General features: G+C 44.4%; 1 protein-coding gene across 1 annotated transcript; it reads left to right on the plus strand.

Annotated features, from left to right (window-relative positions):
• Nucleotides 1-4,591: 4,591 nt before the first annotated feature.
• SLC35B1 (solute carrier family 35 member B1) lies at nt 4,592-63,954 on the plus strand. The gene is made up of 10 exons (XM_073607802.1): nt 4,592-4,712; nt 24,624-24,851; nt 28,957-29,060; nt 33,425-33,558; nt 39,528-39,558; nt 43,289-43,443; nt 48,319-48,445; nt 55,909-56,015; nt 60,451-60,604; nt 63,721-63,954. Exons 1-10 carry the CDS (start codon nt 4,645-4,647, stop codon nt 63,771-63,773), a joined length of 1,161 nt encoding a protein of 386 aa, XP_073463903.1. The 5' UTR covers nt 4,592-4,644; the 3' UTR covers nt 63,774-63,954.
• Nucleotides 63,955-144,179: the final 80,225 nt, after the last annotated feature.

The raw sequence follows: 144,179 nt of genomic DNA on the forward strand, positions 1-144,179 counted from the left end.
TTTATCCGGGAGACGAGTCAGATGAGGGGGTCGCCGGAATAGATAAATGGGCAGGGTGGAGGAGCTTCAAGAGTTCCTGGAGTTACCTAGTGGAGATCACAAATTAATCTCACGAGTTTGGGTCTAGGGAAAGCAAGGAAGGATATACATAGTCCGGCTAGCTCAACTGTAACTACCTGCAGGAAGAGGGAAGGGGTGGGGGGGACTGGGAGGGGGGAGGGCAATACGTTTAGTAGGAGACTATTGTATCTTTTTCATGACAATTGTTGTAAACATACTTTTAAACAGTGGTTGTCTTTGGTTATTGTATTTAAAAAAAAATTACAAATAAAGAATTAAAAAAAAAAAAAAGACTTGTTTTGCTGACATCCCTTCTGGCTCCAGATCCTGCTTGCTGTTCCACTACATTGATCCCTGACTTCTGGCTTTGCTGACTATCCGTTCCGGTTACTGAACTTTGGCTATGTTTTGACTACGTTTGTGCTTTTACTTTTATTATTAAACAAGTGTGATTTAACTGTACTTCTGTCTTGGCCTGATTTCATGATTTCTGACACAAACCCACCAAGCACAGGGAGAACATGCAAACTCTATGCAAGTAGTGTCCTCAACGGAGACCCTTAGTGCTGCAAAGCATAAGTGTTAACCACCACGCATGCTCATCAATTTAATTGGGTGATACAACCAATCAAAATCTTATCAGGTATAGCCAGTATTAGACACAGTCCCAGTGCCTATGTTTAGCCAAAGATTGCCATACATGCCTCATATTGTGGTGCCTTGGGTGTCCTTGTCAACACCACCCGACTCAATAAAAGTTGATTGTTCAATCGACTTTTGTCGAAGAAACCAAGTGGAAAATTGCCATTGTGATATTTTGGGGTTCTGGATCACCAGCCAGCTGTCTTTATTTTGCAAAAAAACCAAATGAAAACAACTTATTTTCAGCATAAAACAAACAATAAAGTCCATCACTCTGGTACACAAAAACAAAACTCTGGCTCACAGCCAGTATAAACTTGTCCCACAACAGGGTTTAAAGTCCCCGTCTGCTCCAGGGGTCCAGAAAAGTCACAAGAGCCCAGGCAGCATATCAGTAGCCAGGTAGTCCACAGGCCTCCTACAACTATGTCCTGTTACACTTGACACCTCGTGGATACCTGCTAAATACTTCCTGCCTTGTTCAGCCCTCTCTGGCAGGCCGGTTAACGGTTTCTGGACCAAAGTACCCATATTCAGGGTTGGAGGCTCTTTCCCACCCAAAATCTCTCCAAACTCTGGGAACCCATATGAGGACGCAAGTCAGTTTTGCCTCTTTATTGGATCATCCCGCTTGTTCCAGGGGTCCAGAAACTTCACAAGAGCTACAATAGCATCTCAGCAGCCAAGCAGCCCACAGGCCTCTCACAAATGTGTCCTGTTCCACTAAACACTTCATGTACACCTGCTGACTGCGTCCTGCACTTTTCAGCCCTCTCTGGCAGGCTGTACCCATAGTCAGGATTGGAGGTTCTTTCCCACCAAAAATCTCTTTGATCCTCTGAACTCCTAGACCCATATGAAGTCTTAATAATCCAGGGAAAACTGCAAGTCAGTTTTACCCTTTTACTTGATCACCCCGTCTGCTCCCGGGGTGCAAAAAAGTCACAAGCGCCCAGGCAGCATATCAGCAGCCAGACAGCCCACAGGCCTCTCACAACTGTGTCCTGTTTCACTCAACACCTCATGGGCATTTGCTGACTGCTTACTGCCCTTTTCAGCTTTTTCTGGCAGGTGGGTTAACCGTTTCGGGCCAAAGTACCCATAGTCAGGATTGGAGGCTCTTTCTCACCCAGAATGTATTCAATCATCTGAACTCTGGGACCTAAACTTGATTACTTAAGAATCATGGGAAAACCGTTGGTCAGTTTTCTCCCTTTACGGGATCACCCCGCCTTTTCCAGGGGTCCACAAAGTCAGAAGAGCCCAGGCAACATCTCAGCAGCCAGACAGCCCACAGGCCTCTCACAACTGTGTCCTGTTCCACTCAACACCTCATGAACACCTGCTGACTGCGTCCTGCCCTTTTCAGCCCTCTCTGGAAGGTGGGTTAACCACTTCAGGACCAAAGTACCCATAGTCAGGACTGCAAGCTCTTTCGCACCCAAAATCTCTCAGGGCATCCGAATTCTGGGACCCATATGGGGACTTAGTAATCCTGGAGAAACCGTAAGTCAGTTTTCCCCCATCACTGGATCACCTCAGAACCCCTCACATTGCACGGGTGAGTGTCCCTGAGTGGTCCACACTGCTTCTTGTCACCCCCCTTAAAGGGACCACAACCTAAACTGAGGAGACACATACTTCCTATCCAGGACCCCTCCACAGCATGCTGTATATCAGCCAAGCAGCCCCATCCAAACAGATGCAGGCACTGTTCAGGTATTCTGGCAGCCGCTGGCTCCGGATGTCAGAATTCAACAACTGATAGGGAAGATTAGTCCAGCCTGTGTAGAGTGGATGAAGGAATCTGTTTGATTTTTTTTTTCATTCATTCACCATTCTACAGCCAGAGCTGGCCACCCCAAAGCACTGCCATATATAGTTTTTCATTCACCATAATGTATTTAACCTACCTGATTTATTTTAAGCCTATCAACACACTCACCACCAGTATAGTCTTACTGCTCTCTGATTATTATCTCCGCCTCTTATTCTGTCTTATTCTTATTCTTATCTCTGTCTTATTCCAAGCCCTCGGTAAACAAGAATCTTCTCTGCCAAAAAGTTCTGCTAAATGATTTCTTTGTGTGTTTTTGGCTGTTATATTTAAACTGGTTATTAGCACTCACCCAACACAGGTCACTGTTTTTATATACTATATATATACAGTATAGATAGAGAGATAGAGATATATTAGATAAGTAGCGCTGGTAGATTTTTAATCTACCGCTGATAAGTAAATTTAGTGGGTTGTCTGTTCATACATAGTCAGATTTGCCTCTGTTCTAGCTTGGCTGAGTTGCATGTAATTTCACACTGTGCCTGTGGGTGTCGTTGTTACTATGGGCCAGTGTTGGAAAGGCAACACGTTGAAGTGTATGAGTGCTCCTCTGTCCCAGAGATAACTCGGTGGAGGTGGTCCTCCGAGTTGCATTCTGGGGGAGGGTATTTATGGGACAGACGCCATGTTTCAGGGTTTTTTTCCGTCCACCTGCTGGCCCTCCTGGCCGACAGGTATGCACTAAGAGTACTACCTTGTGGTCCTCCGATCGGGAGGCCCACGTCGCTGCAGTGTGTGGGTGGGCCCAGAAGCCTGTCTGGGGCCTGCCACAGCGGCAGAGGAATGGTCCTGGGCTGTCTGTCCTATGTGAAGAAGCTGGACAACTGAGAAGATCCCAGGGGAGGACCCGTCATGGAAGGATCATGCAGAGTGCTGGTCTGGAGAGAGACCTGGTGACTCAGTTGGAGGACGTATCCTAAAGTAATCCTATCGCATAGTACTGCCTGGTCGGCTTAAAGGTTCTAGTGCTATGTTTGCTGTTCATCGTAAACCAATACATCCTGTGGCAGAGGATCGTACGGGTTTTGTTCCAATCAAGTCTGTGGCAGAGACTTTTGTTCGTGCTGCGTACTGGCTGCTAGGTTAGTGAGAGAAACCTATTCAGGCGGGCAAATATTCAATTCTACAGAGAGAGCATATTCAGCTACAAGCTTTCAATCCCTAATGCTACACAAAGAATACTAAGAAAAGGTATTTGAGCTTCCCTGCAACTTTCCCTCTACCTCTTTCCTGCTACTTCCTTCAATTTACGTTTATTAAAGCATTGGAAAAGATACTCAAGTGTCCGGTGCCTACATTGTTTGTGGTAAACACAACAGGACCCTAGACCCGGTTCCGGTGAAATAGAGGTAAAAAAGGTGACGGTAACAGCCCGCTTATAGATAGATAGATAGATAGATAGATAGATAGATAGATAGATAGATAGATAGATAGATAGATAGATAGATAGAGATAGATCTCCCAACTGTCCCTGATTTGGAGCAATGTCCCCCTGTCCCTTATTCCTCCCCATTTGTCCCTCATTTTGGTCGGATCTATATAAAATGTATAAAAAATGCACTTTTTATCTATCAAAAAAATGTTTCCCAGGCCTAAACCTTTCATCTGAATTCTAAATTGCTGCATTTGTAAATTCCAAAAGCCAATATAAATGAATAGTAGTGGTAAAAAAGCACTTGTGGGTTTAACCAATCTTGTTTTTTTTTGTACAATTCTCCTTTAAAGGGGCGTGGCAGTGGGTGTGTCCTATGCCTGCATAATTTTGCTGATAGGTGTCACTCATTCCCATCTCAAAAAGTTTGTTGGTATGTATGTATGTAGTATGTATATATATATATATATATATATATATATATATATATATGTCTGTGTGTATATACATATATATATATATATATATATATATATATATATATATATATATATATATATATATATATATATATATTGTATTGTATTTTTTTAAATTTTCTGGCATCAGCGCAGTTAATCTTTTTAGTGCGCAAACCCTATAATTATGTCTTGCAAGTGATGGGTTTTTTTTTTTTCAGAAAGAGGTTCCAGACTTCCTGTTTCGGAGCCGTGGATAAACTCTCCAAGGAATGAATGTGAAAGATGAAGTGTCAGTGGTATCGGATCCATCTGCTTGTGAGGATGTCTCACCTGACAGGTAGGTGATCCACTACATCATCAACTATTCCCCAGAGGGTTGGAAATCTGCATGCGCGTACTGTAATTATCTGACTGTGGCCGCTTCGTGTTCAGCTTGGTCTAGGAAACTTGCAAAACTTTGCCAAGGAGGACGCTAAATACGTAGTTTGATCTTATAACATGGAGAACATGAAGATCGCTGACGTGGAACCTGGCACCGAACGGAAAGATCAAACAATAAAGTAGCCTTTCAGAGACTGCTAAATGTTGGCTTGCTGCATTCCAAAGCTACAGCCATTGCCTCCATTAACCTGTTGCTGCCTGTGCAACACACATTGGCGGTGGCAAAAGCGGGGCTTTTACCGCCTACATGCCGCACATGCGTCCCTGGGCGGCTGATGTTTCTGTGCTAAAAGCGCTCACTGTGCACTCCCAACCTCTCGATTTGGACTAACTATCAGTAGTTGGCGGGACTGGCACCACATCATGTGACCAGGGGCGGACTGAACATTCGGGCACTCGGGCACTGTCCGAGGGCCCCATCAGGGTTGCCAGCCTTAATAAAACCAGGGACAGTATGTAAAAATCTGTGTTTTTTTAAAAATCCCAAGATTATAGCTGCCCCGCCTCTCCAGTACCTTTTCAGTGTGTGTATGTGTATTCTGTGTGTGTATACTGTGTGTATATATTGTGTGTCTGTGTGTGTATACTGTATGTGTGTGTGTATACTGTGTGGCCCCATAATCTATTGCCTGGGGGCCCCATAATCTCCTATTGCCTGGGGGCCACATAATCTCCTATTGCCCGGGGGCCCCATAATCTTCTCCTATTGCCCAGGGGCACCATAATCTCCTATTGCCCGGGGGCCCCATGAGTTGTCAGTCCGCCCCTGCATGTGACCACTATGACAACCAACCACAGTGGTCACATGATTCCTGATCCTTCCCATCCCTGAGCGTTGAAAACCTCTTAAACAGACGCTAGGCAGGCAGGAAATGTTATAGCTGAACTCCAGGTAGATATAAAAGGATACAAATGAATGCAGCTCTATTCATTAAATGTATTTTGTTTAAATGTAAGCAATGTAAGTACTTGAATTCGACTTGGTATCAGCCTCTGTACAGCAGAGCTCAGACTGGAGGAGGGGGGTGTAGCACAAGGAATCATACAGGTGGCATTGCAAAATGCCATATTGATAGGAGAAGAGAGCAGAGTGATGGAGGGATGAACTCATCAGCTTGAGTCTTCTCTTTTCACTATCCAGTCACAGGTTGGAGGTGGAGAGGAGACCTGTATGTGAAAGTGGAACTGCAGCAAAGAAAATTCCTGTCTTCTCTCCTGCCTAACAGGGCTTTGCGCGCCTACTCCCCTGGGATTTGACACAGCTGGAGTCTGTCAACAGATCCTGGCCAATGATTCATGGGGGGGAGGGGAACCTGCTGATCGGCTGCATCAAATCAAAGCCTAGATCCCCAAGGTGACAATCAACACAGGGCTCTGAAAAGAGAGAACAATCTCTTTTTGTTTCTTTTCCCTGCAAAGGGAAGAAAAAACAAATTTATCAGTAGTAAAAGATCAGCATACATTACACACAGTTAGGCACACAATTATCCCCTTGTTTGCCCATAGATCTTAACCCCTTCTCAGCCAGTTTCATTAGTACAGTGACAGTATATAGTATCCTCCCAACTTTTGAACTTCAGAATGAGGAACACTTGATGGAGGAAGACAAAGCCTTGATCCGCCGGCCGGCCTGGGGTTTACCGGGATCAAATCCTGGGACAGTTGGGAGGTATTGAGCATTATCACTGATCACCGTATTAGTGTCACTGGTGATGTCAATGGCAGTTAGTCAGTTAATAAAAATTCCAGTATATATCCCATAGTTTGTAGAATGTAGAGACGCTATAACTTTCACAAAAAACAATCAATATACACTCTATTCTGGAAATGTTATATATATGCAACTCCTATCCTCATATTGATTAGTGGTTCCAAATGAATAATAACTACTGCAGTAGGGAACAGACACAAAAGATACGCTCAGCATCTTTCCAAATAACTGTTCTGTTTTATTTGACGCAGTTGAAGGTTTTTATGCACATGATTACGTAGGTATTACATTAATATTACAATTGTACTTTTATGGTAACAAGGGGCGTAACATAGGCGGGCCAATTCTAATCAGGACTCGAAAGAATGCAAACATGTACGGGCCAATTCTGGCACTCCTCTCTTACATGTAAAAATCATAATTTTTTTACAAGAAAATTACTCAGAACCCCCAAACATTATATATGTTTTTTTTTGCAGAGACCCTAGGGAATAAAATGGTGGTCATTGCAACTTTTTACTGTATGTCACACGGTATTTGTGCAGCAATTTCTCAAACGTGTTTTTTTTGGAAAGAAAACGGTTTCTTGAATTACAAAAAAAAAAAAAAAACACTAAAGTTAGCCCGATTTTTTGTAATGTAATTTAATGTGAAAGCTGATGTTACGCCAAGTAAATACTTAACATGTCACGCTTTAAAATTGCGCACACTTGTGCAATGGCGCCAAACCTTGGTACTTAAATATCTCCATAGACAACGCTATAAAAATTTTTACAGGTTACCTGTTTAGAGTTACAAAGGAGGTCTTGGGCTAGAATTATTGCTTTTGCTCTAACGTTCATGGCGATACCTCACATGTGTGGTTTGAACGCCGTTTACATATGCGGGTGTGATGTACGTATGCATTCGCTGTGAAGCACGGGGGGGGGTTGGCGCTTTAATTTTTATTTTTTTTTTTTATTGTTGATTTTACTTTTATTTATTTTTTTGACACTTTGCCTTTAATTTTTTGTTTTTGTTTTGATCACTTTTCTTTTTGAAGGAATGTAAACATCCCTTGTAATAGGAAGATGGCATGACAGGCCCCCTTTACAGCGAGGTCTGGGGTCTATAAGTCCCCAGATCTCGCCTCTAGGCTGGAAAGCCTAAAAAAATCCCCCCCCCAAAAAAAGAAGAAGCGATCTCGGCAGCCCGCAGTCATCATTCAGATTTAACCACTTAAACTCCAGGATGTCATATGACGTCCACCTAAGGTGAAGTTGTTAATTTATATGGGAATTTTTTTTTTTTTTTTTTTTTTATCAAAGACATGTAGCAGAATACATTTTGGCCAAAATTTATGAAGACTTTTGATTTTAATTTCTTTATTGGATATGTTTTATAGTAAATAGTAAAAAATATTGTCTCTTTTCAAATTTCTCCAGTCTTTTTTCATCTATATAATAAAAAACCTGGTGGTGATCAAGTACTACTAAAAGAAATCTAAATTTCATTGGGGTACAGTACAGCATTGCATGACCAGTTATTACAAGCAGTGGGAGAATGAGATGTCATCCCCCCCCCTTCCCACCACCTTCCGTGGCTCATCCGGGCTCTCCAATCCCACCAGGGGCTGGCCAGAGACCCGAACAATGCCGGAAATGGCTTTGATCGGGTCTCGGATCGAGTAGCCTGCAAGCGATGTCATGACATCACTTCCGGTTTACGGAAGCCTTAAAGGCGCCAAATTTAAAACAATGACAGTATTCAAAACGTGGCTATTTGAATGCTTTTAAGTGCAAAAGAGGGATTTGGGGTCGTATAGACCCCAGATCCCACCATAAAGAGTACCTGTCAGATGCCTAATACTGTTTACATTCCTTCTGACAGCAATAAAAAAAAATGTAAGGGACAGTGCAAAAATAAATAAAATAAAATAAATTAAGAAAGAAAAAAAAAAAATTTAAAGCGCCCCCTCCCCCCCCGTGCTCACACGCAGAAGCAAACTCATACGCAAGTCACACCCGTAAATGTAAACAGTGTTCAAACCACACATATGAGGTATTGCCACGATCGTTAGAGTGAGAGCAATAATTCTAGCCCAAAACCTTCTCTGTAACCCTAAACTAGTAACCTGTAGAAACTTCTAAAACATCGCCTATGGAAATTTTAAAGTACCGGTAGTTTGTCGCCATTCCAAGAGTGGGCGCATCTTTAAAGCATGACATGTTAGGTAACTATTTACACAGCGTAACATCATCTTTCACATTATACAAAAAAATTGGGCTAGTTTTATTGTTTGTTTTTTTTAAGCCATGAAAGTGTATTTCTTCCAAAAAAATTGCATTTGAAAGACTGCTGCGCAAATACAGTGTGACATAAAATATTGCAACAATCTCCATTTTATTCTCTGGGGTCTCTGCTAAAAATATTATACATTTATATATATTATGTTTTGGGGGGTTCTAAGTAATTTTCTAGCAAAAAATTACAGATTTTAACTTGTAAGCAACAAGTGTCAGAAAAAGGCTTAGGCATGAAGAGTTTAAAAAACACCTGGCTATGCATGTTTTTACGGTTGTGTTAATGCAGCCTAAACCTCAATTAGGATCTTTGTTGGAGTTCCCCCTTTAACCACTTCCTGCCTGCCGGCCGTCAAACGGGGGCTGGGCAGTGCAGCTCTCGTTCTGGGTGGACGTCATATGACAGCCCTCCAGAACGACCGCTCTTGCGCGCCCCCGGGGGCACGCAGGGCGGCGATCACAGCTGCGCCATGTTGCTAGGATACGGCGCGACCCCAATCTGTGTAAAGAGCCACGGCCATGGCTCTTTAACCATGTGATCGTCTGTGTCCAATCAGCCGGTCACATGTAAACACGGAGATGCCGGTAATCGGTGCTCCTCGCCACACTGACAGAGCGAGAGGAGAGCTGATCAGCGGCATCTCCTCACAGAGGACATCTAGGGATGTAATCAGGGCACTGATCATCAGTGCCCTGATTTCAATTAAGTGCCAGCAATGCCATTGCCAGCAATCAGTGCCCACAATTGGCACCAATCTGTGCCCACACGTGCCAGCAATCAGTGGCCATCAGTGATGCCAGTGAGTGCTGCCCATCAATGCCCATCACTGGTGCCCATGTCACCCATCAATGCCCAGTGCCCATCAGTGCCGCCTATCTGTGCCCACCAGTGCTGCCTATCTGTGCCCACCAGTGCCGCCTATGTGCGCCCAATGCCCACCAGTGCTACCCATCAGTGCCGCCTATCAGTGCTCATCGGTGCCACCTATCAGTGCGGCATATTCGTGCCTCCTCATAGGGCTGAGAGATTTTCTAAAAAAAAAACTCGATTCAGGATTCGAATCGAGTTTTTTTTTTTGGACACCGCGCCGGTCCTGAGGAGCTGCGGGCAGGAGTTTTTAGGCGAGGCCACGGCTTCTGCCTAGTCCGCAGCAACCGCGCCGGTCCTGAAGAGCAACGGGCAGGAGGTTTTAGGTGAGGCCGCGGCCTCGCCTAAAAACTCCTGCCCGCAGCTCCTCAGGACTGGCGCAGTGAAAAAAAAAAAAAAAAAAATCTAAAAAAATCGATTTGCTTAAATTTTGAATCGATCTGACCTCTCAACTCGATTCAAGATTTGAATCGATTTTTTTCCCCGGCCCTACCTCCTCATCAGTGCCACCTCATCAGCGCCCATCAGTGAAGGATAAAAATCACTTATTTACACAATTTACTGACAGAAACTAAGAAAAACTTTTTTTTTTGGAAAAAATAAAAAACCCAGGAGTGATTAAATACCACCAAAAGAACGCTCTATTTGCGTGAAGAAAATAATACAAATTTCACGTGGTTACAGTGTAGCATGACCGCGCAATTGTCAAAGTGTGACAGCGCTGAAATCTGAAAAATGGCCTGGGCAGGAAGGGGGTATAAGTGCCCGGTATTGCGGTGGTTAAAGAAGCAGCAGCTAGTGTTTTGCTGTGCGTTATTTGCTCTTTGTATTCCGTGCCATCCCTCCGCCCTTTCGCTGTTTGAATTCCATGAAGAGATCCCCCTATTTAATAATAGCTTTAATTATATTTGTTCATCTTCCCATCAGTGTATTCCTTGCCTCTCCGCACCTCATTGGCTGTCTCCGGAGATGTATGACTTCTCCCCCACAATGCACACCGGCTCACATCAATCCACATGTCTGTGAAATTACACCTGCGTGGTCGTACACCCGCTCGCATTTGCATAATATTTTCAATTAACGGCACGCACAGATGTGCACTCCAAGAAATGACCTGCTTTAGCTGCACATATTAGGCAATTTAAATGCATCTGATCTCACACAGAAAACACATGAACATTACGAAGCTCCAGATCTATTGCCTCCATTTAAAGTGTACCTGTCAGGTATACTAAGCAGGGGAATCACTACTGGATTTAAAGCCTAAGTTTAGGTGAAAAAAAAAAAAATCAGCACAAGGGACATTAGATTTCAGTTTCCCTTGTGCTGGTGTCGGATGTCACATTGGAAATCAGTCCTCTGTCCCCTTCCCATACCCTTCAGCCATAATCTTTGGTGCTGCAGGGGTTAATACAGACGCTGGACCTGCATAGCTCCCAACTGTCCCTGATTTCGAGGGACTGTCCCTGATTTCGAGCAATGTCCCTCTGTCCCTCATTTTGGTCTTCTCTATATAGATGTATATAAAATGCACTTTTTATCTATCAAAAAGTGTTTTCCAGAGCTAAACCTTTCATCTGATTTCTAAATTGCTGCATTTGTAAATTCCAAAAGCCAATATAAAGGAAGAGTAGTGGTAAAAAAAAAAAAGCACTTGTGGGTTTAACCAATCTTGTTTTTTTGTACAATACCCCTTTAAGGGGGCGTGGCAAGGGGTGTGTCCTATGCCTGCATACTTTTGCTGATAGGCATCCCTCATTCCCATCTCAAAAAGTTGGGAGGTATGGACCTGTCATAGGTGCTCCTCTAGAGTGATGACTGTACCCACCCTTTCTGCCTCCATCCTACATTTAGAGAAGCTGTACGATCCCTTTCAGCAATGAAAACCGATCTATGAATGGAGGAGGTGGACCTTTCGTTCAACCGTCCTCCGTTCATAGAAGCTGTACTATCGCTTTCAGCAATGAAAAGCCCTTTATGAATGGAGGAGGTGGACCTTTTATTCATCCACCCATCTTCCATTTACAGAAGCTGCACCATCGCTTCCAGCAATGAAAAGCGATCTATGAATGGAGGAGGTGGACCTTTTGTTCAACCGTCCGTCCTCCGTTCATAGAAGCTGTACTATCACTTTCAGCAATGAAAAGCACTTTATGAATGAAGGAGGACCTTTTATTCATCCACCCATCTTCCATTCATAGAAGCTGTACTATCGATTCCAGCAATAAAAAGCGATCTATGAATGGAGGGGGTAGACTTTTCATTCATCCATCCATCCTTCATTCATAGAAGCTATGCTATCGCTTCCAGCAATGAAAAGTGATCTATGAACGGAAGAGGTGGAACTCTCATTCATCTGCTTGTCCTCCATTCATAGAAGCCGTACTATAACTTTTATTAACCACTTGCCGACCGCCACACGCCGATATACGTCGGCACAATGGCAGCGATGGGCAAATGGGCGTACCTATACATCCCCTTTAATTTGCGGAGCTAGTGGGTGTGCGCGTACAGCGTGGCCGTGCCCGCGGGTCCCGTGAACTCGATGTCCGTTGGGGGCCCGCGATTGTATCACGGAGCGTCAGAATGGGGAGATGTAAACAAGGCATTTCCCTGTTCTGCCTAGTGACATGATAGGGATCTACTGCTCTCTGTCATGTTGTAGTGAGCCCATCCCCCCCACAGTTAGAATCACTCCCTAGGACACACTTAACCCCTTGATCACCCTCTAGTGTTTAACCCCTTCCCTGCCAGTGTCATTTATACAGTAATCGGTGCATTTTTATAGTACTGACTGATGTATAAATGACAATGGTCCCAAAATAGTGTCAAAAAAGTGTCCGATGTGTCCGCCATAATATCGCAGTCACGATAAGAATTGCTGATCGCCGCCATTACTAATAAAAAAAAAAAGAAGAAGAAAAATGCCATAAAACTATCCCCTATTTTGTAGACGCTATAACTTTTGCGCAAACCAATCAATGTACGCTTAATGCGATTTTTTTTTTTACTAAAAATATGTATTGGCCTAAACTGAGGAATTTTTTTTTTTATATATATATATTTTTTTTTTTTGGGGATATTTATTATAGCAAAAAATAAAAAATATTGCTTTTTTTTCAAAATCGTCGCTCTTTTTTTGTTTATAGCGCAAAATATAAAAACCACAGAGGTGATCAAATACCACCAAAAGAAAGCTCTATTTGTGGGAAAAAAAGGACATGAATTTTGTTTGGGTGTAACGTCGCACGACCACGCAATTGTCAGTTAAAGCGACGCAGTGCCGAATCGCCAAAAAGTGCTCTGGTCAGGAAGGGGGTAAAATTTTTCTGGGCTGAAGCGGTTAAAAGCGCCCGCCCCAGTGTGAAAGTGCCCTAACAGGCACGTTGTCACCATCAGGAAAGCCATCCTGAAGAAATCCATGCAACCACTAATGGAGCGCATGTATGTAGGAAGTGGTAGCAAAAAGAATACAGGAGATCAACAGTTATCGGATGTAACAAAGAATAAAAAAAAAATTGGAAACAACTATTTTATTTAAAGAAAAGTCTTAGCAAACAAAATGTCACTAAGTTTGGGTCTACAGGAACTTTTAGGCAATTTTATGTCTTTTATGGACAGATATATATATGATCACCCCTAATCTGCTTGATCACCAACACACACATAATCTGACTGTACAATCTCCTTTAGATCCACCAAAAATCGTTCAATGAGGTCTACCCATTTGGATAGAAATTGAAGGAATCGTTTAGGTAGGTGCTCCTATTACAAGGTTCTGATAAATCTAAGGCTACAGTGCCTGGCAAAAGTATTCACCCCCCTTCCCCCCCTTGGCTTTTTACCTATTTTGTTACATTACAGCCTTTAGTTCAATGTTTTTTTAATCTGAATTATATGTGATGGATCAGAACACAATAGTCTAAGTTGGTGAAGTAAATTTAGAAAAATATATACATAAAACTATTTTTCAGAAATAAAAAAAATGATAATTGGCATGTGCGTATGTATTCACCCCCTTTGTTATGAAGCACATAAAAAGCTCTGGCACAACCAATTACCCTCAGAAGTCACATAATTAGTGAAATGATGTCCACCTGTGTGCAATCTAAGTGTCACATGATCTGTCATTACATATACACACCCTTTTGAAAGGCCCCAGAGGCTGCAACACCTAAGCAAGAGGCACCACTAACCAAACACTGCCATGAAGACCAAGGAACTCTCCAAACAAGTAAGGGACAATGTTGTTGAGAAGTACAAGTCAGGGTTAGGTTATAAAAAAATATCCAAATCTTTGATGATCCCTAGGAGCACCATCAAATCTATCATAACCAAATGGAAAGAACATGGCACAACAGCAAACCTGCCAACAGACGGCCGTACACCAAAACTCACAGAGCGGGCAAGGAGGACATTAATCAAAGAGGTAGCACAGAGATCTAAGGTAACCCTGGAGGAGCTGCAGAGTTCCACAGCAGAGACTGGAGTATCTGTACATAGGACGACAATAAGCCGTACGCTCCATACAGTTGGGCTTTATGGCAGAGTGGCCAGAAGAAAGCCATCACTTTCAGCATAAAACAAAATGGCGCGTTTTGAGTTTGCGAAAAAGGCATGTGGGAGACTCCCAAAATGTATGGAGGAAGGTGCTCTGGTCTGATGAGACTGAAATTGAACTTTTTGGCCATCATGGGCAGGGGTGGCTTCAGACAAATTTTTTTTTTGGGGGGTGCTGAAAGTATAAGTGGTGGTGCTAATGCGGCACACGTCGCGCTCTTGTGGGCCTGGGCAAAAGTGGGTGTGGCCAAAAAGTGGGTGTTTTTTCATTGTCTCGCCCATTGTATAGATAAAATAGAACCTTCTGGCACACATAATTGATTGTGGGAATAAAACAAGCCCAAATGGAACCAGCGATGATAAACCCCAGCATGTATAAGGGCCAGCAATGACAACCCCTAGTACATGTTAGGGCCGCCAGAACACCCAGCACAGCACAACAGTGAGCAGCATACAGTGGAGGTCAGTGAGCAGTACACAGCATACAGTGCAGAGCAGGAGTGAGCCCTTAGAGTGCCCAGATTAGGAGTGAGCCCTTAGAGTGCAAAGAAAAAGAGAGCGACCCCATAGAGAGAGCACCCCCTTTAGAGGGCCCAGAGCACAACGGTGACCCCATAAACAGCGCGCACAGCACAATGGAGACCCCATACACAGTGCCCACAGCACAAGGGCGACCCCATACACAGTGTCCACAGCACAACGGAGACCCCATACACAGTGCCCACAGCAAGAGGGCGACCCCATACACAGTGTCCGCAGCACGAGGGCGACCCCATACACTGTGCCCATAGCATGAGGGCGACCCCATACACAGTGTCCACAGCATAAGGGCAACCCCATACACTGTGCCCACAGCATGAGGGCGACCCCATACACAGTGTCCACAGCACGAGGGCGACCCCATACACAGTGTCCACAGCACAATGGAGACCCCATACACAGTGCCCACAGCAAGAGGGCGACCCCATACACAGTATCCACAGCACGAGGGTGACCCCATACACAGTGTCCACAGCACGAGGGTGACCCCATACACTGTGCCCACAACATGAGGGCGACCCCATACACTGTGCCCACAACATGAGGGCGACCCCATACACTGTGCCCACAACATGAGGGCGACCCCATACACTGTGCCCACAGCATGAGGGCAACCCCATACACTGTGCCCACAGCACAACGGAGACCCCATACACAGTGCCCACAGCAAGAGAGCGACCCCATACACAGTGTCCACAGCATGAGGGCGACCCCATACACTGTGCCCACAGCACAAGGGCAATCCCATACACTGTGCCCACAGCACAACGGAGACCCCATACACAGTGCCCACAGCAAGAGGGCGACCCCATACACAGTGTCCGCAGCACAAGGGCGACCCCATACACTGTGCCCACAGCAAGAGGGCGACCCCATACACAGTGTCCACAGCAAGAGGGCGACCCCATACACAGTGTCCACAGCAAGAGGGCGACCCCATACACAGTGTCCACAGCACAACGGAGACCCCATACACAGTGTCCACAGCACGAGGGCGACCCCATACACAGTGTCCACAGCACGAGGGCGACCCCATACACAGTGTCCACAGCACGAGGGCGACCCCATACACAGTGTCCACAGCACGAGGGCGACCCCATACACAGTGTCCACAGCACGAGGGCGACCCCATACACAGTGTCCACAGCACGAGGGCGACCCCATACACAGTGTCCACAGCACGAGGGCGACCCCATACACAGTGTCCACAGCACGAGGGCGACCCCATACACAGTGTCCACAGCACGAGGGCGACCCCATACACAGTGTCCACAGCACGAGGGCGACCCCATACACAGTGTCCACAGCACAACGGAGACCCCATACACAGTGTCCACAGCATGAGGGCGACCCCATACACTGTGCCCACAGAACGAGGGCGATCCCATACACTGTGCCCACAGAACGAGGGCGATCCCATACACTGTGCCCACAGCACAACGGAGACCCCATACACTGTGCCCACAGCACAAGGGTGACCCCATAGTCCAATGGTGCACTGTTATGGGGACACCTGATCATCATTTGGGCACTGTAAGTAATAGGTACTCCTGATCTGCGTGGCATTCTAATGATTGAAGTACATGTCTCCAAGCCCAATGAGAAGGCTGATATCAGAGGATTCCCCTCAATCAGTGTAATGCAGCATGCTGCTATAGATCGGAGGACTGGAAAGCCCCCCTCCCTTCCAGGCTTAGCAGCTACAATAAAAACAGAACTGATCAGCCTCCCTCCTCCTAAGCCTTCCTCCTCGGAGCATACCATGTGACACACACACCCCTCTTATCCTCTGACACTGGCAGGCTCAGTAAGCCCTGCAGACTGCAATGCACTGAGTGCAGCAGCTCCGTTCTGCTCCCTCACTCCTCCCCCCACCATATAAGTAAACACAGCTTCTCTCCTCCGAATACCGGCTTCCTCCGGGTTTCCTGGGGCACTGCAAAGGGCTGGGCTCTCTCTGCTGCTTCCATCCAAATTCTTCTTTTTTCGGCAAATGCAGGAGATCAGCACTGGATCAATCTGCCACTGATGCAGGCTCCTCACCACCCAGCCCCTGCCGGGTGTAACTGATCATTAGCGGCTTATTCGGCTGTATCCCTCCACCTTATAAAAGAGTCCCTAGCCTCTTGCAGACAGGATTCACAGCAGGTACCAAATAATTTGTTTAAAATCCTGTGACTGTACTGTAATACCTCTGTGGAAATTTTCAGGGTGCTTGAAGATTTTTTTGGGGGAGCTTCAGCACTCCCAAGCACCCACCTGGCGCCGCCCCTGATCATAGAAAACGCTATTGCCGCGTACACACGATCAGATTTCTCATCGGAAGAAGATATGACGACTTTTCCAACAGGATTCCGCTCAAGCTTGCCTTGCATACACACAGTCACGCAAAAGTTTAAATTACAACCATCAAGAATGCGGTGACGTACAACACTACGACGAGCCGAGAAAATGAAGTTCGATGCTTCCGACCATGCGTCAAATTGTTTCCGAGCATGCATAGGAATTTTGCGCGTAGGAATTGCCACAGACGATCACATTTTCGGATAGAAACTTTTCCCGACCGAAAAATTGAGAGCATGCTCTCAATCTTTTGCTGGCTAGAATTTGGCCAGCAAAAAAAAACATGGAGCATACACACGGTCGCATTTTGACAAACTCTCATCTGTCTTTTGCGGGCCAAAATTCCGATCGTGTGTACACGGCATTAGTCTGGCGCAGACCCAACACATCACATCACCCAAAGAACACCATCCCCACTGTGAAACATGGTGGTGGCAGCATCATGCTGTGGGGATGTTTTTCAGCAGTCAGGACTGGGAAACTGGTCAGAGTTGAGGGAAAGATGGATGGTGCTAAATACAGGGATATTCTTGAGCAAAACCTGTACCACTCTGTGTGTGATTTGAGGCTAGGACAGAGGTTCACCTTCCAGCAGGACAATGGCCCCAAACACACTGCTAAAGCAACACTTGAGTGGTTTAAGGGGAAACATGTAAATGTGTTGCAATGACTTAGTCAAAGCCCAGACCGCAATCCAATAGAAAATCTGTGGTCAGACTTAAAGATTGCTGTTCACAAGCGCAAACCATCCAACTTGAAGGAGCTGGAGTGGTTTTGCAAGGAGGAATGGGCAAAAATCCCAGTAGTAAGATGTGGCAAACTCATAGAGACTTATCCAAAGCGACTTGGAGCTGTGATAGCCACAAAAGGTGGCTCTACAAAGTATTGACTTTAGGGGGGTGAATAGTTATGCACATTGACTTTTTCTGTTATTTTGGTCTATTTGTTGTTTGCTTCACAATAAAAAAACATCTACAAAGTTGTGGGCATGTTCTGTAAATGAAATGATGCAAATCCTCAAACAATCCATGTTAATTCCAGGTTGTGAGGCAACAAAACACGAAAAATGCCAAGGGGGGTGAATACTTTTGCAAGGCGCTGTAGGTTCCCACATGTCTGGTGCAAATTTCCCTTCCGTTTTCACTGCAAATTTCCTAAACAGCAGTTGGGCGGATCAGCTGCGATTTAGATGCTAATTTTTGGAGTCGGCCGCCATCGGCTTCTTTAACGACTTGCCCTTCGGAGGTTTCACCTCCCTACATGACCAGGCAATTTTTTTGCGATACGGCTCTGCGTTACTTTAACTAACGATTGTGCAGTAGTGTGACGCTTTTTTTTTTTTTTTTCTCTGATCGAATTGGTGTTCAAAACTGATGACATGTGTGATTCAGATGCGTTCCCATAGAAGGCAATAGCCTGGAATTTTGCATCCGAACCGCACCGCAGTGCAAAGAAAACGCATAGGACTCTTTCTCAATTTGCTGGGAATTCACACTGACGCTGCACCGCACATATGTGAACCGGCTCCATAGAAAAGGCTGCTGGTTCACATGTCATTAGAACGAAGCCTAAAGGGGATTGTACAGAGATTGTATTGTGTATGGTGACACTGACTGAACCAGAGGACGAATCAATCTCCTCGTTGATCACTATAGTCTCTCCTTATGGCAGGCTGGCACCTCCCACTCCTCTGCCTTTGCTCCGCAGGCACGATCGCTCACATTCCCTCTATGTACGCACGTTTGTTCAATCATCCCTAATGGGAACGATCATTCTGTGGCCGGGCTGTGAACACATCTGCCTGCTGTCTGGTGTTTGTAGACTAAACAATCGCTTTATTAAAGCAGAACCAAACCCATCAATTTAACGAGTTCCCCAAAACAGTTATATTTAATGCTTGCCATCATTGTTACTGTTACAGTTGCTTGTGCTCTTCTTTGAACTGCCAAGCCATTTAAATGACTGGTGTCATAGCTGATCACATGTGCAGCACCATGGGGACTGCAGATCAGAGGCTAAGATGGCAGCTTCCTTGGCTGTAAAACTGCCGAAAGCGAAACATGCTGTGCTTCACAGCCGCAGTATGTGTATAGCTGTGAGGGGCTGCATGTCAGTGTTCAAGGGGCCGTAAAACCGCAAGTCAACCACATAGTCTTACTGTCCCCCTACCACATGCGTGAATGAAGCCTAACTGAATGGGTCTCACAGCGTCATGATGCTGTATGCCCAAGCCACTAGCATCCTTCAACCAATTAGGCACAGCCACCACACAGTCTTAGAAACCAGCAATGCTGTGTGGCATAGCTGCCAGCATCTTAGCAACCAATGATGTGCAGCCACCAGAGTCCTAGCAACCAATTAGGCACAGCCACCAGAGTCATAACAGCCAATATGCACAGCCACCACAGTCTTAGAAACCAGCGATGCTGCGTGGCATAGCTACTAGCATTTTAGCAACCAATGATACACAGCCACCAGAGTCCTAGCAACCAATTAGGCACAGCCACCACACAGTCTTAGAAATCAGCAATGCTGTGTGGCATAGCTACCAGCATCTTAGCAACCAATAATGCACAGCCACCAGAGTCCTAGCAACCAATTAGGCACAGCCCCCAGAGCCTTAGAAACCAGTGGTACTGTGTGGCATAGTTACCAGCATCCTAGCAACCAATAATGCACAGCCATCAGAGTCCTAGCAACCAATTATGCAAAGCTACCTGAGTCTTTGCAACCTGTGATGCTGTGTGGCACAGCTGCCAGCATCCTAGCAATCAATAATGCACAGCCACCAGAGTCCTAGCAACCAATTAGGCACAGCCCCCAGAGCCTTAGAAACCAGTGGTACTGTGTGGCATAGTTACCAGCATCCTAGCAACCAATAATGCACAGCCATCAGAGTCCTAGCAACCAATTATGCAAAGCTACCTGAGTCTTTGCAACCTGTGATGCTGTGTGGCACAGCTGCCAGCATCCTAGCAATCAATAATGCACAGCCACCAGAGTCCTAGCAACCACTTAGGCACAGCCACCACAGTCTTAGAAACCAAAAATGCTGTGTGGCATAGCTGCCAGCATCTTAGCAACCAATGATACACAGCCACCAGAGTCCTAGCAACCAATTAGGCACAGCCACCAGAGCCTTAGAAACCAGTGGCACAGTTGCCAGCATCCTAGCAACCAATAATGCACAGCCACCTGAGTCTTTGCAACCTGTGATGCTGTGTGGCACAGCTGCCAGCATCCTAGCAATCAATAATGCACAGCCACCAGAGTCCTAGCAACCAATTATGCACAGCCACCAGAGTCCTAGCAACCAATTATGCACAGCTACCAGAGTCTTAGCAACTAGTGATGCTGTGTGGCACAGCTGCTGGCATCCTAGCAACCAAAGATGTACAGCTGTTTGCTAGAATGCTGGCAGTTGGGCTATAGAGTCATTGGTTGTTGTGCCAGCATCCCAGCAACCAAAGGGGCAAAAAAGCAGAACTTAACTCCTAAGGAGAAAACATTCCCACAAGGCATTTTTTGTGTTCATTGTTTTATTTGTTTGGCCCTGCCCCCTGCTGCTATTCTGGCCTAGGCTAAAAGGACATGTCCCTGGCCATGCAGCTTTGTGGGATACATACATCACATCTCCCAGGAGGCTGCAGAATCAGGCACATGGTGTGGCTGGAGGGTGAGTCTAACACACCATCAGTAGCTAGCTGCCTGCACTCGAAGAGGTAGCCTGCTGAAGGGGACCAAGGTGTTGTCGTGGGACCCGGTGTATGTCCCCTGGACAGGGGATCACAGGGGGCAATGGTGGATTTGCTGTGAAGGTGAGAAAGGCGATCTGCAGTGGAAATGCTTTTCAGAGGGCATTTGACAAGCGGTGAGTCAGCCTTGTTTTAACACCTAAATTCCTGCAGCATCATGCCGCAACCTTGTGCACTGCGGTACAGCCCCATTCAGTTTAATGGGGCAGGTGGTACTGCCCCCCCCCCCCCCCCGCCTCCGAACAAACAAAAACACTTTTTGTTTTAAATCGCCTAGAATGTATTTAGCTGATTTATGAAGGCTAAGGAAGCATGGTGTTGCTGCACCATGTGGGAGATTTAGGCTCCATTCACACCTGGGCGTTCTGGAATAGCGGCAAAATGCGGGACACATTTGTAATGCCATTAGTTCTTAATGGCACCCCATTCGCAGCGAGATTTTGCAGCAGGTTATCGCACAATAAATCGTGCTGCAACCGCGGCAAAATCGCAACGCACAAAGCTCGTTGCTCAAAAAGGAGCAGGAGCTTCTTTTGGGTGACAGCGTTTTTCAGCGATTCTGGATTCCGGAACACCCAGCTGTGAATTGAACCCTAAAAAAAAAATAAGTGTTTAGGGACTTCTGCCCCTGCATTTCTGCAGATAGGGCGGCCCACTGAACTAAGCAGGCTGCCAACACGTAGAACGCAGGTAGTAATAGTATGAACCCAGCCTAAGATCTCATTCACACCATGAAGTGCGTCTGAGTGCGCACGCTTTTTATTTTTGCATGTTTTGGTGCGTCGCATTCTAGGTGAGCTCATTCGTTTCAATGGGCTGCCCTGTGAACGTGCAAAAGAGGTGCAGGTACAATTTGTTTAAATCGCAATGCACCGAATCACACGGTACCGTGCGTTTTGGCAGGTGCGAATGCTTGCACGTTCGCTAGATGCCTGGGGTGTCATTGAGAATTAATGGCACCTGTTTGCGTCTGCAAAAGGCAGTGCGTGTTGGTGTGGTGCAGGAAAACATGCGATTTTGCACCTGGTGTGAACAAGCCCTAAGCCTGGGTTCACACTGAAGGCGGGTTTGAAATTGTGAACACGCACAATTTCAATACTGCACTTCAGTAAGACTTTGGGAGCGACTTCAGAGACATTTGTGCGGGTTCCTGCACAGACGTCTATTGAGATCGCCCCTAAAGTCGCCAAAAGTAGTGCAGGAATTACTTCTGGGAATTGGTGCGGCGCCGCAAAATCAGCGTCGCATCGATTCAAAAAGTGCTGTTGCCGGCAATGGGCAGTGGTTTGTCAAATCGCATGTCAAATGTAAATGTGGGCTAAGTGCCAGGTCACATATAAGCGATGCGGGAACCAGTGCAATTCCAGTGCGAGTTCCCGCATCGCATGTCACCTGCCAGCAGTTCACACTGACAACTTAAAACTGTTGCGGCTGTCGATGCAAAATTAATGACACCCCCAGATCAGTTCACAGATCGCAGTGCGAACTGCCAAATGGCACAGGAATCGGATCGCATGGGTGTGAACACCCATGCGATCCGATTCCAGTGCGGACCAAAAAAAGGGTTCTGTACCATTTTGATGTGAATGCGATGCGAATTCAGTTGTACAATCTGTACGGTTGAATTTGCGTCGCATAGACATCGCATGTGAGCTGCATAGTAATGCGCTGCGAATCACCTGCGATGTCTAACACCTGTGAACACCGCCTAAAACTTGAGTTGTGTTCACCTTCACAGGTACCATCTCTTGTTATTATTGAAGGATTATATATGCTGGATCACGTTTGTCATTGGACTACAGAGCACACAGGGGTTGATTTGGGCTCCGTTCACACTATGGCGTTCCGGATCGTGGGGCGGAATGGGTGCGATTCCAAATCGCGGGATGCCCTTGCGATCCCCGTTATTTCCAATGGCTCTCAGATTGCAGTGCGATTTTGCCCCGATTGCCACCCAAAGAATCGACGTAAAAAATTGCACAAACAAAATTGCGGGGATCACAAGGGTGTCCTGCGATTTGCGGTCGATTCGGAAACATGGGTAGAATCGCAGAGGTTCAGCCTGCTATCTGGAACGTGCGAATGGAGCCTTACCAGAACTGGAGAGTGCAAAATCTAGCGCAGCTGTGCAAGGTAGCCAATCAGCTTCTAACGTCAGCTTGTTCATTAAAAAAAAACCTGGAAGGTGATTGTTTTCTATGCAGAGCTGCACCAGATTTTGCACTCTCTCTTCCTGTCTCCGGAAAAATGAATGCCGGAGGGGGGGCCCAGCACTGCACATCACTCTCCATCCTCTACTGATCACATCACTGGACCCCTCTGTTCTATAAACAATGACGAGTTATACAAGCAGCTGGCTGGTTACACGTGTAACCAACAGCCAATCAGAATCCTCCACATGAGGCTACGTCACCCCTGGAGCAGACAGCTGTCAAAAAGGCCCCAGACACCCGAACCATATAGCTGCCCTCACCGCTGCCTGAATGAACAATAAACAAAGAAAAGTAACAAGTGTGCAGCATCATCCCATTGGTGGGGATCTGATGTCTATCTGAATGAATGATGAGCTCACATAATGTGCAGCCTCTCCACCAGATGTAGATTGGATGTGAACTTTTCTTACACTGAATTAGTGTTGACCATAACTTTAGGATTGCTGGGTGTGCAGAACTACAAATCCCAGCATGCCAAATATACAATTGTGGATCACCATACACATCCAAGCTGACCATACAATCAACTTTAGATTTGCCAAAACTATATAATAGGAGGACACACCTTATTTATCCAATCAATCTCTATCCAGTCCGGCAAGCCCTTCTAATTCACTTGTTGGTAGATCTAAGGGAGGTTGTACAATCAGATTGTAAGGTGTATGGTAAACAGACACAGAGCTGCTTCACTGAACAGGGGACATCTAAAACTTTGTATCCCCTGCAGCGCCTGCCATTGCATCCCCCTCCTCCTGAAAATGCCAATGGCCTGGCTGCCTCTGGCAGGATTTTGCAGTCAGTTTAAAGCCAGGATCCCATATTCGTTCCTGATCAGTGACTTGCAAGGAATGTAGGCAAAAGATCCGCATGACAGCCAGGCACGCAGCATTTTTCAGAAAGGAAAAAAACAGCAGCCCATCCGGTAAAGACAGAACTTCAGACTTGTTCCTGATCGGGGAAGGCAATGACGCTGGAGGATCACCAAGACAGCCAGACAACTGGCATTTTCCAGTGGAAGAAACCAGCTGCCTATTTATTACTTGTTCCTGATCAGCGAGAGGATCGCCAAGATAGTCAGACAACAGGCATTTTCCAGAAGAAACCAGCTGCCTATTAGTTCCTGATCAGCGACTTACAAGGCATTGAAGCTGGAGGATCATCAAGACAGCCAGGCATTTTCCAGAAGAAGAAACTAGCTGTAGCCGTCTATCCATTATGTGTTCCTGATTGGTGACTTAGAAGGCAATGAAGCCAGAGAATCAGTAAGACAGCCAGGCAACTGGCATTTTCCAGCACCATTCATTAGTCTCAGGGCAGATTTTTTTTTTTTAATGGTGTCCCCCAATCTGTGTTGGGTGTAGTAATATGGCGCCCCTTATTCATTTCTGAGAGTCTCAGTATGGCAGCTGATCTGATCAGAGCTAATCATTGACCAGTTGAGGTTTCGTGTACTCGGGGTGCTGCAGGTAGAACTTATCAAGTATAACTTTTTTTTTTTCTTCCTGGTGTTAGCCAAGTTCTTCCTGTTTCTGCAGATCCGGCAATGCAGCGGACAGCCCCGGCCGGGGTCCTTCGTTGGTGGCGTGTCGCTGGGATTGTATGAGGTCCCCGGTGGAGAGAGATGTGCGGCTGGAGGTGCCGGTGACAGCTGGAGGAGACATGGAGACAGGAGGAGTGCTGGGGCCCGGGGGGCTGAGGCTACTCGCCTGCTTCCTGGGGGTGTTTGTCTGCTACTTCTACTATGGAATCCTGCAGGAGACTATGTGAGTGGAGGGGTCCCCCCCTGTGTGTGCTGGGTGTTGGATTACTCCTGTGTAGTGTGCCAGGTATTGGGTTACCCCATGTGAGAGGGGCACACTGGGCTATATATACACACACTGGGCCTGCCAGGGATCACACTGCTAGGACTGCCACTCATCATATGAGAGAGGGGGGGAGGGCCACTTCTCCAGGCTACATCCACACTGCAACCTTATTTATTATATAGTGAGGACACAACACTTCACATATGGGATCTATTTATTATTTGATGTTTTATAGATGTTATTTTTATTACTATTCATTTTTTTTTAATTATTTTATTTAATTTTATTATGGTTGCTATTATTATTATTATTTTAGTTATTATTATAGGTATTATCAATAATTATAATATTGATCATACCAATAATAACTAAAAAATAATAACAACAATAATAAATTAAAATGAATAGTAATAAAAAAACAACAATACAATAATACCAATCGTTATATATTATTTTATATATTTGTTGTTTTAATTATTTTAATTCATATTTTATTATAGTTGCTATTGTTTTATTTACTGGTATTATTAATAATAATACCAATAATAACTAAAATTTAATAGCAACGACAATAAAAAAAATATATAAAATTAAAATATTTAAAAATGAATAGTAATAACAATAACAACATAAATATCAAATAATATATTATGTTATTTTTATTTGATATTTATGTTGTTATTGTTATTTTTATTACTATTCATTTTTAAATATTATTTTATATATATATATATATATATATATATATATATATATATATATATATTTTATTGTTGTTGCTATTATTTTTTAGTTATTGATTTATTGATAATAATACCAATAATAACTAAAATAATAATAGCAACAATAACAAAATATTAGAGATGTCCCGATACCACTTTTTTAAGACCGAGTACAAGTACTGATACTTTTTTTCAAGTGCTCGCCGATACCGATTACTGATACTTTTATTTTTAATGTCACGTGGCAGTGGTTTTCTTTCATTTTTTTTACAATTTTTGTTTTTTTACAATGCTTTCTTTTTTTCCTTTTTTTTATTAGGGGGGAGGGGTGGACGCTGTCTGTGTGTTTTTTTTTTTTATTTAAATTTTTATTATTTTTTACAATTTTTTTTTTAATTATTTATTGCAATACTTTGTGTTTTTTTTTTTTTTTAATCAGCCCTGTTGGGGGGCTTTGGTGAGATATCAGAGGTCTTAACAGACCCCTGATATCTCCCCCTTGAGAGAGAAAGAGACAGAGGATAGACATTCCCCAGTTCCTTTCTCTGCAGCCTCAGCTGCACTGAAAATGAATGAAGAGAAGACAGCGGCTCCTCTCCATTTATAAAGTGACACATCGTAATCATAGGACATTACAATGTTTCAGTTATGTGAATGGGCAGAGTCAGCTGACTCTATCCATTCACAAAGGAGGACATGGAGAGAGAGAGACAGCACAGCGGAGGGGGGGCAGCAGAACGGAGAGGGACAGCGGAGGGGGGGCAGCAGAGCGGAGGGGGACAGCGGAGGGGGGGCAGCAGAGCGGAGGGGGCATGGAGGATGCGGTGACAGTCAGTGGTGATCGCGTGTGGGGGAGTTACAAGCACCGATCACCGCTGTATAAATTTCACTAAAGCAGCTGAAAGCCGCGGGGGGAGAAGCTTGTAACTCCCCCCACGCGCCGATCACTGCTGACTGTCAAGGTATCGGGGGAAGCATCGGGAGCATTTGCCCGAGTACAAGTACTTGACAAATGCTTGGTATTGGTACCGATACTAGTATCGGTATCGGGACAACCCTACAAAATATGAAATAAAATAATTAAAAATAATAAATAAAATAACATAAATATATAAAATAATATATTATGATTGATATTATTGTGTTGTTGTTTTTATTACTATTCGTTCTTATTTTTATTTTATTTCTCATATTTTATTATTGGTGTTGCTATTATTATTTTACTATTGGTATTATTATGATTATTATTGATAATAATACCAATAATAACTCCAAGATTAATCACAGCAACAACAATAATAAAATATGAAATAAAATAATTAAAAATATTAATATAAACAACAATAAAATAACATAAATATCAAATATTATTATATTTTATTGTTGTTTTTATTACTGTTCATTTTTAATTATTTTATCTCATATTTTATTGTTGTTGCAATTATTATTTTAGTTATTGGTATGATCAATAACAATATAATAAATAATAGCTAAAATAATAATAATTGCAACAAAAATAAAATATGAGATAAAATAATTAAAAATGAATAGAAATAAAAACAACAATAAAATATCTAATATATTATTTGATATTTATGTTATTTTATTGTTTTTATTAATATTCATTTTTAATTTCATATTTTATTATTGTTAATATTATTATTCATGTAGTTATTATTATTATTGGTATTATTATCAATAATAATGATAATAATACCAAAATAAACTAAAATAATAATAGCAACACCAATAATAAAATATGAAATAAAATAAAAATGAATAGTAATAACAATAACATAAATATCAATAATAATGTATTTTTTTAATATTATTTTTTTTTTATATTTTACACAGCACTGTACATTCACATCAGCCCCTGCCCTCAAGGAGCTTGCAATCTAATGTCCTTATCATAGACATACCAGAGTCAATGGCTTAACAGCCGATTAACCTACCAGCATGTCTTGGGAGGAAACCCATGAAACATGCAAACTCCATGCAGATAGTTTCCTGGCTGGGAACTGAACTGAGGACCCCAGTGCTGGCAGTCGTGCTCACCACTAAGACACCGGGGATCTTTGCGAGGCTAGATCAGTACTTCTACTAAAAAAATAAAATGTATGTATGTATGTGTATATATAATTACGCACAGATCAGCCATAACATATGACCACTGAAGGCGAATAGTGAATAATACTCATTATCTCATTAAAAATGGTACCTGAAAGTGGGTGAGATATTTTAGGCAGCAAGTGAACATGTCCCTGAAGTAGATGTGTTAAAAGCAGAAAAAAATGGGCAAGTGTACAGATTGGAGCAATCTGACAAGAGCCAAATTGTAATGGTTAGATGATTGGGTCAGAGGAACTCCAAAACTGCAGCTGTTGTGGGATGTGACCGGTCTTCAAGGGTCAGGATCGATCAAAAGTGGTTACTATCAGAAAAACTATTAGATGGCCATCTTGGCGAACACGATATACAGGGATATGGGGATTTTTCTAGACATAATCACACCCACACAGGTTGGACTGGTGTCTTTATTGACTATATAACTAAAAGAAGGAAAACAAGTGACAGGGCGGTCAAGGCTCATGGATGCACGTAGAGGGAGCGAAGGCTGGGCTGTGTAGTCCAGTCCAATAGAAGAGCATCTGTAGCTCAACCTGCTGAAAAAGTTCATGGTGGATCCGATAGAAAGGTGTCAGGCCACAAGGTATAGTGTGGTTTGTTGTGTATGGAGCTGTGTCGCTGCAGATTGGTCAGGGTGCCCTTACTGACCCGTGTCCACAGCCAAAAGCACCTTCAATGGTCACTTGAGCATCAGAACTGGACCACGGAGTAATGGAAAAAGGTATCCTGGTCTGATGAATTCATGAATGGTTTGAGGAACACGACCAAGACTTTGAGGTGTTGACTTGGCCTCCAAATTCTTCAGATCTCAACCCAAAATGAGCATCTGTGGGATGTGCTAGAAAAGCAAGACTGATCCATGGAGGCCTCACCTCACACCTTAAAGCTACTGAAGGCTTGGTGCCAGGTACCACGGCCTATCTATAGAGGGCTAGTGGAGTCCATGCCACAATGGGTTATGGTGGGTGTTCATAATGTTATGGCTGTTCTCAGTGTATGGCCACACATTGGACATTGTCCTTTAACGTGTTAGTGTGACAACAGATGTGGAGGGAAAGGAGGGGGGGGGGGGGGTTAAAGCAAACTATTTGTTCTGTCCTGAATGGGTAGAGCTCGTGTTTGCTATAATGACCTTGTAGAGAAGAATACATTGTATGCTGTGTGTGAGTGTTACCTGTGTGACATCAATTTGTTGTGGTTCTGTATTGTAGAACGCGGGGGACCTATGGAGAAGGGGAGAACAAGGAGAAATTCCGCTTTGCACTTTCTCTGGTTTTTGTTCAATGTGTCGCCAATGCCATATTCGCCAAACTATGTAAGTACGATCTCGTGTAAGCGACATTATGTATAGTGTGTATATGTGTATATGTATGTAATATATATATATATATATATATATATATATATATATATATATATATATATATATGTGGTTTTTGGTGGGCAATTAGTCGGAGGAATGGCTGGTGTTGGCGCTTCAGTCACCATGGTTGTTATGGTGTCAGGATGATTTTATCGCATCATTCTATTATTACATTGTAATATAAAATGAAATAGTTCAACTCACCATAATGCAGAATCAGTGGGAGCCCTGAGTGTGTCACTTGCCACATCACCTGCCACCAGATGCACTAGCCACATCTGCCACGTCAGCTGCCACCAGATGCAGCTTGTCACTTGCCACATCACCTGCCACCACATGCAGCTTGTCACTTGCCACTTCACCTGCCACCAGATGCAGCTTGTCGTTTGCCACCAGTGGCACTTTCCACATCTGCCACCAGATTCACTTGCCACATCGCCTGCCACCAAGATGCAGCTTGTTGCCTACTACCAGATGCACTTGCCACATCACCTGCCACCAGATGCAGCTTGTCGTCTGCCACCAGATGCAGCTTGTCGTCTGCCACCAGATGCAGCTTGTCACTTGCCATGTCGCTTGCCACCAGATGCGGACTGTCGCTATTCTGCCACCAGCTGAAGCTTCCCGCTGTTGCCTGCCACCAAAAAATGCCAGATGCAGCTTCTCACTTTATAAATGTAAAGGCAATTTGTAAGGTTTTTTTCCTTCTTCCCTTTTTTTTTTTAACAGTGAAAGACTTAGTGGCAGGCAACAGTGACAGCAAAGAAAGAGGCTTCTGCATTCTCATTATGTACAGTGTATATACTCCTTCTGTACAGTGTATATTATATACATTATCCACATTGTATATAGCAGATTTCTCGCTTATGAGCTCAGCAAATCCCCAGGATGAATGTCCTTTGATGTTGAAGGAAGCCCATGGTGAGACCAATACAGAGGCTGCCATCACTGACTTCTTTATCTGAAAATGCTAGTTGTCTGGCAGACAGGTAGTTCTTATGACTTCAGTGCTTGTCACCATGTCTGAATTCTAGAGTCGCTGACCTAGAACAAGGGTGCAATAAGGACTCTGACTTCTCTGGTCATATACACGTTCCAGGTCATGGACTCGGAATTCATTGCAGTCAGAGGTTCAGTCTAGCTGGCAACCAACTGCCACTTTATAGCAGCTCATCGGTTTTGGCCGTTAAAGTGACCCTGTCACTAAAATAAGTGTCCTCTGCAAAGAAGATGGGCTAAAGCTGAACTCCAGGCAAACAGGTTAGTAGAGGACATACATATAAGGGGGCTGATTTTTCCTTCCAAAGGATTTGTATTTGTCTGGGAAGACGGGAGACCAGATTTTTCTGTGCTACAGTTCGGAACCATTTGGCAGTCTCCCCAAACCTGTGACTGGCCAGTGAGAGGAAAAGCAGCAGTCTAATGAGCTTATCTCTATCGCTTTGCTCTTCCCTACTATCAGTGTGCTGCTTGCACTGCAACACAGCTGAGTGGTTTCTTTTGCTGCTCCTCCCTTCCCCAGTCTGAGCTCTGCTGTACTTGGAGGCTGATATCAAGCCAAATTTAGGTATTTACACTGCTTGCATTTAAAAATCAATATATATATGAGGATGCATTGGTGTATACAGAGCTGCACTAATTGTTTAGATTGTATGGCTGCATCAAGTTCAGGTTTACTAATTATTACTTCTGCTGCCCGCAACACAGATCTCTGCTGTTTAGAAGGGAAACTGCCTCCTGGACACTGTCAATTTTCTGGTCCCCTTCTGGCCTCAGTGGTTCCATCTGCTGGCTGTGTATTGTAGTATTGGGGGGAGGCAGGAGGGACCACCACCTAGCAGGGAACCTGGAGTTTGACATTTGTCTCTGTCCAGGGGACACTTTACAAACTGAAAGGGAGAAGTGGATTGACTGATAGCAACACCACTAACACACCTACCTGACCCCTTTTTAGATGTGGAGCCAGGCTAGATCTGCAGGGTAGTTTATTGCTAGAATGCCTAGAGATTAATGATTAAGGCTAGGCTCACACTTGTTGATTCTCTGAAATCCATGGTGGATCGCTTTTCAGAGTGTGGCCAAGCAGCTGATGTCAGGTGTTCAGGAGGCAATCCTGCCACCTCGTAAATGCCTGTGGTGTTTTTTTTTTTCTTTATTTTTTCTTTTTCTTTCCTTGAATGGCAATTTTCAATGGGACAAATGTGCCACAAACCAAGTGTTTGGCTTGAGATTGCAGAGCTGCCCCTTCAACTTGAATGGGCTAGTTTGACAGGCGGTGCCACCTGTCAACTCGGCATGCGTTAGGAATCCTGCGACTCAAAGCATCATGGCTGCAGCATGTAAACCGCCCCCTACAGCTGTATGGAAGAGAGCAGAACAGGATGCCATCTCTCTGCGCCAATGTAGCAGGAGCTGCCAGCAGTCGGCTGAATGTAAAGCAGAGAAGGAGGGAAATGACATGGACTTTCACTGTATTGTTCATTTAAGCACAAGAGACTCCATCTTGCTTGCAATGTTGAAATGTGCTTGAGTTCTTCACCCAACACACACACAGACACAACTTTGCTAGAAGTTCTCTCTCCCCCTTCCTTCTCAAGGTTTTAGTTTCGCAACTGTTAGACATAGTTGATGACATATGAAATGTGACATTATTTCTATACGCTGGTTTTTAATAACCTCTCATACCACCCCTTAAAATTTAATCATTTTCAGAAAGGATACTTAAAACGCAGTAATTGTGTCCAATGAATCTGTTCCTGCATATGCATTGTTGACTTTCTTATTTTGTCTCCACCAGAAATTTCCATAATAGGCATTAAGTGAGCAGTCAGGGGGGTGGTAAAACCATGATTTTTTTTTTTTGCCAACCCCTGGCCAGCCATGTGAAAGAGGCCTAAGAGCTTGGACATATGGCTATCTGTGATGTATGACATAGCTTGTAGTAGCCATCAGTCGCATTGTGCAATCATGCACACTTAATCACACATTACTTGTGTAGCTCACAGCATTGGAACTATTTATTCCATTCGTTCATAGATTTTCACAACACGATTGAACTACTAAGGCCTTTTATCGATGGGCAAATGCAGTTTGCTTTTCAGGTGCCTTCCACTTGCATCTGAGATCATTCACAGTAGGGGTCGATTGATTATCGGAGTGGCCCATTATCGGGGCCGAAATTTACATTTTTCAAAGTACTGGTCAGAAACTTACCGATATTACTGATTATTGCTTCAAGGGGTTGTACCGGGGTGATGCTTGCTGCAGGCATCACCCCGGTACCGTTCTTTAGAGCCAACAGTCGGCTTTTTTGTAAGAACAACTAATGCGGCTAACCAGCCACTCGGCTGTTATTGCGCCAATCCGCCCGGGTCTCCTGTCCGATCGACCAGAAGGCACGTCCCCCAGCTAGCCAGAGACCCGAACAAAGCCAGAATCGACTTTGATCGAGTCTCGGAGCGATGTCATGACATCACTTCCTGTTTACTGGAAGCCTTAAAGGTGGCAGTTTTAGAAAATAGAAAGTTTTAAATAAAACGCAGATCTTGGCGTTTTTTAATATTTTCAAGTGCAGAGGGGTTTGGGGTCTTATAGACCTCCGATACCAGTACCTGTCACTGCCTATTACTGTCACATGGGATGTTTACATTCCAATAAAAGTGATTAAAAAAATAAAATTAAAAGGATCGTTTTAAAAATAAAAACTTGAAATATACAGATTATCGGCACCTAATATTGGCTATCGACCTGAAATGCAGCAGAATAATCAGTATTGGCCCTGAAAAAAACGATATCGGTCGCCCCCTAATTCACAGTTCATTGACAGCAGCATTTCACCTGTAGCTGACCTGCACCTAAGCTGCTTTTGCATTCCCATTGACTTGTATAGGGGAAGGGGCAGTTCTGACATGAATGTAAGTTAATGACACAGGCCCTAATGGTCACCTGTGTAGCTCTATCCTAATAAAGAAGTGTCATTATAATTAGTATTAGGAATTAGGAATATTTGCTGTCATTATGGTAGTGGGTCTTGCTCCTATGAAAATATGTGCCAAATTCTCACTTTGTTTAATGTGATTAATCTGGTTAATAAAATCTAGTGCTAAGGAAATGTGGAGGGGGTACTTGGCTACCCAGGTGGTACCCATTAATCAGATTACAGTTTCTACTGCTGGTTACAATAAGCAGTCATATGGTTTTAGCACATCTTTATGTTGCCATATCTCCTGTATTCTGTGCCTTTGGGGTCAGTGTACTTTAAATGAAGGGTTGTCATTGTGCTGCTCCCTAAATACTTCTTTCGTGTTTCTTTCCAGTGATTCACTTCTTTGACTCGAAGGGAAAACCAGACCGCACACAGAGCTGGCTCTATGCGGCTTGTTCACTGTCTTATTTAGGGGCCATGGTGTCCAGTAATTCAGCACTCCAGTATGTCAACTACCCCACCCAGGTAAGTCACAGACGATTGATGAACTTGACGAGTCCAGGTTAAAGGAAGAAATATATTTTGGGTAGAATTAAATGTCTTTCTTATAGTTTTTATACTGTTGTTTTTCTATTTAAAGTGGTTCTAAAGGCAGAAGGCTGTTTTTTTTTATCTTAATGCATTCTATGCATTAAGATAAAAAAACCTTCTGTGTACAGCATCCCCCCTCAGCCCCCCTAATACTTACCTGAGCCTTATCTCGATCCAGCGATGTTGCGTGAGAGCCTCAGCTGTCCAGGGGCTTTCCCTTATTGGCTAAGACAGCAGCGGGCACCATTGGCTCCCGCTGCTTTCAGTCAGTGAGCCAATGAGGAGAGAGAGGGGAAGGGGCCGAGCCACGGCTATGTGTCTGAACGGACACACAGAGCAGCAGGTCAGGTGCAAGGTGCTTGCTATGGGGGGCACTTGGTGGGAGAGAGGGGCCAGGAGCGCTGGCCAGGGACCCAAGAAGAAGAGGATCCAGGCTGCTCTGTGCATAAGAGAAAATTGAGCTGTCTATATCCAGTCTACAACTTTAGACAGGAGCGAAATGAAAACAGAAGGAGGAAGGAGAAGGCACTGCTCTGGCTCATTCCCCTGTGCCTGTAGAATCTCAGCTTGGGCTACTAAACCGAGGATTGGAATACACCATAGACACAGTAATGTGAGTGTGGGCTCCAATGATTTAATCCGATGTATAAGTGATCAAGTGATATTAAAGGATACATGGTATACATAACTGTGCTGTGTAATGGTTTTGTACAGAGCAGCCCCCATCCTCCTGTTGGGTCCCCCACCAGCAGTCCTGACTCCTCCTACCTTCAAGTACCCCCCCCCATTTGCTAGGAAGCCGATACTTGTTGGGCTCGCTCCCGAGCCATACTGTGTGCATTTTTTTGACACACAATGCGGCTCGGCTCCTAAGCAGCAGTTTGGAGACCACTGGTATAGCAGATCAGTCCATTTTTCCAGCCCCTTTGCTTCTCTGAAACTGAGTGGTGTACTAGTTGGATAAATGAACTTTCTGTGGGAAAGAAGTTAGCTGTAAAGCTATGTAGTCAGTAGCTGCTCCTGAACAACATAGACAGGAGCCATATGAGAGGTTAATGGAGCAATAACATGCTTTGCATATAATAAGCATAAGGGGTTTCCCAATGTTCCCCTGTTGCCTTATTTCAATATTTTGTACCCCCCCCCCCGTTCTCTGGAAGTGATTGTAGCTCAGAGGAGTTTCTATTATCCAGTTCTGCCATCCAATCACTGGATGCAACTAATAATTTATAAAATGACATCAAGCATGCATGCCTATATTATCCTAGCAGTTAAATGACATTAAAGCCCAGGTCCAACCTAACCTTTTTCATTTGTTTTTTATTTTTGGAGTGGAAAGGGTTAGAAAACTTTGGTTTTATTTGCTATCTGTGGGCCCATCGTAGAGATGTCCCTTCACTTTGTGTAGTCTTCAGGACAGGAAGTGATAGGTAGTCCCTCCAACAGGAAGACAGCCCACATTAGAAGGCCTCTTGTGTAGCAGGCTCAGATGAGGTTAGAAGCCATGAGGTTTTTTTTTTTTAAATTGGTGCATATTTCCCTGTTAAAGTGTAAGTAAACCCTCTCTATTGTTTTCAACCAAGAAAGCTGCCATCTATTGCCTCTGTTTAATCTACAATTGCCATGATGCTGCACATGTGATCAGTTATGACACCAGCCATTGGATGGTTTGACAGTTTGGTTAAGAGCCCAACCAATGCGAGTCTTACATTTCCGGGAAGTGCCGGAAATTAAACTGTTTTATCTATGGGTTTACTTCTGCTTTTAATTATTGTCCTCAATTCCTGTGTGGCCACCAGGACAAAAATTGACAGGAAATATTCCCAATAGGGGCACATAGAGCAGTAAGAATCTTAGAGTTGATGTTGATTCTTGCATTGGACACGTTGAATAAAAAAGGCCCACTATATATAAAATCAAGGCTAAGTGGTTTTCAGAAGACCGGGACTTGGGCGATCCTTAGAGCAGAAGAAATATTGTGGTTTTTGGCCACTATAAAGTATATTAACATATTCAGTAATTTATTATAAGGCCATTATCCACCTTGGTGCTGCATTCGTAAACGACACAATATAAATACTAAAATCTAACCATACACGAATTGAAATTCAGCTGGTTCAACAGGGACCAGCCAAATATTGGTCCATGTATACGCCAAGGGATGTTGTACAGAAGTCATTCTACCAACCTGTCGGGTTTTCCCCGCTTGATCAGTGCTGCAGGCTATAGACAGCATCAATGATCGGTGTATTCTGATGGCAGAATTCAATAGCTTAGCAGGGAAGATTCCCCTATCCACCTTGAATGTGTGGATGGGGATATTGGGTCAGTTTTTTTTTTTTTTTTCGTTCAACCTGCTGGTTAAACAAAAAAACAACAAAAAAAAAAACTGACTCATCTATGTTCTGCCTTAAAGAGTTACTTTCCTCTTCTGATAAAAATGACAACAAAGACACCTGTAAAGTTGATGTCCATGTTTCATGCCACTTTAAATAGTTTGTATGGAGCAAGCTGGTCCAAACAAACTATTTGCTTCACTAAGTGCTGCACTGGCTCTAAGCACTGTACGTAGTGTATGTACAGTAATTTCAGCTACATACAGTACACAGTGCTGGGTTCCGGCTGGGAGACAGAGACTTCCTGTCTCACATCTGGAACAATGCAGAGTCAGTCTGAGCTGCACTCGGCCATTCATAGGCAACTTTGTATTCTGTGACTGAATACAAAGCTTCCTCTGGCTGAGTGGGAGGGGTGTGCTAATGACATCACACTCTCACTCGGCCAATCAGAGGAAGCTTTGTATTCATTCACAGAATACAAAGCTGCCTATGAATGGCCGAGTGCAGCTCAGACTGACTCTGCATTGTTCCAGATGTGAGACAGGAAGTCTGTCTCACACTGTGTAGTGTATGTAGCTGAAGTTACATGGTGGCCATTTTTACTAAGGGCAGATGAATCCATCTCCCTTTACTTTCTGGAACTCTGCCCAGATCCCTGCATCTGTCTCCTGGAACATGTGACAGGCACCTCCCAGAATGCAACTGTAAGGTGACCTGACCAGTACTTTTTAAAGAAACCATGAATTGGGAAAAAAACAATGATTCTTAGAAAAAGCAAAAAAAAAGTTTGTTAAATGAATGTAAGACGATTGCATATCAGCATGCAGATTTGGATAAATATGTTCACTTTAATTCTAGTTGCATGCTTTTAGTGTCCAGAACACCCAGGGCCATTCAGTACGCCATAAAAGTCTGGTACATAGGTTAAAGCAGAACTAAACCCTCCTATCATTTTCACCCAAGGAAGCTGCCATGTTGGCCTGTTTGTTCTGCGACTGCCATAGTGCTCCACATGTGATCAGTTAGGACACCAGTCATTTGATGGTTTGGCTGAGAGCACAAGCAATGTGACACAGCATTCCCGTCACGCTGAGAATGTAACTGTTTTTTGAAAACGTTAAATTGATGAGTTTATTTCTGTTTTAAAGCAGAAGTAAATCTTTTTAACAGTTTCATAAAACAGTTACATTCCTGGCACATGCCAGGAATGTAACTGTCACATTGTTTGTGCTCTCAACCAAACTGTCAAACCATCCAATGGTTGGTGTCATAACTGATCACATGTGCAGCATCATGGCAGTTGAAGATCAAACGGAGGTTTGATGGCAGCTTCCTTGGCTTAAAACGCTAGAAGGGTTTACTTCCACTTTAACACAGATCTGTTTCATAACTGAGGCTCCTGGAACATTCTAAAGGCCAAAGCAGAATATGGTATCTACAGTATCTCACAATAGTGAGCACACACCTCACATTTTTGTAAATATTTTATTCTATCTTTTCATGTGACAACACTGAAGAAATGACATTTTGCTACAATATAAAGTAGTGAGTGTACAGCTTGTATAACAGTGTAAATTTGCTGTCCCCTCAAAATAACTCAACACACAGCCATTATTTGTCTAAACCAGCAACAAAAGTGAGTACACCCCTAAGTGAAAATGTCCAAATTGGGTCCAAAGTGTCAATATTTTGTGTGGCCACCATTATTTTAGAGCACTGCCTTAACCATCTTGGGCATGGTGTTCACCAGAGCTTCACAGGTTGCCACTGGAGTCTTCTTCTACTCCTCCATGATGACATCACAGAGCTGGTGGATGTTAGAGACCTTGTGCTCCTCCACCTTCCATTTGAGGATGCCCCACAGATGCTCAATAGGGTTTAGGTCTGGTGATATGCTTGGCCAGTCCATCACCTTTACCCTCAGCTTCTTTAGCAAGGCAGTGGTCATCTTGGAGGTGTGTTTGGGGTCGTTATAATGTTGCCCTGTGACCCAGTCTCCGAAGGGAGGGGCTCATGCTCGGCTTCAGTATGTCACAGTACATGTTGGCATTCATGGTTCCCTCAATGAACTGTAGCTCCCCAGTGCTGGCAGCACTCATGCAGCCCCAGACCATGACACTCCCACCACCATGCATGACTGTAGGCAAGACACACTTGTCTTTGTACTCCTCATCTGGTTGCCACCACACACGCTTGAAACCATCTGAACCAAATAAGTTTATCTTGGTCTCATCAGACCACAGGACATGGTTCCAGTAATCCATGTCCTTAGCCTGCTTGTCTTCATCAAACTGTTTGCAGGCTTTCTTGTGCATCATCTTTAGAAGAGGCTTCCTTCTGGGACGTCAGCCATGCAGACCATTTTGATGCATTGTGCAGCGTATGGTCTGAGCACTGACAGTCTGACCCCCCCCCCCCCCCCCCCCCTCAACCTCTGCAGCAATGCTGAACGTGCACTCAACTTCTTTGGTCGACCATGGTGAGGCCTGTTCTGAGTGGAACCTGTCCTGTTAAACCGCTGTATGGTCTTGGCCACCGTGCTGCAACCCAGTTTCAAGGTCTTGGCAATCTTCTTATAGCCTCCCTAAGCTATCTTTATGTAGAGCAACAATTCTTTTTTTCAGATCCTCAGAGAGTTCTTTGCCATTAGGTGCCATGTTAAACTTTCAGTGATCAGTATGAGAGAGTGAGAGCGATAACACCACATTTAATATTACAGCGCACACATGCAAGACATTTACCTCCAGCAGGGCTAGTTTAAAACACCTAGACAATCTAAAAAATATTAGCAAAAAATATGGGCATTTGGTCACACCATTTGCGACAAAGTACGCCATGATTAGTGGGTCCTACACTATCAATGGATTGGGAGATCCTGCTTCTCTGAACCATGAGAGCAAACACTCTTCTATATGGGAGAACTTTGAGGTCTCCACCCATGACACAAGTGGACATTAATTAGAGGCACTTAATGAAAGTGTGGGGTGCTCCGCACCCAAAGGGATTTGGTCAGAATCCATACAATAAACAAACAAGATATTTGGGGGGCACACCCTAAAAGATGCATTAAAGCTGGTGCAGCCATAAGACCATACAGCAGAGCAAAATATTACAGCGCACACATGCAAAAAAGACACCACATTTAACACACCTGCTCCCCATTCACACCTGAGACCTTGTAACACTAATGAGTCACATGACACTGGGGAGGAAAAATGGCTAATTGGGCCCAATTTGGACATTTTCACTTAGGGGTGTACTCACTTTTGTTGCCAGCGGTTTAGATATTAATGACTGTGTGTTGAGTTATTTTGAGTGGACAACAAATTTACACTGTTATACAAGCTGTACACTCACTACTTTACATTGCAGCAAAGTGTCATTTCTTCAGTGTTGTCACATGAAAAGATATAATAAAATATTTACAACAAATGTGAGGGGTGTACTCACTTTTGTGAGATACTGTATTTTTGGATTCTTTTGTTGCTTGAATAACTTTATAGTTGGCTTTAGTCGTGAGATGTTTCCATTAAGATAATAAAATGTGCTTTCTTTACTTTGCAGGTGTTGGGGAAATCATGTAAACCTATTCCAGGTGAGATGACCGGTTTCCTTTTTTCTCTGTCAATCCACAGAGAGGTTTTTCTTCATTTATAGGACTTGTGTTGATGGAAAAATGCAGCTGGATTTCCAATGCATTCAGTCTGCATTTGAAATCGGTCACTTCGAAGATCGTTCCGAATTCATTGACCCATACATTTCACCACCTTCTAAGCTGCAAATAAAAGCACATTAAAACTAGTCTTTAACACCTTCCCTCCTGGCTTATAACAAAATGACGGCAGGGCGGGGGTTTCATTGTTCTGACTGGGCTTCATATAACGTCCTTAAAAAGAAGCTGCTTCAGGGGCACGCAGCGCAGCAAACGGTGGTGCGGTGTGTCGATCGGACACACCGCATTCCCGATCACGGTAAAGAGCCTATGATGTAGGCTCTTTACCATGTGATCCGCTGTATCCAATCACAGCTGATCACCATGTTAATAGGAAGTGCCGGTTATCATCATTCCTCTACTCACACTGACGGTGTGTGAGTAGCAGAGAGCCAATAAGCGACTTTCCTGACGGGGGATCTGAACTGATAATCGGTGCATTGATTATCAATGCAGTCCCCAGCGCTGTATCTTTTATCTGTATCCTAGGCCAGCACTTTGCAGGGGGGCAGCACGAAAAGAGTCCCCGCCAGCTAGCGCCAATCTTGTGAGGCGTACTGGGCCAGGAGGTAAATAGGCATGATGCCCCCATAAAGCTGCCGCACTGCTGCCGGTATGCTGGCGGCTGGCGTTCCGCAACTGTGGGGGGGTTCCTATATATTATAGTGACTTACCATAGATATCGGCTAATGGTAATCTATATAGGAGGAGGTTGGTGGGGTTTTTTTTTTTTTTTTTTTTTTTTTTTTTTTTTTTTTTACAGTATGTGACTAGATTATATAGCATTGGGGTACCCAGGGTAGAAGGAAATCTACACTATTTGGGTGACACTTGCATAGCACTTACCTAGCTGCCAAAGGGCTTTTAATCTAGGGATAGTGCAGACATAAGGGACACTGACATGGTCACCTATACCTGGCAGGTAGGTAGTAGGACTCTCCTGCAATCCTTTGCTTGTGTCACTTATACATATTAAGGAATCTTAATTCCATTTCTGTTGATTGCTAAAGAGAAAAATAAACAGATGGATTTATATTTTCCTGCCCCAAATCCTCCCTTTGCTTAATGCCTGGACCACATACCTTCATCACTGTGCTATATGTTTTCTGCTGCACCACTGGCATGGTTATATCCTCTTAGTCCTCTCCATAGGTTTAGCAGAAATATGTGCTTAAAGGTGTACTATAGGCAACACATCCATTTTTTTTTTTTTTACATTTTGGATAGAGTAAGGGAGGGTTCTAACCCCTGTCAGTTTATTTTTTGCCATTTGTGTCCCATTATGGAGATTTCCCTTCATTTCCTGCCCCATAGCCAAACAGGAAGTGAGAGGAAATCCCTGAAAATTAAGGGAAATCATTGCCGCCTCCCCCCTCCAAGGCCCTCAGAACTAGTGTCCCCATTGGAAAATTTCAGGGTGAAGGGGTGTGGCCTTGACTGGAAAGGGTGGGTCATATTTAAATTAGGGGGTGCACGAGTTTCTTTAGTCAGGCCTAGGGCAGCACAAAACCTAAATACACCACTGGCAGTCCCACCAGTGATGCCAATCGGTGCCGTCTATCAGTGCCACCCATTTGCAGCCCAAAATACAAAGGCTTCTCTGAATGGGCAGCAGAGGGGGAGTTGGTGCAGCTGCTGTGCCTGTTTCTACCCTCTTCCTGCCCTGGAACTCCCCCTCCTCCTGCCCAATCACAGAAGCCTTTGTATTATTGTGAACTCATTCACAAAATACAAAGGCTTCTCTGAATGGGCAGCAGAGAGGAGGGGGGGGCATAACTGCTCTGTGTGCCTTGCTCTCCTCTCACAGCCCAGGGTGTCCGTGTATGCTCCTGCAGAGCCATAAATCTATCTGATTTAAATAATGGAGATTAGTTCAGACGATGTCATGCACCTCCTTGGACTCATAGTGTGCCTGCACTTTTTAGAAAGTGTCTGAATCCCCTGGAATTCAGCTTTAATAACATTCTGAGCTAGAGACTAGCGCAGCTCCCTGCAGTCTCCCTGCTGTGTTAAAGTCAATATATTCTGCTTGAACTCTGAATTAAACATTGGAGCTATAGGATCTCTGGTGCTGAATGTAAAACAATATGAAGCATATAAATGCAAGGTTGATAACCTACTGTATATTACAGATACTTCAATGGTAACATGTTAGTTGTTTGTCTCCACCCTCTACCATAAGGTGGCTGGGAATGTCTTAAGCCCCATACACACAGATTTTCTGCTGATTTTTGTCTTCAGATTTACCGAAACCATGTAGTACAAGGGCCTGTCTGATTGCATACAAATTGAAACTCCTAGGGTTTGACCTCATATTATATGGTTTTGGTAAATCTGAAGGAAAAAATAAGCAGACAATCTTATAGTGTGTATGGGGCTTTAGAGTTATGTTCAAACTGTTCCTTAAAAAACACCATGTAAACTTCTCCGCCCAAAACTTATACTTGCTTGTCTCGGTGCCCGTACCGCTGAACTCCGCTGAGGGGAGATGCTTGGTTACAGATTTTCTGCATTTGATGATTTCAGGAGTGCTGGATTCTGGAGTGATCCTCCACTGCGTTCTGTGGTTTCCTCCCCTGGCCCCTTTATCACTACAGGGTACTGAACTACAATGCACAGCAGGAGACACCGGCATCTCATGCTCTTGGAAGTGTGCCTGATTGTGAAGATCTTTAAGCAAATTTATTCCTTCCACCCAGCAGAGTGTGGCAAGCTGCCCTTGCAGACATCCTTTTAAAAATGTGAGCTCTCTGGCAGTTATTTTGACCATTTTAGCTTCAATACTTTCTGGACACTGATCCGGAAATTTTAGAATGGGGTCTGATATTTTGGCTATCGTGCACAGCTGCTCCAGTTTTAACAAATCTCACCCAAAGTATTTAGGAAGAGTACATCACCAGTGACCCTGTGAGGTGCCCGCTGGAGGTTTTCTGCAGTGAATTACAGAAATCTCTTGCTAAGGTAAATTTGAGTGAACCTTTAGACTTTAGCTGAGTTGCAATGCTTGCTTAATAGCATTAGTACCTCATGGATTGTTTTTACTTGTTACTTGGAACTGATCTTCTCAAGTATTACTGTATTTTGGAATGCTGTAAAATGTGCCGGCATACTATGAGTTAGGTCCAACTAGGTACATGCCACCTCCTGGACTTATCTCTTTTATTTACATCTCCTACATCTGTCGCTACACTCTCGAAGATCTGACAGGAGAGATACTGTCTTCTCACTCACAGCAACCTTGCCCGCCCCTTCCACTCCCCTCTGCTACCCATTTCCAGGAGCTTTTGTATTTTGTGAATGAGTTCACATAACACAAAGCGTTCTGTGATTGGGCAGGAGGGACGGAGGGGTGGGCTCAGTTGCTGCATGTGACTGCAGCTGCAGGAGCTCAGATTAGAAGGTCTGGCATTGGAGCGCTGGAAGTATAGTGATAGCTATGCTCCGGGCACTCCGTAAAAATGTAAATTGTAGATGAAAGATATAAGTCCACGTGGTGGCATGCACCTCATTGGACTTAACCCCCTACTTTTCCAACACATTTTACCAAAGTATCTTAATTCCAGGTGTTTTGGCTGTATTATGTGTATAATTCTGTGTTCTCCTCTTTCCTTAGTTATGCTCCTTGGTGTTACCGTCCTCAGAAAGAAGTATCCCCTGACCAAGTACCTGTGTGTCCTCCTCATTGTAGCAGGTGTAGCCCTGTTTATGTACAAGCCCAAGAATTCCGGCTCTTCTGACCATGTGTTTGGCTATGGAGAATTATTACTGGTAAGGATTGGATTGCTAAAAAATGCAGATTCAAAAAGGTTGTTTTAAAGGACCTCTAAGAAATGCACTATATTGCAAAAAGTATTGGGACGCCTGCCTTTACATTCACAACATGAGTGAGTTTGGAGTGAAGGGACGAGTCCTGACCTCAACCCGATAGAACACCTTTGGGATGAATTAAAGCGGAGACTGCGAGCCAGGCCGCGTTGTCCAACATCAGTGCCTGACCTCACAAATGCACTTCTAGAAGAATGGTCAAACATTCCCATAGACACACTCCTAAACCTTGTGGACAGCCCTCCCAGAAGAGTTGAAGCTGTTATAGCTGTAATGGGTGGGCCAACTCAATATTGAACCCTTTGGACTAAGACTGGGATGCCATTAAAGTTCATGTGCGTGTAAAGGCAGGTGTCCCAATGTTTTGGTTATATAGTGTACTTCATTACAGGTAAATGATGTGATTGCAGTATATATTGTACATTTACCAAAAATATATAAAAAAAATTAAACATACTGATGATCAGTAAACCTCTACCTTGAACAAACTGCCACAAACTAAAAAAAAAACCAAACAAACAGATCTTTAAATAAGTTTGCTGAAGGATTGATACTACAAAAACAAAATAAAATGAAAGGCACACAGTGCATTATTAAAAGACATTTATTCAATGATATGATAAATAAAAAATGAGTACTCACAAGATGGCAAATAGTAGTAAGCCATAAATCGCACAGTGCTGAGCAGCATGCACACACATGTGCCGTAATCACATCACGGGGTATACAGCTAATGTGTTTTGGGGGCACACCCTCTTCCTTAGAGCTAAGCTACTCCGAGCACCTAAGGGCAAGCACTTTTAAATAGGAAAATCCTCATTCAAGGACCTTGGCCCCCAAAAACGGGCGGTGGCCAAAAAATATATAAATATTTCCTAAAAATTCATAAAATTGCATATAGATACATAGGAAGCTTCCTTAGATCCCTTTTGACTTCAAATTACTTGCACCATACAGTAAAAATTGCAAAATAGCTTTAGTTTTGCTGATAAAAGGGAAGCACAAATAATCACTTACAGAATATATAAGAAACTAAAACATCCTACAAGGGCCCTTTGTGTCATTCATATAGTTAAGATGCAATGTAAGTATCTATTAGAAAATATAGTAGTTGAAAAAGTAAAAAATACGACCACAAGGTCAGGGACCTAAAATTAAAAATTGGAGAACCTACCTACATTTATTTAAGTACACTGGTCACATCTCTGGACCCCTGAGGTTAGTTTTATGGGAGTCGGAAGGGGGGGGGGGGGGGGGTGTTACTTGTTCATTAAAACTTGCTCCGGAGAAATAAAGCTGCTGAATCTGAGCTGGCATTTTGCAAATATCTTTAAAGCATACAGATACAACATCCCAGTCCAGAATCTCACCCGTTGTATGTACTCTGACCCTAATGATGGGGGATGTTTGAAGCCCCTAAAACATTTTGGCTGTTTTCACTAAACACAAATAAAATGATGTTCTGAACACATACCGGTGGAGTTGTGCTTTCATTCCCCACCCTCCCTTTCCTAAAGCTGGCCATAGATGGATCGAAATTTGTCCATTTCTGTAAAGACTGGCTGAATTTTAACCCACGTATGGTCAGGGAGGCTTTACAGAAGTTGATCTACCGATTGACTTCTGTACAACAACCCTGTCGGTTGCTGGCTATAGCCTGCAATGCTGGCCAGTGTATTCTGATGGCGGGGAAGTCTCCCTCTTGTCAAAATACAATAGCTCAGTGGGGTGATTCCCCCATCCACCTCAAATGTGAGGATGGGGGAATCAAGAACACTGTGTCCTTAACAACCGATGACTCCTCAGCTGTCAGCGGGTTTCCTGCTGACAGCTGAATATAAGCCAAAATTTGCTGGCGATAAAAAAAATAAATTAAATCCATACCAGACCATCAACATGGGACAAGGGGACAAGGTGCTTCGGGCCTGGTATGGTTCGGAGGGGGGGGGCTCACTCGTTCCTCCCCCTCCTTCCCTTTCTTGCATGCTCAGATAAGGTTCTGGTATGGATTTTTGGGGGGGGACCCCACACCATAAAATATATATTCTCAAAATAATGTGCCCCCCCCACACTTAGGTCTGGTATGCATCGTGAAGGAAACCCCATGCCAAAAAAAAAAAAATGATGGCTTTGGGGGGTGGGATGGGGTCACGTTATTTTGGTGTGGGGTTTCTCTTTAAAAAATGGGGGTAATGACCCCCCCATGCTGTTTTTTTCTCCGTCTGTGTTGAAAACTGATGACGTGCAATTCAGAAGCGTTCCTATAGAAGAATAGAAGGCAGTGAGCTTGGAATTCCCATCTTCACCCCACTGCACTGCTCAGAAAACACACAGGACTCTTTAAATTTGCACTGCTGCTGCACCACAGATATGTAAACTGACTCCATAGAAAGCCGGTTTGGTTCACATGTTATGCGAATCGGGTGCGTTTTTTTTTTTTTTTTTGTTTTTTTTTTAAGATTTGGATAGCATAAGGAGAGGAAGTTCCCCCTGTGCATGTTAATTCAGTTAGAAACAGAAAAACCTAGTACCCTTCCAAATGTATGTTTGGATGCCATCCGTTTTATCTGTTCCTGTGCCATCAGCCTTTGGAGCTGCTGTCTGTTTCCAGTGACACCAAGCCTCTCATGGTGTCACCTCCACTTCCCCCATCCTCTGTCTGATTTATGACGCTAGGAAGGGACAAGACGCAGTGACCCAATAACAGATCTGTGCATCATCTCACATGTGAGGATAAGAGTGGTTCCTTGCATGGGAGATCATCCTCCTATGGAAGATCATTGAGGGTCCATTCGCACCATTGCAGTGTGTTGGCACACGCTTATTATTTTTTCATTAAGACAGCCCTTTCATTTTAATGAGCGGCCTAACACACCGAGAAAGGTGCATGTGCCGTTCCTGGTAGTGCACATTATTGTGTTTCACTGCAAAGAGTGTTAATCAGCACGGTGCATTGGGGTGCTCTTCAGAATGAATGGCACCACCTGCCATCAATGCATGAAACGTGCATTACAGCAACACAATCGTGTTAATGGACTCTAAAACAGAATATGATCAAGCACATTATGCTTTTTATATTTCTATAAATACCGGACAGCAGCAAGACAAGGGGTCATCCTTGGTGCTAGTTTCTCTGGCAACCATTTGCTGTATTGTCTTTGCTGTTCTGATGTATAAAGGCTGAAAGACTTCAGTTGTCACTGATCAGTGTATTGTGACAGCGGGGAAGTCTCCCCACTATCCGAATATAATATCTCAGAGGGGAGGATTCCCCCATCCACCTCAAATGTGTGGAAGGGGGGATTAGATCTGTTTTCAACACGGTGAGTGGGTAAAAAACAGCACCGATGGCTTGCTTTGGTGCACACAGCTTCTATTCTTTAACCTCTTAAGCCCCGGAAGGTTTTACCCCCTTAATGACCAGGCCATTGTTTGCGATACAGCACTGCGTCACTTTAACTGACAATTGTGCGGTCGTGTGACGCTGTACACCCAACAAAATTGGTGTCTTTTTTTTTTTTTTCCTCAAATAGAGCTTTTTTTGGTGGTATTTGATCACCTTTGCATTTTTTTTTTTATTTTTTTGTGCTATATATATGTGCCAATATGTATTCTGCTACATATTTTTGGTAAAAAAAATCCCGATAAGCGTATATTGATTGGTTTGCGCAAAAGTTATAGTGTCTACAAAATAGGGGATATAGATTTATGGCATTTATTTATTTATTTATTTTTTCACTTGTAATGGCCGTGATCAGTGATTTTTAGTGGGACTGCGACATTGCGGCGGACCAATCGGACACCTAGCTTTTTGATACTTTTTTTGGGAACCAGTGACATTATTACAGTGATCAGTGCTAAAAATATGCACTGACACTGTATAAATGACACTGGCAGGCTAAGAGGTTAACATCAGAGGCGATCAAATGGTTAAGCGTATTCCCTTTTTGTGCTTTCTTAGGGCCCTTTCACACGTGCGGACCGTTCAGATCTGCCTTTCCAGTTTTTTTTTTTCCGCAGATCTGAACGGTCGCTCCATACATCTCTATGGAGCGCCGGATGTTAGCGGTGACATGTCCGCTGACATCCGATCCGCTCTGCAAAATCCACATGGATGGAAACCCTATTTTCCATCTGTTGATCGGATTGTATGAAAACTGACAGACGGTCCGTGATCATCCGATTCCTCCATGGAGGAGAGCGGAGATCTGACAGATCCGTCCCTGCACAGTGTGTCATCCGCAGGCTCAGCAGGGATCAACGGGTCGACCCCTGCTGAGCAAGAGGATGGCTGGATACGGATCTGCACGTCTGAAAGGGCCCTTACTGTGTGGGGGGGGATGGGCTCACTGCATGGACAATCTGATCTTTGTTCCTTATTAGCAGGAACACTAGATCAGTGTCCATGCCTGACAGCACAGCGGTCTGCTTGTTTACATTAGCAGACAGTCACTCTGTCTCTGGAGGGTGCCTCTCCCTGTGGCCAATCAGCGCGCAATCGCTCCTCCAGCGGCAAAACCCCCCCCCAGTGACTATTGAACAAAGTCACGTACAGGTACGTGATTTTGCGCAATAGAGTCACCCTGCCGCGGTATATGTACGTCGGGAAATGGTTAATTTTATTCCTTCTTTTTTTTTTGTATCAGTGTTTATACAACTAGGCTGTTGTCTCCCATGTTTGTGTGTGCATTTAGTGCCGGTGCATGCGTTTTTAAAATGGGAGTGACTGATTCACCACCAGTGTATGTTGGGTAAAAGTCACATTCACTGCTTTATAAATATGCTTCTAAATTGTGGTCTTCTGTTCTATCCTCCCAGCTGCTGTCTCTGACCCTGGATGGACTTACAGGAGTGTCTCAGGATCACATGCGGGCACATTTTCAGACCAGCTCCAATCCAATGATGCTTAATATCAACCTCTGGTCAAGCCTTTTTCTAGGAGCAGGTAAATCAAGTTTATCCACTTAACAGAACTTGCTTAATTGTTTTACATTGCTCACAGTACATATTGTACTTTGCTGAGTTATGAGAAGCATTTTGTTATCCAAAGAAGAATGCCATTAAAGGACTTTAGAGGGTTTCTTACAGCCAGCCAATGGAAAGTTTGAGGCTACAAGTCTCCAAAATTATTCGTATCTAATGTATCTTTTTTTTTTTTTTCCCTCCATTGAGGAACACAGGAATTCAGATCCAGTCGGTTTATACAGCTGCCTAGGTTTGGGCACTGGCAAGCAGAAAAATTGTAAGCCTACTTCCGTATAACCCCCTCCTCTACCCAGCATGCCTTACTTAGTATTTTTGCTGTTGTCCCAGAAGGTTGGACGCATTTTTCTCAGCTCTGCAGAGAAAAGACAATTTATTTTATTTTTCTAACAACCTTTTTTTCTCTTTGGATTTTTTTTCTCCTTTCACTTTAATCAAGATTCCTCACTACGTTGCTGCCTGAGCTGGTCTCTATGTATAGCAAGTTAGCTGTCTGGATCACAGCTTCCTCAGCTTAGCTTTGGAGGCCATATCTGGACCCTGGAAGATTGTGGGGCTAGTCTGGATGTGTTTTCAGCACTGGGTTCTGCATTGCAGTGTCTTCCAGACTTGTGTGTACTGAGTTAGTTTGCCACGGAGTGTTTTCCAGGTCCAGAGCCTTACCACAGTGACCTTGTCTCTGAAGACTAACTCCTGTAAGTAAAGAAGTTTTGGACTGAAGCATAGGGAGCTACTCGCTGTTGCACCGTTAAGCACCTTTCATATTTCCCAGAACCACCAGTTATACTGCGGTAAGGGTTAAGGCTGAAGGACCTGAGCGCTGATGTAATCTTTTGGCTGAATTGACGCACTCTCCACGCTCTTTTCTTCCATTCAGTCTGGAAGAAGCCCCAACCAGCTGCTGCTGCTTCTGCTTGTGATCCATTATGTGGATCCCCGCTTTGTTTCCACTGCCTGCCTACAGTCAGAAGTCGCCTCCGCCTGCCAAAAAAAAACCTTCCTTAGAACCAGCAACTAAAGTTTTGTGAGTACCTGAGGTGTTGCCTCACATTGGACCTAGTTGCATTGCTGCTGCCTTAACTACTTCCATGGGGGACTTTACTAACTCGCACTCCCCTAATGGTTTTGGGGGCATTTACCCAGTATCCCCAGAAGGACTCAATGCCTTTTAATCTGATACCTGGGACTTCCAATGTCCTAGGGTTATCTTGATCAGAGTCTTCCTCAGCTTCATCAGGTGAAGCCCAGTCCTCCCCCTGTTTACTTAGGGACATCTATGTCCACTTGGTACTTTTTGGCTGTATGTGCTCAGTTGTTCGGGCATGCTGACTGCAAAGGCTTGAAGCATGCTGTTGTTCCATGTTATGAAGATTTGGTCTGTGGACCAGGCCTTTGGCCTTATCGCCATCTCTAGCTCAGATTCAGAGTCCCAGCGGCCTCCTGCCATTTTTGTCAGATTTACCAGAAGAGGTTTTTCAAAATTTTTGGTGCAGTGCATACAGTATTAACCTGCATCCAGAGGATCAGTTTGCTGTTCTAGACTATGGGTCTTTCAGGGCTCCTACAGCTCTTTAAGGCCTTCAGTAGGCCTTAAAATGTGCCAGGCCACCTGTGGACTATGGACACCTTGTTGAACTGAAGTGGGTCAGTAGATCCCTAGAACCATGTTCTGTGCTAAGGGTTAGGCAGGTCCTGTATAGAGTTCTTCTGTCAGGTCACACAGACACCACCTGGTTCTAAGGTAGATGGTGGAAGTTGGACTTTCACAAGTTTGGGGTTGCTTTATGCCTGCCCTTGTGTGGGTGCCTCTCGTGCAATCTACCTATGTCTGTTAGGCTGACGTGGGTTTTTACCCTTGAGTTCTCTACCAGTTTCAGCAGTTACTTTTTGCAATCTTTATGGACTATTGATCTGTGCTGACATTCTTTACATATCTCATTGGTTGTCTGGCTATGCAACTTCGCTTTTGTCATGGAGTTTTCCTTTCCTAATCCTAATGGTTAGAAATGTTAGACTTGGGCCCCCTCCGTAGACCTGCTAGTTTTTTTGTTTTGTTTTGTTTTTTGTGGACCACCCTCTTGGGACCTGTTCTTTTGAGGGCCTACCCCATTTTATTTTCTGTTGACCAGATCATGTTGTGGATCTGTTTCTTCCTTAATCAGGTAGTTATGTTGCTCCACTTGTTTTGATGGGGTTTTGGTTTTCATGGTCTATTGCTGGCTTGGGGTTCCTTCAAATGGAGTCATTTCCCTCTGACAGTGATGTCCTATATCCTGGTCTTGAGCATCAGGTTTGTCCTCTGTGGCCTTCCTTTGGTCACTTGGAATTTTCCCCCCTTTTTTTTTTTTTTTTTTGCAGGGGACTTTACATCTTCTGGATCAGATTCTGAAATTGGTACTTCAGGTGGTTTGGAGTTGCAGGCCCTTCTTATGGGCCAGCCAGTAGTTGTTGCTCATCCCTCAGTTGTACTGCTTCTGCATGTCTTGGCTGTATCTGAATGCCTGTGTCCCTCAAATGGAAGAGAGAGAATATACGATTTTTCTACTTGCCATAAAATCTTTTTTTTTATTTTTTTATTTAGAGTTACTTGAGGGAAACGGGTCCCACCACTCTGGTTTTTTTTTTTTTTGTATTTTTTTTTTTTTGCTGTTGCTCTTGATACTGCTTTCCACAAAACTGAGGCATGTTGGGTAAAGGAAGAATGGCTGTACACCCTGACAATTTCCAGGACCTGCGAGGACTGGAATTGGCATTCGTTCATTAGTTGTTGACCTAAAATAATGACCTTAGTTCTTACATTAATTGCACAAAACAAATGCAGCTAAAAAGTGTAATTCTAAGGAAGCAGCTGAATACAGCTGTATGTGTGGACTGTTTTTTGTCTCCTAAAAATTGAAATTTTACTAAGCAAGTTTTCTAGTTCAGACATCCCTTTCACACTCTGTTGTCCAATTACATTTCTGCACTGCAGTCAAAGCAATACAGCATTGTCTAGATCCCAGATCGTGATTGGATGAGGGAGCAGCAATTCATCTCTGATCTCTCCTGCAGTCCGCAAGCTCCATTTGTTAAATTGGATTCATAAGACAGTTCATTACTGTAGTTCCTGATTGGCTTACAATGTTGGCCCTTGAATGTTGATATGCGGAAGATTACAGGAGACTGGTGCAAACACAAGACTGAATTACTATATAAAAATACTCACCTGCCACTTTATTGGGTACATCTTGCTAGTACTGGGTTTGGACCCCCTTTTGCCTTCAGAACTGCCTTAATTCTTCCTGAAATAGATTTAACAAGGTGTTTGAAACATTCCTCAGAGATTTTGGTCCATATTGACATGATGGCATCACACTGTTTCTGGAGCTTTCGTCGGCTGCATATCCATGATGCAAATCTCCCGTTCCACCACGTCCCAAAGGTGCTCTATTGGATGAGATCTGGTGACTGAAGGCCATTGGAGTACAGTGACCTCATTGTCATGTTCAAGAAAACAGTGGTGAGATGATTTGAGCTTTGTGACATGGTGCATTATCCTGGTGGAAGGAGCCGTCAGAAGATGTGTACACTGTAGTCATAAAGGGATGGACATGGTCAGCAACAATACTCAGGTACAACATGAAGAACATGAAAGCATGGATCCATCCTGCCTTGTATCAACGATTCAGGCTGGTGGTGTTGTAATGGTGTGGGGGATATTTTTTTGGCACACTTTGTTCCCCTTAGTACCAATTGAGAAATGTTTAAACCCCACGGCCTACCTGAGTATTGTTGCTGACCATGTCCATCTCTTTATGACTACAGTGTACCCATCTTCTGATGGCTCCTTCCAGCAGGATAATGCACCATGTCACAAAGCTCAAATCATCTCACCACTGGTTTCTTGAACATGATAATGAGGTCCCTGTACTCCAATGGCCTCCACAGTCACCAGATCTCAATCCAATAGAGCACCTTTGGGATATGATGGAACAGGAGATTTGCATCATGGATGTGCAGCCGACAAATCTGCAGCCACTGCGTGATGTTATGTCACTATGGACCAAAATCTCAGAGGAATGTTTCCAACACCTTGTTGAATCTATTCCATGAAGAATGAAGGCAGTTCTGAAGGCAAAAGGGGGTCCAACCCAGTACTAGCAAGGTGTACCTAATAAAGTGGCCGGTCAATGTAGATGCATCACTCTTCTTTCAGCTCTGTAGAGGAGTTTTATATAAATAAATGCTTATTTCAGCAACGCTGAGAATATAAAACCAGATCTGAGATACTTAGGATGTCAGCTACACTCCACTTGGCTCCTCTTGCAGTATTTATTTTAATAACCAATGAATTGACTGCATACAGTAATGTCTCCACTCAAAAACCCTCCATCCTCGATGCGTTTCACCACTCCTGACTTGTTTGCAAGGATAGAGGAAGTCCAATACATTGTGAAACACATCAAGGAAGGTGGGCTTTTGGGTGGAGACATTATTGTATGCAGTCAATTCATTGATTATTAAAAAAAATACTGCGAGAGGAGCTACCCTGTTTCCTCAAAAATAAGACCTAGCGTGATTGTCGGTGATGGCTGCAATATAAGCCCTACCCCCCAAATAAGCCCTAGTTAAAGTCCTTGTAGGTCTTATTTTCAGGGTAAGGCTTATTTTCGGGGAAACAGGGTAGGTCTTATTTGGGGGGTAGGGCTTATATTGCAGCCATCACCGACAATCACGCTAGGTCTTATTTTCGGGGAAACGGTAAATGGAGTGCGGCTGACATTCCTTCATCTCTTTAATGGAGAGTGGAGATGGTCTACAATGACCAGCATCCAGGATATACAAGACCGGCCAGTCTTGAGCGGAGCTTTGGATCCATGTATGGTTCTATCCTTAGGATGCTGTCAGGTGTGCCTAATTATGTGGCCACTTGGTATATTTTATATGGTTTGAGGCCTGAAGTTCATTCATTTGACCTATATTATTAAATATACAAGCATGCCGTTATTGTACAAATAATCAGATGTTTAAGGTTATTCTCACTTCTGTATGGTACAGAATCTTTATTTAGGCTACAAAAGGCACCAATTTCCCCTCATTTGAATTGTAAATCCCTCTTCATAATTCATGGTATCATGGGTAGTTTGTCTGATGTCGGTGAAATTAAATTGCCACATGCACATTACAGCGTGGAGAGGCCTTATTTTATACACAGCAGTTCTGTTTTGTAGTGAATGGTCCAGGGGAAGCTTTGTTCCAAACACAGGCCACTAGGGGGCACCGTCACACTCACTATCTATATTTAGATGGCAGGCCGTGGAGTGCATACCAAACAAAGGAGAAGGACTCGGTGCGGGTTCAGGGAGATACAGTTTACTAGTCTGTAGTAGAGCGTACACACAACAAAGGCTGGCATTTTTTTTTTTTTTTGTATAAGCACATAGCATTATTCTGCAGGATTTTTTTAGTTTTTGTCTTAAGACAAGGACTGGAAAATTACCGGTAAGTCCTTTTTATAAATGCATTACATAATAAATATATACATTTTTTATATATATATATATATATATATATATATATATATATATATATTTATATATATTTATTTCAGCCAATCCACGAGTCCCATTTCTTCTGGGCACCACTTTTTGTTTGCAGAGCCACCACACTGGGCTTTTATCACTCTTTACCTACCTCCTGTGAGGCCCCTCTTCTTGTAGGGTTATGGTAGATGTACCCGCTTTAAGAAATTATTAAATTCTTTTCTGATTGTAGTGTTGATTTTTTCCTATCGGACTAAATCATTCAATCAATATCATGGTGATCACACGAGGAAGTAAATTTGTAATCAATAGTTGGGTGATATGGTTATAAGTTATCGATCACGGTTTTCTCCCACAAAAGCTCATAATCTGATCAATTGAAACCTGATCAAATTCATGACCAAAACATCTTGTTGCTGCTGATTTGAGGGAAAACAAAAATCTCAAGTTTGATCAAATTCAGTCTGAATCCGGGGTCTCCAAAGTTTCTAAACATAAGGCCAGTTTACTGTGCTTCAGGCATTAGGGGGGGCAGACTGTGGCTGGTGGGAGTAGAAAATGCCCTGCCATCAATGGGAGTAAGTAATCGCCAACTGGTTTTAATGGGGGGAATAGCGCCCTGTTGGTATCAGGTGGAGGAATTTTACCCCATTGTTGGTATCAGTTGAAGGAATAATGCCCCATTATTGGTGTCAGTGGGAGGAATGGCTCCCCATTGTTGTCATTGTGGGGGGGTAGAATAGCGGCCTATTGTTGGTGTCATTTAGAGGAACAATACCCCACCATTGTTTGTCAGTTTGAGGAATAATATCCTATTGTTGGTGTCAGTGGGAGGAATAGTGCCCCATTGTTGGTGTCAGTGGGAGGAATAGTGCCCCATTGTTGGTGTCAGTGGGAGGAGTAGTGCCCCATTGTTGGTGTCAGTGGGAGGAATAGTGCCCTATTGTTGGTGTCATTGGGGGGAATGGTGCCCCATCATAGGTATCAGTGGGAGGAATAGCGCCCCAAGGGATGGGTAAAGCCACATCTGGCCCCCGGGCCTCAATTTGCACACCACTGGTCTAAATCAATAAGAATAGAAATTATGGCTATTTGACTGTTTGTCAATTCGATCATTTTGCTGAAATTGCAGATCGATCTGATAATCTAAGTATATGTGGCCACCGCATACAGCTGAACTAAGACTCCGAGTACGTTCATTTGCTAGCTTTAGCCCACCCTGTATTGAAAGAATTTATCAGCTGAATACCTTGCTAGAAAAGGGTACATTCCTGTTCTATCAAGGTATTTAGCTGATAATGTGACCAATATTTGCCTACACAGCAGGTCGTATTTGTTTAAAGTGACACTAAACTATATCCTTACTCTCCAAAAATAATCTATACACATCCACTACTTAATGGCTCTGTCATCTTTTTTTCATGAAACACTTTCTGTGTTTTTCCGCCTCTTTATAACCTCTTCATTGAGCTCTTGAACCTCTCCTTTTTCCCCTCACTTCTGTTTGTTTGGAACGAGCTGTTCACATTAGTTATTGACGTGCACTGCTCTATGCATACTACATATCGCATAATCCATTAGCCCATCTTGGGATCGAGCAAGAGATGGTGGCTACGTTCTTGCATACAGTGGGACGTGTAGAACGAATGTAGTCACCCTCTAACAGGAAGTCAGAATATAGCCGCCAAAAAAAGAAAGTAGTTTTGGGATTTGGAGGAGGCTGAGATCAGAAGGACACATACTGGAATAGAATTTCCTTTTTTAAATCAAAGTTTACTATCACTTTAAGTCACTTTGAGAAATGGGAGAAAGTAGTGTTGGAGAATCTATTTAAATACAGGTTCTAGAAGGAATGGGTTTTCCAGATATCTGTGTTGTCTACCATTGTCTTGTTCTTCTGCAGGTATCTTGTTTACTGGAGAATTATGGGAGTTCCTGAGCTTCACAGAACGTTATCCTTTTATCATCTACAACATTCTGCTCTTCAGCCTGACAAGTGCCCTGGGCCAGGTGAGATTAGTGATGGCAAGGCTTCATATTTCATGAATTACAAATGTTTCCATCTATGACTGTCTGTCTGAACTGGGGTCATTCTGTATCGGAGAAGGACAAAGCCCAGCAATCTGGTTTCTAGCATGACTATATAAAACATACAACTGTTATCTAAAAAAGCACCCCTTACATTATGCAATTTTCTTTTCTTCAACCTTGGGTGGGAGGTAAGAAAATTGCTTAATTACCCCATCAGCATAGTCAGTGTTGATGGAGGAACACTGTGCTATTGTGAATACAATGATCCCTGGTGGGGCTATAGCTCCCAGCAGTGCTTGCATGAAAAAATTAAGACCGGCTGGTTGTACTGAAGTCAATCGAATCGGCTTCAGTACAACCAGCCTGCCCATAGATGGATCGAATCTCGGCTGGTTCTTGCTGAACAGGCTGAGATTTGATCCATCTGTGGTCGGATTTACTCTTTTTATTGCTTGTTTGTACCCTATTGCCTTATCTTGGTGCCCTTTGTTAAAGGAGCTTATACAGCATACCTTGCTTCCATCCCCATGCCCTAGTTCTTCGCTGTGTGGTGCACCAGGGTACAGAACCTGACCAGGATGTTTTTCTTGCAAAGGCTTTTTGTCGCTTGACAGGGTAGAGTGAAGAAGCAGGAATAAAGATAGGTATTTTAGTACAGGGCCTACACTCAGGGCCGTCTTTAAGGCAGGGCAAAAGGGGCAGCTGCCCTGGGCCCTGTCGTTGTGGGGCCCAAAGCAGCTGCCTCATACTTGCCAACTATCCCAGTTTAAATTCCCTCGTCCCTTGAAGTTTTAGTCCCTTGCTGTGTCCCGATATCTCATTGCGAAGTGCTGCTTTTAATGCTGCCCAGCTCTGCCCTATTGTTGTGTACAGATGACTCACCTGTAGACCCTGTGTTTACGTGTAAATAACCGGCATTCATATGTAAATAGCTGCATAGATATGTAAATAAAGGCGGCATTCATATTTATATCTTGCCCCCTGCAGTGAGGAGATGATGTGCTGTAACCTCTAGCAACCAATCAGTGAGCAGTATTACTGCACAGTAATCTCTAGCAACCAATCAACAAGCAGAAATCATGTGCTGTAACATCTAGCAACTAATCAGTGAGCCATAATGTGTGTGCTGTAACCTCTAGCAACCAGTCAGTAAGCGGTAATGATACACAGTAACCTCTGGCAACCAATGGCAATTGCTGCCTGATCTGTAAACTGATTTTAAGTCTAGCTGCTATTTATTGTATGTTTCAGAGCTGGTGGAGCGCAAAATTGTATGGGGGGGGGTCCCCAAGAAAATGTTTTGCCCAGGGTCCAATCAATATTAAAGACTGCCCTGACTACACTGAGAGGTGTATTTAACCTCTTGCCGCCCATGTAACGCATATGTGCAGTGGCAAAACCAGTGGGCTCTAACACCCACATGCTGCACATATGTGTCTATGGACGTCTGAGGTTTCTGTGCTAAGAGCATGCTGGGCACTCCCAGCACAGAGACTGAGCTGTCATAGACGGATCTCGGTCTGTACTAATGATCGGGAACTGGTGAGACCAGCTCCCCATAATGTGACCACTGTGATAGCAAGTCACGGAGGTTGCATGACTAGGCAGACCTTCCTGACCCCAGGCATACGAGCCCAGCTAAAGGGGCGCCATGGCAGGCAGGAAGGGGTAAAAACAGCATCACTTAAGGTATAACTAAAGGCAAACCCTTTTTTAAATTTTGGATAGAGTGGAGAGGGTTTAGACCCCTTGTCAGTCTTTATTACTGTCTGTGCCCACGTTAGAGAGATTCACTCTTACCATTTTATTGAAAGAAAATCCCAACATTTTGGGTTGACACCAGAACTGAAATCCTCCAATGGGGACACTAGGTATCACTTTGTAGGGATTTCCTCTCACTTCATGTTTGGCTATGGGACAGGTAGTGAAGGGAAAGCTCCCCAATGGGACACAGATGGCAAAAAACGGACAGGAACTTTAACCCTCCCTTACGCTATCAAAAAAAAAAAATAAAAAAAATTTGCCTTTAGTTACACTTTAACCACTTCTTGACCTTGCTATAGCTAAAAGACGGTTACAGCGTGGTCATCCAGTTCTGGGAGGGCAATCCATTGATGTCATCATGTAAACAAACTTGCCAGTTATCGGCATTCCTTTCCTCACACGCTGTCAATGTGAGGAGAGGAGAGCTGGTAACCAGCAAGTGTGACAGCGGACATTTACATTGATGATCGGGGGACTGATCATTGGTGTCCTAATTATCAGTGTAGCCCCATCGGCGTCCATCGGTGCAGCCCCATTAGCGCACACCAGTGAAGGAGAAAAAATACTTTTATAACAAACTAAGAGAAACGTGTTTTTGAAAAAAATGAAAATAAATTCGGTCTTTTTCGTTTTGTTTAGAAAAAAATAAAAAACCCAGCAATGATTATATACCACCAAAAGAGAGCTCTATCTGTCTCAAAAGAATGATGAAAATGTAATTTGGGTACAGTGTTGCATGACCACGCAATTGTCATTCAAAGTGTGATGGTGCTGAAAATTGGCCTGGGCAGGAAGGGGGTTCCCAGTATTGAACTGGTTAAAGTGAAATTGTCATTTTTAAAGCTCATTCTCATTATAAGGCTTCATTCACATTGGCACTCCCGTATTTAGCACTTCTAATCACAAGTGACCCAGGAAGTATAAAAAAACCTTAAAGCGGAGTTCCGCCGACCTGTTTTTTTTTGGTTTTTGTTTTTTTATTTAAAAGCCAAACATGGGATCCTAACATACATTAATGCCACTCACGATTTTAAGAAAATTCGCCACTCTAATAAACATATTTGATCTAAAAATACCTTATATTCCGCTGTGTATGAAGTTCCCATATTGCTTATGGGCATGTGAAACCCACAAGCATTTCGTTCCGGGATACGGTGCAGCTGAATGACCAGCATGCATCGCGCATGCACAGTGTGAAAAGCTTGCAGCGCAGGAAACTTGTCACGTTGTCATCACAATGGGCGGCGGCGGCGGAAGTGCCCGCCCCGTTGTGACGGCAACCAAGATAAGCAGAACAGTAACAGCACGTCATCGCGTCACTTCTGGTTTCGGAGTATCACAATGAAGAGCGGCGCCCATCCACACTGACTCCTGGGAATTATGACACATAGCTCCCAGGAGACAGTGCGCCGCCGGATGTGACGGACATATCCGCGGGTGGCAAAGACAGGAAACTCAGTTGAAAACAGTGCTATCCAGGTAAGCTGTCAGAAAAAAAAAAACTTTCCACTGCACAATCTATATGCTGCAAGAATGATTTTGATAAGTTCTAAAAGTGGGTGGAACTCCGCTTTAATGCCTCCCTGATTACTCTTTCCTGCGTTTTGAATGTTCCTCATTTAGGCACGTTTACATGTATTTCACTGCATTTAGAGTTTCTGATCAGATCATGGATTCACAGATTTCTATTTTCTCTAAACGCAGCTAAACACAGTACAAGCATTTATTTTATATTTAGAAATATCCATTAAATGCATGCAAAGGCAGGTTTGACGGGGCCAGTGTGAATGAGACCTACAACAATTGGGCGGTGCAGTGCGTTCTCAGTTGTTAGGAATGGGACAGTGCAGAACATGTGCATTAAAATGCACCATGCTTGAGCTTCTCCCAATGTCCTGCAACATGTCCACAGGAAAGCAATAGATTTTTGTTTGTACCGACAGACAGTGAATAAACTCTTATATCCACCTCAAAGGCCCTGCAGTGAAGTTCCCCCCCACTGTTCCCATCTCTCTGCTGCTTCCATTATTGCTGCATTAGAAGATTTGCTGTTGATGTTCCTATATACATCTGAAAAGCCTAGGAGCAGATTCAGTGATTGATTGAAGAATATTAACTGACCAGTGCTGTAAATTAGAAGTTCATAGATGGTCACCCACCACTGGGTTACTAGTCTAGTCTTGGATGGAGCTACTCAGTAAAATCAATAACTGAGTTTAAAGTAAACCTGAATATTGCCGAAAAGAAACTGGTTCTCTTTAATGCTGTCTTCAGCAGCATATACTCCCCTTTTCTTTGCTTCCTCACTGCTGTATTCAGTACTTCCAGGTATGGAGGAGCATGTGACGGTGCTTAGTGATTGGCCAGCACTGTCACATGGGGGCAGTTAGACCAATCCCAGAGCTGTATAAGCTGCAATGTTTTTGATTCATGGGATTAATATATATTAATAGAGTATTTTTCCTCCTGTGTTTTAAAATGGGCAACGTTCCTCAGGGGGGGTTTGGTTTACTGTGGATCAAAACTTCACTTGTTGGGCACCAATCTACGTCTTTTTTTTTTTTTTTCCCCAACATTATCGACTGTCTGTAAAAAAAATTTATTTTGCAGTCCTGGTTAATTAAATTGTGACTTTTCTGTTCCATTTCAGACCTTCATATTTATGACCGTGGTGTACTTTGGTCCCCTGACATGTTCGATTATCACAACTACCCGAAAGTTCTTCACCATCTTGGCTTCGGTACTCATATTCTCCAACCCCATCAGTAGCTTACAGTGGGTCGGGACTTTCCTGGTGTTTTTAGGTGAGAATGTTTCACCTCTATCTTGCACTTCTTTGTTTTTTTGGGGGGGGAAAACCAACCAGATTTAGTTGTTTCCCACAAAATTTCTCAGTACAGATACCTTAATAGGTGGGTCATTTTTACCCCCCAGCCACCTTTCGTTGGGCCTTATGATAAAACAATGACCCCCCCCTTTTATTCTCACGGTGTTGAATGGAAAACTGAAATGAGCACTTGGGCTGCTTTTGCTTGCCTTGTTGCCTAAAGCAGTTGTAAACCGTGGCAGAAAAAAAAAAAAAAACTTTCCCCTGTAAGACAGTTGCATAATAATGTGCTAGTATGCGATGCATACTGGCACTTTAAGTACTTTCCTTAGAACGAAGCCCCCCAGCAGCACACTGACAGGGCTTCCATCTACCACCGGTCCTCCTTCTGGGTTTGCGGTCTCTGGCTGTATGAGTGGCCGGAGCCGCGATGACATCACTCCCACGCATGCACGCGGGAGCCCTAGGCTCTGGTGCGGAGCTCTGAAGGTCTGGCATACATGTGCCAGTGACGTCACCGGCTGCATGCAGTGTGAATATCTCCTAAACGGTGGGGATTTTAATTTTGCCAACTGGTAAGCCTTATTATAGGCTTACCTGTAGGTAAAAATCACAAAGCAGACTTTACTACCGCTTTAACAGGGTTCCGTGGGTGAGGGTGTGATCTCCTTCATGTTAAAGCTGAATTCCAGGGATGATTTTTTATATATATATATATATATATATATATATATATATATATATATATATATAATGTGTGTGTGTGTGTGTGTGTGTGTGTGTGTGTGTGTGTGTGTGTATATATATATATATATATATATATATATATATATATATATTTATATATAATTAGGGCTGGGAGACTTTCTTTAAAAAAAAAAAATCTTCGATTTTCTTAAAAAAAACTTGATTCACGATTCGAATCGAGTCTTTTTTTTGGACACCGCGCCGGTCCTGAGGCGCATGCGGCCTCACCTAAAGGCTCCTGCCCGCAGCTCCTCAGGACCGGCGCAGTGTCAGCGCCGGTCCTGGGGAGCTGTGGGCATGAGTTTTTAGGCGAGTCCGGCCGAAGCCGCGGCCTCGCGTAAAAACTCATGCCCACAAAACCTCAGGACCGGCGCGGTGAAAAGAAAAAAAAATCTAAAAAAATCGGTTTGCCTAAATTTTGAATCCGTTTGACCTCTCAACTCGATTCAAGATTTAAATCGATTTTTTCCCCAGCCCTAAAATATATATATATATATATATATATATATATATATATATATATATATATATATATATTTATTTACATTGGCCCGACTTGGACCATGTATATATCATACCTGGCATATGCTCCTGAAGTAGACACAGTAATCTCCATTTGCTTCCACGTCCCATGCTGAGCAGCTGGAATCCTGAATTCTGTACCAAAGAAGTCGGCTGCTCAGCATAGGCTCCATTCAGAAAATGCTTTGCACTTTCTGAACGAATGCAAAACATCCTCTGATTGGATGAGGTGGAGAGGCGGGGCAGTGACATTGGCTCTCTTAAAAGGGGAACCAAAGTCTGCAATACTTTCTTTTCTAGCAACAGTCCCAAAATCTGCAAAGTCTGTGGTTGGCGACAGCATCTTCTCCCTGGCTTCCTCCAGGTGTCTGTTTTTGGCCGCCTTGATTGGGTGGCATGGTATGGCATAATTCCCATGCATGTGCAAGAGTTTGGGCACACAGGCATTGTGCTGGTAATGCAGCATAGTGTACTTTCTACAGAACACTGCAAGTGGGCAGGTAAGCGACATTGCACGCCTCTTCTGGGGTAAATGGTTTGCCTGAGTGTAAGCTTAAAGTACAACTGAAGGCAAAACTTTTTTTTTTAAGGTTTGGATGGATGGAGAGGGATTAGAACCCCTGTCAGTTTTTATTGCAGTCTGTGTTCCTGTTTTTGGAGATTTATGCTCTCTGTGGCTTGTATACCACTATCCTTGAAAGTGAAAGAAAAACCCACATTTTGGGTTGTTCCCGGAAAAGTAATGGAGGGGAAATCTTCCAATGGGGACACTAATTTGTAGGGTTTTTCTCTCCCTTTCAGTTTGCCTATGGGACAGAAAGTGGAGGGAAATCTGCAAAATGGGACACAGATGGCGTGGGGGGGGGGAAAAAATCTGACAGGGGTTATAACCCTCCCTTTCTCTATCCAAAAGGAAAAAAAAGTTTGCCTATAGTTCTACTTTAATCCTGCCATTGATGGATTGAATCTCAGCTGGCTCAGCAGGGACCGGTTGAGATTCGATCCACATATGGGCAGGCTGAATGTACCCAAGTTGATTAATCAATTTAGGTACAACTAGCCTGCCGGATTGTTGGTGGCTATAGCCGCTAGCAGTAATCATTGTCTTATGCGGGCAAAGAAAGGCTCCCTGCGCCCCCTACTGGCAGAACATAGGCACTGCAGGAGGTATTCCCCCATCAACACTGACTATGTTGATGGGGGAATCGAGCGATTTTCTTGCCATCCTGAAATGCTATGACAGTGTAAACATTGAATTGTTTACATTCATCCTGTCTTCATTGCCATTGCAGAGGAGGACTGAATAATGGAAGGCATCTGCTCCACCTACCTGCTCGATTAATTTGGGGGGAATTATTAAAAAAGTGTCTGAGACAAGTTCTAGCACAATTGATGCCATTGCCCATAGTGACCATTCCGCTTTGATCTTTATTTTTTCATACACGGCTTTGAAAATAAAAATTTAAAAGCAGATTGACTGCGCTCCAGTTGAGACAAAGTTTGTCTGAGACACTTTTTATTAAATCCCCCCTATGTCTTCAGTGCCACGGGCGATTTAAATATTTTTTAAACGCATTCCAAAAAGTGGAATTGCCCTTTACCATTATAGGAGGAATGACCATTTGCTCGCATCATTGCCTTGTTGCTAAGTGATCAGGATAAGGGGGGGTTTGGTGTTGTTGCCAGTCGGACTTGGCAGTCGCCCTGCGACAATGAGCCATCGCCATGTACTCATATTATATGACTGTATAACTCACGTGTTATGCCCACTCTCTTCCTGTCCTACTCACCGCATTGCGTTTTTTTTTGTTTTTTTTCCCGCAGGTTTAGGCCTGGATGCCAAATTTGGCAAAGGACCCAAAAAGCCATCCCACTGATATCCTTTACCGGGAGCCGTCGCATGACGTATTCAGACCTCATTCACTCAGCTTTCTAATTATATTGTAACTTTTTTTTTTTTTTTAAACTAGAAATATGTAACATTGACTTATATTTTATTGATGATGGAAGGGAAATTTTTTTTATTGGAGTAGCGTGGGTGTATTAAAAGACAGACAAGATGGAGTATGTCTCGCTGCCTTCACTTCTGTATAATTTTAAGAGAACTCCGATGTACGGGAGAAGGAATCTATAGTGCTTTCCAACTGCAGTACTCCTTCAGATCACTAAATCTAACCAGTTAACACTTTATTTGCCTTTCCTCGCAATGGAAGAGCCCATTGAATGCGGATCCTGGCCTGACACCCTGAAAACATGTCTGTGGACGTTGTTACATCATCAGTTTACATAAAACAGAATAGGGGAAGCTTCTGTTCTGTTGGAGGTGATTTTTTTTTTTTTCTTTTTTTTTCCTTTTTTTTTTTTTTTTTTTTTTTTTTTTTCCTGATTCAGTTTTTTTTCCTGGTGCCCAACTGCTGAAGTGCTAAGGATAAAGTACGGCTGCACAGTTCCAATCTGTCTTTTTAAATTTATTTATGTATTCTTAGTCTTGTAAAACAGGCAACCTTACCAACAGCGTGTTTTAGATTTTATTGTAGTTTATTGTTACTTTGAGGTTATATTATGTGGTTTTTTTCGCTTGCAAGAAATGCTAAAAGTGCACCTGTTCTTTTATGCAGAATAAATCAACAGGTTCAGTTTAATGCCCTGACCGCCTGCTGCATATAATCATCATGGTATTCCGGTTGATATTGGAAGCAAAGAGAAAAGCCTAGGATCATGTGACTTACTGACCGTCCTCACATGGCAGTGCTGTCATATGGGGATGAAAAGAGAATGTTCAGCCCTCTATTAGGCCTGAATAGGCTTATTCTCCTAAATCCTGGCTGTAGATGCAGAGGCAAGGGAAGGAAAAGGATGGTAAGTCTTAGATGCTGCGGGGGGGGGCAGGCTTTAAACTGAACCTGATCTGTAGCCCTGCATGTGTAAAGTGTAGCTTCACTTTAAAGGGAACCTGTCATGCAAGAAATACTTGGCTGACATTACTTACTCTATTTTAAGTTTGCTTGTTGGTTGTTATGCTGATACTTTTTTAAGCACTGACCTGGAATAAGTATGCGCCCAGTGAAGTTAGAACTGTTAACCACTTCAGCCCCGGAAGGTTTACCTCCTTCATGACCAGGCCATTTTTTGCAATATAGGACCGCGTTGCTTTAACTAACAATTGCACGTGCGACGCTGTACCCATATCAAATGTGTTTTTTCCCCCACAAATAGAGCTTTCTTTTGGTGGTATTTGATCACCTCTGCGTGTTTTTTTTTTTTTTTTTTTTTTTTGTTTTTTTTGCGCTTTAAACCAAAAAAAGACTGACAATTTAAAAAAAAAAAAAAAAAACACTATTTTTTACTTTATGCTAGAAATCGTACCCAATAAAAAAATGTAAAACCTCAAATGTATTTATCAGTTTAGGCCATTATGTATTCTGCTACGTTTTTGGTAAAAAAAAATCCCAATAAGCGTATATTGATTGGTTTGCACAAAAGTTATAGCGTCTACAAGCTATGGGATATATTTATGGAATTTTTGTTTATTTTTATTTTCTTTTTACTAGTAATGGCAGTGATCAGCGATTTTTAGCGGGACTGCGACATTGCGGCGGACAAATCAGACCTCTAACTGACACTCTTGACACTTTTTGGGGACCAGTGACACCAATACAAGGGTTACTGCAAAAAAAAAAAATAATGCACTGTCGCTGTACTGGGTTAAATGTGCTCCTAGGGAGTGCTTTCCAACTGTAGGTGGGGATAATTTGACTGGTGGAAGACGGAGATTCATGTTACTGCTTAGCAGAAACATAAGATCTCCATCTTCCCCTCTCACAGAGCAGCGATCTGCCTTGTTTACGTAGGCAGACCACCGCTCAGCCTCTCCTGAGAACGATCGGCGGGTTCCCGGCGGATATTGGGTCCGCTGGACCCAATGATTGTCTCCTGCTGTGTCCAATCACAGCGGGAGCGGGTCACTAGCAGCACATGCGTGTGCCCCAGACCCAGTGCATGAAATCACGTACAGGTACATGATTTCGCGCAGGAGGGCCGTCCTGCCGCAGTATATGTGCGTGGGGCGGTCCATAAAAGGTTAAAGTAGAACGATAGCCCAAACTTTTTTTTTTTTTTTTTTCATTCTGGATAGCATAAGGGAAGGTTTTAACCCCTGTTGGTTTATTTTTTGCCATCTTTGTCCCATTGGGGAGATTTCCCTTCACTGTCCCATAGCCAAAACAGGAAGTGAGAGAAATCTCTGTGTATTAAGGGAGTCCTCTGGGGACCCCCAGGCCACCAGAACTAGTGTCCTCATTGGAAGATTACCCCGCTATGTCTTTTCCTGGGACAACCCCAAATTTGGGATTTTCTTTTACTTCCACTTTCAATAATAACGGTAAATCGGACAAACGCAAAGGGTGTTCTTCTCTAACAGGGACACAGCAATAAAAATGTATAGGGGTTCTAATCCCTCTTCACTCTATCCAAAAATAAGGAAAACGTTTTGCCTTTAGTTATACTTTACCCCTTCTAGCTGCCTCCCGAAATGCCGTTTTTGGTGGTCACATGATTTAAGGTTCCCAATCACTATTCTGCATCGCAAGCTTTTCTAAACAGTTTAATTATTGTGTTGGGAGCACGCAGTGTGCACGCTATTAGCACAGTCAACTTTTTACCTTTTTAGATGCGAATATATATATATATATATGTATGTGTATGTGTGTGTGGGCATCAGCATTAAAGCCCACCAGCTGAGAGGCCTCCTAGTTAGTTACATAGTTCTATTGGTCCAGCTTGGACCAGTAAGTATGTGCCATACCTGTGTGATCCATGTGAAAGCTGGAAATCGCTGTAGTAAGGCACCGGTGGTCTTCCGAATCCCATGCCGAGCGGCTGCGCTGCTACATTGTGAACACAGGGGTTTGCTTACTTTGCACCAGTCGGAGAACACTTTGCATTCTCTCAATGAATGCAAACCATTTTGTGATTGGACAAGGTCAATCAGAGAACACTTTGTATTTATTGATAAAATGCAAAGTGTTCTCTGAATGGAGCCTGTGCAAAGCAAGTGACCTCCTGTGTTCACTAAGCAGCAGAGCAGTCACTTGGCACGAGACCCAGAAGCTAGCGGCAATCAATGTAGTAGCAGGGCCTGCTACAGTGATTTCCGACTTCCATGGGGATCCCACAGGTATGGAACATACTTACTTAAATTGGTCCAAGCATGTAAAAATTGCCATACTTAAACTTTGAACCTGCACATTTGTTCCTAATAACCCTTCAAGTAGTATTTTCAGAAGAAGGTCGGCACTGGTCAACTGTGTATTGCTTTCATGACAGGTTTTCTTTACCAGAGGTTTTACGTGAACTATTTCAGTTCAGATCTAACCCTCAACTAGTTTATTTTTCCTGCAAGTTTTTTTTTTTTTTAGTCCCTTTTAATAAAAGATCTGATGAATATTACAATACAGGAATCCAAGCACACAAGCCTCTGTCTGGCTGTGAATTTGCGCCATTTGCATAACGGCGGCTTCAAAGTTGGAGCATCAGGCCCTCCACAGACTTCTCCCACCACACATGAAAGAGGAGACGAGCAGCTGTGTAGAGCTTTCCATCTGGTGCCAACGAACCCCCTCCCCTCCCCTATCCAAGCCCCTGTTTCTCATTAATACCCAGGACTGGCACAACGCTGCCGGGGACCAGTCTGCCTGCCGGTGCCAGCAATGGAAAACGACCAAGGACAAGGAAGATTTAGAGCAAACGAGAGCTGGCCGAATATTAATAAATGCGCTCGTATTTTTTTATGACGCCTGTGATGGGATGAACAAGAGGTGGAGCCAGTTAATTTCAGCCGTATATTTTTATTGGCGAGGTGGCCTTTTCATAACTGCTACTGATGACAATAGTACAAAGCAGCCTGCCAAGTTTTTTTCTTTTTTTTTTTTTAAAGGATCCTTAGTGCTAAAATACGAGCGGGCGCGTAGGAAGGAGCTATTGCTGACATTAACAAACTGCAATTGTTTTACACATTCACTGGCGAGATCGTCTTTAAAGGCAGCTTGTTGCTTTTGGACTTCTACAAAACTACGGGCAAACATCTAAATGCACAGATGAAATACATATAGGGGAGGTGTTTCTTCTGTCAAATGATTTGCATTTCTTTTTATTCAGTCCTGAGATTTAAATATCCCTGCTGGACAGTCCACCTAGAAGAATGACACCACGTTTTCTGTTACAGATGGAAACCAGTGGTATCATCTCTTAACCCCAAGCCTGCTGATTGGACAGTAAAGGAGCAGCAGCAGATCTATAAGTTAATCTCTCTCCTCCTGTCAAGTTCCTTTTTGCCCTCTCTTTTGAATATAGCACACCTGATTTGGTTTCTAGCATTGCTCCTCTCTTTTCCAGTCTGAATGCTGCTGTACAGGGGAGTGCAAGGCGCTGATACCAAATCAAATTCAGACACGTAATTGGCTTAAAAAAAATGGATGTGTTAAAGTGTAAGTTTATCTTTGCAGAAGAAATGAAAAGGTGGACCAACACCCTCCACCAATCCACTTAATTATTGCCCCCTCCCGCTGTACTTCAGTGGGTAATGAGCTGTCAGTGCTCAAGTAGCCAGTGTAGTGGTCCAGGGATTTCAAATCTGCACTCTCCTTCCCCTTTTTCTCTGTAGGGATTCTGGAATGGATGGATCAAAGCAATTCTGATTGGTCAAAGTGGGCACATGCCAGTGCTGACTAATTGGAATTGCTCTGATCCATCCCAGAAATCCTACAGAAAGAAGGGGGGAAAAGAGCAGGGATTCCAGATCCCTGTACCACTACACCGGCTTTGTGGGCACTGATGGCTAACCCACAGAGGTAAGTACAGCGGAAACGGGAAGTGGGGGGAAGGCGTAGGTCTTCACCTTTTTTCATTTTTTCTGAAAGAGGTGAGCCAATCCTTTATTGAACATATAGCTGCATTCATATATGTACCTGAAGTTCAGCTTTAAATTATTGTGCTGTAAAATGTCTCCAGCCCACCTTTTTTAGCTTTACATACCTAGAGTCTGCCTTTTCAGCTTGAGAGTCAGGGTCCGTGGTAACCTGACGCCAGCCAGCACACATCTAACAATTTAAGGTTGGTCATATAACTATAAATGATTGGTCATAAATGATCTTGGATCATTGGGTTGATTTTTGAATTTTCCTTCAGAGCGGATTGTTCCTTTTTCATTGATTGAACTGGTCATTAGGTACAATTGATTTCTGCAAGATCTGAGCGAATGTTTGTATAAGTTGTTAGAAGGCCCTCTGTCGCCGAGACTAGAAGAAGCCCACAATAAGAATACTCTGCCTGCACAGGCTCAGGAATGGTCATTTGTGTTTAGAATTCAGTGACTTTTACTATTTTATATCATCTCTTGGATTTACCATTTATCAGGCTTTTCTTAGGACTATTAAGTAGGACACTGCAGTCTCACATAATCATGTTCTGTGCATGCAAGCTCATCCCATTCTCCACTGCATGTAGCAGAAACTCCTAGGGGTTCAGAATAGGAGGATAAGGGCAGGCAATAGGGATTTAGCTAGTGGGGCAGCCAGGAGCAGAAGATGAATGTCAGGGAAAAAACATAAAGCATCTAAGAGGCCATACTCTGAATTATTTTCAGTACAACAATTTCATGGTTGACTTGCATAGTACAGTATGTTCAAAATCTGGTTTTCTTTGGTAAACCATTCATATTTGTACAGCGTTAGGGGTGCCCAACTGCATCCCATCGAGGGCTGTGTGGTGTCCAGCACTGTACTCTTAGGCTTCATTTATACTAGCAGCTCCTAAACTTGAGTTTAGGAGTTATTATTGTTTTGTTTTGCCTAGGCTTCTAAACTCCACTCCATAAAAGCCTCTGTGTCAATGTACACATAGACTTTTTGCAGAATTTAGGAGCTGCTGCGGTTAGGTGAGGTTCAACCTTCCTCTCCTGAACGCGGAAGAATCTCGCTCAGGATAGGAACCTTTTGACTGCCAGCCATGAGGAAAAAGCAAAATGAGACAAGGCTGTGGTAATGTAGGTCAAGTGTACATGAAGCCTTAGGCAGAACAAGGAGAGAAACGTCTCAGCCATTGCACACCATACACGCCCAATGTGTAATAGGTGATGATAACCTCAGCCTAACTCCATCCAGGCCAGGCCCCCTGACATGTTTTGCCCCACTCACGGGGCTTAGTCATGACTAAGCCCCGTGGGTGGGGTGAATAATGACGGAAGTTAGGACTTTATACTGTTAAGGATTGTACTGTGTTGGGGACTGTCCAACTCCAGCCATTGTGTAGTGCAGCTGTGTAGTGTCCAGGACTATATTGTATTAGCACTGTCCAGACCTCTACTGTATCAGGGCTGTCCAACTCCAGTCCTTAAATGCTGTGTATTTTTCAGGACTATACTGTATTAAGGCTGTTCAATTCCATTTCTTGAAGGCTATGTAATGTTTTAGAACAGGGTTTCAAAGCTAGGCTTCTTCCATAGGTTGCTAGGGGTGTAATGAACAATTTCTGTCTCTCCGGTTCCCACTTACACCATTTATCTTTTTAGCTATCTGTAAGGCAGAAATTCTTCCCAATGTCCACAAGTCTAGGGAGCATTCTCTCCACTGACTATCACACATCATGAGTTGTAGATATAGTAATTTTTTAGCAGGGGTTCCCTGAGACCGGAAAGTTATTTCAAGGGTTCCTCTATGTTGAAAAGTTTGAGAAAGGTTGTTCTAGACCAGCAGTTGCCAAGCAATGGTCCATGCACCACTGATGGTCCACGATGTTAGTTAGAGCTGTCCCAACTCCATTTCTTGAAGACTATGTAATGTCCCGGACTATACTGTCTTCGGGTAGTTTAACTCCAGCCCTTGAGGACTGTAGTCATGACATATAGTGTCCAGGACTATACTATGTAAGGGCTGTTCCACACCATTTCTTGAGGGCTATGCACTTTCCAGTACTATAGTGTGTCCAACTCCAGCCCTTGAGAGCTGTGCAGTGTGTAGGACTATACTGTAAGTATGCCAAAGGTGCACATGCAAGGGTAGGTTATCAGCAAGATTATTTTTTACCTCTGCTGAAAATTAACTCATGTAAATGCCCTTGCTGATTTTAATTTTTTTATTTTTCAACTGCCTGCTGTCCACTGTAATGCCCTGTACACACGATAGGATTTTCCAACAACAAAATCCATGTTTTTTTTCCGACGGATGTTGGCTCAAACGTGTCTTGCATACACATGGTCACACAAAGTTGGTCGGTAATTCCGAACGTCAAGAACGCGGTGACGTACAACACGTACGACGAGCCGAGAAAAATGAATTTCAATAGCCAGTGCTTCTCTTCTGCTCGATTCCGAGCATGCGTGGAACTTTGTGCGTCGGAATTGTGTACACACAATCGGAATTTCCGACAAATTTTGTTGTCGCAAAATTTGAGAACCAGTTCTCAAATTTTGTGTGACGGAAATTCCGAAAATGTCCGATGGAGCCTACTCACGGTCGGAATTTCCAACAACAAGCTCCTATCAAACATTTTCCGTCGGAAAATCCTATCGTGTGTACGGGGCATTATACTGAAAGCGTGGAAAGTAGGTCTGTGTCTGTCGCCATCTCCATTTGTCATTTGCCAAGGTCCACATCCAGATCTGCTCATCTATGGTTTGACTTTATCACAAAGTGAACCTGTGGTTGTTAAACACTTACGATACAATTGCCGATGTCCTTTAGAAGTGCTGGTTTCCTGGCTGTAAATCTGATCTTCCTGCTTTGCTGCCTAAAGGGTCTAGAGGTTTCAACTTCAATGGCTGTGTGACTATTTGGGGAGGGGGATTTACTAGGTAGTGAGGGAATTTGAAGCCTTTGAATGTAGTCGGCAGTTTAGATGTTTTCAGATACAGGTTCACTTTTTCCTTCCTTGTCACCCAGTTCTACAAATTTAGGAAGATGTTACACAAGAATCACGTAGGGTGGCTCTTTTCTATGGCTCGCTGTAGATGGGAAGATTCCACAAAGTCTCTTTTTAATGACTATTCAGTTGATGTTCTTCAATACGATTAAATCTCAGCGAATGTTGAGCCAAAATTGGCCAGCCTTTATTTTTTTTTTTTTTAATATAAAATCCAATCTGTTACAAAAATACACCAGTAATTTAGGTTCTTTCAGTGGAAACAATTTTTTCCTGTAAGATGTGACTTGTTAATACTTCACCCATGCGTGAGAGGTACCATGTACTGCTGTCTGTGGACTATAAAGGTTCTCTTCGGATATGTTAAATATGTGTGAATAACATGTCACTGAACTGTGAAACATCATGTGCGTCAGCAAGGAATGCTGCAGAATATATCAAGAATTTTTTTAATAAATAATAGTTAAAATCTCAAAATATATGTTTGTCATGTTTTTGGTGCTCGGTGTGTAAATTCCAACAGAATTTAAGAGTTATATTGGAAAAGAGAAATGATCATCAGAGAAAATATGTAGGCCATCTTTGTTCACCTCCTTCTGAAAATGCCTGGCTGTCAAACTTCTCCTCTAGCTTTAAACCCCTTTTCATCAGGGGTATGTCTTTAACCACTTGGCGTCCACGCTATAGCCGAATGACGGCCACAGCGCGGACCTGAATTTCCGGGAGGCCGTCATATGATGTCCTTCCCTATGCACACTCCCGCCAGGGCGCGCGCGGCACGTGCTGTGATCACAGATCCGAGTAAGGGGCCGATCCTGGCCCCTTACCACGTGATCAGCTGTCAGCCAATGACAGCTGATCACATGATGTAAACAAAAGCTCGGTAATCGTTTTTTTTTTTTTTTCCTCACGCTGACAGCATGAGGGAAAAAAAAAAGCCAATCACCGGCTTATGTGCAAGGGACATCGGTCCCGAAGAGGAAGAGGCAATTCTGCCTCATCTGTGCCCACCAGTACCCCCTGCCAGTGCCACCTACCATTGCCACCTGCCAGTGCCCACCAGTGCCACATATCAATGCCCATGAGTGCCACCTATCAATGCCCACCAGTGGTGCCAATCAGTGTAATCAACCAGTGCCCATCACTCCCACCCATCAGTGCCCATTAGTGCCTCCTCATCAGCATACATCAATGAAGGAGAAAAATTATCTGTTTGCAAAATTTTACAAAATATAAAACATTTTCTTTAAAAATTCGGTCTTTTTACATTTTTTTTTAACAAAAAATAAAAACCGCAGATGTGATCAAATACCACCAAAAGAAAGCTCTATTTGTGGTAAAAAAACGATAAAAATTTCATTTGGGTACAGTGTTGTATGACCGCGCAATTGTCATTCAAATTGCATCAGCGCTGAAAATTGGTCTGGACAGGAGGGGGGTTTAAGTGCCCCAGTAAGCAAGTGGTTAAATTACAGATCAGTGGCCCTTTACCCAGTGCTATTCATTAACGGCCCTGGATAAATAGCTGCTTTGAACCTGGTAATAGCTGTGTACCAAGCTGTCATTAGATGGCTCGATACACAGACAATGCACTGAGCCAATCCTAGGGGCTGGGTACCATATGATTGGTCATCACAGTGATCACATGGTACTGTTTTGCAGTGTTGATCCCTCCTCTTCCCCTTTCCAACAGAGTGAATGAATCTGCAGCTAATGATTTATTCATTCTGTTGTAGTGACACACTGATCGTTCGTTTTTTTGTTTTTTTTTTTACCCTTGCACATCCTGCTTTTGTATGTAACTAGTACATTAACCCCTTCACTTCCTCCGTGTATGACCTGTACATCTACTTCTGCCCCAGAGGTTTTACCCCCTTAATGACAACTCCCCCCCCACACTTAATGACCAGGCCATTTTTTACGATTCAGCACTGCGTTACTTTAACTGACAATTGCGTGGTCGTGCGACGGTGTACCCAAATAAAATCAATGTCCTCTCCCCTCCCACCCCCCCCCCCCCCCCCACAAATCAACCTTTCTTTTGGTGGTACTCCCCTCCTTCTTTTTTTTTTTTTTTTTTTTTGCGCTATAAACAAAAAAAAATCTACCAATTTTGAAAAGAAAAAAATATTTTTTACTTTCTGCTATAATGCATATCAAAAAAAAAAAAAAAGTGAAAAATCAAACTTCTTCATCAATTTAGGCCAATATGTATTCTCCTACATATTTTTGGTAAAAAAAAAAAACAAGCGTATATTGATTGTTAGTAAGGTTGAATAAAGACACCAGTCCATCCAGTTCAACCTGAGTGAGTGTGGTCGCGTGCCTACAATTATGCCTACTTATTCAAGGTACCCATATAGCGCCATCAATTTACGCAGCGATCCACACATCATTGCACCCTATCCTCAAGGAGCCCCCAATCCAAGGTCCCAAACACACGTTACTATACTAGGGCCAATTTTTTTCTTTTTTGGACAGAAGTCAATGAACCTACCAGCATGTCTTTGGAGTGTGGGAGGAAACCGGAGTACCCGGAGGAAACCCACGCAGGCACAGGGAGAACATGCAAACTCCAGGCAGGTAGTTTCGTGGTTGGGATTCGAACCAGCAACCCTTTTCACTGCTAAGCAAAAGTGCTACCCACTACACCACTGTGCCGCCCAATTGGTTTGCGCAAAAGTTTTACAAGCTATGGGATAGATTGGACTTTTAATTTTTTTAAATTATTTTTACTAGTATAGGTGGCAATCAGCGATTTATTTATTTCTTTTTTTTTTTTCAGGAATGCGACATTGTGGTGGACAAATCTGACACTAGGTGACACTTTTTGGGGACCAGTGACACCAATACAGTGATCAGCACTAAAAAAAAAAAATGTTCTGTTACTGTATAAATGACAGGGGTGATCAAAGGGTTAAGTGTGTTCCCTGGGAGTGTTTTCTGTGTGGGGGAGGGACTGACAGGAAGAGCACAGTGATCCATGTTCCTGCTTACAAGGAACAGAAGATCTCTGTGTACTTCCCTGTCAGAACGGGGATCTGCCTTGTAGGGACGAGCTTTATGTTCGGGTCGAACATCGGGTGTTCGCCCGTTTGTCGAAAAACGAGAATTATGGGACGTTCGCAGCAAATTCGAGCGCTGCGTAATGCCCCATAATGTTTGCAGTGCATTGCTGTATGATGATTGGCCAAAGCATGCACCATGACCTGCATGCTTTGGCCAATCCCAGCACCTTCAGCTAAGAGAGCCATAATTGGCCAAAGGCAGGGTGCCTTTGGCCAATTATGGCTTAGGGGGACTAAGTCCACGCCCCACACTATATAAGGCTACCTGCACGTTGTCCCTGTGTAGTGTGTTGTTGCCGTGGATGGAGAGAGAGTGTCAATTAGATTGGGCAGGCAGGTTATTCAGTTAGCTGCAGTGTATTTAATAAATATATATACACACACACACACACACACACTCTCACACACACTCACACTCACACTCACACTCACACTCACTCAGTCAGTCTTGTATGTATGTATGTATATATATATATATATATATATGTGTGTGTGTGTATATATATATATATATACACACACTCTGCATCCAGTGTAGCTATATCTGACTGCAGGCCATTCCTGGTGTACTTTATCTAATATACTTCAGGCAGGCAGGTTATTCAGTTAGCTGCAGTGTATTTATTAAATAAATATATATATATATATAGTGTTTCAGTCTCGTGTGTGTTTACATATACAGTATCTCACAAAAGTGTGTACACCCCTCACATTTTTGTAAATATTTTATTGTCTCTTTTCATGTGACAATACTGAAGAAATGGCACTTTGCTACAATGTAAAGTAGTGAGTGTACAGCTTGTATAACAGTGTAAATTTGCTGTCCCCTGAAAATAGCTCAACATCCATACATTAATGTCTAAACCGCTGGCAACAAAAGTGCATACACCCCTACGTGAAAATGTCCAAATTGGGCCCAATTAGCCATTTTCCCTCCCCAGTGTCATGTGACCCGTTAGTGTTACAAGGTCTCAGGTGTGAATGGGGAGCAGGTGTGTTAGATTTGGTGTTATCGCTCTCACTCTCTCATACTGGTCACTGGAAGTTCAACATGGCACCTCATGGCAAAGAACTCTGAGGATCTGACAAAAAGAATTGCTGCTCTACATAAAGATGGCCTAGGCTATAAGAAGATTGCCAGGACCCTGAAACTGAGCTGCAGCATGGTGGCCAAGACCATACAGCGGTTTAACAGGACAGGTTTCACTCAGAACAGGCCTCGCCATGGTCAACCAAAGAAGTTGAGTGTACGTGCTCAGCGTTATATCCAGAGGTTGTCTTTGGGAAATAGACGTATGAGTGCTGCCAGCATTGATGCAGAGGTTGAAGGGGTGGGGGGGGTCAGCCTGTCAGTGCTCAGACCATACGCTGCACCCTGCATCAAATTGGTCTGCATGGCTGTCGCCCCAGAAGGAAGCCTCTTCTAAAGATGATGCACAAGGAAGCCAGCAAACAGTTTGCCGAAGACTGGATTACTGGAACCATGTCCTGTGGCCAAGATAAACTTATTTGGTTCAGATGGTGTCAAGCGTGTGTGGCGGCAACCAGGTGAGGAGTACAAAGACAAGTGTATCTTGCCTACAGTCAAGCATGGTGGTGGGAGTGTCATGATCTGGGGCTGCATGAGTGCTGCCGGGACTGGGGAGCTACAGTTCACTGAGGAAACCATGAATACCAACATGCACTGTGACATACTGAAGCAGCGCATGATCCCCTCCCTTCAGAGACTGGACCGCAGGGCAGTATGCCAACATGATAACAACCCCAAACACACCTCCAAGACGACCACTGCCTTTCTAAAGAAGCTGAGGGTAAAGGCGATGGACTGGCCAAAGTGTCATTTCTTCAGTGTTGTCACATGAAAAGATAGAATAAAATATTTACAAAAATACGAGGGGTGTACTCACTTTTGTGAGATACCGTGTATATATAATATATACACTGCATCCAGTGTAGCCAAGTCTATAACTGACTGCAGGCCATTGCTGGTGTACTTTTTCTAATATACTTCAGGCAGGCAGGTTTTTCAGTTAGCTGCAGTGTTTTAAATATATATACAGTCAGGTCCATAAATATTGGGACATCAACACACTTCTAATCTTTTTGGCTCTATACACCACCACAATGGATTTGAAATGAAACGAACAAGATGTGCTTTAACTGCAGACTTTCACTTTTAATTTGAGAGTATTTACATCCAAATCAGGTGAACGATGTAGGAATTACAACAGTTTGTATATGTGCCTCCCACTTTTTAAGGGACCAAAAGTAATGGGACAATTGGCTGCTCAGCTGTTCTATGGCCAGGTGTGTGTTATTTCCTCATTATCCCATTTACAAGGAGCAGATAAAAGGTCCAGAGTTCATTTCAAGTGTGCTATTTGCATTTGGAATCTGTTGCTGTCAACTCTCAATATGAGATCCAAAGAACTGTCACTATCAGTGAAGCAAGCTATCATTAGGCTGGAAAAACAAAACAAACCCATCAGAGAGATAGCAAAAACATTAGGTGTGGCCAAATCAACTGTTTGGAACATCCTTAAAAAGAAAGAATGTACCGGTCAGCTCAGCAACACCAAAAGACCCGGAAGACCACGGAAAACAACTGTGGTGGATGACCGAAGAATTCTTTCCCTGGTGAAGAAAACACCCTTCACAACAGTTGGCCAGATCAAGAACACTCTCCAGGAGGTAGGTGTATGTGTGTCAAAGTCAACAATCAAGAGAAGACTTCACCAGAGTGAATACAGAGGGTTCACCACAAGATGTAAACCATTGGTGAGCCTCAAAAACAGGAAGGCCAGATTAGAGTTTGCCAAACAACATCTAAAAAAAAGCCTTCACAGTTCTGGAACAACATCCTATGGACAGATGAGAACAAGATCAACTTGTACCAGAGTGATGGGAAGAGAAGAGTATGGAGAAGGAAAGGAACTGCTCATGATCCAATGCATACCACCTCATCAGTGAAGCATGGTGATGGTAGTGTCATGGCGTGGGCATGTATGGCTGCCAATGGAACTGGTTCTCTTGTATTGATGATGTGACTGCTGACAAAAGCAGCAGGATGAATTATGAAGTGTTTTGGGCAATATTATCTGCTCATATTCAGCAAAATTCTTCAGAACTCATTGGACGGCGCTTCACAGTGCAGATGGACAATGACCCGAACCGTACTGTGAAAGCAACCAAAGAGTTTAAGTTTAAAAAGTTGCTACTACTTTTCTGGTGGTGTACACAGTACACAATACAGTGCACCCATAGTTGTTATTACACTTCTGGTGGTGTACACAATACTGTGCACCCCTAGTGCAGTTGCTACTACTTTTCTGGTGGTGTACACAGTACACAATACAGTGCACCATAGTTGTTATTACACTTCTGGTGGCATACACAGTACCGTGCACCCCTAGTGCAGTTGCTACTACTTTTCTCGTGGTGTACACAATACAGTGTAGTGTGGTTTTGCTAAACAAAATTTACAGCATGTCCGATGTCTGCCACCAAGGAGAGGCAGACGCTCACAGGCCACTAAAAGAGGGCACGTAGGCTCTGTGTCTACAGTGCTGATCGTGGACACGGTGCATCCTCAGCATGTGGCCATGGGGCACACTTGTCCTTTTTTTCTGCAGCTGGCCGTGTTATTGAGCCACAACATGCAGAAGAGTTGGTGGAATGGATAACAAAGCCCTCCTCATCCTCTGTCACCCAGGTTCAGAGTAGTTTGCCTGCCAATGCAGCTGCCAAAGCGGCCTATTCCATCGGCTCCATGTCAACAGTCACTCCTTCCCTAGCCCCACCATCATGAACGAAGGAGTCCCCCAAACTATTCAACCACAGTGTCGGGTACATGCTGCAGGAGGAGCAAGGCTCCAATGATGGTACCCAGGTTGAGGAAGGGAGTAACGTGAGCCTAGAGAGAGGGGGTGCCCAAGAAGGACAAGAAACTGGCAGTCATGTTCCCCCAGCTGCAGCATACTGCCAAGTTTGCTCCAGTGATGAGGAGGGAGGAGATGATGAGGTCACTGACTCTACTTGGGTGCCTGATAGAAAAGAGGAGGCACATCTCCAACGAGGCAGGATGCCCTCCAGGGGGCAGCTACCCTATTGCATCACACCGCAAAGCTAAGCAGGTGCAGGGCGCTGCTGACTCCCCGCATATTTTATTATATTATAAGTTCTTTGGTGTGGGCCTTTTTTGACACTTGTGCAGCAGATCGCACTGTTGCTGTTTGCAACATATGTCTGAAGCGTATCAAGCGTGGCCAAAACAGCAGCCGCTTGGGTACCACATGCTTGACCAGACATATGACGACCTCCCATGCAGTCCGTTGGCAACAGCACTTAAAAGACCCACATCAAAGAACAAGGCGGACCTCTCCTTGGTCCTCATCAGCTGGGATCTCCAACCCCACTATACCTCCAGTCCTCTCAGAAACCTGCACTGAGAGGTATAGAAATAGGTGTCCCAAGTACTTGCGGCTAATCTGCTAGCGGTACACCAACATCTGATTTTAGCAGGCAAATTTCCCTACCCCAGTTGCTAAACCATCGAAAGAATTTCGGTCCCAGCCATCCACATGTTTAGTGTCTGAATGCTAGCTTGGCCAAATTGCTAGCACTGCAACTGCTGCCTTTTCAGCTGGTAGACTCTACCCCCTTTCGTGAATTTGTGGAATGTGCGGTACCTCAGTGGCAGGTTCCCAAACGCTATTTCTTTTCACGGAAGGCCATTCTGGCTCTACCAGCATGTGGAAGGCAATGTCTTGGCCTCGTTAGACAGGGCGGTCAGCAGTAAGGTGAATATTACTGCTGACTTATGGTCCAGCAGGCATGGACAGGGACGTTACCTTTCTTTCACGGCACACCGGGTAACTCTGCTGGCAGCTGGGAAGGATGCAAGAAAGGGTTCAGTATTGTTGGAGCTTGTTCCGCCACCATGTCTCCAAAATGCTAGTGGTGATTCTGCCACAGCTCATTCTGTCAGCTGTGCAGGGGCAGGCTCAGAGGTGGTTGACGCCACGCCAGCTTCAGCCAGGAATGGTTGTATGCGACAATGGCACCAACCTCCTCTCTGCCCTCTGACAGGGACACTTGACCCATGTTCCCTGTTTGGCTCACGTCCTGAATTTGGTGGTGCAGCGGTTCTTGGGCAGGTACCTGGGCTTACAGGATCTCCTGAGGCAGGCCAGGAAAATCTGTGGTCATTGCTGCTGGTCATCTATTGCCTGTGCTCGGCTTTCTGACCTTCAAAGGGAATGCAACCTGCCCAAGAACCGACTCATTTGTGACATGCCCACCAGGTGCAACTCAACGTTGGCAAAGCTGCATCAGCTGCACATGCAGCAGAGGGTCATCAATGAGTACCTGTGTGAGTATGGCACCAGGACAGGGTCAAGGGAGCTTGGCTTTCTTTCGCCACGCCAGTGGCTACTGATCAAGGATGCATGCACTGTCCTGTCACCATTTGAGGAGGCCACGAGGATGGTGAGCAGTGACAGTGCATGCATCAGTGATACTGTCCCTCTTGTCTTCCTGTTGGAGCACACGCTTCGTGGAATAATGTACAGGGCACTTGAGGCAGAAGAGCGGGAGGAAGAGGAGGACTTCCTTACCTCTCAAGGCCCCCTTTATGCGGATAGTATTCCTGCGGGCCCGCCAATCACACAGGAAGAAGAAGAGGAAGAGGAGGATTGTATCAGCATGGAGGTGGAGGATAACACACAGCATCAGCAGCAGTCTTCAAGGGATCGTTTTCAGTCCCCTGAAACCCATGGAGTTGTACGTGGCTGGGAGGAGGTGGTTGCGGATCATGTGATCCTTAGTAATCCAGAGGACTCAGGATCGAATGCCTCTGAAAACTTACGCTGCATGGCCTCCCTGATCCTGCAATGCCTGCGAACCCTAGGATTCGTGGTATCATTACTGGCTGGCAACCCTTCTTGATCCACGTTACAAGGGTAAGTTGCAGAACTTATCCAGCCTTCACAGAGGGAGCAGAGGATGAAACATCTTCGGGAGGCCTTGCAGAAAAGTTTGTGCAATGCGTTTCAAGAGCCTGGGATGTTACAATTTCCTGGTGCTGGACAACGTGCTGCTGAGGCTTTGTTCAGTCACAGAAAGAGCGGTGGAGAAGGTGGCCGGCTGACCGATGCCTTCAGACAATTCTTCAGTCTTCAGTGTCAAGGTCTGATCGGTTCCAGCAACCATCGCCAGCGTCTGAATTACATGGTGCAGGAATATCTAGGGGCAAGATCAGACTTGTAGACCTTTCCACCAGAACATTCACTGGGTTACTGGGTCTTGAGGATGGACCACTGGCTAGAGCTTGCTCAATATGCAATTGAGCTACTGGCCTGTCCTGCATTCAGTGTTCTTGCTTTGTAACTGATCAACAGAGTCTGTGGACAGGTGCACTCTGTGATCGGCTCACATTCATAAAAATGAATCAGCCTTGGATCACCAGCTACCAAGCACCTGATGCTGATGTAACCGATTGATTTTTCAATGGTTGCGGGATCCCTTGAAGACTGCCTATGCTGAGTAACTATCCTATTCCTCCACAATCTTCATGATGATAGCTTCTAAGAATATTTTTGGTTCGGGGGACCACCGCCACTGCCTAAGGCCCAATTTTTCTGCCCCTGTTTAATAGAGGCGCGTAATTACATTTTTTGATCAAATATTTCACAGCAGGCCTCGTTCCTGCGCTCAACAAGAGTATCTGGGCGTAGTCTTGGCATGGACGGATAAGGAGGTGAATTAGCTGAGTTCCCGGTCTGAGGTGACCTACCAGCATTACAGATCAGTGCCTACCCCGCATTAACGGCTCCTCCAGCCCCAGTGGCAGCGGGGAACACAACGGACTGTTTTTTTTTTTCAATCATCCCCACCATGGATCGGTATTTGCGGCCAGTTACACAGACGGCCTCGACTCCTGCCGGGAACAAGATGGCGCCAACCGTCTGTATAAATGCTGATCCAGATCCCGCGGCACCACAGAGAGGAGAACATGGGGAGGACAACAATATACCGCCATTCTCCCCTCCTAGCGACCTCTCTCCATGCCTGCCCCGATCCTTCATTATGTCCCCTGAGGCAGGGAATGGGACATTCCACGAGGACAGGTGCAACTCGTTGGCAGCGGAGGCTTCCCCACGGAGCCTAAACCATGGCTACAACAGACGCTGCATGGTCCCAGCGCACAGGTCACAGTGAGTACTACTCCAAAAGCCACCCCACACCACAACCTCCCCTCTACACACTTGACAGAGCAGACTCTGTGGGCTTTCCTGCAGCAGCTACCCACAAGAGCTGACTTTGAAGCCTTAGCAAATAAGGTAGAATCTGCTCTATGGAGAACTGCAAGTGCTGAAGCAGGAAGTGTCTGAGGTAGATGACAGGGTGACACCACTGGAACAGGATAAAGGGGCAATGGCACTTACAGTGGACCATCTTCAAACTGCCCACACTGACCTGTCTGACCAGGCCGTACAGCTTCACCTACTTCTTGACGAGCCTTGAAAACCGCAGCCGCAGACACAACATTCGGCTCCGGGGCATCCCAGAGATGGTGATGCAGGCGGAAATTCATTCGCAAGTTACCGCCATCTTTAACAGCTATCTCGACAGCCCCCCAGACACTGAAATTTCCATTGATAGAGTGCACCGTACTCTTGGCCCTAGACCTACCTCTCAAGACAGACCCAGAGATGTACTTTGCCGTCTGCATGCCTACAAGCTTAAGGAAGAAATTGTGCAACAAGCATGGAGAGTAGGAATTCTGAAATTTGACGGGGTTCCCATCCAACTTCTGCCAGATGTTTCCAGAAAGACCCTGCTAATGCGCAGAGCCCTGAAGCCCTTACTAGAAAGAATCGTGGAGCTAGGAATGGCCTACAGATGGGGCCACCCATTTCACCTGAAAGTACGCAAAGGCAATGGCTCCTATTCACTGCGTCACCCCTCGGAATTACCTGACCTATTCAACTTTGCAGAGATGGAGCCCTTACCAGTTCCCAACTGGCTCATTATTGATGTCTCATCTGATCCACTAGGCGGTGCGCCTCAAGGCAGACCTCAATGAGCCCGAGACAATCGCCAATCCCGCAGGAACAGACAACCACAAAATGACGAGTGTCGCTAAAGACTGATCACCATCATCACGCAGTCTCCCTGGACAGGGTTTCATAGACACTAAACAAAAGGATCCAATCCCCCATAAATAGCATTTGGAGACTCTCCTGAGGAATTTGCCAGAACCCCCCCCCCCTTATTTATTTTGTTTTTTTGTTTTTAAGTATGGAACCCTACATTTGGACTCCTCCTCGGTTCCGGCCAGTTCATTGGGGAGGATAAGAGTGGTCACTACCCTTGATATCGTCCTGGGGGCTCCTGGGGTCTCACGGGTGGGGGACGGCTGACGCGGGTACCCTTATCTGAAAGTGGCCACCCCCCACCCCTCTCACCACCCATGGGAGTGCAAAGTTTACACTAGCTAAGGGATCCTGAATTAATGGCTGCTTTCCCTCCCAAATTCCCTCCTTGTCACATGTACGCTATAATGAGTGGTCCCGCGCCATGGGCGCATAATTGATCCCCGACAGAAATATCCACACACCGAGGCAGAATGGCCCCCCCTTCATATGTGAGACCTCAGGGTGGCTACCCCTGGGATGGGCTTGATATTCGAAGAGGTGTATTACCTAGCCAGAGTCAATACACCCGAGTGTATGCGCCACCCTGTAAGGGTGGAGCACCACTGTCGGAATACTGGGCAGTAGTTGGCCTTGCCCTCATGGGATCCTTTGGCTCTCACTGACTTTCAAGCTAGGGACGCCTTCTGAGGGCAATGCTAAACGGTCTAAATTTTATTTATTTTCGTATTATTATTGTTATTTTTACTACCCAGTGCTGCCGCCAAGGTTGGTTTGCTTATAGCCTTACGCTCCAGGGTGGTGAGTTGAATCAAGCTCGAGTGTTCCTTGGTCCCTACTAATTTCACCAAGGGTTTAGTGCACAGGCTGGCTTGGTTATGCTCCTTAGGAGGCCTCCACAATCTCACCCGTGGGGGGCAAGCACTGGCTCAACATGGTTTCCTCACAACCCCTAGCCTCACAGGGCCTATTCCACCATGTAACTCCCAATCAATAGCTGATACTCCCCCTGAGAGATACAAATTGCACCCCCTACCCTTGTCATTCATAGGGAGGGGCATTATCCCCAGGACACACAGTCAGTCCCTGACAGGGTCACCTACATGTATGAGCGGAAGGGCTCCCCACACATGTGTGAGATCGTGGAGGGGCCACCCCTGTCTGAGTTCAGAAAGAAAGAATGAGGCGCAATTGCACCATCCTGCTATTTGTCCAGTCTGTAATGACCTTTAAAATGTTATGTTATGTTGTTGTTAGATCAACGGAGCACAGTTGGCGTTGCCGGAAGGAGCGCTCTGGCCCTCACGGGAGGGCAACACTACCCCTCACATTATTACTGCCATTGTTATTGCTTCTAGTGTGAACGTTACGAACAGACATCTAATTAACGGCCTATCCCCGCGAGGTAAGCGGATCCCCGGCTTGGATATTAAGATTGGTCTGTTCTTACGCTGGGAAAAATGTTACACACAAGTTGTGTTACCCTGTTTATTCTTTAGTTAATTTTTTTTTGTTTGTTATTTTTGCAATCAGGCTGGTGGGGTCCCCTCGGACCGGGGCTCCCCGTTCGGAAGTGCCTTACCGCTACCCACTGTAGGCCTTCTCTGCCCTGGTGGCGGTAGAACTGCTCACGTGAGCATTAGTTTGGTTTCCCCCTGCCCCCCCTTATTTTTCCCTGATTCACTCCTTTTACCCCTATCCCTACTCTCGGCTAAACTAAGCCGCTGCTAACCCCCTCCCCCCCTTTTTTTTTTTTCTCTTTCTCTCTCTTTCCCCCCTCTCAGCCCTTTTTGTTTTGTTTCCAACTACTACCCAGAGGTTGCGTCGGGGGCCTGTCGGCGACACATCAGCAATGGCAGTGAAGTTCATTTCCTGGAATATCAAGGGGCTGAACTCACCAGAGAAGCGAACTAGTTGCCTCAAGGAACTCTGGAGATTAAGAACGCATGTAGTCTTTCTCCAAGAGACTCACTTTAGAGTAGATAAGATCCCTAAACTACACAACAATAATTTCCCGACGTTCTATCACAGCCCGTCCCCATCTTCCAAATCCAAGGGGACTAGTATTCTGATTGCTAAGTCCCTCCCGTGGCAGAAGACAGACGTCCATAAGGATCCGGAGGGCAGATTCCTTCTGCTGAAAGGGAAAATTTACTGCCACACTTTCACATTGGCGAACGTATACCTGCCCAATACCAATCAAGTAACAGTTCTCAAATGTTTTCTCTCTGCTCTGGATTCCTTCATGGAAGGGACCCTTATCTTAGGAGGGGACTTTAACCTGACCATGGACCCCCGCAAAGACTCCTCAGCGAGACTGCCTTCCTCCCCTAGAGGATCCAGACTACGCCTCAAAGACCTTCTCCACTCACACCAATTAGTTGACATCCCCAGGACACACAGTCAGTCCCTGACAGGGTCACCCACATGTATGAGCAGAAGGGCTCCCCACACATGTGTGAGATCGTGGAGGGGCCAACCCTGTCTGAGTTCTCCAAAGCTGAAATAGGCCATATTGCAATCTCAGATCATGCACCAATTATATTGGAAGTCACTCCCCGACAACAACAATCTAGCACACTAATATGGCATCTAAATGAATCTCTGTTAAAAGACCCAGAAATCACAGTGGACATACAGCGCAAACTTATCGATTACTTTGCCACAAACTCAGGATCCATAGACAACCCCCTTTCCCTGTGGGCCGCACACAAGTGTGTTCTCCGAGGGATCCTCATTAAACACGGCATGCGTCCAAGCAACGCAGAATGAAAACACGAGCCGATCTGCTAGATAAACTACACACGCTAGAACGAGCGCATAAATTTATTCAAGACCCCGCACTGGAAATGGAACTTACGAAAGTGCAGGAATTAATTAGGGAGCACTCCCTTTAGGAAGTCAAACATGTGTTTCTAAGGGTCTGCTGCTCTTACTATGAATATGGCAACAAGTGCAGCCGTATGTTGGCTAGAGCATTGAAAGCCCAAAATAGTAAATCATTTGTCTCTGCATTGACCTCCTCTCCCAGCGCTAAAATACATTCCACCCCAGAGATAGCTGAGGCATTCAGCAAATTTTATTCAGATTTATACAACTTGAGATCTATCCCCTCGGCTTCACAACACTCCAGTATACTCTCTGAAATGACAACTTACCTACAAGAGGCTCAACTTCCTAGGCTTACGCAGGAAGAAAGTGAATCTCTATCTCAGCCGCTATCGGCCGAAGAATTTGGAATGGCCATTGCAGCCACTCAGCCTGTGAAAGCACCAGCACCGGACAGCTTTACACTTTAATACTATAGAACCTTCCAATCAATACTTACACCACACTTCTTAGACGCCTTTAACGCAATCACAAACGGCCATAATACCCCTTCCGAGTTACTCAGTGCTAACATCTCTGTCATTCCGAAACCAGGCAAGGATCCACTAGAGTGCGCCAGCTACTGTCCCATTTCGCTTTTGAATTACGATGTTAAATTATTTACCAAAATCATTGCAACCAGATTAAATGTCATCATGCAGCGTATTGTACCCCTCGATCAGGTAGGGTTCATCCAATCCAGGGAAGCTAGGGACAATACCATTAGAACCCTGAATATCATTGCATCAGCAGAGAAACTCCATTCTCCTCTGCTCCTTCTATCTACAGATGCCGAAAAGGCCTTCGACAGTGTCGACTGGGCCTTTCTTTTTGAAACCCTCAAATATTTTGGTATGCCCGCCCCAATCTTGTCCTGGGTAGCTGCAATGTATGCTAACCCAACGGCCACTATTAGTGTCAACGGCTTCAACTCCGACCCCCTCGCGATCTCTAATGGCACCAGACAGGGATGTCCCCTATCCCCACTCCTCTTTATGCTCACACTAGAACCATTTCTTCAACACACACATAACAACCAAGATGTGAAGGGAGTACAAACCACGGCACACCACCCCAAGGTAGCGGCATGTGCCGACGACCTCCTTTTTTATATCACGGAACCCCTAACATCTCTGCCTTCCCTACTACAAAAACTGAGAACCTATGGTGCCTTATCCAACTTCAAGGTAAACCTCCAAAAGTCTGAGGCACTTAATGTCTCCCTCCCAGACCCTATCCTGAAAAGCCTACAGCCTAACTTCCCCTTTAGATGGGCGACTCACAGGATCCAGTACTTAGGGACAAAAATACCGGCAAATCTAAATTCCATATTTAAACTCCATTTTCAGCCACCATTGTCAAGATGGAACAGTCTAGCCCTATCATGGTTCGGCCAATGTAACGTACTCAAAATGAATGTGATGCCCAGACTTTTATATTTGTTACAAGCCGTGCTCATCAAGATACCCCAAACGTTCTTTCACTCAGTAAGAGTTGCCTTTTCTAACTTTGTTTGCAGGGGAAACCCCCCCGACTTGCTAGAGTACTTTTGCTCTGGCCTAAACTTAAGGGAGGGATAGGGTTCTCAGATCTGGCTCTATACTATACAGCCATCCATATAAACAGGGTAGTAGACTGGTGTAGGCATAGCGCCACCAAACTATGGGTCGGTTTGGAACAAGATGCTGCACAGGTACCCATACAGGGCCTGCCTTGGGCAGGGAAAAGCCACACCTTCTACCTCTCCCATCACCCCTTAATCAGACCCACTTTGAGCGAATCTGAGAGGTTATGTAAACTTTCTTCGCTCAACAGTTTTCTGTCCCCAATAACACTGATAATAGGACATCCCGAGTTCGATCCGGGATTGTCAGACCCAGCATTTTCGCCACAGAAGATCCTATGTGCGTCCTATTTCCTCTGCACGAATGGCTGGATTCTGGGCAGAACTTTGTTCACGGCCTCGGGATCACAGTTTCTGAACCAATGGCGGGTACACCAATTATCACACTTTCTGAACTCACTGCCCAAGCCACACCTCTTTCAGAGGCCTCTCAGCCCATTTGAGGAGCTCTGTTTGGGGGATGGTCCGATACGGAAATCCCTGTCCCTTTCCTACGAAGTTCTACTAGATCTTCATGCACAATCAGAATCTTCCTTTCTTTCCAAATGGTCAGTTTAAAGTACCAACAAAAAGATAGGGTACTCTATTTCGCTCATAAATCATCGTTATGTAGTAAGTAGCAGGAAATCACTTACAAAATCATGACACGGTGGTATAGAACCCCATCTGTACTAGCCAAACTATTCCCACAATTGAGTGATTGATGCTGGAGATGTGATTCCCACAGGGGTACACTTTTACACATCTTCTGGGAATGCCCCGGCATCCAACCATTCTGGCGGGAAGTCCTCCAACTGATCCCAAAATTTACAGATATCTCAGTGTCCCGGAAAAAATACAACAAATCATTACTTAAACATTTACTCAATGCAGCGAGAGCATGCATTCCTGCCATGTGGAAACAACAGTCTCCTCCTACTATTGCCCAATGGTCCGCCAGAGTGAAAAATATAGAAAGCATGGAGCATCTGACCTCTGCTCTTCGGGACAAATCAGAAGAACACAAAACCAGATGGTTCTACTGGGATCAGTTCCGTTTCTCTGATGAATACTCTCAATACTTATGAACCAATTTTTTGCCTGTAAAAGACGGTATGGTGTGTGGCTGGCAGGACACTGTTCGCATCCTCCCCCCCCCCCTTTTTTTTTCTTTTCTCTTCTTCTCTTTCTCTTCTCCTCTTCCCCATTCCACTCTTTCCTTCCCTTCTCCATTTCTCTTTTTTTTTAAACTCAAAAATTGATGCACTCTGTTATGGCCGAATTCCATTTGCGATATAGGCCATCATCACTAGTTGCTATTTTCTCAAAGGTATAGAACTCTTTATTGTTGGCACGAAACTGCTTTGTTTCTGTCCCATAAGCAGATATTTCAGATTGTGGTATTTACGCTGAATGTTATTACCCTTACTGTGATATAGCATGGCCGCTTAACTATCTACATGTAATTGTCATCTCGTGTGCATCTGTCAATAAAAAGATAATAAAAAAAAGCAAAAAACAAGAGTATCTGTGAGGGGTTGCAGTGTTGTGGCACCACCACCACTGCCTGAGGCCCAATTTTTCTGCCCCTGTTTAACAGGGGGGCGTAATTACAATTTTTGATCTAATATTTCACAACAGGGCCCGTTCCTGCATTCAACAAGAGTATCTGTGAGGCTTTACAGTTTTGTGCCACCACCACCGTCTAAGGCCCAATTTTTCTGCCCCTGTTTAACAGGGGCATGTAATTACAATTTTTGCTCTAATATTTCATAGCAGGGCTCGTTCCTGCGCTCAACAAGAGAATCTGTGAGGGCTTACAGTGTTGTGGCACAAGGCCCAATTTTTCTGCCCTTGTTTAAAAGTGGAATGTAATTACAATTCTTGATATAATATTTCACAGCAGGGCCCGTTCCTGCACCCACCAAGAGTAACTGTGGGGGCTTACAGTGTTCTAGTAACAACAACACCTAAGGCCCCATTTTCAGCAGAGTATATAGGGCAGGCCGTATAGTATATACAGGCAGTCCCTTATTTTCAAACATCCGACTTACAAACGACTCCTACTTACAAACGGAGGGAGACAACAGGAAGTGATAGGAAATCTACCCCTAGGAAGGGAAATTCTCTCATGTAAGAGTTAATATGGGAAAAAGGTGTCTCCACTGATGCTTCATCACCAATCCATGTTTCCCTAAGAACCCAAAATTTTCAAAATCCAATTGTCATTGGGACAGAAAGTGAGGTGAAATCTTCTGAACAGGGGCACAGACAGCAAAACAAATGTTACAGGGGTGATAACCCTTCCCTATGTTATCCAAAAAGCTTAAAAATAGATTCAACTTAAGAACAAACCTACAGTCCCTATCTTGTTTGTAACCTGGGGACCACCTGTATACTGCTGTTCAGAGTGTATAGGGCCTGGGGGCCCCACGCTTTTTTTTTTTTAATTTGGGTGTGGGGTTCCCCTTAATATCCATACCAGACCTGGGGGGGGGGGGGACCATGCCGTTTTTCTCAATGATTTTCATCTATATTGCTGGGATTTTTATTCCTTTAGAAATGTCATTTTGCTGCAGGGACTGTTCTGAACACGGGAAAAATGTGCCACTTTACAGGCATACTATAGTCACCCCCCAGGCACGATATGTAAAGGAATATTTCACTTTTATTGTTTCACTTTAAGCATTATTAAAATCACTGCTCTCGAAAAAACGGATGTTTTTAAAACTTTTTTTTGCTTTGATGCATCTCCCCTGAGGCAGGACCCAGGTCCCCAAACACTTTTTATGACAATAACTTGCATATTAGCCTTTAAAATTAGCAGTTTTGATTTTTCATGTTTGGGTCCCATAGGCTTTAACGGTGTTCACATAAACTTTTTGTCAGTTCGCATGTTCTGTCGCGAACCGAACCGGGGGGGTGTTCGGCTCATCCATACTGCCTTGTTTACACAGGCAAATCCCCGTTCTGCCACTCTGTGGAGCGATAGCAGGTGGCCAGCGGACATCGGGTCCGCTGGACCCGCTGATTGGCTCCCCCTCCGTGCAGTGGGCGCACACGCCCACAGTGTCTATTGCGCGATGTACTGATACATTGTTTCATGCAATAGAGCCGCCCTGCCATAGTATATGTGGTGGGCGGTCTTTAGTGGTTAATGTATCTAGTGCACCATTCTCGAGCTCCATGTTCAACTCCCTCATTACAAACACATTTCTTAATTTCCAAAAATTTTCTGTAAAAAAAGATCACCTTGGGGTGTCTACTTTTCAAAAAAATGGTAATTTTGGAGATTTCGTACTATTAAAAGAGAAGTTTGGAAATTTTTTTTTTTTCGGAATCATACTTGCCCAGGTAGATGCAGCATCTGTCCCCCCCAGCTGAGAACCGAGCGATCAAACACCACAGATTGCTCAGTTAACAGAGATCACTGAGCAGAGAGCTGGTGACTACCCCCCCCCCCCGCGACCACTAGAGTGCCGGGCTGTGGAGGGGCCAGTAGCGTCCAGCTCAGGCTCTCAGCGGCTCGCTGAGAGACTGAGCCGGGTGTCGGTCCAGGAATGTGGGGCGGATCTTTACAATAGGGTTGGGATTTTTCCCGAGCCTGGACGGGCTCTGTGCCGTCAGCCAACAGCGGGCTGTAGCTCGCTGTCTGCTGAAAACGGGTCAGTCTCCTGTGGTCCATAGGAGAAGTACAGCCAAACAAGCTTTGGCTGTACTTCTCCTATACATACAACCAAAAGAAATCTCTACAGCTGTGCTCATAAGTTTACATACCCTGGCAGAATTTATGATTTCTTGCCCATTTTTCAGAGAATATGAATGATGTATATGACTGGAGGGATCACCAGCCGGATGAAGGAGGTTCTGATTCCCCTATATGGATCTTTATATCACTAGAGGGATCACCAGCCAGATGAAGGAGGTTCTGATTCCCCTATATGGATCTTTATATCACTAGAGGGATTACCAGCCAGATGAAGGAGGTTCTGATTCCCCTATATGGATCTTTATGTCACTAGAGGGATTACCAGCAGGAGGAAGGAGGTTCTGATTCCCCTATATGGATCTTTATATCACTAGAGGGATCACCAGCCAGATGAAGGAGTTTCTGATTCCCCTATATGGATCTTTATATCACTAGAGGGATTACCAGCCAGATGAAGGAGGTTCTGATTCCCCTATATGGATCTTTATATCACTAGAGGGATCACCAGCCAGATGAAGGAGGTTCTGATTCCCCTATATGGATCTTTATATCACTAGAGGGATTACCAGCCGGATGAAGGAGGTTCTGATTCCCCTATATGGATCTTTATATCACTAGAGGGATCACCAGCAGGAGGAAGGAGGTTCTGATTCCCCTATATAGATCTTTAGTGGGACCTCGTTTTAGAATACTGTGTCCAGTTCTGGAGACCTCACTAAGGGCCCTTTCACACTGAGGCAGGGGCGGCGGCGGCGGTAAAGCGCCGCTATTGTAAGCGGCGCTTTACCGTCGGTATTCGGCCGCTAGCGGGGCGGTTTTACCGTAAAGCGCCTCTGCAGAGGCGCTTTGCTGGCGGCATAGCCGTGCCGTCCCATTGATTTCAATGGGCAGGAGCGGTAAAGGAGCGGTATACACTCCGCTCCTTCACCGATCTGAAGATGCTGCTAGCAGGACTTTTTTTACCATCCTGCTAGCGCACCGCTCCAGTGTGAAAGCCCTCGGGGCTTTCACACTGGAATCAAAGCAGCGGCACTTTCGGGTCAGTTTGCAGGCGCTATTATTAGCGCAATAGCGCCTGCAAACCGCCTCAGTGTGAAAGGACCCTTACACAAAGATATTGATAAGATAGAACGAGTCCAGAAATGGGTAGCAAAAATGGTGAAAGGTTTTAACTTTTTTTAAGGGTCAAAGTTTGTCGCCATTCCATGAGCGGGCGCAATTTTGAAGGATGACATGTTGGGTATTAATTTACTCAGCGTAATATTATCTTTCACAATATAAAAAAAAAATAAAATGGGCTAACTTTTATTGTTGTCTTATTTTTTTAATTAAAAATAGTGTATTTTTTCCCCCAAAAATTGCACTTGTAAGACCGCTTTGCAAATACGGTGTGACACAGTGGGGGTTGTTTACTAAAGGCAAATCCACTTTGCACTAGCAAGTGTTTAACCCCTTCCCTGCTAGTGACATTTACACAAAGTGCACTTGGAAGTGCAGTCGCAGTAGACCTGGGGGGAACATGCAAGGAAAATAAAAAAACAGCATTTTAGCTTGCACATGATTGGATAATAAAATCAGCAGAGCTTCCCCTCATTTCAGATCTACCCCTCAGATTTACAGCGACTGCACTTCCAGTGCAATTTCAAGTGCACTTTGCACTTGTAGTGCAAAGTGGATTTGCCTTTCATAAATAACCCCCAAAGTATTGCAACGACCACCATTTTATTCTTTAGGGTATCTGAAAATATATATATAATGTTTGGGGGTTCTAAGTAATTTTCTAGCAAGAAAAAAAAAAAACAGATTTTAACTTATAAAAACCAAGTTTGAAAAAAATAGGCTTGGTTAAGTGGTTAAAGTAATGCAGTTCCGTATCGCAAAAATGGCGTGGCCTTTTATGAAGGGGGGGGGGGTAAATCTTCCAGAGGTCAGGCCGTTTAAAGGCTGTGTTGTCAAATCTAGACTATATTCAACATCCCTAAACTGCATGCCTATTTTGGGTCAGCAACTAGAATTACTGAAACCAAAATGCCAGGCTACCAGCATTTTCAGAAGTAGGCCAGTATCTGTCGGATGCCAGGTTCCTTCCACTTGACCTAAAGCCATAGAAAAGTCAAAATGATTGTATAGAAAACAGAGTGCTACAGAGCAGGAGAAGCCATTAAAAATGACCTTGCATCAGAAAACATCCTTCCAGTTCAAACAACACTGACGTCTTGTCCTTGGTGGAAAAACTTGGTGGATAAAAGCTTGCTATTTTTATTTCTCGGTGATGCTCCGCTCACACCATGTAATTCTTTCTATTGTCTCTGCACAGCAAAGTGAATATTATATACAATCCATGAACAAGATTCTGCTGGCCAGGAGATGCCGTACGGCGAGCACGCAGTCTGGAGTAGATAGACGCAGGAGCCTTTAATCACCCAGAGGAATGGAGGAGCACAAAACCTGAAAGATAGAATTGGGGACAGAAGAGGGGAGCAAGCAAGGGACACTTTAGATGGTTTAGCGGTGATTTGGGTAGTACGGGAGGAAAGCATTGTTGAATCATCTTTACAGACAGCTTCCATATTCCACCATCTGCTGCCTTTTAACGTGGCTGTGGAGCGAGTAACACCTTCTGTTATGGCAAAACAAACACATCTGAAGATTTGATTGAGTTAGCCATAGTATTTATGAATAAGGCCTCATTCACATAGCTCCCAACTGTCCCTGATTTCGAGGGACTGTCCCTGATTTAGAGGGACTGTCCCTGATTTGGAGCAATGTCCCTCATTCCTCCTCATTTGTCCCTCATTTTGGTCTGATCTATATAGATGTATATAAAATGCACCTTTTATCTATCAAAAAGTGTTTTCCAGCGCTAAACCTTTCATCTGATTTTTAAATTGCTGCATTTGTAAAGTCTAAAAGCCAATATAAAAGAATTGTAGTGGTAAATAAAGCACTTGTGGGTTGAACCAATCTTTTATTTTTTGTACAATTCTCCTTTAAGGGGGCATGGCAAGGGGTGTGTCCTATGTCTGCATACTTTTGCTGATAGGTGTCCCTCATTCCCATCTCAAAAAGTCGGGAGGTATGCCTTCACACCTGAGCAACATGAACAAAGAGTTGTGTGTGGGTCCTTTCACACGGGCGTTCCGTATGTCCATTTTTCCTCCCTCCTTTGGCAGATGAAAACGGACATACATGTATGTCTATGGGCTAGCGGATGATTATCTGCTGACATCCGCCTCCGTTAAGTTATGTTTTTTTGAGATGGAAGAAAACCCTATTTTTCATCCTTTTAAAGAAAAAAAAAGGGAATGGACGAAAAAACGAATGTTAGCAGACGACATCCGCTTACATCCAATCTGCTGACATCGGTTTTTAAACCCTTTTGGTTTTTTTTTCCATCTTAACTGCTTGCCAACCAGCGCATGACGATGTACGTCGGCACAATGGCACGGCTGGGCACATGGGCGGACCTGTACGTCCCCTTTAAGACGCCGCTTAGTGGGCATGCACGCACCCGCCGCGTACTCCGTGAGCGTGCCCGCGGCTCCCGCGGACTCAATGTTCGCCAGGGGCCTGCGATCGTGACATGGAGCGACGTAATGGGGAGATGCCTATGTAAACAAGGCATTTCCCTGTTCTGCCTAGCAACATGACAGGGATCTACTGCTCCCAGTGGTCGGGAGCAGTGATCCCTGTCATGTTGTAGTGAGCCCACCCCCTCACAGTTAGAATCACTCCCTAGGACACACTTAACCCCTTGATTGCCCCCCTAGTGTTTAACCCCTTCCCTGCCAGTGACATTTACACAGTAATCAGTGCAATTTTATAGCATTGATCGCTGTATAAATGTCACTGGTCCTACAATAGTGTCAAGAGTGTCCGCCGCAATGTCACAGTCACGATAAAAATCGCAGATCGCCGCCATTACTAAATTAAAAAAAAAAAATTATCATAAAAATGCCATAAATCTATCCCCTATTTTGTAGACGCTCTAACTTTTGCGCAAACCATTCAATAAACGCTTATTGCGGGTTTTTTTTACCAAAAATATGTAGAAGAATACATATCGGCCTAAACTGAGAAAGAAATTTGTTTCTTTATATATTTTTTGGGGATACTTATTATAACAAAAAGTAAAAAATATTTTTTTCAAAATTGTCGCTCTTTTTTGTTTATAGCGTGAAAAATACAAACCGCAGAGGTGATCAAATACCACCAAAAAGAAAGCTCTATTTGTGGGAAAAAAAGGACGTCAATTTTGTTTGGGTGCAACGTCGCACGACTGCGCAACGACAGAGTGCCATATCGCAAAAAGTGCTCTTGTCAGGAAGGGGGTAAATTCTTCCAGGGCTGAAGTGGTTAAACACACTATATATTTTTAAAATTCCGAACTTCCGTTTTAAGCTTTCCGTTTTGTTGAATGGTACTCATTCACACCTGAGTGTCGTGTTGCTTGAAGCTTGTCATTTGAAAAAGTACAGGAGCTTCTTTTGGGGCAGTCACACATTTTGACCCCAATAGAAGCACCTTAAACATGCTCATAACATGTTTTTTTTCTGCCTAGTAACTAGCTTTTCATTGGCAAAAAAAACAAAACACTCAAGCCCAAAGCATGCACACAATTGCCTGTGCAAACACAAAAGAAAACCCCTAAAAAACAACTAAAGACACTCAACTCACATGTGAATAGGGCCTTAGGGAAGGCTTTCTACAGGAAAGTGACCATTCCCTCTGCGCTCCTTGGTGCCCCTGGCACCAAACAGGCATGTACACTCATTAACAAAATATTACCTTCTCCCACTGAAATCAAAGAGATTAAAAATTAACAGTGACTGCTCGGGATTCAAAAGCACATGAGCTGGTTTTAAGTGACCTGGTTACTATAGAAGATCTTATTTGAAAAAGAAGACAGGGTATACGTGCCTTTCCTGCTGCCCGAGCTGCTGAACCGACACAACTGATGATCTCCTGGGTCCCCTGCAGCTCTCACTGGTTTCTCCCTCTGACCTCCACGTCATTGACATAGAGGTCATTAGAAGGAGCCAGAGAGAGTTGCGGGGGAGCCTGGAGATCATCACTCTCGGAAGTGTTGGTTTCTCTGCTGGGAAATCCTCTGCCAATGTCTAAAGAGAAACCAACACTTCTGAGAGTGATGATCTCCCAGTTCTCCCACAGTGCTCACTGGTTCCTCCCTCTGACCTCCATGTCACTGGAGGACATAGCATTGACATAGAGGTTGTTAGGAGGAACCAGTAAGAGCTGTGGGGAACCCCGGAGATCATTACTCTGCTGGGAAATCTTTTGCCAATGTCCGAAGAGAAACCAACACTTCTGAAAGTGATGATCTCCCGGGTTCCTCGTAGTGTTCACTGGTTCCTTCCTCCGACCTTTAGGACACAACATTGACATAGAGGTCATTAGGAGGAGCCAGCGAGAGCTGCAGGGGCTCCAGTAGATGATCACTCTCAGAAGTTTTGGTTTCTCTTCCCAGGACTTCAGCAGAAGATTTCCCAGCTACGGCAAAATGTTTAAAAGTGGAGCCAGAAGGAAAAGTAAGTATGCCTTGTCTTTTACATGTGTGGCTTGCTTTTAATTGCCATGTGTTCCAATGGAGGTAATTGATTGCTAGCGATCATTTGGCCAAAAAATGCTAGTGTCCATCATCGGCATCACCAGAGCTATGATGAGAGAAGAGTGTCACATGGCCTCCATACCTGGAAGTACCAGTTTGGGTTTTTTTTGCTTTTGCTGTATTTTTGGTAATACATTAAAAGGTTACATGATTAACACAGAGTATAACAAACAGAATATCTTGGCATCCTTGGCAAGACTCTACGCGTTTCATGGATCCCTGTTGAGTTCATCAGAAGTTTGATGCAAAAAGATATCTATAAATTTTACACACGGGGGCGCCTGTAAAACACCTGAAAAACGCCTCTCAAGCCACCTCAGTGTGAAAGCCTGAGTGCTTTCTCACTGGGGCAGTGCGCTTGCAGGATGGGAAAAAAGTCCTACTAACAGCATCTTTAGGGTGGTACGGGAGCGGTGAATACACCGCTCCTCCACCACCCCTGCTATTGAAATCAATGGGCACCGTTGCCGAATCGCCTGCAAATCGCTTCGGCAGCTGCGCTTTTAACCCTAAAATGACGGTATAGCGTCGCTAAAACTAGCAGCGCTTTACCGTCAAGGTGGCCAGCACTCCAGTGTAAAAGTAGCCTTATAGATATCTTTTTGCATCAAACTTCTGATAAAGTGGACAGGGATCCACGAAACGGGTAGAGTCTTAGTATGCCAAGATATTCTGTTGGTTATACTCTGTTAACCTTTTAATATATTACTATGTACTAGAACATGAATTATTAGATCTAAAGATGAATTTTTTATACAGCAGAACCTTGTTTTATGAGTAACGCAGTTAACAAGCTTTTTGAAAGACGAGCAACTTTTTTTTTTTTATTCTGACTCGGTTTGCGAGTGTTGTCTCGCAAAACGAGCAGAGTTCAAGCTAATGGGCGATGCAGTGCTGCATTTGGCCAGAGGTGCTGGGACACCGGGGACACTCGGAATGGTTCAAAGCCGCTCTGAGCCGTTCGGAAATACTCGGAAACACTCTGTAATACTCCGTTCATGAGTGTTTCCGAGCCTTTCCGAGTTCAGCTGAGCTGTCCCCTAGTATTTCTAAGGTTCTCCAGCGCCCCCCCCACCTCTGGCCACATGCGGTATTGCATGTAATAGAAGTCAATGTGGAACGGATTATCTTTGTTTCCATTGACTTCTATGGGGAAACTCGCTTTGATGTGTGAGTGCTTTGGATTACAAGCATTCTCCTGGAACGGATTATGCTTGTAATTCAATGTTCCACTGTACGTCAGTTTCTTTTGTATGTTTTTGTTAAAATTAGAAACTGTTATTGTGTACTTTTTTGATCATGGAATGTTCAATTATGATTAACTTTTTTTTTTAAACTTAAAATTAGGTGTACTGTATGTATTATCTTTGTAGTGACCTGCCTCATTCAAAGCCCCATGACCATTGCATTTTTATTTGTAGTTCGTTTAGTAGACCCTACCCACTTCATCCATGTTCCCCCAGTTAGTGTTAGCAGAGGCAGGGCTTAGGAAGGTCATTGTCTCCTTACACTTTAACCACTTAAAGACCAGGCCTTTTTCTGACACTTGTTGTTTACAAGTAAAAATCTGTATTTTTTGCTAGAAAATACTTAGAACCCCAAACATTATATATATATATATATATATATATATATATATATATATATATATATATATATATATATATATATATAATTTTTTTTTTCAGCCGAGACCCTAGAGGATAAAATGGCAGTTGTTGCAATATTTTATGTCACACTGTATTTGCGCGGTGTTCTTTCATACACATTTTAATGTGAAAATTGATGTTACGCCAAGTAAATAGATACCTAACATATCATGCTTTGAAATTGGGTAAGCTCGTGGAATGGCGACATACTACGGTACTTAAAAATCTCCATAGGCGACGCTTTAAATTTTTTTACAGGTTACCTGTTTAGATTTACAGAGGAGGTCTTGCTCTTGCTCTAATGATCGCATCAATACCTCACGTGTGTGGTTTGCACACTGTTTACATATGTGGGCGCGACTGACGTATACGTTCGCTTCTGCGTGTGAGCTCGGAGGGGCGGGGCGCTTGAAAACAGTTTTTTTTTTCCCTTATTTATTTTACTTTTAATTTCTACACTGTCCCTTTTAAATGTATTCTATTTTGATCACTTTTATTCCTATTACAAGGGATGTAAACATTCCTTGTAATGGAAATAAACATGACCGGTCCTCTTTATTGAGAGATCTGGGGTCAAAAAGACCTCATATCTTTAATTTACCTTTTGAAAGGTAAAAAAAAACGAAACTTTGCTTTTAAGAGGGAAAAAACTCTTTAAGGCTGGGAGGTGGAAGTGACGTCAGACGTCACTCCGGTCCTCCAAGGGCATAGAGCTGAGTGGGGGGCTATCTTGCCCTCACTCAGCATCCTGCCTGATGATCGGCCACTGCGGATGGTTTCCCGGTTACCGATGGGTCCGGTAAGCTCGGGAAACACTGGGAAGTGCCGGGACAGGGGGCACCTCTCCCACGGCCCTATAAAAGCGATCTTGCTGTGGACCAGCTGCTGAGACCACTTTTATCTAATAGCTGTCTGCCTGCTGTAAATAATGATACCAGGGTTATGGCAGCTGGTTGCTGCCATAACCCTGGTATTTAACGTCAAAATAATGACGTACATTTACAGTTAGGCGGTCAGCAAGTGGTTAAAGGACTGGAAAAACATCCTCTGTACTGCAATTAGCAGAAGTACAGTAAAATTGCATTGGTATTGGATTCAACTTCTGTGTCTCATTGAAGAGTTATGCTGCCTGTGGATGGTGCCAAATCAGCAGGTAATTATACTGTCTGAACAGACTGGTTCTAAGGAGGTATGTCAATACAGCAGCAACAGAACAGCCAGAGTTCAGAGAAGAGGAGGCCGCGGGGAATGGACTAGCAGTGTGGAGGAGCCTGCGTTAGCAGAGGATCAGGTAAGTAAAACTGCTTTTCCTCGCCCCCTCGAGCAGCTAACCCCCTACAGTTTGGGCGCAGCCCCATTGCAAAGGGTGGAGTTCTCGCTTTCCCAGTGTTGACTTTTAGGGTGCATTCACACCTGCGCGTTTCCTAAACGAATGAAAAAACACAAAGCGTGTATTGAGCAAGCAAGCTGCAATCGCGGGTCGTGCTTGCGATGCCATTCATTGTTAATGGCACCCCAAGAGCGGGTAGCAAATGGGCAGTTTGCCGTGCGCTGAAAAATGCACATTGTTTGGTGACCAGAAAGGTTCTGGGGCTACTTTGGGGTGTTTGTTGTGTGTAGGACAGCCCTTTCAACCTAATAGGCTGCCCTAGGTGTGGCGCTCATTAACGCGTGAAAAATGCACAAAAAAAGTGGGAACAGGCATTGTTGCTACGCTCAGGTGCAGTGGCGGCTGGTGCTCCACTTACCCCATCCACGATCGCTTCCCCTCCTTCTCGGCAGAAGCAGTAGGAGAGCAGCCAGGTGGACCGAGCCAGGCCGACAGAAATCGCCATCTTTCTTCTCCCTGCTTCAACTCTACCTCTGCATCGGAGACTGCACACTCATTGGCTGCTGCTAGCCCCCCCCCCCGCCTCCTCCTCCACTCCTCCTCCATCTGTCAGGGCTGGGCTCAGCCCTTCCTTCTCTAAACTGTCCGCTCAGCTGTCGGCTAATTCCAGCTCCTATCTCTCCACAGTGACTCACCTGTTGATGATATCCTGCTCGTCAGTCCTGCCTACTTAAGCCGTCCAGTCCAGAGGAGCTCTGCCCGCGCCTTGGTCACATCTCTAGAGACGCTCTTGTTCTGTCCACCAGATATCTTGCTGATTATTTGTACCTTATTTGTACCTGTGTTGTTACATTTACATGCAAAATGTGTAATTTACTTAAGACAAATCATATGTGGTGTGCAGGCTCCATCTAGCGTTCTTTTTTGGTATTGCTGCAGTTCTGTTTATTTGTTTTATTGTATGTGTAATTATGGAAGTTGTCAGCAAGCAGGGAATTCTGGGTAGAATCTAAACAGGAAGTGAACCAGCCACCATTCTTTTCAACACATTGCAGGAAGCAAGACATGTCTTTCTCAATCTATCGTCATCACCCCTTAGAGAACTTAAAAAGTATGTTTTTATTATGTCATCTTGTACTGTATATCGTTGTTTATCCAATGTATGCTGTATTGTATGTGATATTGTACTTATTGAAGTCTATTTCTGTTATTTTGTAGTTTCACCTGGCTTGTTAATAAAACTGAGATCAAAGAAATATGGTATCTGAAGTTATTAGGATAAGAAGGTTTAGCTATCTGTCCCAGAGACAAAACAGCTCTCCTGCATTCCTGTTAAAAGACTTGCTTGGCTGACATTCCTTCTGGCTCCAGATCCTGCTTGCTGTTATACTACACTCATCTCTGGCTCCCTGACGTTTGGCTTGGCTGACTATCCGTTCCGGTTCTTGAACTCTGGCTATGTTTTGACTACGGTTACTCTGTTTACCTTTTTTTTAATATTATTAAACAAGTGTGGTTTAACTGTACTTCTGTCTCAGTCTGATTTCATGGTTCCTGACAACATCACACAAGTGGGTGGGCTCAGGGCACAGTGCTCTTCGTTTAGAGCCCACCCTTTTTAGAAGCCAATTAGAGCCTCAGGCTCTAATCATGTGCTTCAAACAAAAAAACCCCACTGAAATCCATGCGTCCGGTGCCCTGCATGCAGTTTAGGGGCCGGGTGCATGGATGGGGGGGGGGGGGGGGGCAGCCACCACTGCTCAGGTATGAATGCAGCCTTGAAGCTGTTGATTTACCAACAAGCACACAGCAAATAAAAGCTGGAGGAAGAGTCAGAGTCCCTCTTGTTCTGGATTAGTGAAGACACTGGATCAGCATGACAGCCATCCAACTAGCATTTGCAGCTCTGCAGCGGCAGCCTCCACGTGTTCTGATAATTTTCACTTTTTTTTTTCTTTCATTTCCTAAATGACTTTCCAGTTGAACGCGTTGAACATACGTTCGATATTGATACACGTGAAATGAAAGCACATGGCGTGTGATCCGCGGCATTAAATTAATATTGCATAACATTCGTTCATAATCCGGAGACAACACAATTATGCAAGGTTCCTGTCTCACTTCCAGGGTTTATTTAAAGCTTCACCACTGATGCAGATGGCGTTTTTTTTTTTTTTTTTTATTGCTTATGCTAATGAAATGTACCTTGCACTTCGGTGAAGGCTGCAGACCTCTGTGCTAGGCAAGCAGCTCTGTGCACGCCGGTCTCCAGAGGGGCGGCTGTACAGAAGCAGATGCTGAGATGGTATGTGCCGCCTAGCTGGGGACTTGTGTGCTGCTGGAGTATTAAACACTGCCAAGAGGCAGGTGCTGCCTTTGGGCAACCCCTCACACCGGCCATAACTGCTGATCTAAAAAGGTTTCCTCTGTCGGCGCTCATTACTCGGCGAAAAGGAAAAAGTGCAAACTAGGGCAACCGTCTCAATGAGCCCTCTGCTGTCCTGCGTACCTATCCTGCTCTGTGTTAGAAAAGGAATGTTTAGTCGAAAATTCCTGACATGTTAAAATGTGCAGTAAAAATATCATCCTTCTAAAAAAATCTCTCCATTTTATCATTAACCACTTGACCTCCGGGAGATTTACCCCCTTAATGACCAGGCCATTATTTTGCAATATGGGCACTGCGTTACTTGAACTGACAAATGCGCGGTCGTGCGACGTTGTACCCAAACAAAAATGTTGTCCTTTTTTTTCCCTCACAAATTCTTTTGGGGGTATTTGATCACCTTTGCGGTTTTGTGTATTTTATGCTATAAACAAAAAAAGACCGAAAATCTTGAAAAAAAAATATTTTTTACTTTCTGCTATAAAACATACTGCAAAAAAAAAAAATGTCTTCATCAATTTAAGCAAATATGTATTCTGCTACATACTTTTGGTAAAAAAAAATCCTAATAAGCGTATATAGTGTCTACAAACTATGGGATATATACTGGAATTTGTATTTATTTATTTTTTACTAGTAATGGCTGCGATTTAGCGGCGGACATTCGGACACTAATCGGCACTTTTGACATTTTTTGGGGACCAGTGACACTAATACAGTGATCAGTGCTAAAAAAATATGCACTGCTTAGCAGAAACATAGGATCAGTACCTTCCCCTCTGACAGAACGACAGTCTCCCTTGTTTCACTGTTTCTGTACTGTCTAATTGGCGGGCGCTGGCGGACAACGAGTCCGTGGTACCTGCCACTGGGCTCCCGCTGTGTATAGTCACAGTGGGAGCAGGTCACCGGCGTCGCACGCCCCAGAAGTGTCAGATCATGCACTAGGTATGTGATCTGGCACAGAGCGGCCGCCCTCCCGCAGTAAATGTACGTGGGGCGGTCGCTAGAAATTAAAAGAAAAATTTAAATAACAAACATGTTATACTTTCATGCTCTGTGCAGTGATTTTGCACAGAGCAGCCCTGATCCTCTTCTTCTCTGGTGCCCCGTCAGCGCTCCTGGCCCCTCCCTCCTGCCAAGTACCCCCAGAGCAAGCAGTTTGCAATTTGAGTACCCGAGCAGGCTGGGTCCTGAGCTGTGGCTCTGTGTGTCCAATCACAGAGCCGTGGCTCGACCCCACCTCCTCTCTCTCCTCATTGGCTCACTGGCTGTGTTTGACAGCTAATGGCTCCTGCTGCCAATGAGGAGAGAGAGTCCCTTGGAGAGCTGAGGCTCTCGTGCACATCACTGCAGTAAGATCGGGCTCAGGTAAGTATTAGGGGGGCTGGGGGGGGGGATGCTGCACATTGAAGGTTTTTTTTTACCTTCATGCATAGAATGCATGAAGGTAAAAAACCTTCAGTCTTACAACCCCTTTAAATCCACTAGTACATCTAACACTCCCGTCCCCCTAGACTGACAATGTTGCTGTCTGCTGTGCCTCCTGTTCTCATTCATCCAGAGTGGAGGCACTCTAAAACAGGTGTATTACTGGCCAGATCACCAGGTGGAAACAGATAGACAAAAAAAGCCTAAACAAACAAAAAAAAAATCTAATGCAGCCACCACATCTAATGATTGGTAAGCTGCAATATATAACATTTTTGGTTTTGGGTTTAATACCAATTTAACTGCTTGCCATCCGCCTAATGTGCTAGTATGGCGGCAAAGCTGCCTCCCTGTGCAGGATCATATACCTAGTACGTTATCCACGCGCCCCCCTGCGCTGTGATTCGTCACTAGACATGTGGGGTTCGTTTTGTTCCGAATTAATATTCAGACGAATTTTTCGTTATTCGGAGATTCGGAAATATACAAATACCCGAATTACAATATAAAAAAATGTTACTGAATGCTCCGAATAATGTAGCGGAATTCGTCAGAATTTCGGAAATTCGGACTGAAATTCAAATCAAATTTTACATTGAACTCCAGTTGAATTCTCACTACACATATTGCTGGAATCAAAGACAATGGGGGGTTATTTATGAAAGGCAAATCCACTTTGCACTACAAGTGCAAACTACAAGTGCAAAGTGCAAATTCCACTGAAAGTGCACTTGTAATTTGCATTTGTAGTGCAAAGTGGATTTTCCTTTCGTAAATAACCCCCATTGTAATCATTTGATGAAGGTTTTTTTCTTTTGTTTGTTCACTTTGCTGCATTCGAAACAAAAACAATATAACATTTTCGTTTTGACCGATTAGAAAATGTATCAATTTGGTTCGAATCGAAAAAAACTGTAAATTCGAAGAAAATTCAAAAATTCCAAATACGAATTCTAAAAACAAATTCCGAAAACGAATCAACCGAATTTAACTAAACGAAATAAGTAAATGAATGAATCAAAACTTTCATTTTTTTCACCATGCACATGTCTATTCAATCACAGCACAAGCCGATCAGCGGGTCTCGGGCCAATGATTGACCGTCAGGACCCGCTGATCAGCTCAGTGATTCACAGAACAGTGCTCTGTGATTGTAAACAATACAGAGCTCCGTTCACTGACAGGGGATCTTCTTAGCAGGGAAACAAACAGCAAGATCCTTAGTAAAAACAGTACATATCACACACATTACATGTTAGGCACACATTTAACCCCTTGATCGCCCTAGATGTTAACCCCATCCCAGGCAGTGTCATTAGTACGGTGACTGTGTATATTATTAGCACTAATCACTGTATTTGTGTTACTGGTGATGTCAGTGGCAGTTAGTCAGTTCCCCCCCAGCGCCAGTTAGTGTCAGATGGCACACCACACTATTGCAATCCTGTTATAACCCACTGATCACTGCCATTAGTAGTATATAAAAAAAAAAAGTGCCAGTATATAACCCATTGTTTGTAGATGCTATAATTGTCACACAAACCAATCAATGGATATTGGGTATTCCCCTTTATGGGACTTTAAAAGCACTTCAAAGTCCCATAAATGACATCCTCCATTTTCTTTCATCGCCTATATTGCAGTTAGTGTACTTTTGGTCGTATAGGCCGTGTACATTCTGTGTTCACTGTTTTTAATTGTTATAGATATTAATGAAAACTTTTTTTTTTACTTATTTGTATTGTCATATGAGTAAAGTGCTTTTAAAGTCTCATAAATACCCAATATCCGTTTGTCAATTATTGATGTGGCACATATTGAGTAAACCACATTGACCTTTCAGAAACCAATCAATATACACTTATTGGGATTTTTTTTTTTTTTACCAAAGACATGTAGCAAAATTACACTTTGGCCAAAACTTATAAGAAAATGTCATTTTTAATTTTTTTTTTTTATTGGATATGGTTTTTTTTTTTTTTTTTCCAGTTTATTTTCATTTATATTGCAAAAGATAAAAAAGGCAATGGTGATTAACCACTTCCCTACCCGGCCATAGTCAAATGACGTCCACAGATGGGATCTCCCATCCTGGGTGGACTTCATATGACGGCCTGGGATTCCCGGCCGCCTAGGGGGCGCGAGCGCGCTCGCCGCGTTGCTCGGGACCCGGTGCGTGTGCCCGGCGGCCGCAATGTCCGCCGGGCACCCGCGATTGCCCGTTAACCGGGCCGGACCGTGGATCTGTGTGTGTAAACACACAGATTCACGTCCTGTCAGGTGAGAGGAGACCGATCTGTGTTCCCAGTACAAAGGAACACTGATCGGTCTCCTCCCCTTGTACGTCCCCTCCCCCTACAGTTAGAATCATTCCTTTGTGTCCCCCTAGTGGTTAACCCCTTCACTGCCTGTCACATTTACACAGTAATCAATGCAATTTTATAGCATTGATCGCTGTATAAATGTGAATGGTCCCAAAAATGTGTCAAAAGTGTCCGATGTGTCCGCCATAATGTCGCAGTCACGAAAAAAAATCGCGATCGCCGCTATTACTAGTAAAAAAAAAAAATAAAAAAATTTTTTTTTTAAATGCCATAAATCTATCCCGTATTTTGTAGACGCTATAACTTTTGTGCAAACCAATCAATATACGCTTATTGGGATTTTTTTTTACCAAAAATATGTAGAAGAATACGTATCGGCCGAAACTGAGGAAAACATTTTTTTTTTTTTTTTTTAAATTGGGATATTTATTATAGCAAAAAAAGTAAAAATTATTGTGTTTTTTTCAAAATTGTCGCTCTTCTTTTGTTTATAGCGCAAAAAATAAAAACCGCAGAGGTGATCAAATACCACCAAAAGAAAGCTCTATTTGTGGGGAAAAAAGGACAGCAATTTTTTTGGGGTACAACATCGCACGACCGCGCAATTGTCGTTTAAAGTGCGACAGCGCTGAAAACTAAAAATTGGCCTGGGAAGGAAGGGGGTGAAAATGCCCGGTATTGAACCGGTTAAACACCACCGAAAGAAAGTTCAATTTGTGTGAAAAAAATTATATCACTTTTGTTTGTGTACAGTGTTTCATGACCGTGCAAATGTCAGGTAAAGTAGCGCAGTGCTGAATAGCAAAAATTGGCCTGTCATGAAGGGGGGTAAAATCTTCCGAGGTCAAGTGGTTCATACGACCCTTGAATGTTCCAGAGGCGTGTGCTCATGCCATCTACTGGTTTTGGTTATTATTCCTTACAAGGAAATCCCGTGGCGTACCTTTAGACCAGAGGTCACCAAACTTTCTAAATAAAGGGTCAGTTTACTGTCCTTCAGACTTTGGGGGGGGGGGGGTGGACAGTGGCCAGTGGTAGTAGAAAATGCCCCAGCGTCAGCGGAAGCAACAATGCCTCAGGCTTGGGAATAATAAAATTACATAGCAGCAGTCAGAGAAATAGTACCCCATTATTGATATCAGTTAACTGCTTGCCAGCCAGCCACCATCATTATACTGCGGCAGGTCGGCACGTTTTCGCGAGCCATTGGCCTTTTAAGCAGGGATAGCAGGCACACGCGATCGCGGGCACGAGAGCCAGAACAGGGTGTGTGTGTGTGTGTGTGTAAACACACAAATCCCTGTTCTGTGAGGAGAGAAGAGACAGATCGTGTGTTCCTACTAGCTAGGAACAACGACCTGTCTCCTCCTCTAGTCAGTTCCTTCCCCTACAGTTAGAACACACAATGAGGGAACACAGTTAACCCCTTGATCGCCCCCTAGTGTTAACCCCTTCCCTGCCAGTGACATTTACACAGTAACCGGTGCATTTTTATAGCACTGATCGCTGCATAAATGTCAACGGTCCCAAAAATATGTCAAAAGTGTCTGCCACAATGTCGCAGTCCCGATAAAAACTCGCAGATAACCGCCATTATTAGTAAAAAAAAAATAATAAAAATGCCATAAATGTATCCCCTATTTTGTAAATGCTATAACTTTTGCGCAAACCAATCAATATACGCTTATTGCAATTTTTATTACCAAAAATATGTAGAAGAATATATATTGGCCAAAACTGATGAAGAAATTTGATTTTTAAAAACATTTCTGGGGATATTTTTTTTATAGCAAAATGTAAACATTTTTTTTTTTTTTTTTCAAAATTGTTGCTCTTTTTTTGTTTATAGAGAAAAACATAAACAACGCTGAAATGATCAAATACCACCAAAAGAAAGCTCTATTTGTGGGGAAAAAAAGGACATCAATTTTGTTTGTGTACAATGTTGCACAACCGCGCAATTGTCAGTTAAAGCGATGCAGTGCCGCATCACAAAAAATGGCCTGGTCATTGAGCTTCCGGGGCTTAAAGTGGCTGTAAACCCAATGTCATCCTTTCTAAACTACTGCCATAGGGGTTATCTATAAGGATATACATGCCTCCTGCATGTATCTTTACCTGTCAAATGTCTCCCCTCTGTCTGTTATGAGACCCAAAAAACTGCAGATTCTGTGGGTGGGTCTGTTGTCTGGAGCTCGGTGGGTGGAGTCGTGATGTCAGTAGACTCCCCGCCCACCTCTACACTCCCCTTGTCAATATGCATTTTCTCCTGTGTATTTCTAACACTGAACTTCTGCTATGATCTCTAACATCCAGTGAAAAGACAGGAAAGTAACCACATGACTTCAGCATGCCAAATCATGCTGAGGTGTGGAACAGCCAATCCTTGCAGAGCTGCTGAAGAAAGGAGTGGGGGAGGGAATTAAAAAATAATGCATGTCTTAGGCTAGTGCACGAGATATGTAAATCACCCGTCACTCACAGCAAGGGGGAGGATTTGACAAAGTTTTTCTCAGTTTGTCAAGAATTATCTCACTGAACAATAAAAGAGGATTGCTCAGAGATGGATTAACTCTTTGTGGCAAGACTGGGCTCAAATGATAGGAAATCTTATACTCTATATTATGACATAAAAAAAAAATTTGGGTTTACATCCTCTTTAAGTGGTTAAAGCGGGGTTCCACCCAAATTTTGAACAATATCTGTATGTATTCTCTTCCTTGCCTAGATGCTGACATGCCATTTAAAAAAATTTAAATCCCTGTAATTACCTTTTATTTTTCTATTCTTCTTTGCACTTCCTGGTTCTCCTCCCGTGGGAGTAGGCGTGTTTCTAGCCTCTCCCAGACTCCGCACAGTCTCCTGGGAGCTAGTCTCAGGCTTCCCAGGATGCCACTGAGCATGTGCGGGAACGAGCTGGGAGCACAGCATTCACCGCATCCAGGAAATAAATGCTTGTGGGCTTCAAATGCTCACAATGAAGATGGAAACCGCCTGCAGTGAATAATATAAGTTATTCTTTCCGACGAAATCTGACACAGGCGGACATATTACACACAATATGTGAGTATGTAATGCTGAGAAGAAAAGTTTGTGAATGAACTCAAAAAAAAAAAAAACGATAGATAGGTGGACCCCCGCTTTAAGCAGGCAAAGCTTCCAGTCTGTAAGTGATTAAAGATATAGTGCTTTATTGATGGTGTCTGTGGGGGGAATAGTGTCCCATCAATGGTGATACATTTGGGGAATAGTGTCCCTGATGTTGGTGCCAATGGGAGGAATAGTGCCCCCATCTTTGATATCGGGGGGGGGATTTTGGCCCATTCTTCCACACAAACAGTCTTCAAATCTTGAAGGTTCTGTGGGCCTCTTCTATGAACTTTGATCTTTAGTTCTTTCCATTGATTTTCTATTGGATTCAAGTCAGGTGATTGGTTGGGCCATTCTAGCAGCTTTGTTTTCTTTCTTTGAAACCAATTGAGAGTTTCCTTGGCTTTGTGTTTGGGATCATTGTCTTGCTGAAATGTCCTCCCTCATTTTATATTCATCACCCTGGTAGATGGCAGCAGATTTTTATCAAGAATGTCTTGGTACATTTTTCCATTCATCCTTCCTTCAATGATATGAAGTTCGCCAGTACTGTATGCTAAAAAACAGCCCCCAGCATGATGTTCCCACCTCCAAACTTCACTGTTGGTATGGGGGGTGTTTTTGGGGTGATGTGCCATTTGACTTCCAAACATGGTGTGTATTAAGGCATCCAAAGAGTTCAATTTTGGTCTCATCTGACCAGACTATATTCTCCCAGTATTTCACAGGCTTCTCTAAATGTTGTGCAGCAAACTTTTTTTTTTTACTCATATATGTCTCTAATCCAGTCACATCATTGTGGCCTTTCGAGGTTTTTTTTTTTTTTTTTTTTTAAATTTAAATATTGTGTTACGATATGTGTATCAATGTATAGATAGTTACACTAGTGCCACGATACAAAGCGCATAACATACATCTTATATCTTATATATATATGATTTCAATTTACAAATACTGTACTGGTGACCCCACAATAGGGATAAAACTTTTTCGCAGAAGAGAGTTTAATAAGACTCGGGGCCACTCATTACAATTAGAAGAAAAGAGGTTTAACCTTAAACTACGTAGAGGGTTCTTTACTGTAAGAGCGGTAAGGATGTGGAATTCCCTTCCACAGGCGGTGGTCTCAGCGGGGAGCATTGATAGCTTCAAGAAACTATTAGATAATCACCTGAATGACCGCAACATACAGGGATATGTAAGGTAATACTGACACATAATCACACACATAGGTTGGACTTGATGGACTTGTGTCTTTTTTCAACCTCACCTACTATGTAACTATGTAACTATGTAACTATATCACAAAACCAGTTGGCCACATATCCTCTTGTTGCTATTGTACATATTTATGTGTCATTACTTTTCTCTCTAATGAGACCACCCCCCCGCCCCCCTGTGACCCCCCCGCCCCCCTGTGACCCCCCCTTGTTAGACCCCCATAATTCCAAGGCACGCCCAGTAGCCAGCATTGATTCTGTGCTTTGTTCTCTCTCGGCTCTAAACTCTAGGCTGCTCCTAACTCAGCCACACCCCATTAGTAGGGAGGCAGGTATTCTCAACACTAGAGTAGCACTGATAGCGGGCAAGGCATTGCTTGGACCCACAGATTCCACATTCTCACAAACTTATTATAGTTGCCTGACCTAGTATAGAATGTTCTTTCACTCCACACTGTGGAGTTGACAGTTCCAATCCAATCTTCCGGGGTGGGGGGAGTTCTTGATTGCCAAGACTGTGCGATTAGTTTTCTGGCTTGAAACAGGCATCTTGCTACCGCTACCGCTGTGCTCCTGTCTCTCGGCCCATTATTAACATGTCCCAGCACACAGGTCTTAGGATCAAGCTCTAAATTAATTTTAAACGTGGTGTTTATTTTCTTTAAAATCTCGGACCAATACCTGACTAATTTTGGGCACCTCCAGAGCATATGAATTAAATCGCCTGTTCTTCTGCATTTGGGGCACTCATCGTTGGTTCTGCGACCAAACATAAAAAGCTTTTTTGGTGTGTAGTAAGATCTGTGCAGCAGCATCAGGTGGGAGGCTTTTTGTGAGGGAGAGACCGACACCTCTGGTCCAAATTCCAGGATCCTTTTCCACTGTGTGTCCGTTATCTCCCCCACATCAGCCGCCCATCTGTCCCTGCCCCCGGGAAAGCCTACCTGCATGTTTATTTTCTTTATTAGTTGGGTGTATATCTCTGTGATTAACCCCTTAGAGGTCTCTGATTTGATTATTGTTTGTAATAGTGGGATCCTGCACCATGTGGGGGGTTGCCTACCAAGCTGCTTGCTCAAGGCGTGTCTAATCTGTAGGTAGCTATAAAATACACGATTTGGCAACCCGTACTCGTGCCTCAGTTCCTCAAAGGATTTCAGAGTGTCCCCCTCATATAACTGTATCAGCCGGCTTATCCCGCTCCTTTCCCACAATTTATTCCTATCAACAGATAGTAGTTCCTGCAAGTTCTTATTGTTCCAGATTGGCGAGTATTCTGAGGTTCCTTTATACCCCATTATTCGCTTGGCTGTCTGCCAGACCCTAGTAATCATTTTAAGTGTCGGAATCTCTCCTTGTAGTGAGTCTGCCTCCAGTGCTTCAACTAATGAACTATGTGGGCTTCCCTGTAAGATAATTTGGACACTCTTACTTCCCCCTCCATCAGTGGCGCATCCACCAAGTTGTTGTAACTGGGCTGCCAGGAAATAGGTAAACGGATGGGGGACCCCCAGTCCCCCCTCTGTGACGGGGCACTGCAGTTTTTGTAGACCTATCCTGGCCTGCCCTTTTTTCCAAATTAATTCCCTAAAAAGGGATTGGATTCTTTGAAACCACTTCTCCCCGATCCAAACTGGGGAGTTGTGGAGCAGGTATAACAACTGAGGTAACCATACCATTTTGATCAGGTTGGCCCGACCCGCCACAGATAAAGGGAGTCTACTCCAGATATCACATTTTTTTTTAAATTTTGATAGGAGAGGGACCAGGTTGTCCTCAATAAACGCACCGGGGTCCTTGGACAACACAACGCCGAGGTACTTCATTTTCCCCATGACTCTCAGTTGGGGCAAGCTCATCGAGATAGGATTGGCCAATGGATCGACCGGCAGGAGCGATGATTTCTCCCAGTTGATAGTCAATCCTGAGAATTTTCCAAAGTCCTCCACTAGGTGCATTACTTTCTCCAATGAGGAGGTCGCGTCCCCAAGGAAAAATAGGACATCGTCCGCAAAAAGCGCTATTCTCTCTTCCTCACCTTTTCTGTGAAATCCCTGCAGTTCGGATGATGATCTCACCGCTCCCGCCAGTGGCTCCATGGCCAGAACAAACAGCAAAGGAGACAAGGGGCAGCCCTGTCTCGTCCCTCTTTCGAGGGGGAAGCTTTCCGAATAATCGTTATTTATCTTGAGTCTTGCCCTTGGGTGATTATATAGGATTTTTAACCAGCTGATAAATACGGGGCCAAATCCAAACCTCTCTAGCACCCACCAGAGATATTCCCACTCCAGGCTATCGAAGGCCTTGGCGGCATCCAAAGACAGTATAGCTCTAGACCCTGTATTCTCTGTTGGTGCCTGAAGGTTCAAGTAGGCCCTTCTAATGTTAGTACTGGTAGACCGACCAGGGATAAACCCCGATTGGTCTGGATGCACAAGTTTTGCGATACATTTATTTAATCTGGATGCCAGCACCCTTGTAACAATCTTGGCGTCTGAACACAGTAATGATATCGGTCTATATGAGGTGACTTCCAGTTGGTCTTTCCCCTCCTTTGGTATCACCACTATATCAGCCTCCAACATTGACGGGGGTAGCCTTCCATCCTTGGTCGTCTGCTCCAGTACTTTTAAAAGCTCCGGAAGTAGAACCTCCCCGTACTTTCTATAAATCTTCAATGGCAATCCATCCGGGCCTGGAGATTTCTGGCCTGACAGCTCCGCGACAGCCTTTTGCAACTCCTCCAAGGTCAGGGGAGACTCCATCTCGCTCCTGTCCCTTTCCGAGAGCACGGGCAGATCTACCCCTTCTAGAAACCCATCCATATCGCGCCGGTCCGACCCCCAGCGCGACCTGTACAGGTCCCTATAGAACGCAGAGAAAGTCTCTAGGACCTCGGCGGGATCGGAAGTAATCTCTCCAGCCGGTGTCTTAATTGAGAAAATGGCCGATGGGGATCGGTTAGACTTAGTTATAAGTGCAAGCATCCGGCCTACTTTCTCCCCTTCGCCAAAATAATTTTGTTTCTGGAAAAGTCTTTTGTTTTCTACTCTTCTGTTAATTACTTCTCTATACTCTTGTTGTCTGCTGAGCCAAACCTCCTGTTTTTCAGGGGTTGGGTCCGCCACGTATTGTGCTTCTGATTCCATGGCTTCCCTACTAGCCCTCACCTCCCAATCCCTTGACGTTTTCTTTACTATGACAACCTGCTGGTGTAATAGTCCCCTAAGGAACGCTTTTAAGGTATCCCACACTACCCCCGCTGGGGCTGTACCTGAGTTGAATGTTACAAACTCTTTTAATTTAGAGGTTACTTCTGCTGGGCTGCTTATTAAATCTAACCATAGTGGTTTTATTGTCCACCTTTTCTGGCTAGGTCTAGTGTTTAGGTTCAGAGTCAAGGTCAAGGGAGAGTGATCTGAAATACCCCTCGGCTTATACTCTATGTTCCCTATTAATTGCAGAGCTTCACTATTACCTACTGCCATATCTATGCGCGAGAGAGTAGAGTATGACCCTGAATAACAGGAGTACTGCCGGGTGTTTGGATTGTGAGATCTCCATAGGTCACACCACCCAACTTCTTCCAGAAGTTGGCCTAGGCGCCCCTCTGATAACTTTTCCGCCCGGTTCACAGGCGGAAACCGATCCATTTTATTATCCAAAACTGCATTAAAATCCCCCACCAATATTATCGGTACGTCTACCTTACTGTCTACAAACTCCAACAGATCCAAAATGGTCTCTGTTTTAAACGGAGGAGGGATGTAAATATTTGCTATCACCAGAGGCTTATTTTCCACAACGCAACTCAAGAAGACATAGCGTCCCAGCGCATCTATTCTGGCTTCCCTGCAGGAAAATGAGATGCCTCTCCCCACCAATATGCTCGCCCCTCTTGAATACGAGGTGTAGACTGAGTGATACTGTTCTTGAAATTTGTGGTTCCGAACGTGTAATTTGGTATCATTAGTGAGATGAGTTTCCTGCAGACAAGCCAGTTCAACGCCATAAGCTTCCATCGCCAAGAATACTGCTGCCCTTTTGGCAGGATCACCCATGCCCCTGATGTTCCAGGAACCTATCTTTAGCGTTTTAAAAGGCATCTAAAAAAAATGAAAGATAAGAGAGAAAAAGAAAAAAAAAAACAAAAACAAAAAATAACAGAGAGGCAAAAAAAAAAACTGCCTAAAAAGAAGGGGCATTTCATTTGTGTATTTGTGGATACCAAACTTATCGTGAACTCTGTGGTTGCGTTAACCAAGAAAAAAAAATAAAAAAAGATAGAGTGGGGAAGGGCAAGGGGCCCCCGCATCCAGGGATCTCTCCCTCCCCCCCCTGCATTTCCTAGCTGAAAGTGCAAACCGCGTGTGCTAATATGCTTTACATTTATTTTTATAAACCCCCCCTCCTAACTGTGTGTGCCTTTCGTTCGCCCCATTGCCTAACCCTATATCTCACTGTAGACCCCCCTTCCCCCCCACCTTCAGCTTTATACGTCCCCCTTCTTACCACCCTTTTTCGTGACCCCCCCTCCTGCCTAGTTAGGCTAGCCCTAGGGGCTGCGCTTGTGACCTTTTTCCCCCCTCCCAACCATTCAAAAAATAACTCCCCACACATATACTGGAAAAATACATTATGACTCGCTACCACACTCTTCCCCCTCTCCCCCCCTCCCACAACCCTCTTCCAAACCCTCAAAGCAACACTTAAAACATGCATAACTAGTGGAATCACATCCTTCATCCGTGCTTCCATCTCTCGTGCCCCCCCTTCCCCCCTCCCCCGTGTCATCTACTGATTACTGTGAGGAAAACAACAGGAAAAAAAAAAAAAAAAACATTTTCCTCCTTTCCTTTCCAAGTTTAAATAGCCTTATTTAACCCCTAGCTCTGCAGGTCCATTTTGTTATCTTCCAGCCATTTTGTTGCCCCTGCTGTTGTGTCGAAAAAATGGGTATACCCTAGGGCAGTGATACGTAGCCGTGCAGGATACAGCAGGGCGTATTCTATTTTATAATTCCGTAGGTTACGCTTAATGTCCCTAAATTCAGCCTTTCGTTTCTGGAGGTCTGGGGAATAGTCGGGGAAAAATAAGATCTTGGCTCCGTTGTGCAGAATATCCCCCAGCTCTCTGGCCCTACGCATCAATGTTACCTTATCTCTATAGTTAAAAAGCTTCATTATTATTGGTCTGGGATACCCCCCTGATGGTGGGGCCCTAGTTGGCACTCTGTGGGCTCTTTCAATAGCAAAAAGGTGAGAGAAGGTTTCCGTCCCGAATATTCCTCTAAGCCACTTCTCCAAGAACTCCTCGGGGTGGGGACCCTCACACCGCTCCGGTAGGCCTACCACCCTCACGTTGTTCCTGCGGGACCTGTTTTCCATTTCCTCCATTTTAGCTTTATGTAGACCCATCTGCGTCTTTAATGACTTAAGCTCTTGCTTCAGTGGGGTTAAATCGTCCTCAACCTGGCTCACTCTCTCCTCCAATACAGTTGTTCTAGCAATAGTCCTTTGCAGTTCTTGGCTTACTATAATTAGCTCTTCCTTTAGTCCCGTCAGCTGGTCGCACAGGTCGCTTAGGGAGGCCTTACAGGAATTGACAGCACATAGAACGTCTTTCAGTGTAGGTTCAACTTCTGCTGGTGCGTTTTTCACAGTGGCATTGTTGATTGCTAATCCCGCGAGCTCACCCGCAGAGCTTTTAGTGCTCGCCGTTTTTATTGTGTGCATTGCCGCTGGTCCTTTTCCTAGACTCTTCCTGTCCCCTGAACCCCCCGCGTGCGGTCTGTCCTGCTGCTGCTGCTGAGTGCTTTTAGATGGTGATGAGGTGGAGGGGTGCGCAAATTTTTCCAGTTTGGCCGCTGCTGCAGCTGCTGCCTGGTTCCCCTTCTCTTTTGAAGTACGGGTCATTTGGGAGCTAGTGTTGTCCTGTTGTTGCAGCTCCTCTCCCTTTTTCCTAGTCATGACTTATTATATGAGCCAGAGGAGTGTGTAAAAGGGTTTAACCACTCGTGGAGTTGGTACTTCCCCCCCCCCCCTCTCTTCTCTCTTCCCTTTCTCCTCTTCTCTTCCCTCAGTGTTATCTCAGACCCAGTAGTGTCCTTCTAATTTGCAGCTGCCACTAGGATAATTGTCCAGTCTAATATAACAGGTGTTTCAGCGCTACTGAGATTATATATTATAGCAAAAGGTTAGCATCTAACTTATTGATACAGCCCTCCACCAGCCGTCAGGAAGTATCTTCTCCCTAATAGAGACAGGTCACTGTGTGGCAATATATCAGGCTGCCTGAGCCTGCCTGAGCCTAAAGACAGGTCGCTGTGTAGCAATGTATCAGGCTGCCTGAGCCTGCCTGAGCCTCCACCCCCCCCTTCGTCCGTAGCAGTAATCCGACCCTTGGGGAGAGGGGAGAGACAGTCCGCTTCTAATATAGCCGCAGTGGTTGGTACCTTAATGCTGCCGGTTACCTGGGCAGCACAGGGACGCTCCTAATGGTGGCTCCTTTCGCTGATGGCAGGCGCCGTCCCCGCCGCCTCTTCCCACTAGTGCCGAAGCCGTTGCCCAGGTAACCGCTCCAAGCAGATAGCCCGAGCTCCTCCTCACCGCTCCGAGGGCTCTGGTCTACGTCTTCTCCCGGGCGGCTGCGCTGATGTTCCGGCGTCACACTCCGGGACGGGTAGAGACAGGGGAGCCAGGCAGCTGAGCAGACGCCAAGTTCTGCAGGGGGAGAAAGCTCAACCAGCCAGGTCAAATCGCCGTGTCAGTTCAGATGAACACGGAGGCATCAGGCTGGGGGAAGTTCACTCGCCCCTCCTCTCACTCCAGCATCCGGTCACGCCCGATTTCGTGCAGCAAACTTTAAACGAGCTTCAACGTGCTTTTTCCTCAGCAAATGAAGTCTTGCATGGTGAGGGTGCATACAGGCCATGGTGATTGAGTGCATTACTTCTTTTAAATAATTGTACCTGCTAGTTCCAGGTCTTTCTGAAGCTCTTGGACAACTCTTCTGATAATTCTTTTCACTCCTCTGTCAGAAATCTTGGGAGAAACACCTGATCATGGCCAGTTTATGGTAAAATTATGTTGTTTCCACTTCCAGATTATGGCCCCAACAGTGCTCACTGGAACATTCAGAAGTTTAGAAATCCTTCTGTAACCAATGCCATCAGTATGTTTTGCAACAATAAGGTCTTGAGCGAGCTCTTTGCTTTTACCCATCATGAGGTTTTTCTTGTGTGACACCTTGGCGATCAGACACATTTTTATAGGCAATCAATTGAGAGTGAACCAGCTGATAATATTTTACACTGACAAGGGACAGGATTGCTTTCTAATTACTGATAGATTTCAGCTGGTGACCTTTGCTTTCCATGCCCGTTTGCACCTCTCTTTCTTCATGTGTTCAATACTTTTTTCATTAACTACATTTCTGAACTTATTTATTTTGGTTTATTTGTATGTATGGATTAGATGGGTTGTTACCAACATATGGTGAAAATTTCATGTAAATAGCACCTTTAGAAATATAATTACCTAGAAAAATGGTGCCGTGTCCAATACTTATTTTACCCGCTGTATGCATGCATCACACCTGATCGGCTCCCAGCGTGCTGCTGTACCAAAGTCAGGTATTTATACTACTGATTTTAAAATATAAATATAATAATTTAATAATGAATGCAGAGCTGGGTTAATTTGTGTGTTTTGTATCTGCCTGGAGTTCAGCTTTGATACATTTTTAATAAATATAGAGCTGGAATAAATAATTTTTTATCAAAAGAGCAGATTTCAGAGGAAATTTCAAGGGGACCAGATGTGGCCCTTTGCTTGTCTTTATCTGACCCTTTGGGCACTATTCCTCCCACTGATACAAGACACTATTCGGCCAACTGACATCAACAAATGGGGCACCATTCCTCCCACTAACAATAGAACACTATTCTTCCCACAGACACCAATGATGGGGCACTCTGCCTCCCACTGATACCAATGATGGGGCACTATTCCACCCACTGATACCAATGATGGAGAACTATTCCTCCCACTGATACCAATGATGGGGCACTCTGCCTCCCACTGATACCAATGATGGGGCACTATTCCTCCCACCGATACCAATGATGGGGCACTTTTCCTCCCACTGATGCCAATGATGGGGCACTCTGCCTCCCACTGATACCAATGATGGGGCACTATTCCTCCCACTGATACCAATGATGGGGCACTATTCCTCCCACTGATATCAATGACGGGGCACTATTCCTCCCACTGATACCAATGATGGGGCACTATTCCTTCCACTGATAACAACAATGGGGCACTATTCCTCCCACTGATACCAATGATGGGGCAATATTCCTCCCAATGATACCAGTGATGGGGCACTATTCCTCCCACTGATAACAACAATGGGGCACTATTCCTCCCACTAATACCAATGATAAGGCACTATTCCTCCCACTAATACCAATGATGGGGCATTATTTCTCCCAGCAATACCAACGATGGAGCACTATTCATCCAAATGATACCAATGATGGGGCACTATTTCTCCCAATGATACCAACAATGGGGCACTATTCCTTCTACTAACACCAATGTTGGGGCACTATTCCTCCCAATTATTCCATCAATGGGGCACTATTCCTCACAATGATTCCATCGATGGGGCACTATTCCTCCCAATGATTCTAATGATGGGCACTATTCCTCCCAATGATACCAATGATGGGGCACTATTCCTTTCACTGTTACCATTGACGGGGCACTATTCCTTCCACTGATACCAATAATGGAGCACTATTCCTACCAATGATACAATCGATGGGGCACTATTCCTCCCACTGATACCAATGATGTGGCACTATTCCTCCCACTGATACCGATTGTGGGGCACTATTCCTCCCACTGATACCAATAATAGGGGAACTATTCCTACCAATGATACATTCGATGGGGCACTATTCCTCCCACTGATACCAATGATGTGGCACTATTCCTCCCAAGGATACCAATGGTGGGGCACCATTCCTCCCACTGATATCAATGACCAGGTACTATTCTTCCCCCCTAATACCAAATGTGGAGTTGTTTACTCCCACTGATGCCAGGAAAATTTCTACTCTCGCTGGCCACAGTCTGGCCCCCCCCAAAGTCTGAATGACAATAACCTGGCCCTTTGTTTAGAAAGTTTGGAAACTTCTGGTATATCGATATATGCAGATAAAGAGTTATGCTAACATTAGGGAGGCTTAGTTTTAGGATTACAGAAAGAGATAGTGTAAAGGTTAAGGTTGCAGAGAGGTTCAGTGTCAAAAACTACAGATGCTGCTTTCCTAGAGACGAATATTACCATAGTTTCTGCCTGGAGTTCTGCTTTATATTATACTTATCTACTTTGTGTAGAAGAGCCTTTTTAAACCTTTTTACCCCAGAGGAACCCCTAAAATAATGTTGAGGTCTCGGAAAACCCTTACTAAAATCAACTCATAGGGAGTCAATAGGAAAAATGCCCCTTACATTGGTGGTTAGTAGGACATTTGAACCCCTTCAGTGGTGATCAGAGTGCCACCCTTACAGGCAGCTAAAAAGAATCATTGGTGTCATGCTGGTGGCTTTACCAAATGGCTTTGGCCCTGGAACTATGCAGGGACTATTAAATACGAGGTCAGATAGCATAAGTTCAAGGAACCCCTAGCAACAACTGGAGGAACCCTAGAGTTCCACAGAACCCTGCTTGGGAATCATATTTCATAGGCTGAAGACAAGGGTGTAACTATAGGCATAGCAAACTATGCAACTGCCATGGGGCCCAAATGCACCATTGCTGGACGCTTGTATTCCCTATGTTCTGGTTACACTTACCGACCACTACATCACTGATGTATCCCTGCAGAGCTGTAGTGATGTAGTGACTGTGCTGGCAGATGTAACCACAATGCACAGTAGGCAGTGCAGGCATCTGACACACCAGGAAGTGTCAAAAACTGAGGATTCTTTGGCCAGTGTAGCTCTGCAAGAGAGCAAAGATCAGAGGCATGGCTGGTGGGACTAATGAGCATTATCTCTTGCTTTACAAGGTCAATAGTCAACAGAGTCACTTTAATAGTTTTGCTATGGAGCCTCATCACAAAACGTTATGCCTCTGGTTGAGAGAGTGTAGCCTATCAATTCACTGGGATCAAGCAACATTTTGTGTCCTTCGCTGACAGCTGATTCATTAAGGAAAAAATGACCACCTGCTTCTTCGTATAAAATTTTATTCATACATTACTGGATAAAAGAAACACGAGAAACAATGTGTACATGATATGAACAACTATTGCTGCACCAACTGTGTGGATAAGGATGATATAGTATGAATTCCTCCACCTGACGTGTTTCAGAGAATATACATCTTCTTCATCAGGGAATGAGAGGCATCATTTATAATCAATCAAGTTGTGTTATAGATAAACAGTCTATGTTTGCATTGTGAAAATTTTGCTTGTGTGCCCAGTCATTAGAGTAATGTCATTGTGCTAATGGACAAGTATTGGGGATGCTTCACCCACAGGAGGGAAACAGGTAGCACTGAGGCCCAGACGACTCGATCCTGCACCCAGGAGGTAGTCCTGGGCAGTGAAAGCCAAAGTGTTAGAGTCAATAGAGGGAGCCTCAAATCTGTGGTAGCATAACTGTAGTCCGGCTTGCAGAATGGGAAAGGAGTGTTGTGTCTTCCAGTGGAATTGCCCGGCAGAAATGGAAGCATGGAATTTTTATCTATAACACCATTGATTATTAATGATACCTCTCATACCCCTGATGAAAAATATGTATATTCTCTGAAACGCGTCTGGTGGAGGAAGTCATACTATATCATCCTTATCTCGCACAGTTGTTGTAGCAATAATTGTTGATATCATGAACATTGTTTTTCGTGTTTCTTTTATCCAGTAATGTATAAATAAACATTTTTTTTATGAACCGAACTCTATATAATGTGACCTAAGTGCCTAAACAGTCCCACCAATAGGGGAATTTTTGCTTTTCTGTATCCCTGCTTCATATGGGTGACCGCTGTCTTGTTTTAACACAATTGAAGCACGAATGCCACCTGTAAATTGTTCCCCTGCTAAAGCACATTGACTTTTACAATTATTCATTTTTATAGCGCCAAAAACAATTGATGCAGCTCTTTACATAATGTGCATTTACATCAGTCCCTTCCCCAAGGAGCTTACAGTCTAATGTCTCTATCTCACATGCATACAGGAGCCAAAAAACCTACCAGCATGTCTTTGTGGTGTCAGAGAAAATCCTTGCAAGCACAGGAAAAAGATGAAGGCAATGGGGGTTATTTACTAAAGCCAAATCCACTTTGCACTTAGTAAATCAACCCCAGTGTCTTTGTTGGGATTTGAACCAAGTACCCCAGTGCTACAAGTTATACATGCTAACCACTAAATCACTGTGCTGGCCATTCTTCCTTACTATTCTTTATTTTGATGGCTTGATTTCTTTCAGAGGGTTGCAGATTGCAGATTAGTCTAGTTGTCAGAAACCATGAATCAGACTGAGACAGAAATACAGTTAACTTACACTTGTTTAACAATAATAAAAAAGTAAACAGAGTAAACGTAGTCAAAACATAGCCAGAGTTCAGGAACCGTAACGGATAGTCAGACAAGCCAAAACGCCAGGGAGCCAGAGATGAGTATAGTAAAACAGCAAGCAGGATCTGGAGCCAGAAGGAATGTCAGCTAAGCAAGTCTTTAACAGGAACACAGGAGAGCCTCTCTAGAGATGTGACCAAGGCGAAGGCAGAGGTCATCTGGACTGGACGGCTTAAGTAGGCAGGACTGATGAGCAGGATATCATCAACAGGTGAGTCACTGTGGAGAGATAGGAGCTGGCAAATAGCTGAGAGCGGAGCGGCCAGCTTTGAGAAGGAAGGGCTGAGCCCAGCCTTGACACTAGTTCAGTGGTCTCCAAACTTTCTAAACAAAGGGCCAGTTCACTGTTCTTCAGACTTTAGGGGGGCCGGACTGTGGCCATCGGGAGTAGAAAGGGTCCCAACGTCAGTAGGGAAAAAACAACGTTCCATCTTTGGTGTTAGTGGGAGGAAGTGTGCCCCATCATTTTATTCCCTAGGGTCTCTGCAAAAAAAAATATATATGTTTGGGGGTTCTGAGAAATTTTCCTTCAAAAAATACAGATTTTAACTTGTAAGCAACAAGTGTCAGAAAAATGTTTAGTTTTTAAATGGTTAAACTGCCCTCATCTACAGACAGAAGTTCATTCCTTTGATCTGAAAGAATCAAATGTTACAATGTTTCTCTTTATCTAAGCGATGTTGTGATAAACTTGGCAAGCTTCCTGGTTTTTGTTTTTTTTTGTTTTTTGCTTTTCACAGCTGTGGGCTTGAGCAGAGAATTCTCAGCACTGAATCGAGGAAATGCTGTGTTAAGATCGCAAGGGGGGGTAGAATATACAGTCAGGTCCATAAATATTGGGACATCGACACAATTCTAATCTTTTTGGCTCTATACACCACCACAATGGATTTAAAATGAAAAGAACAAGATGTGCTTTAACTGCAGACTTTCAGCTTTCATTTGAGGGCCTTTACATCCAAATCCGGTGAACGGTGTAGGAATTGCAACAGTTTGTATATGTGCCTCCCACTTTTTAAGGGACCAAAAGTAATGGGACAATTGGCTGCTCAGCTGTTCCATGGCCAGGTGTGTGTTATTCCCTCATTATCCCATTTACAAGGAGCAAATAAAAGGTCCAGAGTTAATTTCAGGTGTGCTATTTGCATTTGGAATCTGTTGCTGTCAACTCTCAATATGAGATCCAAAGAGCTGTCACTATCAGAGAAGCAAGCCATCATTAGGCTGAAAAAAACAAAACAAACCCATCAGAGAGATAGCAAAAACATTAGGTGTGGCCAAATTAACTGTTTAGAACATCCTTAAAAGGAAAGAACTCGGTGAGCTCAGCGACACCAAAAGACCCGGAAGACCATGGAAAACAACTGTGGTGGATGACCGAAGAATTCTTTCCCTGGTGAAGAAAACACCCTTCACAACAGTTGGCCAGATCGAGAACACTCTCCAGGAGGTAGGTGTATGTGTGTCAAAGTCAACAATCAAGAGAAGACTTCCCCAGAGTGAATACAGAGGGTTCACCACAAGATGTAAACCATTGGTGAGCCTCAAAAACAGGAAGGCCAGATTAGAGTTTGCCAATAAACATCTAAAAAAGCCTTCACAGTTCTGGAACAACATCCTATGAACAGATGAGACCAAGATCAACTTGTACCAGAGTGGCGGGAGGGAAGAGAAGAGTATGGAGAAGGAAAGGAACTGCTCATGATCCAAAGCATACCACCTCATCAGTGAAGCATGGTGGTGGTAGTGTCATGGCGTGGGCATGTATGTCTGCCAATGGAACTGGTTCTCTTGTATTTATTGATGATGTGACTGCTGACAAAAGCAGCAGGATGAATTCTGAAGTGTTTCGGGCAATATTATCTGCTCATATTCAGCAAAATGCTTCAGAACTCATTGGACGGCGCTTCACAGTGCAGATGAACAATGACCCGAAGCATACTGCGAAAGCAACCAAAGAGTTTTTTTTAAGGGAATGTTATGCAATGGCCAAGTCAATCACCTGACCTGAATCCAATTGAGCATGCATTTCACTTGCTGAAGACAAAACTGAAGGGAAAATGCCCCAACAAGCAGGAACTGAAGACAGTTGCAGTAGAGGCCTGGCAGAGCATCACCAGGGATGAAACCCAGCGTCTGGTGATGTCTATGCGTTCCAGACTTCAGGCTGTAATTGACTGCAAAGGATTTGCAACCAAGTATTAAAAAGTGAAAGTTTGATGGATGATTGTTAATCTGTCCCATTACTTTTGGTCTCTTAAAAAGTGGGAGGCACATATACAAACTGTTGTAATTCCTACACCGTTCACCTTATTTGGATGTAAATACCCTCAATGTAAAGCACATCTTGTTTGTTTCATTTCAAATCCATTGTGGTGGTGTATAGAGCCAAAAAGATTAGAATTGTGTCGATGTCCCAATATTTAAGGACCCGACACACCAGTATATATAAATATTTTTTTTTGGTTGAACTAGATGGGCTTGTCTTTTTTCACCCTGACTAACTATGTTCCTGTGTGTCAGTGGGAGGGATTGTGCCCCATTCTTGGTGTCATTGGGAGGATTCATACCCCATTGTTGGTGTTATTAGGAGGATTCATGCCCCATCGTTGGTGTCATTGGGCCCAGTTGTTGGTGTCATTGGGAGAATTTGTGCCCCATCGTTGGTGTCATTGGGAGGAATTGTGCACCTTCACTGGAGTTAGTGGGGAGGGAATTATGCCCCATTGTTGGTATCAGTGGATGAAATAGTGCCCCAAGGGCCGGATAAAAGCAAGCGAAGGTCCGCATCTGGCCCCTGGGCTGCAGTTTGGAGACCACTGGTTTAGTTGCTACCTTTATATCATGAAGAACAATCCCCTTATCCACTAACCCAGGGCACTATAATACACAACAGGTCCTTATTCAGGCAGGTCTGTTAAGAGGTGACAACTGTAGCTGACTTGTTCTCCTGCCTTGTCACTTGTGCCCCTGGTGGAGACTACAAGCTCATTGTGCAGACATGGTTCTCTGTTATCACTACCAGGAAGCCAGTCATAAGCAATAGTGTTGCCACTGATGCTCCATATAGACCAGAAGTGGCTGAAAGAGGCTGGAGGAGATAAGTAGTGTTTAGAAACAGATAAAAAAAAAGTGAAAACAGCGTTTTATTTAAAACAAAATGGTAATTGCTTATGATAACACAGTGTAATGTAGTTAGGGTTTATCTCAATTTTAGTGAAGTCGTCTGCCCACTAACATGCAGGAAAATCATTGTGATCTAGTGAAAGGCACTATAAAGACACGGTATCTGAATAGGGCAGCATATGAATCTCCAGCTAAGTGGAAAGCCTTTTGATATTCATTAGAATGAGTGGTACGGACCTGCCAACACAGCCCATTTCCACCTCGTGATAATTCCCTCTTTGTGTTTTCCCTCATTGATTTTACAATTGCAAGAACCTGGGCTGAATTATTTTTAACCTCAGTTAATTAACTCAGGTTATTGGAGCTGGAAAATCGATCGGGGAAAACGGAAGCAGGACATTATCGGGTGACTGGAGTGGTCAGGAGGGAAGTCTGGAGAGGTGGACGGCGGGGGAGACTAATTTAATGGATGGATTAAAGAGAAACTCCCGTCAAATGTTTAGTCAGTATATATGATTTACATCTGTGCTTTGTGGGAAAGTGTCCAATAACACACGGCAACACATTGCAATGCCATTCTGTTTGCATACTACCCCAACCTACTATGGCGATATCCATGTGCCATGCACCATAGCGTGTTGACATTTGGGACATTTTGGTGCCTATTGATTTCAATGGGCTGCCCTAATGCAACACACATTAAACATGCAATATAAGGTGTGTTAACGCACATGCATTAATGCACCATACAACTGTACACGGGCCCTAAATCTTTACTACTTCCTTAAGCCCCATACACACGATAGGACTTTGTACAAACTTTCCCTTGGATTTTTGTACAAAGGGCGTTGCCCAAAAGTTTGTCTTGCACACAGACGACAGGACTTTTCCAGCCAACTTTCACCATATCACGTGGTTTTTCAGCTCTTTACCGCCACCCTTTGGTCAACTTCTGTATTGTTGTCTGATATTGTGTCTATCTCGCCACTTTTATTGGCAAGATTGACACCTTGCGAGCCGGGTTGACACTGGTGAGGGGATCTGACTTGGATCCCCACCAATGCCAGGCACTGTGTTTGGTATGAATCTTGAGGGGGAACTCCACGCCAAATTTTAAATAAAAAACCGGCATGGGTTCCCCTCCAGGGGCATACCAGGCCCTTAGGTGTGGTATGGATATTAAGAGGAACCCCCTATGGTGAAAAAATGGCGTGGGGGTCCCCCCAAATCCATACCAGACCCTTATCCGAGCACGCAGCCCGGCCGGTCAGGAAAGGGGGTGAGGACGAGTGAGCGCCCCCCCTCCTGAGCCGTACCAGGCTGCATGCCCTCAACATGGAGGGTGGGTGCTTTGGGGGAGGGGGCCCAAAGCACCTTGTCCCCATGTTGATGAGGACAAGGGCCTCTTCTGCGGGCAGGGGGTTTATCGGAATCCGGGAGCCCCCTTTAATAAGGGGGCCCCCCACCCTAGGTGAATGAGTATGGGGTACATCGTACCCCTACCCATTCACCTAGGGAAAAAAGTGTCAATAAAAAAACACAGTACACAGGTTTTTAAAGTAATTTATTAGGCAGCTCCGTTCACACAGCCAACAAAAGTCCGATGGAAACTGAAAAAGTTTGTCCGATGGAGCGTACACACGGTTGGATGTTGCTCCAAAACAGCTAATTTGCATGTTTGTTGTCAAAAAGTCCGATCGTGTGTACGGCCCTTTACCAGGCCAATTTTGGCATTTCTCTAATGTGTAAAAATCATAATTATTTGCTAGAAAATTACTCAGAACCCCCAAACAGTATATATATTTTTTAAGCCTAGAGAATAAAATGGTGAGTGTTGCAATTTTTTTTATCTCTCTCAGTATTTGCTTAGTGATTTTTCAAACGCAATTTAAAAAAAATACACTTTAATGCAATACACAATATATATTAATACACAATATATAACCCAATTGTTTGATAACATAAAAAAGATGATGTTACACCAAGTAAATTGATACCTAACATTCCACGCTTTGAAATTGCGCGCGCTCGTTGAATGGCGCCAAACTACTTAAAAATCTCCATAGGCGACGCTTTAAAAATGTTTACAGGTTACCAGTTTAGAGTTACAGAGGAGGTCTTGAGGTAGAATTATTGTTCTCGCTCTAACGTTCGCAACGATACCTCACATGTGTGGTGCGAACACCGTTTACATATACGGAAGCGACCTATGTATGTGTACGCTTTTGCGCACGAACATGAGGGGACTGGGCGCTTTGAATTTTTTTTTTTTAATTATTGTTATTTTATTTTTTACACTTTCCCTTTAATTTTTTGTAATCACTTTTATTCCTATGTAACCATCACTTGTGATAAAAATAAGGCATGACAGGTCCTGTTTATGGAGAAATTTGGGGTCTATAAGACCTCAGATCTCTCCTCTACCCTGGAGGCAAAAACAAAAAAACAAAAAAAACAAAAACACATTGATCTCTGCTTTTCAGGAAAAAAAAAGGCAGTGTTTACATTAGGGTTGCCACCTGTCTGGGAATTACCTGGGCAGACTGGGTTTTGAATCATGTGTCCGGGTTTCAGTCCGCTTGAATCCCGGACACAATATTCAAACAGGAATGTGGCTTGGAACAGGGCCTGACTGGAGGGTGAGGGGGCACTATGTGTGCCGCATTACTATTCTCTTTTGAGTGCTCAAAGATGTCCCGGGTCTGTTACAACCCTACTGTATAGTGTATGTTAAAAAAAAAATGTTTTGCTGTGCGTTGCTAAAGTGTTCGGGTTGGCTTGAAGAAAAAGTGGCACTGGCAACCCTAATTTACATCTGCCAAAAGCAGAAGTGATGTCATAACATCGCTTCCTGCCTCCCAGGGCCATAGAGATGGCCGGGCACCATCTGGTCCATGGCCGGCTCTATGGTAAACCCAGCAGAACTGCCGGATCGCATATCGGGCTCCCTGATCACACTGGAGAACCTTGAGAGGCAACTGTGTAGCTGCAGGCATCATCCCGGTATAACCACTTCAACCTAAGGACATCCATGGATGTCCTACGGTTGCGAAGTGGTTAATAAACTTGGGATTTTGCACACATGAAGTTAAGGGGGAATACTGATTAGAGTATGGAAAGGTTTTTATTGGTATCTGTGTCCCCTCTATATGGATTTTGAAGTAAAACTTTCCTTTCATGAGTGTTTCTTCAATGTTCACATTATTAGCGGGGTCAGATCGACATTTGTTTCTGACTGCAGTGATATGAATGAGCACTAACAGTGAAGGTGGCTTCCGTTTGGGAAATTACATTAATTCCAAAATCGAATGTGGAAAGCAAACAAAATTTGGAAAGTACTTTTGAACAGTATTCATCAAGTCATCCCATGTACTGATGAGAATTGGCGTATGAATGTTCATAGGAACGTATGCTCATAAAATTTACTAGTGTACAGCCAGCTTTATTCTCTTTGTTCTGGTGACCATTGCCACAGGAACTTCATGTGAGGTCAAATCCTACATTTTTACAGTTGTCACCAAAAGAGGAGGTGAGGTGAAATCTTCCAATGGGGACATTTGTCAGCTGTCTAGGGGGATTCCTCTCACTTTGGAGAAATTTCTGTTGTGTCTGTGGGACAGTAAGTTGGGGGAAATCTCCTTGATGGGTCACAAGTAGAAAAAAAGAAAAAAAACTAACAATGGTTTAAAACTAAACCAATGGTCTCCAAAGTACAGCCCTCTGCCTCCCTTTATCCAGCCCTTGGGGCTCTTTGCCTCCCACTGACACCAACGGTGGGAAATAATTCCTCCCACTGACACCAATGATGGGGCACTATTCCTTACAGCGACACCAATGAGAGCACTTCTCCTTCCACTGACACCAACGATGGGATATTATTCCTTCCACTGACACCAACGATGGGACATTATTCCTTCCACTGACACCAACGATGGGATATTATTCCTTCCACTGACACCAACGATGGGACATTATTCCTTCCACTGACACCAACGATGGGACATTATTCCTTCCATTGATACCAACAATGGGAGACTATTTCTTCCACCGACACCAACAATGGGACACTATTCCTTCCACTGACACCAACAATGGAACATTATTCCTTCCATTGACACCAACGATGGGGCACTATTCCTCTCACTAACACCAATAACTGGGGAACTATTCCTCCCAGTGACATCAGCAATGGGACACTATTCCTCCCACTGACACCAATAACCAGGAAACCATTCCTCCCAGTGATGCCAGCAGGGGGACACTATTCTTCCCACTGACACCAATAACCAGGGAACTATTCCTCCCAGTGACACCAACAATGGGGCACCAGTCCTTCCACTGACATCAACAACAGGGCACTATTCCTCCCACTGACACCAATGATGGAGCACTTTTCCTTCCATTGAAACTAGTGATGGAACATTATTCCTTCCATTGACACCAATGACGGAACACTATTCCTTCCATTAACACCAATGATGGAGTGTTGTTTACTCCCACTGACATTGGGCATGCCTCCCAACATTTTGATATGGGAATGAGGGACACCTACTACCAAATGTATGTAGGCATAGGACATGCCCCCTGCCACACCCCCTTAATGGAGAATTAACCAAAAAAAAAGGTTAATTAAGTCCACAAGGGACTTCTTTTACCACCACTATTCCTTTATATTGGCTTCTACATTTTACAAATGCAGCAATTTATAATTTGGATGAAAGGTTTAGCACTGGAAAACACTTTTAGAAAGATAAAAAGTGCATTTTATATACAACTATATAGATCAGACCACAATGAGGGACAAATGAGGAGGGAAGAGGGACATTACTTCAAATCAGGGACAGTCCCTCGAAATCAGGGACAGTTGGGAGCTATGACATTGGGGCATTTTCTATTCTCACTGGGCACAATTCAGCCCCCCAAAGTCTGAAGAACAATAAACTGTCCCTTTGTTTAGAAAGTTTGTAAATCCCTGAACTAAACTGAAACAAGTTTTACCTAAAGTATAACTAAAGGCAAAACAGGGATTAGACCACCTGTCAGGTTTTATTGCCTTCTGTGCCCCCCATTCGGAAGATTACCATTATCATCGAAAATGAAAGTAAAACAAAAAAAAAAAAAAAAAGAATTTTCGGTTGTCCCCAGAAGTGTAATTTAGGGGAAATCGTCCAGTGGAGACACTAGTTTTGGTGACAAGCAGGGATTCCCTCACTTTGGCTAGATTTCCGTTCACTTCCTGTTTTGGCTATGGGACAGGTAGTGAAGGGAAATCTCCCCAATCAGACAGAGATGGGGAAAAAAAGGCTGACATGGGCTATAGCCCTCCCTTACTCTATCAAAAATGAAAAAAAAAAATTTTTATTTGAATATAAGTCAACCTGTTGTTTTTTCCCTGGTTGAGCTTAGGACAGGTTCACTTTAAAGACACATGAAGTAAAAAAAAAAAAGTCTGTGTTCAGATCTGTATATTGTATGCTATGGACCCATACACAGAGGTACAGAGCTGTGATCACATCAGTAAAACTGCACTGCTTCAAATCTGTAAAATTAAAATATGAAAATATGTATCCATGGTCAGTAATTTACACAAAAGCTCTGTAATGTCCTTGTTCATGAGCCCTTTCACATGTACGTACATGTGGATCCACCCCACGGTGGATCACTTTTCAGAGGGTGTTTGACAGGTAGTGAGGAGATTATACACTCACCGGCCACGTTATTAAGTACACCTGTTAAATTTCTTGGTACAACAATTGCAATTTAGCCAATCACATGGCAGCAAGTCAATGCATTTAGGCATCTAGCCGTGGTAAGGCGACTTGTTGAAGTTCAAACTGAGCATCAGAATGAGGAAGAAATAGGATTTAAGTGACTTTGAACGTGGCATGGTTGTTGGTGGCAGACGGGCTGGTCTAAGTATTTCAAAAACTGCTGATCTACTGGGATTTTCACACACAACCATCTCTCGGGTTTATAGCCACTTGCCGACCGCTGCACGCCAATATACGTCGGCACAATGGCAGCGGTGGGCAAATGGGCGTACCTGTATGTCCCCTTTAATTGGCGGGGCTAGCGGATGTGCGCATGCCCGCCGTGTACAGCGTGACCGTGCCCGCGGGTCCCGCTGACTCGATGTCCGCCGGTGTCCCGCGATCGTGTCACGGAGCCGCAGAACGGGGAGATGCCTATGTAAACAAGGCATTTCCCTGTTCTGCCTAGTGACATGACAGAGATCTACTGTTCCCTGTAATCGGGAGATGATCGCTGTCATGTCAGTGGTAGCCCATCCCCCCCACAGTTAGAATCACTCCCTAGGACACACTTAAATCCTTGATCGCACCCTAGTGTTTAACCCCTTCCCTGCCATTGTCATTTACATAGTAATCGGTGCATATTTATAGTACTGATTGGTGTATAAATGACAATGGTCCCAAAATAGTGTCAAAAGTGTCCGATGTGTCTGCCATAATGACTGTCTGATGTGTCCGCAGGCTGAGTTCTCATCCAGTGGGTGATGGTGCATGGAAGTAGCTGCTAATAGCTTGCAGAGGATTCACTCTGCTTGCAGACAATTCTAATGAACTTTGTTGATGTGAAATTCTAATAGGGGTCACTTGTGTTGCACATTACACTTTATATGTATGCACAGATTACACTTTTATCGTTTTTATCACATATTTAATTTATATATTATTTCTTGATATTTTTTATGCTTTTACTGCTTTCTTTGAATTATTGTGGTGTACATTGTGGTGATAATTAGCTTTAGCACATTTTGTAGTTTTTTTTGGGTATGGGTCAATGTGCCTGACTGCATGGCCTGTTTTCAATTTGTGGCAACGTTTTTAGATGGTTCTCTGGCTTCTTTTTGTGGCTGTTGACTTTTTATACTTAACTACCCTATTGGCTTGAGGTTATTGCTGGCCCTGACATATGCTGGGGGCTATAATTGTTGGCCTCAATGGAACTTATTTTACTTCACAATCTCTTCAGTGTACCTCCAGGCTCTTTTTAGCATATACAAAGAGGAAAAGGTGGCACACTACAAGCTGTATGTCTGGAGGAATCACTCACATTTGGCCACACCCATTTTAGCTACACCCACATTTTGGCCACACCCACAAACACAAATTCTGTCACTCCTGAACCCTGCATTGTGTGTGTGTGTATCGCACTCCTGAACCCTGCATTGTGTGTGTGTAGCGCACACCTGAACCCTGCATTGTGTGCGTAGCGCACTCCTGAACCCTGCATTGTGTGCGTAGCGCACTCCTGATCCCTGCATTGTGTGTTTAGCCCACTCCTGAACCCTGCATTGTGTGCGTAGCGCACTCCTAAACCCTGCATTGTGTGTGTGTGTGTGTGTAGCACACTCAACCCTGCATTGTGTGTGTGTGTGTGTGTAGCCCACTCCTGAACCCTGTATTGTGTTCGTAGCACACTCCTGAACCCTGCATTGTGTGTGTGTAGCGCACTCCTGAACCCTGCATTGTGTGTGTGTGTGTAGCCCACTCCTCAACCCTGCATTGTGTGTGTGTAGCGCACTCCTGAACCCTGCATTGTGTGTGTGTGTGTAGCCCACTCCTGAACCCTGCATTGTGTGCGTAGCGCACTCCTGAACCTTGCATTGTGTGTGTGTGTGTGTAGCGCACTCCTGAACCCTGCATTGTGTGCGTAGCGCACTCCTGAACCCTGCATTGTGTGTGTGTATCCCACTCCTGAACCCTGCATTGTGTGCGTAGCGTACTCCTGAACCCTGCATTGTATATGTAGTGCACTCCTGAACCCTGCATTGTGTGTGTGTAGTGCACTCCTGAACCCTGCATTGTGTGTGTGTAGCGCACTCCTGAACCCTGCATTGTGTGTGTGTAGCGCACTCCTGAACCCTGCATTGTGTGCGTAGCGCACTCCTGAACCCTGCATTGTGTGTTTAGCCCACTCCTGAACCCTGCATTGTGTGCGTAGCGCACTCCTGAACCCTGCATTGTGTGTGTGTGTGTGTAGCGCACTCCTGAACCCTGCATTGTGTGTGTGTGTAGCCCACTCCTGAACCCTATATTGTGTTCATAGCACACTCCTGAACCCTGCATTGTGTGTGTGTAGCGCACTCCTGAACCCTGCATTGTGTGTGTGTGTGTAGCCCACTCCTGAACCCTGCATTGTGTGCGCAGCGCACTCCTGAACCTTGCATTATGTGTGTGTGTGTGTGTAGCGCACTCCTGAACCCTGCATTGTGTGCGTAGTGCACTCCTGAACCCTGCATTGTGTGTGTGTATCCCACTCCTGAACCCTGCATTGTGTGCGTAGCGCACTCCTGAACCCTGCATTGTGTATGTGGTGCACTCCTGAACCCTGCATTGTGTGTGTGTAGTGCACTCCTGAACCCTGCATTGTGTGTGTGTAGAGCACTCCTGAACCCTGCATTGTGTGTGTGTAGCGCACTCCTGAACCCTGCATTGTGTGTGCGTAGCACACTCCTGAACCCTGCATTGTGTGCGTAGCGCACTCCTGAACCCTGCATTGTGTGTGCTTAGTGCTCTCCTGAACTCTGCATTGCATGTGTGTGTGTAGCGCACTCCTGAACCCTGCATTGTGTGTGTGGCACACACCATAACCCTGCACTTTGTGTGTAGCACAAGCCTGAATACTGCACTTTGTAAATTTGTGTAAATGACGCACCCCTCAGATCTGCACTGGCTTTGCGCCCTCGCTTTTTCTTCCAGCACCTGCACAGCACCCCCAAAAAATTTGTGCTGGAGCCGCCCCTGAACAACTGCATTTTTAGATTTAGGTGGGTGGTCGAGGGGGGCATCAAAACAGGGGCACAACTTCATGCCTATACTGCTTCTGCCAGGCTGTTGTGTCCATTAGATGCGTCTTTTACGCAGGATATTGCTGCCAGCCTCTGCCAGCATAGATATCAGTAAATGAATTTGAACATACGCTGTAAAGCCAGGCACCTGATATGCATATGTTCAGTGCAACAAGGATAAAGATGACAACCCTGAATCTTCCACGGCCAATACGAGACGGCGACGCCATTATTTTCGTCTTTGTCGCTTTTTTTCCTAAGCTCGTCTCGGAGGAAGGGGAGATGTAATAAAATGATTATTACTATGTGACTGGAGGGCCAATTGACCTCCTTAGCCGCTCATGTAGGATTTGCAGGATGCTGAGCTACCAAAGGGGCCATCGTGTAGTACAGGCGGTAAAAGGCCTTGATCTTTGCAGTGCTGTATAAAATTTATATTCATTCACTCCATCAACTCTCTCTCATCTTACCTGCTGTCTACCCCCCCCCCCTGCCATATCCCCCCTCCTGCCGCTCGCCTCTCTGGCACTTCCCCCCCTTCCCTACTCTCCCTCAGTCTCAGCCGTCTGTGCTTCTGTTTAATATCTTTTCCTCTGGAGTCAGCGGCTGCTGATCGGATTTCTGTTCCCTTGTAAAGGTCGTATGATTAATAGCTGCCGCCATCTCTCCCCCCTGTATCAGCTACTTGTGTAACCTGCAAGCAGAGATTGCTGAGTGTTAATCTGCCAAACAGGCAGCTGGGATCCCCAGAGAGGGACACGGGGACCGGCGGGAGACACGCCACAACACCAGCGTGTCCCTGCACCTTGCAACCTTTAATATGTTCTACAACGTCTCCGCTGACCTAATGTGTCACTTCCATTAAGCCACTTTGCTGGGGTTTCGGCCTGCCACTTTAACCCGCCAAGTGCCGCTCTCCTCTAATTTCAATTACTCGCTCTTGCTGCGGTTGACTCCTTCGATTTTGCCACAGGGCTTTGTGATCTAAGTATTGGTCTATCCGTAGTTGTCGTGATTTCATAGCAGTGGTCTCCAAACTGTGTCCCTTCACTTGCCTTTATCTGGCCCTGTAGGCACTTTTCCTTCAATACTAAAAGTCACTATTCCTCCCACTGACACCAATATTGGGACACTATTCCTCCCACTGACACCAACATTGGGACACTATTCCTCCCACTGACACCAACATTGGGACACTATTCCTCCCACTGACACAAATATTGGGACACTATTCCTCCCACTGACACCAATATTGGGACACTATTCCTCCCACTGACACCAACATTGAGACACTATTCCTCCCACTGACACCAATATTGGGATACTATACCTCCCATTGGCACTAACATTGGGACACTATTCCTCCCACTGACACCAATATTGGGACACTATTTATCCCACTGACACACACACACATCGGGACACTATTCCTCCCACTGACACCAACAGTGGGACACTATTCCTTCCACTGGCATCAATATTGGGACACTATTCCTTCCACTGGCACCAATATTGGGACAATATTGCTCTCGCTGACACCAACATTGGGATACTATTGCTCTCACTGACACCAACATTGGGACACTATTCCTCCCATTGACACCAACATCGGGACACTATTCCTCCCACTGACACCAATATCGGGACACTATTCCTCCCACTGACACCAATATCGGGACACTATTTCTCCCACTGACACCAATATTGGGACCCTATTTCTCCCATTTACACCAATGGTGGGGCACTATTCCTCAAACTGACACCAACTATGAGGCACTATTTCTCCCACTGACACCAACTATGGGGCACTATTCCTCCCTCTGACACCAACATTGGGATGCTATTCCTCCCACTGACACTAACATCGGGATGCTATTCCTCCCACTGACACCAACAATGGGGAATAATTCTTACTACTGAGGTTGACAATGGAGCACTATTTCTCCCATTGACTCCAACAGTGGGGCACTATTCCTCAAACTGACACCAAATATGGGCCACTATTTCTTCCACTGACACCAAGGATGGGACACTATTTCTCCCCTTGACAGCAAAGATGCATTGTTTACTCCCATTGATGCCAGAACAATTTCTACTCCCAATAGCCACAGTCTGCCCCCCCTAACGTCTGGAGGACAGTAAACTGGCCCTTTGTTTAGAAAGTTTGGAGACCCCTATTTTAATAGGGTCGATCTCCTAAAACCTAACTTAAAGTGGTTGTAAACCTCAGACATGAAATATGAAGAAAGCATATCTCTCTATGGTGTTTACTTGTCTCAATCCAGAACACTAAGTGTCATGTCTTCTGCTTCGTTCCCCTGCTATCAGTCACTCCTGACAAGTTTTCCTGACACCAAGAGAAGAAGGGTAACAGGGTAGGGATCTCCAGCTGATTTACAGCCTCATCTCTGTTCCTGTGTGCTGTGTGAAGGGGGTTGTGTCCCTTCCCTCCAATCAGCTCTCAGAGCTCTCCTCATTGATGTAACTGTAGCACTGGTAGATTTGCAATCTACCGCATGTTAGGTAAATTTAGTAAATTGTGCGTTAGGAAGGTTAAAGTTTGCCTCTGTTCCAGCTTGGCTGACGTTGTGTGTGTTTCCGTGCTGACCGGTGGGTGTCGCTGTTGCCACTGGTCAGGGTTGGAAAGGCAACGTGTTGAAGCGTATGGATGCTCCTCTGTCCCGGAGGCACACTCGGTGGAGGTGGTCCTCCGAGTTGCATTCTGGGCGAGGGTATTTATGGGACAGACGCCATATTTTGGGGTTCGTTTTACAGCCACCTGCTGGCCCTCCTGGCCGACAGGTATGCGTTAAGGAGCTATCTCGTGGTCCTCCGTTCGGAAGGCCCACGATACAGCGGCGCAGGGGTGGGTCCAGAGGCTTGTCTGGAGCCTACCACCGCGGCCGAGGAATGGTCCTGAGCTGTCGGTCCTGTGTGACGAAGCTGGACAACCGAGGAGATCCCAGGGGAGGACCCGTCTTGGAGAGATCATGCAGCGTGCTGGTCTATAGAGGGGCCTGGTGACTCGGTTGAAGGACGTATCCAAAAGTAACTATACAGCATAGTGTTGCCGGCTCCGCTTAAAGGTTCAAGCACTGTGACTGACTTTCACTACAGAGAAACCTATGCATCCTGTGGCAGAGGATCGTACGGATTTTATTCCCAGGCGTGTCTGTGGCAGAGACTTTGATTCGTGTTGCGTGCTGGCTGCTAGACCGGTGAGAGAGGCCTATCTAGACGAGCAAGGAGTGTGTCCCACGAGGGGAGCACATTCCAAATAGTATTTGAATTCTACCAGGACATTTTGTCAAGAGAACCCTACCAGAGAATATTTGAGTTTCTTCTGCAAGTTTCCTTTCTACCTCTTTCCTGCTACTTCCTAAGTGGTTTGTTTTAATAAAGCATTGAAAACGTACTCCAGTGTTGGTGCGTGTGTTGTCCAGGAGTAAACTTAATGGAACCCTAGACCCGGTGCCGGTGATACAGAGAGAAGCAGAGTGAAGGTAACAGACCCACTTAAACCAGCAGCTCCACCGTGAGTTAGTGCTACATGTGGGGGCGTCGTCCGGGATTTGTTGACCGTCAATTATTGCAACCCAGTGGAGTGTTTTACCGGGAGTTTACAGAGAGAGCTGGACTTTGAGAAAAAAATCTTTTCAGGAAGAGGAAAGGTTACGCTGCAGGACTTTGCTTCTTATGCCCCGTACACACGGTTGGATTTTCCGACGGAAAATGTGTGATAGGACCTTGTTGTGGGAAATTCCGACCGTGTGTAGGCTCCATCCCACATTTTCCATCGGATTTTCCGACACACAAAGTTTGAGAGCAGGATATAAAATTTTCCGACAACAAAATCCGTTGTCGGAATTTCCGATCGTGTGTACACAAATCCGACGCACAAAGTGCCACGCATGCTCAGAATAAATAAAGAGATGAAAGCTATTGGCTACTGCCCCATTTATAGTCCCGACGTACGTGTTTTACGTCACCGTGTTCAGAATGATCAGATTTTCCGACAACTTTGTGTGACCGTGTGTATGCAAGGCAAGTTTGAGCCAACATCCGTGAGATTTTGTTGTCGGAGATTTTGTTGTCGGAATGTCCGATCAATGTCCGACCGTGTGTATAATTGGCATAATTGCGTAGACGCTGGGCACCAGAAAAAGGCCCGGGAGTTACGTGACTGAAAGAACAAGTGGGAGGAGTTACCCTACATGCTACCGCGTGGGACGCGTGTATGTGTTTGGCGCCAGAGGAAAAGAGAGGCCTCGTGATCGTGCTGAGAAGATTAGAGTGTGGCCATGTCTTTTTCGGCGTTGCAATCAGTTGTGGGACCCAGAATGTTCCCTGCAAGCACCGTGATGAATACTGTGCAATCTGGGACTCTGCTCACGAATACTGGAGTTCGATTGAAGCCGCAGGGGAGGTTTGTCCTGTATACCTCGGGAGATGTTGAGGGACTGGACCTGCCATCGATGCAAAGGATTGGCCGTGCATTTTCGTCCATTCGGCCGATGTCCACAGTGTGGAGAATACCTGTTTGTGGTGGAGCAACCTACCATGTCGCTCCGTGCCCATCGGATGGATTGGGTGACAGGTATCGCTACAGTGGAAGCTGCTATCGCTACAGAGAGGGAGTGACGGGCCGGCACTTTGCCTGTTGTTACTGACAATGTTCCAGAAAGAGACATTGTTACTGTTGTCTCGCCCGGAGACATTACTTTAGTTCCTAAATCCACTATGCCTACTCCTATGGTGCATACTCAGAAGAAGGTGGGCTATGTAAAGGCTTCCCGCGGCCATGGTCGAGGCCTACCCCAGAGGATGCCTGAGACGGAGCTACCAGAGTCTACGTCCGGAACGGGTAAGCCACTGTTGGGGACTGTAAATAAATATTTGCCAGCGGAAGAATTGAGAGACTCGGAAATAGAATCCATGCCGGATCTTTCCGGTGATGATGACTTATTTGAAACCATGTCGCAGGAGCTATTGTGGTCACAAGGCGAAGATGTTGCCTCCACAATGACTTTTCCTGAATGGACTGGCCTGAGTTCTGGGAAGACGTCACCCTGTGTGGAAACACACAGTACTGTTGCTGAGACTTTGCCAAAGGCTACTAGTTCACTACAGACACCGGCTGGGTCTATGGTGAGAAAGTCACTAAATTCCTGTGTACCGCCTGGTATGGGGAGAGACAGATCTTTGCCAAAACTTGCTCGCTTGCAACGGATGTTAAACAAGCGTGTGGCCGCACAGTATGGATTGGAGTTTCCCTATGTGCCCCAGGATATTGTGCAGGAGATTGAAGCTAATCGTGAACTTTGGTACAGTGAAGCTGTTTGGGACTACTTGTCTGTGCCTAAGCCCTTCAGAGAGACTGGATGTTCCGTCCAGATGGATGAGCGTTTCAGCAGATGTTTTGTACATTGGAACTTCGGTCGGCACATCTATGCTGATAAAGTGGTAATTTGCAGACCGGGAAAGGACAATGTTGTGTACCTTATTACCACTGTTGATAAAGAAGGGAAATCCTTGACCTTGCCAGATCCCCGGTTTTACTGGTAATTATAGAAAATAGAACTTTGAAATTACCTAGCTAGATAGTGTCAGGGTAAAAACATCTGCGTGGTCAAGATCTACAGATTCTGTTGAGTGTTTAAATCCAAGGACTTCTTTTTGCTAGCCGGATTTCTTTTATAGGAAAAGAAAAAAGTTCTTATGCAGGGATGGACTCCTAAAGTATATATTTTTTCTAGTATAGGTTGTGGGAAGAGAGTTTCATTTTTATATGAGGCTTTGCTCCTACTGTTGTAAAGGATGTATATGTGGGTGTCTGTTTCCTTTTCAGGGATTATCGGATCGTATATAGAGCTGGGAGGCTTTTCAGCTAGTTAGTTAGTGAGGTTGTGTACCATTATACTGTGGTTTTGTTTGCGGCTGTGAACATATTGTTCATAGATATAAGTCTCATAGTGTCTTTAAACTGTCCTTTCTCTTCCTTTGCCTATCCAAAGTTATAAGAAACTCAAATGCTTACTCTCAGGCTTGAGAGTTATTGTTACTGTGTCGGGACAGACGTTGGGGACAACGTCTATTGTAGTGGGGGATTATGTAGCGCTGGTAGATTTGCAATCTACCGCATGTTAGGTAAATTTAGTAAATTGTGCGTTAGGAAGGTTAAAGTGTGTTGCCTCTGTTCAAGCTTGGCTGACGTTGTGTGTGTTTCCGTGCTGACCGGTGGGTGTCGCTGTTGCCACTGGTAAGGGTTGGAAAGGCAACGTGTTGAAGCGTACGGATGCTCCTCTGTCCCGGAAGCACGCTCGGTGGAGGTGGTCCTCCGAGTTGCATTCTGGGCGAAGGTATTTATGGGACAGACGCCAAATTTTGGGGTTCGTTTTACAACCACCTGCTGGCCTTCCTGGCCGACAGGTATGCGTTAAGGAGCTACCTCGTGGTCCTCTGTTCCGGAGGCCCACGATACTACGGCGCAGGGGTGGGTCCAGAGGCTTGTCTGGGGCCTACCACCATGGCCGAGGAATGGTCCTGAGCTGTCGGTCCTGTGTGACGAAGCTGGACAACTGAGGAGATCCCAGGGGAGGACCCGTCTTGGAGAGATCACGCAGCATGCTGGTCTACAGAGGGGTCTGGTGACTCGGTTGGAGGACATATCCAAAAGTAACTATACAGCATAGTGTTGCCGGCTCGGCTTAAAGGTTCAAGCACTGTGAAGGACTTTCACTACAGAGAAACCTATGCATCCTGTGGCAGAGGATCGTACGGATTTTATTCCCAGGCGTGTCTGTGGCAGAGACTTTGATTCGTGCTGCGTGCTGGCTGCTAGACCGGTGAGAGAGGCCTATCCAGACGAGCAAGGAGTGTGTCCCACGAGGGGAGCGCATTCCAAATAGTATTTGAATTCTACCAGGACATTTTGTCAAGAGAATCCTACCAGAGAATATTTGAGTTTCTTCTACAAGTTTCCTTTTTACCTCTTTCCTGCTACTTCCTAATTCGTTTGTTTTAATAAAGCATTGAAAATGTACTCCAGTGTTGGTGCGTGTGTTGTCCAGGAGTAAACTCAATGGAACCCTAGACCTGGTGCCGGTGAAACAGAGGGAAGCAGAGTGAAGGTAACAGACCCGCTTAAACCAGCAGCTCCACCGTGAGTTAGTGCTACATAACTTTAACTCTCCGCCCCCTGCTTTTCAGAACTGAGCGATCCTATGTAAATTCTCCACTTTGAATGGATGTAGGGGAAAGGCGGCTGTAGCTAAACAGGTACAACTTGTGTAGGAGGATTGTTTCCATCTTTGTGTAGCACCTGAACCCAGTCACTTCACTGGGCATATGTGAAGGTTAACCACTTTATTTGGATAAAATGGGAAAGAATTACATTTTGTCAGGTCTTTATTTTTGTCTGGGCAACACAGCAAATAAGGAGACTAGAGGATCTCGGTTACGAGAAATGACTACAAACATTAAACATTATTCTCTCTGGAGAAGAGACGCTTAAGAGGGGATATGATGATGATACACAAATATCTTAATGTTGATTCTAACATAGGGAGGAGGCTATTCAGACTCAGGTCACTCAGGTCACCTAACACAATATACAGGGACATGTGGCCACTCAATGAAGTTGGAGGAGAAGCAGCTTAACCTTAACAGCTTCAGCCCCGGAACATTTTCCATTTGACCCCCTTCCTTACCAGAGCACTTTTTGCGGTTCGGCACTGCGTCGTTTTAACTGACAATTGCGCGATCGCGCGACGTTACACCCAAACAAAATTGACTTTCTTTTTTTTCCACAAATAGAGCTTTCTTTTGGTGGTATTTGATCACCTCTGTTGTCAAACGCCGACCATAGTTACTTGACTTTGTCCCCCTTTATTCTCTTGGTATGCTGCCATAATATAGTCAGAAATTTGATGTATGTGATCCTATTGGATATTCCTTCACTTTCTGTGCCTATGACCATCATACAAGAATTGGGAGGGTGATGGATTTACTCGGGTGTCAACGGAATGTATAGAGAAAAATAATGAACATTTTTAGTTCAAATCCTTCCTCACTTTTATAAAAAAATGTGTTTGTGTCCCCACTCGGGAGATTTACTATTGTTTCTTCTTCTGAAAGGAAGTGAGGGAAAATCTCCCCAACAAGGGCACAGATTGCAAAAAAACAACAACCTGAGAACCTGACCCTTCCTAACTTCTTGCAAAATTAAATAACGTCTGGAGTTCGGTGTAGGGCCCCTGCCAGTAGCAGTAGTCTCCCTATTCTAAATTTAGTGCTGCTGGGCTGTAGTCAGCCTCAGCCTGAATTGATAGCTCTGCTTTCTACAGGTTTTCCACCAAATTTAGGCTATTGTTTGCTTCTGCCTGCTGCCAGGGATTGTTCCCGTTAATACTGTAGGAAGATCCAGTAGCCTGAGTTATGCATATTTATTTCTCTCTGGCCAACTGCTAGGAGGTCTATGGCTAGTGGTGCATGCTAGGGAAGAGTAACACCTTTTGGAAGCTTTCTTGCCTCCCAAGCTTTGTCTGGGAAGGACATATGTGCTGTTGTTCCTTACCTCTTAGGCCAGCCACCTGGGGGACACATGTGCCTGAGAAAGATAGGCTCAAGGCTGAGACCTGAAGCTTGCACTGGCTGGCCAGTGTTTTTGCCCAGGAGGAATGAAATTTAATTCCAAGTTGGAGCACCAAGGAGGAACTTTGTCTATCAAAGAGTGTTACATGGTGAAAATGTGGTGGCTAATCCAGTGGGTAGAGTGCCGTTACTGCTTACAGTCAGTGGTGAGCTTGGTTGCGTTTGAGCGCAATCCAAACCAATTTTCACAGAACCTGTTGGAAGCTGTCACATGATCACATCCTCGCCGGGGCAATCAGATGCGGTCAGGGCATTCCGTGCCCCGCAACTGCATATACATGTAGCAGGTGTCTCAGTCTATAACCCACGATCCAAGCTGGCTGGAACAATGTACACAGGCTTTCCAGCTTCAGTTAGGGAGAGCTGCCTGACAGCAGCTGCAAGGGATTTTTCACCTCCCCCTTCCTGTTTTCACTGACTAAGTAATGTAATGTGAGCTGACACACACAGAGCTGTGCATTCAGTAGCCTCTCTTGTGCCCCTATTGGCCGGAAGAAGAAAAACAATTAAAGTCACAGTTACAGCAGCCAATGGGAGAGAGTGTACTGAACTGCAGAGAGAGCTGCAATGGATTCTGGGACATGCAGTTCCCCCACAAAACATAGACTGGAATACAGAGAGAAATACAAATCCCAGCAGGCTCTGCTGGCAAGAAATTAAAGACTCCATTTTGTATCCTGAGGGTATAGTTCAGTCAGCCATGAAGGGAATAAAGAGACCAGATCTGAGGGAGAGGTGCTGTCTCTCAGATGATCTTTCTGTGCGATTCCGGCCTCCGCCGCCAGTCGGGACATCCGGTTTGAGAGAGGGGGATCCCAGGGGAATATCAAGGCGCATCTGCACCGATGGAGAATCGTCCCAGTGTGAGGTGACCAGTCTGGTTGCTAAGAGAGCCTGTCTGTTCCGGGACGTTCGTTTGGGCCTTGATCGCAGGATGTTGTAATGGGATGGCATTTTTGCCCATCTGCAGGGAACAGAGACACTGCACTACAGAAAGTTGTTTGAACACTGTATACAGAAATCGTTGCTGGTAGTCATCTTGCTGACACTTGTAGTACCACAGGGATAAAGGATAAGGCTATCCATTTCTGGGACAATGTATACAGACACCATTGTCCTCTCACCTTGTTGAACAAAATCCTGTCTGTTTCACTTGATAATCTGGGCCAGTTGTGTTGTTTGGGCCTGCTACTCAGGAGTTAAAGTGCACCAACGAAAGTGGCTAGCTGAAGACACCAAAGCTTATCTTTTCTTTAAAAAGGACTGTAGCTGTTAGGGCCATACGGATCCGTACACACATATGCAGGGCTCTGTATATGTATTGGGTGTGGGGGACAGTTTATAAAGTTAAGCCATTGCTTGCTGACTTGAATAGGTGTGTAAAGTTGGGCATGTGGTGGGGACAGTAGAGAGAGGCCTGACATAAAGGGAGTCATTCCTCTGCTCTCCTCCTGCATGGACTCATAGAGCCAATCTAAGTAAAGGTAACCAATATGAATTTGAAGTGCTATATTGTGCTTTATTTACCATTAAAGTGTGCCTCTGCTCTTGGGGACATCACAGGTTTGGAATCCCCTGAAAGCAGCCTGAATATAGGATTGAAAGCTATATTGCTCTTAAATCTCAGTTACTGCTCTCTAGTTGATTACTTGAATA

Source organism: Aquarana catesbeiana, linkage group LG12, assembly GCF_042186555.1.
Source record: "Aquarana catesbeiana isolate 2022-GZ linkage group LG12, ASM4218655v1, whole genome shotgun sequence".
NCBI classification, from domain to species: Eukaryota; Metazoa; Chordata; class Amphibia; order Anura; family Ranidae; genus Aquarana; species Aquarana catesbeiana.

Coding starts and splice junctions, on each gene's coding strand:
- SLC35B1 (XM_073607802.1), top strand. CDS start 4,645: ATGAATGTGAAAGATGAAGTGTCAGTGGTATCGGATCCATCTGCTTGT. Junction 24,852..28,956: donor GGAATCCTGCAGGAGACTAT/GTGAGTGGAGGG, acceptor TCTGTATTGTAG/AACGCGGGGGACCTATGGAG. Junction 29,061..33,424: donor TGCCATATTCGCCAAACTAT/GTAAGTACGATC, acceptor GTTTCTTTCCAG/TGATTCACTTCTTTGACTCG.